General features: G+C 39.5%; 5 protein-coding genes, 2 long non-coding RNA genes and 1 pseudogene across 9 annotated transcripts; 3 read left to right on the top strand and 5 right to left on the bottom strand.

Annotated features, from left to right (window-relative positions):
• Positions 1–6,644: 6,644 nt before the first annotated feature.
• LOC143876339 (uncharacterized) lies at positions 6,645–12,940 on the top strand. Its single transcript, XM_077378059.1, has 6 exons — positions 6,645–10,185; positions 10,639–10,718; positions 10,827–10,895; positions 11,475–11,977; positions 12,206–12,566; positions 12,923–12,940. The coding sequence occupies exons 1-6, from the start codon at positions 6,645–6,647 to the stop codon at positions 12,938–12,940; spliced, it is 4,572 nt and encodes a 1,523-aa protein (XP_077234174.1).
• An 11,931-nt stretch (positions 12,941–24,871) lies between these two features.
• Positions 24,872–36,905, bottom strand: LOC143876576 (uncharacterized). Its single transcript, XR_013250420.1, has 2 exons — positions 36,355–36,905; positions 24,872–25,087 (listed from the first exon to the last, which is right to left on the bottom strand). It is a non-coding gene; the product is annotated as an uncharacterized LOC143876576 (long non-coding RNA).
• Positions 36,906–42,915: 6,010 nt separating this feature from the next.
• LOC143877368 (labd-13Z-ene-9,15,16-triol synthase, chloroplastic-like) lies at positions 42,916–48,832 on the top strand. Its single transcript, XM_077379378.1, has 3 exons — positions 42,916–43,440; positions 43,679–44,176; positions 48,100–48,832. Exons 1-3 carry the CDS (start codon positions 42,994–42,996, stop codon positions 48,724–48,726), a joined length of 1,572 nt encoding a protein of 523 aa, XP_077235493.1. The 5' UTR covers positions 42,916–42,993; the 3' UTR covers positions 48,727–48,832.
• A 347-nt stretch (positions 48,833–49,179) lies between these two features.
• On the bottom strand, positions 49,180–55,388 carry LOC143877367 (uncharacterized). Of its 3 annotated transcripts, XR_013250608.1 has the most exons (4): positions 54,913–55,322; positions 54,216–54,823; positions 54,023–54,110; positions 49,180–49,649 (listed from the first exon to the last, which is right to left on the bottom strand). It is a non-coding gene; the product is annotated as an uncharacterized LOC143877367 (long non-coding RNA). The 3 variants fall into 3 exon arrangements; XR_013250607.1 differs by lacking the exon at positions 49,180–49,649 and having other exon boundaries at positions 49,667–54,110; positions 54,913–55,321; XR_013250606.1 differs by lacking the exon at positions 49,180–49,649 and having other exon boundaries at positions 49,667–54,823; positions 54,913–55,388.
• A 3,001-nt stretch (positions 55,389–58,389) lies between these two features.
• Positions 58,390–61,260, bottom strand: LOC143876574 (flavonoid 3'-monooxygenase CYP75B137-like). The gene is made up of 3 exons (XM_077378282.1): positions 60,933–61,260; positions 59,703–60,356; positions 58,390–59,113 (listed from the first exon to the last, which is right to left on the bottom strand). Exons 1-3 carry the CDS (start codon positions 61,131–61,133, stop codon positions 58,484–58,486), a joined length of 1,485 nt encoding a protein of 494 aa, XP_077234397.1. The 5' UTR covers positions 61,134–61,260; the 3' UTR covers positions 58,390–58,483.
• An 8,643-nt stretch (positions 61,261–69,903) lies between these two features.
• LOC143876573 (uncharacterized) lies at positions 69,904–70,231 on the bottom strand (annotated as a pseudogene).
• An 18,004-nt stretch (positions 70,232–88,235) lies between these two features.
• LOC143877366 (flavonoid 3'-monooxygenase CYP75B137-like) lies at positions 88,236–91,781 on the bottom strand. Its single transcript, XM_077379377.1, has 3 exons — positions 91,201–91,781; positions 90,292–90,936; positions 88,236–89,104 (listed from the first exon to the last, which is right to left on the bottom strand). The coding sequence occupies exons 1-3, from the start codon at positions 91,534–91,536 to the stop codon at positions 88,475–88,477; spliced, it is 1,611 nt and encodes a 536-aa protein (XP_077235492.1). The 5' UTR covers positions 91,537–91,781; the 3' UTR covers positions 88,236–88,474.
• A 47,962-nt stretch (positions 91,782–139,743) lies between these two features.
• On the top strand, positions 139,744–140,621 carry LOC143876572 (uncharacterized). The gene is made up of 2 exons (XM_077378281.1): positions 139,744–140,280; positions 140,393–140,621. The coding sequence occupies exons 1-2, from the start codon at positions 139,750–139,752 to the stop codon at positions 140,399–140,401; spliced, it is 540 nt and encodes a 179-aa protein (XP_077234396.1). The 5' UTR covers positions 139,744–139,749; the 3' UTR covers positions 140,402–140,621.
• The last annotated feature ends 3,558 nt before the right edge of the window (positions 140,622–144,179 follow it).

Below are 144,179 nucleotides of genomic sequence, written 5' to 3'. Positions count from 1 at the left end.
TCCCATGTATGCACTGAAATTTTTAATAAATTGGAATTATCATAATCTTTTGATATTTTTTTTATATATATTCTTCTCTTGTACTAATCTTTGAGTTAGGTTTTGAAGATGATAATAAATGGACTGCTCAGGTAAGACTCTCTTGAGGTTCATAAACTTGTCTTTTATTTAAATAAATTGTTTTAGGAAAGAAGGAGATCAGATGACTACTCTATTCGATATTATCGACATGAGTACTGTCTGATCTCAAGGCGGTTTGTAGGAATATTATCATGTGTATTATGATATCAGATGATTACTTTAGCATCATCTGATTTCATCCCCATATTGGGGTGGTGTTTGTGGTTGGGCATAGAAGTGTTTGATATTGTTTTCTTTTACTTTATTAGGCTATCCAGCGGCTGGTCTGGACTAATTAATGTTGTTTATCATTTTATGATTGCTATAGATTGTGTATTTCTTCTATTGAAAATTCTTCTTTGCTTAGCACTTGATTTATTTTTATAGGAATAAAATGGAATTTGCGATTATCTGGTAGCCTTTTCTTCTCTTTTTGATAGACTAACACAGTCTTATAGATTTCTGTTAAATTTCTTTAGATACTAGAATCCCCTCTCATTGCGAGGGCGATGAAGGCGCTAGCCCAAGCCCATCCTTAGGGGACTTGCTCAGTCCGAGTAGCATACCCCTCCTTTGTATATAGGAGACTTGTCCAGTCTCATTCTCTTGCTTAACCTCCTCTTTGTGTGTCGTTTGGTTTTGGGAGAACACCCTACTCGGCTTGGCAGCATACCCCTATCCTTATGGGTATTGGGTTGCACATTTGTTGCACCCTGCGGCTAGGTAGCTGTCCGGCCCGGCTGGGTGTTTCACCTTTGCCAAATATGCACAAGGTCTCTTATTCCTTTTAGACCCGCCCGGTCTCATTCTCTTGCTAAACCTCGTCCTTGTGTGTCGTTTGGTTTTGGGAGAGCACCCTACTCGGCTTGGCAGCATACCCCTATCCTTATGGGTATTGGGTTGCACATTTGTTGCACCCTGCGGCTAGGTAGCTGTCCGGCCCGGCTGGGTGTTTCACCTTTGCCAAATATGCACAAGGTCTCTTATTCCTTTTAGACCCGCCCGGTCTCTTTCTCTTCCTAAACCTCCTCTTTGTGCGTCGTTTGGTTTTGGGAGAACACCTTACTCGGCTTGGCAGCATACCCCTACCCTTATGGGTATTGGGTTGCACATTTGTTGCACCCTAGGGCTAGGTAGCTGTCCGGCCCGGTTGGGTGTTTTACCTTTGCCAAATATGCACAGGGTCTCTTATCCCTTTTTTACGTCATTTGTGTCTCGGAGACAAGCCTTGTCTCCTGTAGAGAGTTTCTCCTTTAGGAGGCTTACCTAGCCTCATGTTAGAATAACCCTTCCTCCTGGCGAGTCTTTGACTTTTTTTTTACCCCTTTCTTGGTAGTGTTTTTAGTGAGTCTCTGACTCATTTGTGCTCTTCTCTTTTAGTGTGTTAGTTGGTAGTTCGCCTTTAGATTTGTTGTCATTCATCCTTGTTTGAGACTAACTCAGTCATATAGAGCCTTCCCTGCTTGGGATCTTAGATTGTTTTCTCTGTTCTTGGGGCACTATCTTTCTTGTTGTGGTTTGTCTCTTTGAGACGCCAGTTTCTTGTTGTGGATCGTCTCTTTGAGACCTTTGTTGCTTGTTTGGGGTTTCCCCTTTTTGCTTTAAGGCTTTGCCTTAGTTTATGGTATTACTTGCGTGTCCCCTTTAAGATTGAAAACATTTAAAGGTTTAGAGCATTGGAAAAGCTTTAAAATCCAAAAACATTAGAAATTTAAAACTCAAAAAACATTTGAAAACTTTAAAAATATCAAAAACATTTGAAAATATACGAAAACCTTAAAAAAAATCTGAAGTGTTGAGTGTTTATTTTAGAAGCGTAGTTTGAGAGTTCGTTCGAACTACGTTGGCTTGATCCTCTTCCACGAGGTACGTAGTGCAGCTTGGGATCTTCATCCCAAGTCCAGCCAAACTTTGTAAATAAAAAATGCTTTAACCCTTCAACTTTAAAACCTTGTTCTTAACAAAAATCTTCCTCTAGAGTTAGGAGTTTGTCCTAGATAGAGAGTTTTAGAGTTAGGAGTTCGTCTTTGATTTGTTGTGTGCTTGTTTGTGTTTGTTTTAGAGTTAGGGGTTTGTCCTAGCTAGGAGTGCCTCCGTCCGGTTAGTTGGCGATTCACATCGCCGACTGATGACTAGGTCTTGGATACGTTAGCAATCCTATTGTTTTCCTTAGGGCATACAGCCTAGTTACACGTAGGTTGTAGGAACCACCTGCATTAGCTTATGGCTAACCTGCATTTAGTTAGGGCATATAGGGTGTCCTAAAATCCACAATTCACTGGAATTTAAATAATCGTACAATAAACTTTAATAACTAGTCCGGTCTTTTAGATCGAGTCTAGGATAGAGGTCTAGGTGTCTTAGGCATCCTAGCTTAGAATAGGCGCGAAGAACTACGTTGCCTTGATTCTCGTGGAGGCGGGGATACGTAGGCTTCTTTGGATGAACATTAGACCATCCGAGGACTCGGGCCAAATCGTTTAAAGTCTTAGGATTTGTTGTGTTGTTATATTGTGTATTTTGTTGTGTCTTCTTGCTTTCTTGTGCGGACCCTATACCTTTAGCTGTAGCATGCATGCGTTCGCCCACCAGAACTTAGACACCTGTTAGGCATGTCACTCATAACCTAGTTGTCATTAGGTGACATTTATTTCGGTTCTTTTGTGTGTGCTTATTTTCATCTCCGAGACATGCATGATTAGATAGACGTTTTCTCGGAGATGTGTGTTCCCATTTCATATGATTTTCGCCCAAAACTCTTCGAGGTTAATAATAAATGGCATAAGAGACCAAGTGTTCGCACTCGGGCGAATTGGGGGCGCTCTTCGGACCTTCTCCATTCGTCATCAGGCACGAACCTTCTGTATCTCTGGTTATCCATTGCAAACAGAGCATTTGTTTTGGTTCCATGGCGTGTCCATGGATGGCGACTCTGAGTTATTTTTAGGTACATCTCGGTTTCGAGCCTTGGCTCCTGATCAGGATGTATCTCATTCGTTTTTGTATCGCCACTCATGCTATGCTGTGAGGGTGGCATCCGTTTCGAGAGTTCCTTGGCAGAGCTCTCCTCCGTTGTGGAGATCTTTGAGGATTGCTGTGGGGATCTCGCGTCCCTCGGCACCGTCCTCAGGATCGGGGTCCACAGGCTGGCGACTCTGCTGGGGATGTTCTTGAAACATTGCCTAACTCTATAAAAATGCCATTTTTACTAACTTTGGAGAAATTTGAGCTAAAATCATTTTAAATGGGAATTCTATCGTTAGAATCCAGGGGCACCAGATAGGTGCGTAATTAAAACAAGGGATTCACACACTGCACATCATGCATTTTCATATTTGTTATTTGTTTCATTGTTTTTATCGTTTTTTATTATTGGCTCCACGGGATAGATATAATGCGTGCCTCATGGGATATCACTATCCAGATGGTGCTGTTGTATCTATTACCAAGCTATGCGCCGGTGCTGCAGCCGTAAACACTAGGTGTACTTGTGTTTACAGCAGCCGATGAGCAATGAAGCATACTATGTATAACACTAGGTGTACTTGTGTTATACATATTAGGTATGTTTCATACGCATAGTACCCGATAGATTGAGTTCGGAGCCCTACTTTGTTTTATATATTATGTATATACTTACTGGCCTAGTGAAACCCAAATAGGAAGTACCCGTGTTTATATAAGTATATTGCATTCATATAAGGGTCGAACATGTGTTGCTCACGCATGTGAAGCCTAGAGTTAGGAGCCTTGTCCCATCTGTAGACTAGGGTAGCTCACCTTGCGTGGCTACAGCACGGTCTTAGTACACTCACTGATCTGTCGCAAGTCGAGACTTTCTCGACTCCGTTAGATAGATTACGGCTGGTGCCCCTGGTTAGGATTTATGTATATGTGAATATACCTATATATATACTGATTATGTATATTAGGGTTCTCTTAGTTGGAGTTCCTTATTCATTTCAATTGGTTATATCCATTCTCTGTTCAGATCTAAATTTAGTCAGTGGTTTTGCTTGTCGTTACTGCGGCCGCGATCTGTCCTTTGATCTGTTGTCCATTGGATTTGACCTGTTGTCGTAGGTTCTCACCCTGAGTCAGCCCTTCAGTTGATCACCATTATCTAATGACCATATTTCAAGCTCATCTTACCCCCCATTATTCGCATCCCCTTGGGTTGAGCTGTGGGAATCCTTGGTGTAGCCGTTATGCTGCCGGATATTGTCCAGACCACTTTTGAGCATAAATGCTACTTCTTAGAGTTAGGAAAAACCATGAGTTTACCTTACCTTGACTTTCTTGTTTAGCGTCGTTATGCTGTCGGATTTTATCCAGACCATTTTCGGGCATGACCGCTATTTCGTAGAGTTAGGAAAGCCATGAGTTTACCTTATCTTGACTCTCTTGTCTAGCCGTTATGCTGCTGAATTTTTCGCAAAAATATTTTTAAGCATAACTTCTATTCTTTAGAGTCAGTTTACCTTGTTTTGATTCCCAGTCATAGCCTCAATTAGCTTAGAACTCATTTTTTGGTAAAAACTTCGGGTTTGGTCAGCTGTATTTGCACCCTTTCAGTTTCACTAAGTGCGTGGCCTGTATATGTTGTTCTCGTGGCCGCAATTTATTTGCTACTCATTGATTGTATATTTATTCTTTTGTTGTGTCATAGATTCTTTTTTTGCATCTATTATTGATTAGGATATATGCTTGTCTGTTTACTTATCTCGTCTTAAGATCTGGCCGGTAGCTTGTCACTGTTCCTATGGCCGCGGTCTATCACTTTGATCTCCTCGAGTGTATAGTTATTGGTATTCATCGCTGGATTTAAATCCGGTCTATGACCTACTTCTGTCATTTTGTGGCTGTGATTTATTTCCTTATTCACCGATCATCTTTGATCGCTGATGAAAAATTTGGTGTCGCCGATTGTATCCTCCCCTTATAATTGATCATCAAGTTTATCCTTATCATTTGTTTATGGATATCTCCATTCTCTCTGATTTTGTCGTTGTATGAGTGTTAGGTTTGATCATGGCGAACAACGTGTTGAAGAGTTGGATAAAGGAGACTATTAAAACTCTTCCGTGTGAGCATTCAAAGCGGAGCATGGCCGAGAAGTTTATTAGTGCATTCAATCATTTGAGCATACTCGGCATAGACTGGAAGTTTCTCCAAGCAGCTGCCAATCTTTGGGATCCTACTCTTCATGTCTTTAGATTCGGTTCATTTGAATTTTGTCCTATCTTTGAAGATTGGTGCGTCTTATTGGAGCTCCCATCGGAAGGACTCTGGGTCCAACCTCTGAGTCCAGATGACCCTCATTCCATTTTCTGCAAGCTGTTCAAAAATACCACGGTTGACGCTCTGTCATATTTTACAGACACAGGTGTGCGAGTTCAAGACCTCATCAAACTTTTTTCTAAAAATATCGACCCTGTCGACTCCCGTTTTCAGAGTTGTCGGCGCAGCGCCTTGATTTTCGGTGTCTTCGCGCGTTATGTCATTCGTGGAGATTCTTATAATGCTCCTTTGGCCTTGTTAGCTGTGGTGGATCAAATCAATGAGGGAAGGAATCCTGTTCCCACCATACTAGCAGAAACTTTCTCCGGACTGGACCTTATTGCTCGTCAGGAGGTTCATGATAATTTCTTTGGGTGTGTCAAACTGCTTTATTTGTGGCTTTGTGAAAAACTCACCATCCTTCGGCCGCAGAGCTCCCTTCAGTACACCCTCAGGGATCACCTTTCGTGGCAACCAATGGCCAATAAACCCCAATCCATTGATGAGTGGCATAATTGGTTGCAGCACGTGGAGAATGATCAATTTCATTTGGTGAGTCATTCATGCTTGCACGTTATCACTAGCACCCACCCATATCCCTTTGTGTATCTTATGGGTTTGGAAAAGTCAACCTTTTATGCACCAACCCGTTTGCTTCATCAGATCACGGGACGCCCATGTTCTCCCGGAACTGTAGCGCCTCCTCCTTGCGAAAAGCTATCCCCTGATCTTATCAATACCATTGTGGCTGCTTGGAGAAACAAGGTCGTAGAGAGGAGATTTGGCTTAATATCTAAGGTCCGATGTGGGGAATTAACAGGAAAGCTCGTGGGCAAGAGAGCTCGGATCGAAGAGCTTTGAAGATTCCTTTTCATAAAATTGTCATTTTAATTTCTTCAAATTTCATTGTAAATGGTTACTTTCATCCAATGGTTAACAAAGACTAATGTTTTGATTGTAACTACATTTTGACTATTAATCAATGGAATAGCATTTATGTCTTTCTCTTATCTTATTTGGTACAGAATACTTTATCTCAATGCTTATCGTTTTAATGTAGTATGTTAATTTCCAATTCAGGATTCTAAAATCGAGCAAACATCGCTCCCTCAGGTGTCAGTCAACCTGCGTGGTCTAGACAATCAACCACGTCTAGACTCATTCGTCAATTCGAACCGCTAACCTTACCTGAACAATCTGCATCCTCTTTATCTGAATCATCTGAATCCCTAGAATCTGTCCAAATGGCTGAACCCAACGATGCGCTAACTAAAATTCAAGAGATGATGGTGAATCTTACCCGGGATATGGCCTTTATGAAAGAAGAGATGGCCCAAATGAAAGCCCAGTCTAATGAAAAGGTCTCTACTTCTAGAGCACCTGCAGTTCAACCCCCTCCCGGTATACCGGCGAATCCGAGCCCTGCAAATTTGAACCACCCTTTCATTTCACCAGTAGACGTCGACCCAGAAGAAGGGCAGTACGCTGCAGAATATTGCATTCCAAATGTGGCCCAGTATAATAAGGAAAAACAGGTAGCTGATCAATTGGAGAAGCTGACAAAAGAAATGGAAAGCTTGAAGCATCAAGGCCCAAAGCAGTTCGATATATCTGAGCTGATAATGTCTCCGGGAGTCACCTTGCCCCCTAAATTCAAAACCCCCGATTATGACAAATATGATGGGACTGGATGTCCCCGGAATCATATGAGGTGGTTTATTGAGATGTCGCAGCAGTGTGGGCTATCTCCTGAGCAAATGGCCAGGGTCTTTCCAATGTCTCTTACTGGGGTGGCGAAGAAGTGGTTTCTGCGTCGTAAACCTGAAGAGGTGCAGACCTTACAAAGCATCTCCAACAAATTTGTAGAGCAGTTTTCTATGGAAGAAGGGATAGAGGTTACCAAGAGGGATCTCAAACAGTTAAAGCAAGGTCCTCTGGAGACCTTTACCTTTTTCATCCGTCGTTGGCGTCGAAAGTCTGCCCAGCTGAGCGAGAGGCTATCAGAAGAAGATCAGATCAAGTTGGTGATCAAGGGTTTGTCGCCGCAGTATTTTCATTTTATGTCCCCTCAGCATTACACCGATTTTGACCATCTGATTAAGACTGGGACGAGGACTGAGGATGCAATAGCTAAGGGTCTGAGGGCCAGACTTCCATCAGACATCAAGGAAGGAAAGAGACCCGTGGTCGTACAGAAAGAAGTTGACCACGTAAACCATGTTCGCCCAGCGGCCAGGACTGTAACAGAGGTGGCGAGACCAGCGCCAGCCCCGGTAGAGCAGAAACCTCAGAGGCACTTTGATCCCTTACCGTACCCTTTACCTCTGATTCTGAAAAAGTTGATCAGGGACAAGAAAATCAGACTACCTGATATTAGGCCAGTACCTAACCCGTTACCCCCATATTGGAGAGCAGACCAGTACTGTGAATACCACAGAAATTCGGGTCACCTCACTGAAAGATGTCTGGCCTTAAAGCATGCGCTCCAGACTATGTTAGAGAACGGAAAGCTTGAGGTGGAAAGGCCCAATGTAACGCGGAATCCCCTTCCCAATCATCGTGCAATTCCTCCTCCTGTAGCGAATGCCATTTTTGTCGAGGAGCCGGTTCTTGATCCATCCATTCTCATTTGCGCAATCACTCCTGATGAACCTTATATTCTAAGATTTGATCCTGAAGAGATCGAGGAGATGGAAAGGGAAAGGTCTTATGCCCTCTGGAGGGGGAGCACCAGTTTGGCAGAGACATCCTCTCCATGCGTCCTTCGATGTGAGGATGTTGAGGTAGAAAAGGAAACGCCTTATGTTCTAAGGATGAGTGATTTTGAAGAAGAGGAGGCAATTGTAGCTCCGTATGTTCTGAGAATGGATGCAGATGATTTGCTTCTGTTAGAAGATCAGTGTGACGAGCTTCGTCATGTTACCCGAGGTGGCCGTGTGTTCAAGCCCGCAGAATTGAGAGCAGAAAACCCTGCAGAAGCAGTGAGAGCAGCCGAGAATCAGGGGCAGAATAGGCCGAGTGCAGATGAGGAAGAAGATAATTTGTTGAAGCAGCTGAAGAAGACCCAAGCAAACGTTTCTATTTGGGGCCTACTTATGTCTTCGTCTAAGCACAGGAAGGTTGTACTCAAAGAGTTGAATGCTGCTCAGGTGCCAACTGAGATCACTCCCGATGAGTTGGTAAGCCTAGTCGCTGTAACTAGGGCTTCCAAGGTGATATCTTTCACAGACAATGATTTACCTCCTGAAGGGAGTGACCATGCTCGTTCACTCAAAATTACCGTGATCTGCAACAAGAAAAGGGTACCTGAAGTACTAGTCGACAATGGGTCCGCTCTGAATATTTGTCCACTGAGTACTGCTGCGACTTTGGGCTTTGGACCTGGAGATTTTATTCCCTCAGAGCAGGGTATATTAGCATATGATGGCACCCGACGAGATGTCATCGGAACCCTGGCCACTGAAATTCAGATTGGGGGAGAAGACTTTGACATAGAATTCCAGGTTTTAGATATTAAAGCTTCTTTCTTGTTGTTATTGGGTCGACCTTGGCTGCATAAGGTCGGAGTTATCCCTTCTACCCTTCATCAAAAGTTGAAGTTTGTTCATAACGGCAGGGTAGTGACTGTGAAGGGTGACCCAGATTTAGAAATTGGACAGATTTCGCAGGAGCTCGTAGTTGGGAAAGAAGCCGATGTCAGCTTGACAGGTTTTTCACTAGAGGTGTCGGTCATATCCATGAAAGAAGCCATGGGCGAAGAAGTTTTCTTCTTGACTAGCACCAACTCGAATGTGGTCAGGATGATCCGTAAACAGGGTTATATTCCAGGCGCAGGGCTGGGCAAATATCATCAAGGCCCTACTGAGTGGCCTGTGCTCAGAACTTTCAATGGTCTCTTTGGCCTGGGATATGAGCCGACCAAGCAGGAGGTCAAGGAAATGAAAAGATACATGCTGAAATGGGCCGAGTGCCGCCGCCGGGGTTTAGAATTGCCTATGGGGCCAATCAGTCTGATCAGAAATGGCATTTTCAGAAAAGAGGGGGCAGATTTTCCATTTTGCGGGTTTGCTGAGCCGTGGACTGATGATGTGACAGGGCAGAGGTTTCCAGGTTTCGAAATTTTCTTTAACCTAGAGTTATCAGAAGCGCCAATGAGTGCGCAGATTACTGAGGCAGCACCGAAAACTGATTGGGCCGATGTTTTAGAGCCGGGCTGTCTGAATGGCATGTTTCAGATCGAATATCCAGTGGCAGCAGTGGTCAGCAGTGAGACCGAAGCGTCAGAGGTGGCAGTGATAGGCAGAGATGCATTCATTCTGAACCCCGCAGAGTTAATCACCCCAACCGAGGGACCCTTGACCAACTGGACCTCCCAGGTTTTACCTCGAGTAGTCTTTCAGTATAGTCCCGTTTCCTCAAAAGAGTCAGTAGTCTCTAAGTATACATCTACTTCCCAGTCTGATATTGAGTTTGTTTATTCTAACGATTCTTTTGATGCAGGTACTGTAGAAGTTGGATCTGGTTCCGGAGTCGGTGACAAGTCTCTTTCTAATAAGGTCGAGTCCAAGAGTACTTTAGATGATGGGTTTATTTCTTCAACTGCACATATGCCAGAGTTGGCTGAGTTCAATGTTGAGTTGTCTGTTGAGTCTGTGAATACATCGTTAGAGTCCAATACAATGCCTGCTGTGGGCTATTCCATTCTTGATGTAACCAATACTATGAATGAAATGAAAGACTCTTTTACATACATTCCTGTCTCTGTTTCTCCTGTTTCCATTTCAAGTACTGATTCTGCTCTTAAAACTGATAATATTAATAATGATGATCAATATTCCCCCTCTGATGAGGATGCCGACGAAACTCCCCTTGAAATCAAACATATGATTCAACAAGAGGAGAGTCGCCGAGCAAGACCGCTTGAAGAGGAAATTGAAACCGTAAATGTTGGTGACGAAACTTTAATTCGGGAAATACGAATTGGCAAAACTTTATCTCCCGAAGAGCGTGAGGAATTAATCACTTTACTTAAGGAGTTCAAGGAGGTTTTTGCTTGGTCTTATGATGACATGCCGGGATTGAGCGAAGACATTGTCCAGCATCGGTTGCCTTTAATCCCTGGCGCGAAGCCAAAAAAGCAAAAACTCCGAAAACTTAAAACAGAATGGGAGTTAAAAGTTCATGATGAAATTAAAAAGCTATTGGAAGTAAAATTCATTCAAGTTGTTGAATATCCAGAATGGCTAGCGAATATAGTGCCGGTGCCCAAAAAGGACGGAAAGGTCAGGATGTGTGTGGACTTCAGGGACCTCAACAAGGCGAGTCCGAAAGATGATTTCCCGCTTCCGAACATTGATCTTCTGGTGGACAATACAGCTGGTCACGCTCTGTTATCTTTTATGGATGGGTTTTCGGGATACAATCAGATTAAGATGGCGCCGGAAGATATGATCAAGACAGCGTTTACTACTCAGTGGGGAACTTACTGTTACAGAGTAATGCCTTTTGGGTTGAAGAATGCAGGCGCTACTTATCAGAGGGCTGCGACTGCTCTTCTTCATGATATGATCCACAAAGAAGTCGAAGTCTATGTAGATGATATGATCGTCAAGGGAAAGACTCGGCCGGAGCATACTGTCTCTTTAAGAAAATTCTTTGAAAGAATCAGACAGTATCAGCTTCGTCTGAACCCTAGCAAGTGTGTATTCGGGGTTACTTCAGGAAAGCTACTGGGATTCATGGTGAGCGAAAGGGGAATTGAAGTAGATCCTCAGAAAATCAAAGCGATTCAGGAGATGGAACCGCCGAAGACCGAAAAGCAGATCCGAGGTTTTCTCGGAAAAGTTCAGTATCTGAGACGGTTTATAGCTCATCTAACTATGACCTGTGAGCCTATCTTCAAGCTTCTAAAGAAGAATTCATCGAAGAAATGGACCGAAGAATGCCAGGTGGCTTTTGAAAAAATCAAGCAGTGTTTGTCCTTACCTCCTGTTTTATCTCCTGTCATCCTGGGTCAGCCATTGTTGTTGTATTTATCCATCACGGATACAGCGATGGGTTGTATGCTTGCTCAGCAAGATTCAGGGTCTAAGAAGGAGAGGCCTGTATACTACATCAGCAAGAAGATGCTAGAATACGAGGTGAAGTATACAATCTTAGAGAAGACCTGTCTAGCATTAGTTTGGGCAACTCAGAGGCTCAGGCATTACTTGTTGTCAAGCAAGGTACTTCTGCTTTCACGGATGGATCCGTTGAAGTATTTGTTTGAGAAGCCTGCTCTTACCGGAAGAACCGCAAGGTGGTTATTATTGTTATCTGAGTTCGACATTACTTATGTCACTCAAAAGTCTGTTAAAGGGCGGGTCATCGCAGAACATTTAGCTGATTCCCCTGTGGAAGAGAGCGCATTCCTGAAGGCTGAATTTCCTGATGAAGAGATTATGGATATTGAAGAAGATACCCCAAATACCAGATGGACAATGTACTTTGATGGTGCAGTCAACAACCAGGGTCAGGGAATAGGAGCAGTGCTCGTATCCCCTCAGAAGGAGTATATTCCTATATCTATCAAGTTGCAGTTTGAGTGCACCAACAACATGGCCGAGTATGAAGCTTGTATTGCCGGACTGGAGGCAGCCTTAGCTTTGCAGATTCAAGACATTGATGTGTTTGGAGATTCCATCTTGATCATTTACCAGACTAATGGAAAATGGAAGACTCGGGAAGATAGATTGATCCCGTATAATGCATATCTCGAATCTTTGGTCCAGAAGTTCAGGAGTATTACATTTACTCACTTGTACAGAACAAAGAATCATTTTGCTGATGCTTTGGCTACACTGGCTTCTATGTTAGACATTTCAGCAACAATGGAGGTCCAGCCACTTACAGTGCGACTGCAATGGGAGCCAGCACATGTGACCGTTATTGAAATAGCAGCTAGGTGTCCAGATGGAAAGCCCTGGTATACAGACATCAGGAATCTCATATCCGGTGAAGGGCATCCACCTGGGGCTTCTGGGAAAGAGCGCAAAACCCTTCAGAAATTAGCTGCCAATTTTGTTATTTGTGGTGGTCAGTTATATCGCAGATCTTTTGATGGGATCCAGCTTTTGTGTGTTGATGAAGACAAAGCAGTTGAGCTTATCGAGCAGACCCATGAGGGAGTTTGTGGACCTCATATGAATGGGAAAATGTTGTCAAGAAAGATTTTGAGACTTGGATTCTATTGGCCCACAATGGAAGCAGACTGCTTCGCATTTGTGAAGAAATGCCATAAGTGTCAAGTCTATGCAAATCTTATTCATGTACCTCCTTCGGAGTTGCACTCCATGACTTCTCCATGGCCGTTTTCAGTATGGGGAATTGACATAATTGGGAAGATTCATCCGAAGTCTTCGAGCGGGCATGAATACATTCTGGTTGCAATTGATTACTTTACGAAATGGATTGAAGCCGCTTCGTATGCTTCCATTACTTCGAATACAGTTGCAAAGTTCATCCGTGCCAACATTATTTGCAGATATGGAGTACCTCATGAGTTAATCTCGGATAATGGTTCTCACTTCAAGAAGGAAGTATCGCACTTGTGTGTAGAGTTTAAAATAAAGCATCACAAGTCGTCTCCTTATAGGCCGCAGACGAATGGAGCCGTTGAAGCAGCAAACAAGAACATCAAGGTAATCATCAGTAAGATGACAGAAACTTACAAAGACTGGTCAAACAAGCTTCCTTATGCTTTGTGGGCTTACAGGACGTCGATCAGATCTTCTACAGGTGTCACTCCGTATTCTTTAGTATATGGAATAGAAGCAGTTTTGCCTGTTGAACTTAGAATTCCATCTCTAAGAGTGATGATAGAGGCAAGCTTGCCAGAATCTGAATGGGCGAAGGCCAGACATCAGGAGCTGCAGATGATAGATGAGAAGAGGCTACGAGCTCTGTATCATATCCAGGGGTATCAAAGGCGGATTGAAAGGGCGTTCAATAAGAAGGTTCGTGTCCGAGATTTGAAACCAGGGGATCTTGTCTTGAAGTCCTATAGGGCACCGGTATTCGATCCGAGAGGGAAGTTTCGTCCAAGTTGGTCTGGTCCTTATATTGTCGATGAAGTCCTGCCGGGAAAAGCCGTAAGACTCCTCAATGAAAATGGAGAAAAATTAACAGAACCTACAAACCTGGATCAGTTAAAGAAATATTACGCCTAAAAACACTAGAGGGCCATCTTTGGACGACTTGAGCTTTTTAAGCCAATAACCCAGATATCAAAAATGAAAACCCTTTTTGCTAAACTCCTTTGAGCCAAAAGCAAAACCTCCTTATCAAACTTAAACCAGGGGCATCTTTTATGACTTTCGTCATAAAAGATATTAACCTCGAACTACGCGGGACCTGATTCCCATTTTCTTTGGGGATACGTAGGCAGTCTGGATAGTCCAGATTCGGTCTAATTGCTCAAAACTTACCAAATGTTAGCCTGTTTGAACCCAGGCCTACCTAAAAGTCCTTCTGGTGTTATTGGCCCAGGTTTGTAAAAAAAAAAAAAAAAAAAAAAAAAAAAAAAAAAAAGTGAAAGAATGATGGAGTCTTGGACCCGCTAGACTGAAAACCCGCAAGGGCGGTCTAGGCAAAAGTTAGGGTCATTCACCCGCTAAGTTGAAAACCCGAAAGGGCGGCTTAGGCAAAAATCAGGGTGCTGAGCCTGCTGGATGGAAAAAGCTGCAAGGGCAGACAATCCAGGCAAAAATTAAGGCGTGCGGTCCGCTGAATCGAAACCCTAAAAGGGGCAATTCAGTATGGCAGGGATTTCACGAAGGATGGCTTTTGAAAGCCGATTGTGCTTCCGTTTTGGGCATTACTTCAGAGTCTGAGTAAGCGCCAGCATAATTTCTTTCGATACTTCTTCAATTTAAAGTGGTTAAAACTAAGTAATCCAAAGGAGGTAATAACCATGACTGAAATACCGAAAAGAGGAATGAAACACTTTTAGATACGGTATTCAAAGGATCCTAAGAGCGGTAGACTGTTACCACCTTAAACATTTATCAAATTAAGAAGCAGATTCAGTCTCTTTTAGAGTCTATGTTGCGCATTTATCAAAGTTTTCGTCTGTCATCTGTCAAAGTCTCGTTTATCGTGTGTCAAAATCTTTCATTGTCAGGTCAAAGTCAGGTCTTTAAGGTCAAGTTTAGCCTTTACTTCTCTTGAGGCTGGGGCGATAAACTTTAAAAGCAAGAAGTTGCATCTCCTGCGGAAAGAGCCGAACAGAGCAGAGTTCAGAAGGGGCAATTTTTTAAGTTTACTCGGAATGTTATCACGAAGTGCAGGAGGAAGAATGCTTTGAGCAGAACCCATTTTCCTGTATTTGCAAAAGCTTTGTAGCCTCAGGCATTTCTTTGAAATGAAAGCCTTTAGTTGAACCCTTGCGTTTGGCTCTCTTTTGAATCTTGTAATGGAAATAAAATCATACTAGGGGCATCTTTTGTGACTTGGTTTCCCAAGTCATAAAAGACGTCGAACAAAACTTTAGGGTTAAGATGGCTATTCTTGTCAAATAAAGATAAGAGAAGCTCGAACATCCCTTTTCGAGCTAGGCTCCTTGATCAGTTTCTTCAGAAAAATCCAATCCTCGTTGGAATTTAAAATTGAGTTTTGCATTTTTCAAAATATAGGCAGAGTTTTGGTTTATTTGTTTAAAGGGGGCCAATGCCCGCGAGATTTCGTCAAATGCCTTTGAGTTATACCTATGGTAAAGGTTATGATTTCCAGATCTATTCCAGTTGTGCTATGTTTTAACTATCTTTCCTCCCCTCTGATCTCTAAGAGGTTATGTTAGGAGCGACCTGACCGTCTTTTTTAGAATAAAAAGCTTGAGACATCATCCCTCCTATCCGGTATTGAAAGTTTGAGTCTTCTCAAACATTCTTTACCCGTTTTGAAATCCGGTATTGAAAATTTGGGTCTTCTCAAATATTCTCTACCCGTCTTGTATTCCGGTATTGAAAGTTTGGGTCTTCTCAAACATTCTTTACCCGTTTTGTAATCCGGTATCGAAAGTTTGAGTCTTCTCAAACAATTCTTTACCCGTTTTGAATGATCTGGCTCTCGATTCCAGGATAAAAACTCGATGTATCCGGTATTGATAGTTTGAGTCTTCTCAAACATTCTCTACCCGTTTTGTATCTGGTATTGATAGTTTGAGTCTTCTCAAACATTCTCTACTCGTTTTATAATCCGGTATCGAAAATTTGAGTCTTCTCAAATAATCTTTACCCGTTTTGAATGATCTGGCTCTCGATTCCAGGATAAAAACTCGATGTATCCGGTATTGATAGTTTGAGTCTTCTCAAACATTCTCTACCCGTTTTGTATCCGGTATTGAAAGTTTGAGCCTTCTTAAACATTCTTTACCCGTTTTGTATCCGGTATTGATAGTTTGAGTCTTCTCAAACATTCTCTACCCGTTTTATAATCCGGTATCGAAAATTTGAGTCTTCTCAAATAATCTTTACCCGTTTTGAATGATCTGGCTCTCGATTCCAGGATAAAAACTCGATGTATCCGGTATTGATAGTTTGAGTCTTCTCAAACATTCTCTACCCGTTTTGTATCCGGTATTGAAAGTTTGAGCCTTCTTAAACATTCTTTACCCGTTTTGTATCCGGTATTGATAGTTTGAGTCTTCTCAAACATTCTCTACCCGTTTTATAATCCGGTATCGAAAATTTGAGTCTTCTCAAATAATCTTTACCCGTTTTGAATGATCTGGCTCTCGATTCCAGGATAAAAACTCGATGTATCCGGTATTGATAGTTTGAGTCTTCTCAAACCTTCTCTACCCGTCTTGTATTCCGGTATTGAAAGTTTGAGTCTTCTCAAACATTCTTTGCCCGTTTTGTAATCCGGTATTGAAAGTTTGAGTCTTCTCAAACATTCTTTACCCGTTCTGAAATCCGGTATTGAAAATTTGAGTCTTCTCAAATATTCTCTACCCGTCTTGAAATCCGGTATTGAAAATTTGAGTTTTCTCCAACGTTCTCTACCCGTCTTGTATTCCGTATTGATAATTTGAGTCTTTTCAAATATTTTCCACTCGTCTTGTATTCCGGTTTTGATAGTTTGAGTTTTCTCAAACGTTCTCTGCCCGTCTTGTAGTCCGGTATTGAAAGTTTGAGTTTTCTCAAAATACTTATTTACCCGTTTTGGTAATTTCATAATCCGGTTTTGAGTCTTCTCAAGTATACTTTACTCGTTTTAGCACTCGATAATTAGCCAAGTGATTCTTGGTTTAAATTGTCAATCAAAATCTTCATTCTTCCATGCAAGCACCGAGTTAAGAGTCGGTGAGAGGTTATCTCCCTTTTGTTTTCAGTCTTTGAGTCTCGTAGTGTTATTCTGTTGTTTCACCCTGTGAATACCATTTTAAAATCAAAACCCAAAAATTTGCTTTTTTCTTATTTTCGGGCCGGCCAAAATGTGTTGTCTTGTCAGCTTTGCCATTCGTGTGACAAGCACACTCTGCCAAAGAGGGGCATCTGTAGACACCCCATTTTGACCGTGCCCTGCACCTCCTTGTTTTGTGCATAACCTTTTCAAATCAGTGTGTGGACCCCAAATTACGCCCTAGGCTAGCTTAGGGTCCCACCATGGTCCCTGTAAAATTTCATCGAGATCCGTGCGCGTTCGCCTAGCGAACGAGCTAGGGCAGTGTCGTGGGGCAAGTTCAGAAGGGTAGCGATTTAGCCTGAAAAGGGGGTGCTCTGGAACCTAAAAAGCCAGTTCAAATTTGCCATAATGGGTTGTCCAGGGAGATAAGGAGGTATACAGATTAGTGTGTAGCAAAATTAGTTAGGAAGAATCTTTGGAAGCTTCCTAGGTGGTTAGGCTTCCTTTGATCCCAGCCCTTAAATAAAAAGTTGATTTGGAGGGTTGGGATCAAAAGAGAGAAGATATTTTGCAAAAATTCCCCTCCCCTGTTTCCTACCTGGACCACTAACCCTATATAGAAAAATACCAAAATATATGGATGGGGGCTGCCCAGGGAACAGCAGGGCTTTGAAAAATATCATTTCTATTTTCTCACCCTGGCCACTCCCCTTGCTGTGTGAAAAAAAAGGTCATTGAATGCATTAGAGGGGTGTCCATGAAGGAGGGGGGGGGTATAATTTTTGATGGTCTTATAAGAGACCATCGAATTAGGGCAAAAGGAGGATTTTCTTTTGCTGGTTTTCTTTCTCTCGTTCAAAACCGAGAAGAGAGAAAGAGAAAGTGAGAGAGGAAGAAGAAGGAGAGGGAGGAATCCGGCCACCCTTGCCGGAAACCCACCACCTCAATACCCTTTTTCCCCTAAAAATCCAAACCCACCACCTCAATACCCTTTTTCCCCTAAAAATCCAAACCCACCACCGAGCAACCATCTTCTCCGGTGAGAAATCCCCAACTCCGGCCGGCCATCTCTCTCCACCACTACCACAGCCACCCCATACCCAATCACCACCACCACTAACTCTAACCCATTCCACCCCAAACCTACTTCGAAAACCCACGTCCAAGAAAACCACCATTTCAATCCATTTCCATTATCATCTTTACCTTCAAACCCATCGGATTCCGGCCGGTCGCCATTAAATCCAGCAAGACCCATTCAACCTCACAACCATTAAATCCCTTCTATTCCGTTGATTTTTATTTTTAAAAACCCATTTTCTGGAAAAAGCAGAGAGGGAGGAAGAGAAAAATAGAGAGAGAGAGGAGAGGAGCCACCACCGTATTCTTCCTAAATCTTCTTCTTCTTTTTCTTCTTCCCTTTTCCAAACCCATTTCAACCTTAACACCTCTTCTACTGGCGAAATTGGTAGATTCCGGCCCGGAATCCGACGATCTCCATCGGCCACCCCATCCACCCTTTTTCTCATCTCCTACCTCCATTTCCACCGCCACCTACCACCGAGCCACCGTCATCCACCTCCATCCATCTTCTCCGGTAGATTTGCCGGAGTCCCGACGGAAAATCTCCATTGCCGACCTCTGCTACAACCCCTACCTCTTCCTCTTCCTCTCCAATTTGGATTCCAAGTTTTAATATACACCGAGCAAATTCGTGCAAAAAGAGATAAGTAGAAGGACATTTCAAATAGCCTAGATCTAAAGAGAGGAAGGTAATCTTTTCTGCTTTTCTTATTTTATTTCTTCTTGTCATTGTTCATTGTTTATCCTTTTAATGCTCTTATTTTGGTTAATTTTGTCTTGCTGTGTGTGTTTTTATCGTTTAATTTCAGCTTATTAGAGTATTGTTCGATGTCATTTATATTTGGTAATTTTGTGTTCTCTCCTTCATTTCTTTTCTTTGCTGTTATTACTGAAGGTTCAAGTTTCATTTTCCATTTTCTTTGAGCAGTATGAGCCCAGCTTGTTTTATTCATCTCGACTGACTTGAATGTGTAGAATCCTTTGGCTAGAGCATTTTTTTATTTGGATTAAATTGTCACTTAGCCTGTTAATTGTTGTGTGCTGAATATCTAAATCAGACACAAAGCAAGCCTGACCATGGATTTGATGACAAGGCTTTGTTGATTTGGTATTGATGCCGGTATATGGGAATACTAGCATTAGGTGTAACAATGGTGGCTCAAAATTTAGCTTTATCATATCACCAAATGTGTGCTGTGCTGATTTGTAGCTGAAAAGGGCAAAATCCAAATATGATAGTGTTATTATTGTTTTTCAATTTGACCCAACCGTAATGCAACACAACCCCTAACCGGATAAAAAAAAAAAAATGGATCGGATTATCTCTGCAATTGAATGGGTAGATAGCAGTAGAGAAGTGATATATTTGTTTCATGTTTTTGCTTAGGATAAGTGAGAAAGAGGGTTCGGATGATTATATTAAGCTAGTTAGTTTTGTTTTATTGATTTCCTTCTATATTTGGATTGATAATGGCCTTTGATAGCCCCTGTTTAGTAGAGAATAGAGCCCCATTTTACATTGATAATGGCAGCCCTCACCTTAGTGATTTTTGAAAGCCTCACTCCCCTTTTGATCATGGCAGCCCTTACACCCTTGGTTTTGAAAGCCTCACATCCCTTTTGATAACGGCAGCCCTTACACCCTTGATTTTGAAAGCCTCGCACCATTTGATAATGGCAGCCCTCACCTTAGTGATTTTGAAAGCCTCACTTCCCTTTTGATAACGGCAGCCCTTACACCCTTGATTTTGAAAGCCTCGCAGCATTTGATAATGGCAGCCCTCACTTCTTTTTTTTTATATATTGGCAGCCCCCGCACCTTTGTGATAGTAGCAGTCCTTATAAATGTTGATTCTGTTGCTTCTAATGGTTTATCTTATAAGTAGTGGGAGTAGCATTTCCTTAAAATGGATGCAAATGTTTGGAATTGTACTGTTGCATATTTTGGTGCCTGCATTGGTGTGCTTTTGGTGTTTACATAGGATTTGCTTATGCTTTTTATTTTAGGTGATCGTTTCCAAGTTTTCTTTACCTTCTTTTGGTTTACTAGGTCTAATATGGATTTTTTTGTTGTTGCTGTGATTGGTTGCTTTGAAATACTTGAGAATGATTTTCATTCAGGGGTCAACTTTAGTGTGTGAACTCTTTTAAAGAATTTGGATGTGCATTATTCTGATCGCATCATTATATAGTTCTGCATTCTATAGATTGAATGATTGAATCATTTGCCTAAAGTGTTATTCATAAAGTTAATATGCAGACACATAAGGGCATAATAATAATAATAATAATAATGACAGGGTCTCTTCCATAATAGTGTTATCTTAAGTGTTGATGTTGTCTTATGGTAATGGGTGTATTAAGTTATTTCTTGGTGAGGACATTTTATAGCCTGTTGGTATCACTTTTGTTGTTTATTCACTTATTTAGGGAAGCATTTTCGCTCTTTTACCTTTCATTTAGGAAACTTGTTTAGTTTTTTAGAAATTTTCTTAGCTATTAGTATCCTTTATAATTGTAAGGGCGATGAAGGCGCCTAGCCCAAGCCCATCCTTAGGGGACTCGCTCAATCCAAGTAGCGCTCCCCTCTTTTGTTTAGTAGGCCTACCTAACCTTTTGAATTTCTTTTAACCATTTTTTTTAAAAGAGCCCTTCTCGGGGCAATGATGAGGTTACTTGGAGCCCGTCTTTATGTTTTATGGCTCACCGCTTCACACTTGGATCTGCACAAGTTGATGTCCCATGTATGCACTGAAATTTTTAATAAATTGGAATTATCATAATCTTTTGATATTTTTTTTATATATATTCTTCTCTTGTACTAATCTTTGAGTTAGGTTTTGAAGATGATAATAAATGGACTGCTCAGGTAAGACTCTCTTGAGGTTCATAAACTTGTCTTTTATTTAAATAAATTGTTTTAGGAAAGAAGGAGATCAGATGACTACTCTATTCGATATTATCGACATGAGTACTGTCTGATCTCAAGGCGGTTTGTAGGAATATTATCATGTGTATTATGATATCAGATGATTACTTTAGCATCATCTGATTTCATCCCCATATTGGGGTGGTGTTTGTGGTTGGGCATAGAAGTGTTTGATATTGTTTTCTTTTACTTTATTAGGCTATCCAGCGGCTGGTCTGGACTAATTAATGTTGTTTATCATTTTATGATTGCTATAGATTGTGTATTTCTTCTATTGAAAATTCTTCTTTGCTTAGCACTTGATTTATTTTTATAGGAATAAAATGGAATTTGCGATTATCTGGTAGCCTTTTCTTCTCTTTTTGATAGACTAACACAGTCTTATAGATTTCTGTTAAATTTCTTTAGATACTAGAATCCCCTCTCATTGCGAGGGCGATGAAGGCGCTAGCCCAAGCCCATCCTTAGGGGACTTGCTCAGTCCGAGTAGCATACCCCTCCTTTGTATATAGGAGACTTGTCCAGTCTCATTCTCTTGCTTAACCTCCTCTTTGTGTGTCGTTTGGTTTTGGGAGAACACCCTACTCGGCTTGGCAGCATACCCCTATCCTTATGGGTATTGGGTTGCACATTTGTTGCACCCTGCGGCTAGGTAGCTGTCCGGCCCGGCTGGGTGTTTCACCTTTGCCAAATATGCACAAGGTCTCTTATTCCTTTTAGACCCGCCCGGTCTCATTCTCTTGCTAAACCTCGTCCTTGTGTGTCGTTTGGTTTTGGGAGAGCACCCTACTCGGCTTGGCAGCATACCCCTATCCTTATGGGTATTGGGTTGCACATTTGTTGCACCCTGCGGCTAGGTAGCTGTCCGGCCCGGCTGGGTGTTTCACCTTTGCCAAATATGCACAAGGTCTCTTATTCCTTTTAGACCCGCCCGGTCTCTTTCTCTTCCTAAACCTCCTCTTTGTGCGTCGTTTGGTTTTGGGAGAACACCTTACTCGGCTTGGCAGCATACCCCTACCCTTATGGGTATTGGGTTGCACATTTGTTGCACCCTAGGGCTAGGTAGCTGTCCGGCCCGGTTGGGTGTTTTACCTTTGCCAAATATGCACAGGGTCTCTTATCCCTTTTTTACGTCATTTGTGTCTCGGAGACAAGCCTTGTCTCCTGTAGAGAGTTTCTCCTTTAGGAGGCTTACCTAGCCTCATGTTAGAATAACCCTTCCTCCTGGCGAGTCTTTGACTTTTTTTTTACCCCTTTCTTGGTAGTGTTTTTAGTGAGTCTCTGACTCATTTGTGCTCTTCTCTTTTAGTGTGTTAGTTGGTAGTTCGCCTTTAGATTTGTTGTCATTCATCCTTGTTTGAGACTAACTCAGTCATATAGAGCCTTCCCTGCTTGGGATCTTAGATTGTTTTCTCTGTTCTTGGGGCACTATCTTTCTTGTTGTGGTTTGTCTCTTTGAGACGCCAGTTTCTTGTTGTGGATCGTCTCTTTGAGACCTTTGTTGCTTGTTTGGGGTTTCCCCTTTTTGCTTTAAGGCTTTGCCTTAGTTTATGGTATTACTTGCGTGTCCCCTTTAAGATTGAAAACATTTAAAGGTTTAGAGCATTGGAAAAGCTTTAAAATCCAAAAACATTAGAAATTTAAAACTCAAAAAACATTTGAAAACTTTAAAAATATCAAAAACATTTGAAAATATACGAAAACCTTAAAAAAAATCTGAAGTGTTGAGTGTTTATTTTAGAAGCGTAGTTTGAGAGTTCGTTCGAACTACGTTGGCTTGATCCTCTTCCACGAGGTACGTAGTGCAGCTTGGGATCTTCATCCCAAGTCCAGCCAAACTTTGTAAATAAAAAATGCTTTAACCCTTCAACTTTAAAACCTTGTTCTTAACAAAAATCTTCCTCTAGAGTTAGGAGTTTGTCCTAGATAGAGAGTTTTAGAGTTAGGAGTTCGTCTTTGATTTGTTGTGTGCTTGTTTGTGTTTGTTTTAGAGTTAGGGGTTTGTCCTAGCTAGGAGTGCCTCCGTCCGGTTAGTTGGCGATTCACATCGCCGACTGATGACTAGGTCTTGGATACGTTAGCAATCCTATTGTTTTCCTTAGGGCATACAGCCTAGTTACACGTAGGTTGTAGGAACCACCTGCATTAGCTTATGGCTAACCTGCATTTAGTTAGGGCATATAGGGTGTCCTAAAATCCACAATTCACTGGAATTTAAATAATCGTACAATAAACTTTAATAACTAGTCCGGTCTTTTAGATCGAGTCTAGGATAGAGGTCTAGGTGTCTTAGGCATCCTAGCTTAGAATAGGCGCGAAGAACTACGTTGCCTTGATTCTCGTGGAGGCGGGGATACGTAGGCTTCTTTGGATGAACATTAGACCATCCGAGGACTCGGGCCAAATCGTTTAAAGTCTTAGGATTTGTTGTGTTGTTATATTGTGTATTTTGTTGTGTCTTCTTGCTTTCTTGTGCGGACCCTATACCTTTAGCTGTAGCATGCATGCGTTCGCCCACCAGAACTTAGACACCTGTTAGGCATGTCACTCATAACCTAGTTGTCATTAGGTGACATTTATTTCGGTTCTTTTGTGTGTGCTTATTTTCATCTCCGAGACATGCATGATTAGATAGACGTTTTCTCGGAGATGTGTGTTCCCATTTCATATGATTTTCGCCCAAAACTCTTCGAGGTTAATAATAAATGGCATAAGAGACCAAGTGTTCGCACTCGGGCGAATTGGGGGCGCTCTTCGGACCTTCTCCATTCGTCATCAGGCACGAACCTTCTGTATCTCTGGTTATCCATTGCAAACAGAGCATTTGTTTTGGTTCCATGGCGTGTCCATGGATGGCGACTCTGAGTTATTTTTAGGTACATCTCGGTTTCGAGCCTTGGCTCCTGATCAGGATGTATCTCATTCGTTTTTGTATCGCCACTCATGCTATGCTGTGAGGGTGGCATCCGTTTCGAGAGTTCCTTGGCAGAGCTCTCCTCCGTTGTGGAGATCTTTGAGGATTGCTGTGGGGATCTCGCGTCCCTCGGCACCGTCCTCAGGATCGGGGTCCACAGGAGGAAGATGAGAAACACGATGAGACCTGCGTAAGAGTGGAGAATTAGGAGAATGAGCATCTTCAGGGGATCGGGTCACAAGTTCTTCTTGTCTCTGATTTCCTTCTTCTCCACTATCTTTACTTCATCATTATTTACAGGTATTTCTTGATCATCATGAATTTGAACAATAATTTTCCTATTCTCACCATTTGATGCAGGAACCATCCCAGAATACCCCTCCAGAGTTCTTTTTTCAGGATTATTTAAATTGTAATCTTGGAAGAAGGACTCATTTTCATTAAATTTAACATCTCTACAGATGTAGAATTTTTTATTTTTTGGATCATAACACTTATATCCTTTTTTGTGGAGGAATACCTCAAGAAGACACATTTAATAGCACGTGGATTTAATTTATCTCGCTTTTGAGAATTATTGTAAACAAAGCAAACCGATCCAAAAATACGTAAATGAGATAAATCTATTTTTCTCCCTTTCAAAATTTCAAGCAAAGACTTATTTTCAAGAATCTTACTTGGGAGTCTATTAATCAAATAACAAGCAATTAAAATAGCTTCGGACCAAAAAGTTTTGGGAACTCTCTTCTCGAACATAATAGATCGAGCAACTTCTAATAGGTGTCTGTTTTTTTTTTTTCAGACACACCATTCTGTTCAGGTGTGGATACGCAGGAGGTTTGATGTAAAATGCCTTGATCTTCGAGATATTCTGAAAAAACTTTATTTGTATACTCAGTTCCATTATCTGAACGTAAAATCTTGATCTTATCATTATATTGAGTTTTAACTTGGTTTGAAAATTCCTTAAATTTTTCAAAAACATCACTTTTAAATTTAAGTAAAAATATCCATGTCATCTTAGAGAAATCATCAATGAAAAGCACAAAATAGCGCAACCCATTATAGGACTCAACGGGGGCTGGTTCCCACACATCAGAATGAATTAAATAAAAAAACTTGTCCGCCTTATTTTCAGAAGACTGTAAAAGAAGTCTTGGTTGTTTAGAGAAATGACACACATCACAATCATAAAGAACCGAAGGTAATTCAGGTTTCAAACAATGTAAGACCTTATTAGCAGGATGACCAAGTCGAGAATGCCAAGTTTTACTTAGGACATCATTATCAGCCATCAAGGCTTTATTCTTCTGATCCAAATAGTAAAGTCCTCGAGACATATTTCCTTCACCAATCATCTTCCCTGTGACTTGATCCTGAAAAGAGACAGTAGATGGCGAAAAAATTACATTACAATTTAAGTTATTAGTAAGTTTGCTGACAGATAAAAGATTTGACGGAAATGAAGGCATAAAAAGGACATCAGAATTAGCATTTTATGAGAATAAATTAGTTCTCCCTATTCCTTTAACTGGAACAAGAGCACCGTTTGCAATTGAAACAGGAGTTTTATTTGACACATCTTGATAAGAGTTTAAGGAATTTTTGTTTCCCGTCATATGGTCTGTAGCCCCTGAATCAATAATCCAACTATCATTATCAAACGAGACAGTTGATTGGAGAGCACAGAGATTACCTGTTTCATGAGTAGTAACCTGTGTGGAGGGAGAGCTATTTTTTCCAAGTTCTTGAATGAGTTGAGCTAGATGTTGAACAGTGATTTGAGTATCGGCAGTCAGAGCAGATGTGGACCCTCTTATTCTATTTTGATTAGGTCTTAGGTGAGGGTATTTCACCCAACAGCTATTAATTGTATGCTTAGTTTTTTCACAATGATTACAACGTAGAGGAGGTCGGTTGCCTTGACCTCTTTCACTACTACTAGTTCCAACAAATTTTTCCTTTTCACCCACATTATTTCTAGCCCTTTTGCTATGATCAAAGTTTGCCTTAGCCGAAACAAAGGCAGATTTTTCACTTGTTTCATATTCAGGCTTTGTTCTAACACTAATAACCTTTTTTTCGAGTTTCTTCCTTCATTAGGGTGGCACAGACATTAGACAAACTTGGCAATTCTGAAGTAAGAATAAGTTGACTCCGAACTTGCTCATATTCAGGTTTCAAAGCACGCAATAGTTGAAATTTTTTTCTTGTTCAACCCTATTTTTTAACTCAATAGGATCAGTGGTAAGAGGACAATAAATAGCTAATTCATCCCACATAGGTTTCAATGTGGCTAGAAGTTCAGTTATACTCTTATTTTCCTGACTGACTTCAGAGATTTCTTGCTTTAACTGAAATTTTCTAGCAAAATTATCTTGGTGCCCATAAATCTCTTTAATAGCATCCAAAGTTCTCTTGCATTCTCAGATTGCGTGAATATTTCAGCTATAGCCGGTTCCATAGAGTTTAGGATCCAAGACATTACTAATTGGTCATTTGTTTGCCATTCTTCGAAATTTGGGTCATTGCTTTTAGGGATTTTCTTTTTTCCATTAATATAATCTGCCTTTGACCTCCCTCCGAGGGCTAAATATGCGGTTCTAGACCATGAGAAATAGTTTAGCCCATTGAGGGGAACATACTTATCCCGGTATTATGTTCAGACTCGTGAACAATAGTTTTACCCTTAGATTTATCACTATCCTCCATTATTCACAAATTAAAAGGAGTGAGGATCGAATGTACCGGTACTAATGATTAACTTTCCAGGCAGTAAGAAAACCTCAAGCAAAATGGCGAGAACGCTGCAAATCAGTAAGGCTCTATTCACTTGAGAAAAGAAAATAAGGGAAATTTTCTCGGGAATTTGGTTTTCTCGCCGTTCAGTAGTTTTCTCGGGAAAGTTTATTTACGGATGTGGAAATAACTTTTTAATACGTGGAAAAGGGATTTTCTCGCAGTTTCTGTCGAAACTGTCTCGCATAAACCATGGGAAAATCACTTTCCTTTCTCGAGCGAGAAAATTAGTCGGGCAAGGGTTTCTCATTTTTTCCCTTTTCTGCACGAGTGCCTCTCCTCCCATCCAAATCCGGCCCTTTAAATCTTCCCTCCGGCGAACGATTCCAGGTAAGATCTCGTCTCCCTCTCCCTCCCTCTCTCTCTGTCTTCTATTTTCGGTGTTTTTTTGAAACCCCCTCTCTGTGTGAAAAAAGGGTTGGATCTGTTGAAATAAAGTGAGAAAAAAAGGTTGGAACTGTTGGGAATCTCCTTCTCTCCCTCTGTCTTTGTCGGCAAAAAATGGTGTTTTGAAACTCCATTTTTTCCGTCGAAAATTGGTTGGATCTATTGGAAGGATCGAACCCATTTTTTGAAACTCTATTTTTTTGAAACTCGAAAATGTGTTGGATCTGTTGGAAGGGTCGAACCCAATATGGCAGAAATGGGGTCTGTGTTTGTTTCGGGTATTTTTTTCTGCAAAAAATTGAGCGTTTTGAAAATCACAAAATCCAGCAAAAATGAGGTTTGTTGGGCTCTGTGAGTTTCAAACAAATCCATCATTTTTCTCAAAATATCCATTTCTAAAAAATAGAGTACCTAAATAATGGGTTAGATCTACTACTTAAATGGGTTAGATCTACTTCTTAAATGGGTTAGATCTTATGTTTTTTTGCAAAAATGGAGTAATTCTTCTTTCCTGCATATTTTCCCTCACTTTCTGGGCAAGTGAACAGCGAGAAAGCAAGAGAAAATCATAGTTTCTTTTTCTTTCCTTTCCATTTTGCCACGTCGGATTCCTTTCCTGCAGCGGGAAAACAAGTGAACAGAGCGTAGGTACCAAATTAGGTCACTTTCCTTATATTGCTCTCTGACAGAACCGTAGAAACAACACCCTTTTTTTCTCAAGAGAAAATGACCAAATAAATGGGCTTTCTACTGACTATGACGTGTCAAGAGGGGTGTTTTCTAAATCACCAATCAAGAGTGCATATCACTAAATTGCCCTTGATTATCTCTCTCTCTCTCTCTCCCCTATCAAATCACCTTTTTTGAAATGATTACATTTACAATACAAATCCCAAAATCCACCTTTTTCCCTCTTCTTCTTCTTCCTCCCACCTACAAAAAAAAAACGTACGTCTGAAAAACCCAAAAACCTCCATTTTTGAAACACAAAAACCTCCATTGTTATATGCAAAAAGCTCCATTCTATTGCTGAAAACCTCATTTTTAGATGTCAAACCCTTCCTTGCATTTTACAACGCCTCCATTTGCAACAACTATTGCAAAAAATGTTATTGGATTCCGAAATCGCAAAAATCTTCACTACAAACCACCATTCCATTGCACAAAGCCTCCATTTAATAGAAATGTGTGTATTTCTAGCCCTCTCCCTTCTCTTTCCATTATAAGGCATGTTTACAAACTTGAATGAAAGTTCTCCACGTTAAACTACTGTCTTTCATTGCACAAAGCCTTCAATCACTATTTAATCACATTTAAATTACTTTAAATACTTTATAATCATTGTTATTTTACTGTAAACTACTAATTTCTTAAGTTAAACTACTATTTCACTACGATAAACCACTACTGAAGGCCACTAAGTGGGTGTTTATAAGTGGTTTATATAGCTTCTTTGGTTAAGAATCCTCAGTAGTGGTTTATAATCCTAAGTAGTGATTTATTTAGGCTTACCAGTGGTTTAGAGTGTTTATAATTGGTTTATATGGCTTAACAATTGTTTAAAGTGTTTATAAGTGATTTATATAGGGTAACCAGTAGTTTATAGTGTTTATAAGTAGTTTATATAGGGTAAGCAGTGGTTTAGAGTGTTTACAACTGGTTTATATAGGGTAAACAATGGTTTATCTAAGCCTGTAAGTGGTTTAAAGTGTTTATAAGTGGTTTATATAGGCTTATCAGTGATTTAGAGTGTTTATACATGGTTTATACAGGGTAAGAAGTAATTTATAGTGTTTATAAGTGGTTTATAGTGTTCATAAGTGGTTTATACAAGGTAAGCAGTGGTTTAGAGTGTTTACAAGTGGTTTATATAGGGTAAACAGTGGTTTATACAAACCTAGCAGTGGTTTATAGTGTTTATAAGTGGCTTATCAGTGGTTTAAAGTGTTTAAAAGTGGTTTATACAGGATAAACAGTAGTTTATATGTTTATAAGTGATTTATATAGGTGAGAAGTGGTTTAGAGTGTTTACAAGTGGTTTATATAGGGTAAACAATGGTTTAGGGTGTTCATAAGTGTTTTATATAAAGCCTAGCAGTGGTTTAGAGGGTTTATAAGTATATAATATATGGTAAACAATGGTTTAGACAATGGTTTAAAGTGTTTATAAGTTGTTTATATAAGCCTAATAGTGGTTTAGATTATTTATAACTGGTTTATATAGGTTTAACAATGGTTTAGAGTGTTTATAAGTTGTTTCTAAGTGTTTGTAAGCGGTTTATATAGGGGTAAGCAATGGTTTAGAGTATTTACAAGTGGTTTATATAGGGTAAACAGTGGTTTAGAGTGTTTACAAGTTGTTTATACAGTGTAAGCAATTGTTTATAGTGTTTGTAAGTGGTTTATATAGGGGTAAGCAGTGGTTTAGTGTTTTTACAAGTGGTTTATATAGGGTAAACAGTGGTTTATATAAGCCTAGCGGTGGTTTAGAGTATTTATAATTGGTTTATATAAGCTTACCAGTGGGTTAGAGTCTTTATAAGTGGTTTATACAGGGTAAGCAATAGTTTATAGTGTTTATAAGTGGTTTATATATAATAAGCAGTGGTTTAAAGTGTTTACAAGTGGTTTATATAGGGTAAACAATGATTTAGAGTGTTTATAAGTAGTTTATATAAGCGTAGCAGTGGTTTAGAGGGTTTATAAGTGTATAATATGTGGTATATAAGACTAGCAGTGGTTTAGAATATTTATAAGTGGTTTATATAGGCTTAGTAGTGGTTTAGAGTGTTTATAAGTTGTTGACACAGTGTAAGCAGTGGTTTATAGTGTTTGTAAGTGGTTTATATAGGTGTAAGCAGTGGTTTAGAGTATTTATAAGTGGTTTATATAAGCTAAACAGTGGTTTAGAGTGTTTGTAAGTGGTTTATATAGGCTTAGCAGTGGTTTAAAGTGTTTATAACTTGTTTATACAGTGTAAGCAGTGGTTTATAGTGTTTGTAAGTGGTTTATATAGGGGTAAGCAGTGGTTTATTGTATTTACAAGTTGTTTATATAACGTAATCAGTGGTTTAGAATGTCTGTAAGTGGTTTTAGAGTGTTTATAAGTTGTTTATTTAGGATTACCAATAATTTTGGGTTTTTGAGTAAAAAAGAGGGTTTTGGAGGAAGAAGATGATGGATTAGAATTAGATTTTGAGGCATTTTGAGGGAAAATGGTTAATGGAGTTAGGGTTTGAGAGAGAAGGAAAAAAAAATGAAAAATAGAAGGGGCAATTGAAAAAAAATCGCACGTTCTAGGGCTTTAAACACGCCTGGAACAGTTCTCGGAATTCTGAGAACTTTTTTTTCTAACTGTAATGTTTGTTGCGGAATTCCGAGAGAAAAGCTCGGACTTTCGAGCAATTTTTTTTTTCTGTTTTGTTTACTGCGGAATTCCGAGAATTTTTTTTCTCTTAGAGATTTGCCAGTGAGATTTGCAGAGGGAGAGAGAGAGAGTTGCCGGAAAATTTCCGCCGGCAAGGGGTATTTGCAGCGAGAGAGAGAGAGAGAGAGAGAGAGAGAGAGAGAGAGAGAGAGAGAGAGAGAGAGAGACGGAGAGAGTTGCCGGAAAATTTCCGTTGGCAAAGGGGTATTCGCAGCGAGAGAGAGAGAGAGTTGCCGGAAAATTTCCGCCGGCGAGGGGCATTTGCAGCGAGAGAGAGAGAGAGAGAGAGAGAGAGAGAGAGAGAGAGAGAGAGAGAGAGTTGCAAGGGTTATTCGTAGCGAGAGAGGGAGAGAGTTGCTGGAAAATTTCCGTTGGCAAGGGGTATTCGCAGCGAGAGAGAGAGAGAGAGAGAGAGAGAGAGAGAGAGAGAGAGAGAGAGAGTTGCAAGGGTTATTCGCAGCGAGAGAGGGAGAGAGTTGCCGGAAAATTTCCGTCGGCAAGGGGCATTCATAGCGAGAGAGAGAGAGAGAGTTGCCGAAAAATTTCCGTCGGCAACAGGTATTTGTAGAGAGAGAGAATGTAAAAAAAAGAGAGAATAAAACTAATGTTTTTTACAATGAGGGCATTTTTGTTCCAAACTCATCAAAACTAGGCAACATCACTTCAAATTTGTAATTTAGAAAAGCCCTCCCTTGCCACGTCATAATCGGTAGAAAGCCCTCTATTTTTAGTCATTTTCCCTTTTCTCAATGGCATTAAATGTCTTGTCTTCTCACAATGCTTACTGACTCTTGAATAAATCAAGAGACACAACCACTGATATTTAATATGGTGTATGAAAGAAAAATAAGAGAGGTCAAAATCAAGATGTTGGGTGAGAAAGATAAGATGGAGAATAAAAAAAGAAACTACTGATGAAAGACAAGAGACTAATGGTAAGTGACGGTGGTGGCTGTAGGAAGTAGGAACAACGTGATCGTTTTGTTTTCTTGTAGAATATAATAAGAAGGTGGGACAAATTGAGATTAAAAAATGATAAAGAAGAAGAACACAGAAGACTCTCTTAAACCGGTTGCAGACTTGCAGAGAGTCAAGAATAAAATAAGATAAAGATACTTATCACTTCCCAGTTCCCATGGCACCTTCTCAGACGCCCCCCGCTCCCGCTCCCCCCCCCTCCCCCTTTTTTTTTTTTGGGGGGGGGGGGGGGGGGGGACAGATAATGCAAAAGCACGGACAAGCAAAGAAGATGAATCGATGTCTTACAACAGTAACACGGGTCTTCCGTTTTTATACCATGAAACAAAACATAAGTGCACAAGAAGACGATGTTTTACGTGGTTTGGCAAGATGCCTACTCCACGGATAGATCACTCAGTTTATTCTTTCATTCATAAGAGGCAATACAAGCTATACAAGAGATATATAGAGAAAGAGCATAACGGTCATACGTAAGATTCACTAAATCAGATCCTATGATATCTGGGGCCAATCTTCCAACATCGGCAACAATGGTGCAACGGTAAAGAATGAGAAAGCCAAGTCCAGATTTCAACTTTCTAACAGTTTTTAATGGATTTTTCGATAGGAGAAAGCCCATTTATGGAGATTTTGGGCCTTGCTTTTTCCGTTGTAAAATCCACTTGGGCTTCCCCGACTAAATCGAACAACCAACCGACACACATGATTGGGAACCTACATATACAGTACATATCATGAGCACTTGTGTCTAACTTGAAGGTCTCTTATTCGATAAACCATTTAGTAGTACACTACCTCATTGCAGAGTGGGTCCAATCTGTCCATTGATCTTAATTGCCTATCTTTGATCATTCATACGACTAAAAAATCATGCCAATCTTTCAATTCTGGTGTCACATGGTGTCCATCTGCCAATCATCTAATTCTAGCGTCACATGGTGTCCATATGGACCATATAGATGGATGTGAACCATTGCCTATAGGTAAAGTCCGTGCTCACCGAAACATTGAAAAATAATTCGTTTAGTTGGTGCACATTTAAAACTATGATTAGGGCATTCAAAGCATGAATTTTGAATACATATCAACAATAGATCTAATGGAAACTACAATTACATATCTATAAAAATCAATATAAACGGATCTTCGAGTATAGAATTAAAAAAAAGAAAAGATTAAGGATGTACCTCAATCGGCTATGATGGTGATCAATCTAGGTTGATCATCTACTGTCTCTCTAGTTAACCTAATCTCTGATGGGGAACATCTTGTGGTTATTTAATGAAAAAGACTTGAATCAGTTTCACCCACAATAAAACACTAATTGGCTCTATCTATTTAGCCAAGAATCTAGGAGAATGAATATGGGCCATCATTAGGGGTGTAACTTGCGTCGGGTCAGGTGAGCTGTTGCTAAAAAATGAATTGGAAACAACCCGAACCTGACCTGCTTTTAAGGTAAAAGCTCAACCAGAATTCCCAAAAATTGACCCGAGCTGCACCCTGCCTATCATCATGGCCCAGACCCTTAGGCGTGTCTTTCTTCCCATATTCGAGTGTCGTATTAGTCTAAGCATAACACGTCGATATAGAAACGGTTAATTTTCAGAGTCAATTCAACAGCAATAGTTTGATTGCTAAGAATGTAGATTTTTCTATGGTCAGTTTTGTAGTGATTGGGACCGGGAAGCTGTATAGTTGTGGACCACCCATTAAAGCCAGTTTTTAGGCTTAGACAAAAAGCCTTACAGTCTTGTTTCAATGGAAGGAAAATTTGATGGCCCCACGTCTTGTCCTTGTGGTCCCTCCCCTTATCGATGGAGGACCATGGAGGATTGATGACCATCATCATTACCCCCAAAGAGGTAGGCCTAGTCCAACCTTCCTCTTCAATTGACATTGAATCCATGTCTCAATAGAGAGACGCATGCATTAATTACCTTCACACCTTTTACTGACCACTTTAGTTGAGGAGTAACTCCAGTAATCTTATTGGAGTGCGAGCTTTTCCAAGCAGTAGGAGTGATCCACCTATCCCTTACTCACGATCACTAGTGGCTTTTGTACTATGATCGGCTCTTGCCCCATTTCATGCCAAACTAAGAACCAAGCTACTGTTTCTCGGTCTTTTGCCGAGGCTGAATATCATATTATGGCTCAAGCTGCTGTGAACTTCAATGGCTTGAATACCTTGTCAACAGACATTGGTATCATACGTACTGAACTTGCAACATTGTATTGCGATAATCAAGAAGCATTACAAATCACTGCTAATCTTGTCTTTTAGATCGATTGCCATTTTGTTCTAGAAGAGATTGAAGTCTGTCTCTGACCCACTTATCTCCACACCTCATCCCAACTAACAGATCTCTTCACCAAGCCTCGTGGCGGATGAACATCAGACCATCCGAGGACTCGGGCTAAATCGTTTAGAGTCTTAGGATTTGTTGATTTGTTGTTTTGTTATGTTGAGTGTTTTGCTATGTTTTCTTACTTTTATGCGCAGACCTTATACCTTTAGCTGTAGCATGCATGTGTTTGCTCACCAGAACTTAGACACCCATTAGGCATGTCACACATAACCTAGCGATGCTTAGGTGGCACACTTCTTTCATTTATGCTGTGTATGCTTATTATTTCATCCCCGAGTCATGCATGATTAGTTAGACGTCCACTCGAGGATATTTGTTCCCATTTCATATGATTTTTGCCCAAAACTCTTCGAGGTTAATAATAAATGGCATAAGAGACCAAGTGCTTGCACTCGGACGAATTTGGGGTGCTCTTCGGACCTTCCCCATTCGTAATCAGGCAATGAACCTTTTGTATCTCTGGTTATCCGTTGCAGACAGAGCATTTATTTTGGTTCCATGGCGTATCCATGGATGACGACTTTGAGTTACTTTTAGGTACATCTTGGTTTCGAGTCCTGGCTCCGGATCAGGATTTATCTCATTCGTTTTGTATCGTCACTCATGCTATGCTGTGAGAGTGGCACCTATTTTGAGAGTTCCTTGGCAGAGCTCTCCTTCACATGTGGAGATCTTTGAGGATTGCAGGGGGACCTCGCATCCCTCGCCGCACTCGTCCTTCTCAGATCGGGGTCCACAGAACCATAACCAGACCCTAACTTCTTTCGAATTAAACTTACCATAGCAACAACCATGCCAAAAGTAGATAATGTAAAAAAAATGATAGGTTACCTATATATGACAGATGAAGGCTTTAAAACCTACAATATACATTTAATTTATCTAATTTCATGGGCAAACCAATTTAATGCATACAATTAACAAGAGTTTCTCAAGACAACTCAAATTGCATATACCATTTATATCTCAGGCACAATTAGTTTACTAAGAAAAATGCCTTTTTATTCACTCTTGAGCTAGCAATCTAAACAATAACCATTTTCAACCTTTGATAATTCAAACATAATCAGGGTATTTAAAAGCCACTACCTATGTTTACCATTGTTTCAAAGAAAAACCTCTCAAACAGTTTAAATCATATAACCTGACCCCAAAGAGATGTATTCTACAACCACAACCAAATAATTTGAGAAATGTTATTAAAGGCATCATATCATGACAACTGCATTTACTCATTCTATATCTTATAATTTTCATATTTTATAAGCATCCCAAAAAGTAGTTACTAAGTACACAACATTACCCATTATGGTAGAAAATAGAGTTAGTTATCAAATAGTAGATTGGGAAGGGTTTAACAAATAAAAGAAATGAAAATAGGGTCTGTTAGTATAAAGGTTTTGCATATGTATAGAGTGGGTTTTGAAGAGATGGAAATAGATACAAGAATAGGGTAGAGTCTTTGTAGCTACTCAAACATACATGCCTAAACAATCCATACCAACAATAACTTTCTGCCATTATGTTAGAATTTTTTTAAAAAAAGTTCCACACAAGAGTGATGAGCATGCCTTATAAGCAACCTGATTAATGTCCAAACAAGATGATACCATTCAAAAATTAATGGTCAGTACTATCAGCATCAAATTTCAGGCATTAGCATTATTCAATAAATTAAGCTTATCCCAAGGTCCAACCAAATCAGATATCAAATGAAATTTACTATTATTGTATATACTGGTAGACTCCAAGGTGATTTTAACTTAATCATGGGGTCCTTGATTAACCTCAGCTTTAAATTTGAGGACACTAGGAACTAGCAACATATAGCAATTCAAACAAGTTTCACCAGGTATAATTTCCAACAAACACACACAGATCACTTGACAACATATAAAATATGATATACAGACATTTATGCGATGCTAGCCTCAATCATCTTCATATTACTAATATCTACCACCTAGTAATTCCAACATGAACGAATAAGACCAAGAATGTGCATCAAAATATCTAGAGTCAAAACATTAGTTTAAATTTGGAAACTCAATATGTAAATACAAACAATGAACAAGCCATGCTTATGTCTAACTTGTCCTCACAACAGCAAAAATTATGCTGAGCACCTCACCACTCAATAAGCTAAAATACACATTGCCTTAACTTATTTGAGACAAACATTGATAAGATCAAGAATCAAAGGAAAGGATGTACATGAACCCCTTTGTGTCCTTTTATACTGAACAATGCATCATGCTATATAAGTAGATGAATATATTCTATATTGTATAAGCGCTAAGAATCCCATACAAATCATATTAATATATTGAAACCTTCAGTATTCAAATCAAGCAGATTGAGGTGTTAACTTTTATAGGACCTATTCCCTGTATTTTTCAAAATAAATAATATATACTCTTACATCATTAATAAGACACACCTTATCCAGATTTGTTTGCATCATGTCATGATAATTTTCAAAATTTTCTTTCTAATTAGACTATAAATTCTAAATCTTTATCAGAGATCACTCCGACCACAAAATCCAATCATGATATGTAACATGAAAACCTTGCAGAGAAAATAAAATGAAAGGAAAAAAAAAGAATGAGATCAATTTTAGAATTCAAATAATTAATATAAGAACTGATGAAGAGAATTTATAAAAAATACATACCTTCTTTGTCCTATGAATCAGTTTTCACGTTTTTTTTATCACCTCTTCTCGACTAAGCTCCAATTGCAGACCGAAGCTCTTAAATCTTACCAGAAAAATGATGCACGGTTGGAGAAGATGATCAATTGACAAGCTCCTTTAAAGATCCTTAGTAGCAGAGCTTTTCTTTTCTTGAAAATGTTCTAATGAGAGCATTCTCGAACAGATTTCTATATTTTTTTAAACTTCCTTTCAAATAGAGATGAAATCGAACAAGCTGGATTTAAATCTACAAGGAATATGGCAAATCTAAAAAAAAACCTAACTTGAATCTAAGCTCTAAGGTCTGAACAAATCTAAAGTTTAGAACACAAATCTAGGGTTTCGGATGAGTTATGGTTTGAAACAAAGGAAATAGGTTCCAATGGAAAATCAGGACAGATATGAACTGAATATAAAGGAAGAAAGTAAAGAAAACTTGGCCGGGGTATGGCCAGAGAAGATGATCGGAAAATAGAATTTGGGCGAGATTCGTTTTCTCTTTCTAAAACCCAAGAGCTTCTCTCTCTAAAAATTTGGGAAAACCTTGGATTCCTCTAAATGAAGAGATTAAGTTGCTATTTATAGACATTTTAGAAGTTGATATTCACACTTCAAGTGGATGAGGTGTGCGAAAAATTGATAAGGCGCGCGGAAATTGACAGGCGCACATCTCAATCGTGTCTTATTCCAAACCCGGATTTGCACCATCCAAGATGAATTCACCCCCTTTTTGGATTGCACTACGCACACTATCTCGGCTTGTTTGCTAGGCAAACGTGCTCGGATTTAGATCAAATTTTGCAGGGACTTTGGTGGGACCCTAACCTAGCTTAGGGTGCAACATGGGACCTTAAATCACTGATTTGATAGGGTTTTGTTCAAACAATGCGAACTAGGGTCCGGTCAAAATGGGGTGTCTACACACCCCTTTGCTCAAGGTGGCAAACGGGCCGTGCCGGGCCAGCACGACACGCCAAATGAGGCCCGGATAGGCCCACGGGCCGGGCATGGTACGGTAAAAAAGGGTTCATGGGTTGTGCCGTGCCGGGCCAGAATCCACGAGGCTAGGCAAGGCACGGCCCGCGGCCTGCCGTGCCTGCCCGTGTTTTTTTTTTTTTTGAATTAAAACATTTCTCGGAACTCCGTGGGATCCCCACGGAGTTCGGAGAAATGTTCTGTTTTAAAAAAAAAAAAATTTCAAATTTTGTAAACAATTTTCTTGGTCCCCTTTTGTCAATTTTTGTTTACAATATTCTTGGTCCTCCTTTTGTCAATTTCATTTACAATTACTTTACAATAGTAATTTAGAAACAAAGATCGATTGTGCCTGGAATATTTATTCAGGAACCCAGGCGGCACCTTTAAATTATATTAATATCAAATATTATAACAAAAAAAGAGGAGCTGAGGAGGACATAGAACCTAACCCTTTAAAGGAAAGAGAAGATAAAAAATAAATACAACTTTGAAATTACAATAACTTCTAAATGAAAAGTCTTCATCAATCTTCAGATGATGAGCTTGAGCCTTCCAGTCCTTGTATCCTAGCATCTGCATCAAGCTAGTCCTTCAAGCACACACATACCTCCAATGTTTTTTATGACATTTTGGTTCTTTTGTCTTCTAAAACCCTGTTACCTGCACTAAAAGTGGACTCCAATGCTACTGTAGACACTGAGGGGGTTAGTAGGTCACGTGCCATGACGGATAGCACTGGATATGTTTTCTCAGTTGCTTTCCACCAAGGCAAAATTTTTAAAGTTTCCCATTCTTCGGGATTGATATAATGTTCATTTTCCAAATACAATGATAACTCATTGCAAGATGCTTCACCAACACTACTAGGTTTTGCTCTTTTTAGGCTTATTAAAGTAAAAAGTGGATTATTTTTAAGCCCGAGCTCGTAGAAGAACTGGGTCTTCTTTGTCCATGTTCCACCTCATAAATATGATACATAGACCTTAATAATGATTGAATTGAATTTATACTATTCCCTGAATCTTCAGGATCATTACTGAGGTTGTTATTGCACTCTTCTAACAAGACTTCTAAACCTTGTAACTTAAACCTAGGGTCCATTATTGTAGTGAAGGAATATAAAAGTGAAATTTCATTAAAATATTTTTTAAATTTTGCCTCCATGACTTCGATTATTTGTTCATGTCTTTTAGTTCTATTTTTTAAAAAGTAAGAGTGATGTTATATAAGTTACTCATAATTATGTTTGAGGTTGGTTTGTAAATAGCAGAAAAAACATTAGTTGCAGTATAAAAAACTTCAAGAAAACTGATGAAACCCTCACAAGTGTTCCAATATGGGAGACCTACAGTGTAATAGAGAGGTTGAGGTATATTTTTATTACCAAATGATTAAATTAAATTTTTATATGGGAGGCAATGTTTCAACATTAAATAAGTTGAATTCCACCTATGTCTAATATCTAATTTGAATTTAGAAAATTCTTTTCCATAGGTGCTGCATAATTTTGCAAATTCTTGTCTTCTAGACATTGAAGAATTGATAAATATAATATAAATTTTAATATTTTCTATTTGTGGGTCAATAAGAGCTAAACCATCTTGCACACCAAATTTAAAATATGGCATGCACATCTAATATGAAAAAGTTTTCCACTTAAAATAGGTTTCAATTCAGTTTTTAATAACTCTACTGCGGAAGTATTATTACTCGCATTATCTAGAGTTATAATTATTTTTTTTTGTAATCTTATATTCACGAGCAGTATTTAAAATATGTGTTGATATAACATTTTCAGTATGTGGGTAATCAATAAGACTAAAGCTAATAATTCTTTTTTCTAAAAGCCAATTAGAGTTGATATAGTGTGCGGTTACACAAATATATGAATAATCCTTTTTGGTACTCAAAATATTGGAAGTAAGTGCAATCTTCCCATTAAATCCTTCAAAATATGAAATCAGTTGTTGTTTACATTCATTAAAAATTTTACAACCGTCTGATTATAGAGTATTTCTAGGTACCATTTTAAAAGCAGGATTTAAAGCTTGTTTAGCCTATTTTTCAAAACGTTTATCTTCTCCAAAAACAAATGGTTGTTCGGAGTGTATAACGTATGCGGCTATTTCTCTTCTATTATTATCATGAGAGTAGGAAAATGTTCCTATTGAACTAGACGTGCGACTTAGTTGAGTTTGCTTAGGGTCTAACAGGCCATGCTTTTTACCACAAGCGTCGGCATGCCTTTTTAAGTGGCTCGTTCCACTCGAAACATTACAACTAAGATCCCTTTTACAATGTTTACAAATTGTCCTAACTTCTACTTTCCCATCGGGGCGTCTTATCTATTCACGAGTGAAAGTAGACCAAACAGTTGAAGTTCTACCCCTTTTAACTTTAGAGGGAGAAGGAGCTTGGCTCCCACTAGCACTAAGGTTGGGTTCATTTTGGACTTCAAATTCAACCTCGTCTTCACTCCACTGACCTCCAAAACATGCTTCCATTAACTCATCATTGCCCATGACTTGGTTGCTGTCATGGCCAATGTTGGGGTAGAAAACTTCTTCCGAATCGGCCATTAAGAGAGGTTTAAAAAAAATAGTAAAAGGAGAATTACAATTAAATATTTAAATGGGTACCAACCTCAACCTATTTGAGCAAAATCTCACCCTCTTGTTGATCGCTAATTGCTGCCCTCGTGTTAATCGTCAATCGCCACCCTCGTGTTAATCGCCAATCGACGCCCTCTTGATGAGTAGTTAGTGCTACTAACTAGAAAGAGAAGTAGATTGAAGAAAGAGAGAGAGGGAGAACTTGATTGGGAGAGAGAGGGAGAACTTGATTAGGGAGAGAGAGAAGTTAATTGGAGAGTTTAGATAATAGAGAGAGAGAGAGAGAGTGAGCTTTGGTGAGAAATGAAGGGGGTGGAAATAGGGCTGCAAATGAACCGAGCCGGCTCATGAACATGTTTGGGTTTGGCTTGTTAAATCTCGGCTCGGGCTCGTTCGTTTACTAAACGAGCCGAACCCGGCCCAAAAATTAGGCTTGCCAAATAAACGAGCTGAACTTGAGCTTTGTATAGTTCGGCTCGGAAAAGCTCGTGAGCTTTTTAGGCTCCGTTCATAAACGAGCCGAGCCGAGCTTTAAAGCTTGGATTATGTTTGTTTTTTATATATAAAATAAAAGAATGTGGGTTGTTTATTACAAATGAAAGTTTGGCCGAGAGGTTAAGGTGCCGGATTTGGAGGGGGCTTGGGTTCAAATCCCACAAAATGTATGTTTTTATCATTCTTGTCTTCTTGAGACGAGCCGAGCTTAAGCTCGGTTCGTTCCACTTAACGAGTCGAGCCGAGCCGAGCTTTTTCGAAAACTAAATGACCCGAGCCGAACATGAGCCTTCATAAAAACTAAACGAGCCGAGCCCGAACACCCCAAAGCTCGGCTCGGTTCATTTGCAGCCCCAGGTGGAAAGTTGTATTTATAGGATTGTGTGGGTTATTTTGTGACTTTCTAAAATACCATCCAAAACTAGTTGTTGGGTGGGGGGGTTAATTTGGTAAAAGACATGAAATGACTTAAATATGCACAAAAAGAGTTGTTGGGGAGGGTATTTAGGGAAGGTAAAAGATTTAAACAATAAAAATCCAAAATACACCCCAAAACTAGTTGTTGGGGGCGGGGGGGTTAATTTGGTAAAAGACATGAAATGACTTAAATATCCACAAAAAGAGTTGTTGGTAGGGTATTAGGGAAGGTAAAAGATTAAACAATAAAAATCCAAAATACCCCCCAAAACTAGTGGTTGGGGGGGGGGGGTAATTTGGTAAAAAGCTTTTAACTTCCCAAAATACCGCCAAAAAGAGTTGTTGGGGGGTATTTTCGGGTTTTTAAAAAAAATACAATTTATCAAGGGGGAACCGGGCTCGCGGGCCGTGCCGGGCGGCCCAACCAAGCCCGGCACGGGCCGCGGCTTCATGCCGTGCTGGCACGACATGGGTCACTGTAGCTATCCGTAGCGTGCCGGCAAGGCCCGTGGTGTGCCGTGCCTTGCCGGGCCACGGGCCGGCACGACCTGTTTGCCACCTTGACCCTTTGCTTTGGTAAATGCACCCTTTTCCATTTGGCTATTTTCTCTTTAATCACTTGTATATGAAGATCGGTATTGGCACGCCTTTACAGCAATAAATCACTCTCCCACCATTTTCTTCTTTACTCAATTTTTAAGAGTATTTTGGGAAATGAAATATCCTTTAAAAATTATTTTAAAAATAATAAAATGAATCCGGATATATGAATTCGAATGCAAATCCGGATACTGCATCCGTATCCGGATATCCGAGTTTGCATGCGAATCTGGATATCCGAATTTGAATACGAATTCGGATATACGGATACGGATGCGGATATTCGGGATAAATGGATGTACTTGTCGGATTCGGATGTTGAACGGATTGGATGCACCATTTACCAGATTCGGATCGTTAAGAACCAGATATCTCCTAAACGGATTCGGATAATATCCGCTTGAAGCGGATTCAGATATTATTCGCTTTAAACGGATTCAGATGCGGTAATCGAATTTTCGAATATCCATTTACACCCCTACTTGGGATCAAGGTTTTAAATTTCGACCGAAATCCGAAATTTTGGATTTCAGCCAACACTGAAACCGAAATTGCCTATACCCGAAACGGTACAGGATTTCGACCGAAATTTAGGTTTTTTTTGTAATTTCGTCTGAAATTTCGAGATATTCAACCCAAAAATCTCAATTGTTCTAATTATATAGCATTTTTCCCGAAACCCTAATCCGAGTAAAAAGAGAAAGAAAACAGCACTCTTTCATTAGCTGTAGGTAGAAAAATAAATTGTCAAGTCTATCCAAATCTATGTGATAAGAGAAAAGGAAACAATACCATTTTAATGGAAGGTCTTTGCCTAAGAGGTGAGGGTTTGAAGGTGAAAGAGAGGAGAAGAAAAGGATTTAAAAAGGGGTAATAGAAGACTAACGAAAGTGAGTTCGTGAGAAACAAAGAAAAAGAGTCTGAGGAGATAAGTTTAGGATGTCGACAGTTGTTGCGCATAAAGGGATAATGGAGAAGGAAATGACGTTCTTCTTTTGTGGACAGCTGTACAAAGGTGTTTAATGTCCAGAATGCCCTCAAAGAAAAGGGGGGTATGGGTAAAGTTATTTTGAAATTGCAGCTCGGAAATTTCGGCCGAAATTACCGAAATTTGGTACAAAATAATATATTATTTTTTAATCGAGTACCTAATTTCGGTGAGGGCCGAAACACATACCGAAATTTAAATCCTTGCTTGCGATAACCCCTATAGTATAAAAGTGAATTCATAAATACACTAGACGGGGCTGTCCCAAGTAAAAAAGGGGGGGGGGGCAAATATATCACTTCTAAAATGTAAAGAAAGGGAAAATAGTGGTTGAAATGAATTTAAGAGGCATTTTTGTCCTGTCAACATTAACCTTTTATTGTTTAGAAAACACTCCCTCATTTTGGTCATTTCAACGACAAAGTCCATTTTATAGGTCATTTCCCTTTTTATTTTTCTCACAGGAGCTTCTATTTTTATCTCATCACACCCAATCTCAAGACCACAATTCTCGTTTTCACTAAAAATATGGCATCCTCAGACGTTGCAGCTAAGCTTAAATACAGTGTTTCTTCATGGGCAGGCAATCAGAAACCTGAAACCTTTTTTACGGGTTTCATTGCTCTGATCGCAATCGCATGGTACGCATGGAAGTTTAAAGCATCAAAAAAGGGGAAGCTCCCACTCCCCCCTGGGCCTCGTGGGTTACCTTTACTAGGCTACCTCCCGTTTCTGGACTCGGAGATCCATCACCAATTCACCAAACTAGCCCAAACCCATGGTCCCATCATGAAGCTCTGGTTCGGGACCAAGCTCTGCGTGGTAGTTTCCTCCCCCTCCTTGGCCAAACAAGTCCTAAAAGACAACGATGCCATCTTTGCAAACCATGACGCGCCTGAATCCGCCTTAGCCTTATACGACGGCTCAGGCATGTTATGGAGCCCTTATGGTCCTCATTGGCGCATGCTCCGAAAGGTATTTTGAAACAACCAATAACTCCAAAGGCTTAAGCAGTTGGAGTTGGTGTTATTTAATTATATATACTCCCGGCCCTTCTTTTTTAGGTTGGCCTTACAGGCGGACTTTTTAATAACAAGGGGTTGTGAGTTTTGAACCGAGAACCTGTAGCTCTAATACCATGTGAAACAACCTACAACTTCAAAAACTTCAGCCGCTGGGGTTGGTGTTATTTAATTATTTTTTACTTCAACAGGTATTTGTCCGGGAGATGATGAACACCACCACCCTCGATGCTTATTACGTTTTCCGGCGACAGGAGGTTCATCAGATGCTGGTCGATGTCTATGCCATGATCGGAACCCATATTAGTCTTGGTGAATTGGCTTTTATAACCTCACTCAACATAATTACAAGCATGTTATGGGGCAGAACACTGAACGGAGAGGAGAGGCGTAAAGTGGGTGTTGAGTTTCAGAAAGCCATGGACGAGATCATCGAGCTATACGGAAAACCCAACGTTTCTGAGTTTTTTCCTTGTCTAGCCCGATTTGATCTGCAAGGCGTGGTTCGAGATATTAAGAAAAGATCAGTGTGGTTAGACCAGATATTTGACTCCGTCATAGATCAACATATGAAGATGGATAGTAGGGAAGGAGATTGGAAAGAAGGAACCAAGGATTTACTGTACTTTTTAGTGCAGCTTACTAAGCGAGGAGAAGTGACCTTGACCAACGTAAAGGCCATGTTACTGGTAACACATTTTTCGTTCCACACTTTTTAGTGCAGCTTACCGATTCCGCACTCCGATATTTTGATAATGGCAACTCCCTATTTTACCCTTTTAATATCCAATCACATGAGGAAAACAAAGTGAGTAGTGCTATTATCAACATATGGTAGTTCGGATATGGCTCCCCTCTTAATACGAAAGAAAAAGAATGTGAACAACACACTGTACCATTATTACCATTTAAAAAAAACAAAAAACACACTACCATTAAACGGTCACACGTTTGGCTACAATGAATTTTTTTTCCTTGATAAACTAGTGTCTCAGCCCGGGTGATGTAGCTAAAACATACGTATGATGAGAACTTGCTAAAAATAAGAAAACAAAAAACACCGCTCAAACTAGGATAGACTTTTTCCTCATTTTTAGCCCTCCTCAATCTCATCTAATCGTGCCCACTCACATCTCTCTCCTTCTCCCTCCCGCCCTACCCCTCTCTTACCACTTGGAGACACTAATTTATCATTAAGTGCGTGTTTGGCGTACCGTTTAAAACACCGTTTGGCGTTTGAAACACCGTTTTGGGGCCAAACGGCCGTTTGGGAGTGTTTGGGTGCGCAGCCTCCGTTTGAAACGCCGTTTGAAACACCGTTTTGAACCCTCAAAACGGCGTTTTGCAAACGGAGGGGGGGAGGTCCGTTTGCAAAACGCCGTTTTGAACGAAGTTTTTGGGTTTTGGGTTTTTACATGTTTACCCTCACCAAACCCATTTTTACACCTTTGTTTTTTTGGAAGAGCTTACATTACACCGTACAAAATCTCTGATTATGATTAATTTGGAAGGATATTATCATAAATTGTAAGTCTCTCTAAACAAAATTTGAATTGGGTTTGTTCCGATTATCTTTTTTTCAAGCTTAAAAAAAGTAAGAAATTTTAGAAATATTTTTCCTTCCCTAACTTTTCCACAAAATTCTTGCCATACAAACATGACCATAGGGGCCTTCTATACATGCACAATTCTTTGAAAAAAGACCTCTCTTTTACTGGATTACACGTCTCGTAATGGCTCCGTGGAAGATAGGCAGTGGGCGGAACCAGAGTTTATCGGCTGACCCACCGACAAATAATCTGGATGTGAAAGATAGTGGGGCCACCTGCAAAATTATGAGGATATCGTGTATTTATGAGTCAAAAGGTGGGTCCCACATTTTTAAGATATGATAGTGGGACCCACTAGTCCACTACCCTACCCATCACCATGTGAAAAACTTGTCTGTTTTTTCCTGAATTGAAAATGATTTCCCACCTCCTCTTTAGCATACCCTATACCTTTTGTTTTGTATTTTTTTGGCAATGATGTTTAATTTTAGTAGTGTTTGAATGAGATCCTAATGACCTTTTAATATTTGCCTAATGAGAGAGTAGTTGAGTTACATTGAGGACAACCAAACAATGCCCTTTTTGGTCATTTTACCACTAAAACTCTGTTTTGTGGCATTTGCAACCAAACACACAATACCTCCGTTTGCCGTTTAATATGCCGTTTTGATCTGGCCAACCAAACATGAAAACGCCGTTTGGCAAAACACCGTTTTGAACCAAAACACCGTTTTGCAAAACGGCGTTTTAAACGCTATTTCAAACGGTACGCCAAACACACCCTAAAAAAAATCCTAGCTGAGTCTTTATTTCGATGGGAAAATGGTTTCAAGAAAGTCACTTTTACACCCCTTCCCCAGAATACATTTTTTTAGACGCCACTTTTGCCTTGTTTAATGCTATTAGAAATAATGGGTTGAACGCCAACCATAAGGCCTGTTAAATACCATTGAGATCACATCGATCAGATGATCCGAGGCACATCCATCGGTCTCGATCAATCCTCAGTAAAGGTTCTACCAAGTAAAGCTACACCGTTGATTTTTGGTAGGTACTTTCTCTCATTCATGTATTTTCCGTTTGGGATGGAACCAAGATCATGTGGGCTGCCGCATGATGTTCTACGAGATCAAAGCTCGTCATCACATACATGCTTCCATATTCTCTTGGGAAATGATTTCAGCGCTCGAGTGTTTTGATAAACATGTGCTCCACTTGTTTGTCGTGTAGTCTTTAAAGGGTTTTAAGAGCTTTTTGAGAACTGTAATATCCTCTGACATCCCTTTAAATAATACAGGACAAGCAAGTGGAGCGCATGTTATCAAAACACTAGAGCGTAGAAATCATTTCCCATTCTCTTTTGTAGAACCCAAATATTGTCTTTTACCATTAATCATAAAAGTAAACTCCCGCACCACACACTTTTTTTCTTACAAACGGCTGCCTTATTCCATTGTCGTCCAGGTATAACTTCTTTTCATAGCAAAAATACCCTTCCTTTTTAATAAATTACAAACATATCTGTTTGGGTTTTTTTTGTTGGGTAAGCTGGGGTCTTGTGTGTGCGTGTTGGTGGGGGGGGGGGGGGAGAGGGCGGCTACCGGTTTATTTGATAAAGATAAAGATGATACATTCATGGGCACAAAACACCATCTCTAACTCGGAACATGTAAGAGAGGGAGATCCAAAACTCGGGATTGCCGAACACTAAACCTTTTGTGAGTTGCATACTCAGCTAACTTGATGGGAGTATGTTTGGATCTTTGGGAGCGTCTTAGGCAATTTTCCTTTGGAACCTTCTACCATATTTCATTTGATTCCTCCAATTCGGGACCTCTTTTTCGCTGTCCTCTTGTTCAACTTTGATCAAATTGACTCGATGATGCTCATCCGCCCATGATACTTTCGAACCTTCTGTGGTATCCTTTGTTGATGCTCATCCGCCCATGATACTCTCTTCCGGGTATAGTACTTTGTTTCTGAGGCTTTCTTAGATGAATGATTTCCATTCATATCTAATTCATCTTCAATTTCTTCATCTTCTAAATCCGATCCTTTCTCTTCCTGTTGGTACTTTCATTGGACGAGGAATCCTTATCTTCTGAGTTGAATGTTTCTTCGCAAGCAGTCCCTTTCTTGTTATAACAAAAGGAAGCTGTTCTGCAAGGGAAGAGGGGTTTGATTGCTCTGACAAGCTTCTTGACTGAGTTTATTTTTCTCTTTCGGGATTGCATTGTTCGACTCTTCCTGTCCTTGATTTGCCCTTTCTATTCTGGGCATCAGGATTTACAGTGATTACGTTCTTTGAGTCTTTGGCCTGCATTCCTGGCGCTGGTTCCCCATTCCATCCCTCGCCTTCATTGGGCAAGTTTTATTGGCGTGGCAAAATTCTGGCATTTGCTGCATACAGAAGGTCTCCATTCATACTCAATTTTTCAGTGAGTAGGGCCTCTTGGGGTGTGAATGATGATCGATTCTGGGAGAGTTGATTTAGCCCCAATCTCTACACCAAGTCTGGTGTAGTTGATCCCCAACTCCTCGGCTGTATGTGCATCCATGTACACGGGGAGGCCTATTCCACTAGCAATCTTGTGGATTCCCTTTGGGTTCCATAATTGGAGGGGCTCTATTTGGTGAATTTGGCATTGTTAAAACACACACACTCTCTCTCTCTCTCTCTCCAAAAAAAAAAAAAAAAAAAAACTATATAACAATTGGATTTTGCGCCTCCGAGGAGCCTATCAAATGAATGATTGAAAAAAGTCACACCCATTGTGGACTCGGAGCCTCCGAGGAGCCTATCGAATGAATGATTGAAAAAAGTCACACCCATTGTGGACTCCTCCGAGTCAACTACCTTTGATCTTTGCCGTGTTCTTGTTTGGGTTTGCGTTTTTCCTTACAAATTCATTCAAAACTCCTTTGACTTTCCCGAGTTATGAGCGCGTCAACCGAGTACTCGATCGTGTTTTGCTGAGTCAACCAAGATTTGCTTTGTCGTGTTTTGACCTGCATTCGCGTTTTGAAACATTGGTCACATCTGCCATGAACTTTGTTAACAGGATGTAGTGATTGGTGGTACCGACACAACATCAACAACAGTGGAGTGGACAATGACAGAGATCATCCGTCATCCAAAGATCTTGAAGAAAATCCAAGAAGAATTAGTAGAAGTAGTGGGGTTAAGCAATTTAGTTGAAGAATCACATCTGCCTAAATTGCGTTATTTGGAAGCTGCCTTGAAGGAAGCCCAACGACTACACCCAGTAGCCCCCTTTTTGTCCCCTCATAAGCCGAGCCAATCGTGTGCCATAGGTGGGTATATGATCCCCAAAGACACCAAGGTTACGATCAATGTCTGGGCAATACATAGGGACCCAGAGATTTGGAACAATCCCTTAGAATTTCAACCAGAAAGGTTTCTGGGGGATTTTGGCAAATGGGATTTCAGAGGCAACGATTTCCGTTACCTTCCATTCGGATCAGGTCGGAGAATATGTGCTGCGATCCCTATAGCAGAGAGAATGCTCACTTTTATATTAGCTTCTCTCTTACATTCGTTCGAGTGGCGGTTGCCAGAGGGGACAAAGATAGATGTTTCCGACAAGTTCTCACTTGTTTTAAAGAAAGCAGTACCACTTGTTGCCATCCCAACACCACGATTATCCAAACCAGAGCTCTATTTGTAAGCCATTGTAGATGTATAAGTGCAGTGGTTCTTTAGCTGCTATTTTTATTTCTTATCTCGGCTGTAATTGTCTCTTTGTTCTTAGTATTTGTTTCTACCCTTTTCTCTATGGTTGCTTTAGTTTTGGTCATTCTAGGAGTTAAGAAAATCTACCAGGGTAATTTGGTCATAAATAGACAGCAAGACTAATGACTCTATTTGTAAAATGACAAACTAGAAGGCTGCTTTTACAAATAAGGCAAAACCGCCCAAAAAAAAATTACGCAAGAAATGGTAACTACAAAGTTTTTACCACATAAAAATGGTAAAGGTAAGGTTCCCATCAGACGGGTTGGTTCCTTAAAGCCCTATAGTTTCATAATGGTAACTATAAAGCTCACATCAGACAGTGTAAAAGAAATAATTAGGCAAGAACCTAACCCTCTGATCTGTAGAGGGACGACGGATTACAGTCTTACAGCACATTCCAAAGCAAATCCAATCGAGCACAAGATTCGGCCTAAAGGACAAATGTCGGACACATAATGGCCAACTAATTCTTGAGAAATTCTGTTGCTAGTTGAAACAAGAAAAACGGAGAACTATATCTGCTTGGATTCAGAAGACATTGTTCACAACATTTAATAGCCATATTCTTCAATTCTTACAACCCTACCTTTTATCAATACACAAACAGAAAGTTCAATCACTAACTAGGATACATGCATTATTACAGCATGAGCTTGACCATACGCATGCGAAGATGTATAAGCCCCAAAGGTTCCAGATGAATTTGACCATATCTTTCACAATCATTTCAACAAGCAGTTGCATGCAGCTCCAAGAAGCTATCTAATTCGTGTGAATTGAGCTACCCCTCACGAATTACAATTCTCAGGCTTGTATTCAATGACATTGGCTCTATTGTTTTCAATACTCAGAGACCTTTAATATGCAAGAAAAGTCTTAAGCATTATTCCTCAAATTTCAACATGCAGCGATAAAATAGATATAATGTCCAGTTATTGGGATACAAATCTCGGCATAAAGTATCAAATAGGTATTCTATGTATGAGCAAAATACAATGGACGATTTGCTCCTCTCAATTAATCCTGGAAGTCATATAGCATTCAAGAAGCTTTTTGGATCCATATCTAATTCAGAACAGCACTAGCTATTGAATCAACAAAAGAGCCATGGATCAACCTTTCACAGTGATATTAGCACTTCAAAACCGAGAACAAAGAGTGATGCCAATTCGTTCAATTTCATGTCTTCTTTTAAGACCTCTTCGAACTCCACAATTAGGAAATGGCATTAAGATGAAATCACCACAAGAAATCATGTTTTCTTAGCACATTCCAACAGATCCGTCTGATAGCACATGACAGGTTATTTTGGCACAAATTCGTCCAAGCATTCACATGATTTTTTCACCGAATTCAAGAACAAATTGAGGAAAGTATAGACCACTTAGAGGTATGTGTTAGAGGAGGTAATTTACATAGTACACTCGCAAAGAACTCGAGTTTCCAGCATCCTTTACAACAAGAACAGACCTGTAGCTTCCTCGTTCATCTTTAATTGAAAAAATGTTCTGATTCGCCAAGGATATGGCGTATCACCAAAATGATTCAATCCCTTGCTAAGCAAGGATGGCAAATAAAGATCAGGAAAAGAAGCTTGAAAATCAAGCTTGCTAATTTCCTTCTCCTGAAGGAATTCCTGTAAAAACCTCTCCTTATAAGAGGTTTCCCTCTAAAGCCAAAAACTCAGATTTATTCCCAGATTTCAAAGCTTACAACATCAAAGTCTGAAATGAAAATGACAGGCAATTGGTTTTTATAGCAGCCATTACAATTTCATCTTACCTAAACTACCCTCATTTAATGAAAAAATGACAATTAAGAGTTAATTGCCCAAACTACCCCTAGAACCACTAATGACAATTAGAAATTGTAAAATAACATGCAAAGACACTTTCCCTAGGAAAGTCATTAAGTACCTTGATGCAGACCAAGAAAGAAATAGAAAAGTAAGAGGATAAGAAGAATAGAAGAAAAGAAGAGGAAGAATAGGGGAAAAAGAAGAAAAAGAAATCTGAGGGGAGAAATTTCAATCAATATTATTTCATCAAAAGCTAAGCTCTCTAACACATGAGGGCCTGATATAGGCAATTGAAATAACCTAGAGTACTCTTTTCAATCAATATTATTTCATCAAAACATGAGGGCCTTATATAGGCAATTGAAATAACCTAGAGTACTCTTTTCTTATTGCTTTGATGAGTGGTCATGTGACCCGCTAAAAAAATCAAAGGGAGTTCTGTGTGTGTGTTTGGGTCCGTGGGTGGTGTTTGTTGGGGGGGTGGGGTGGTGTCATATAATATCAAGAAACTTACCTTTTGAAGAATATTTCCAAAAAAGAGCTCGTGGGTTTTCCTTCAACCACACAAAACTGAGATTTCTTCTCCGTCAAGGACCCCGGCGGGGTAGTTGCAGCGACGACGCGACGGGAAGAGGCAGCAGAGAGGCGACAACGCGTATTGAACCGGTGAAGCATGGCGATCGTGCCGGAAAGGAGGCGTAGGGCAGTTTTGTTGGGTTGATGAGGGTGGAGGGGATGGGTTTAGTTTTGGTTTTGGGTGACAGAAGCTTGGGAAAAAATGTTCAAGGGGACTGGTTTAGCAAGGGAGGGTATTCTATGAATATGGAGGCTTTGGGTAGGGAATAAGGACTGTTGGTTTGGGTTTCAGAAGGTAGAAGAAGGGTTTTGGAACAAAAACTCACAGTTTGGGTGGAGATGAAGATGGGGTGTGGGCTGGAAAGGAAGGGGGTTGGCGGGAGAGGAAGGAGGTGGGGGATTGGGAGTCTCGATTGAGACTTGGGAGGTGTTTAATCGGGTTAGAAGAAAGGGGATGAAGGTTGATGACGACTGGAGAGCTTGGATCGATTTGCTTTGATACAAAGATGATGCAGGCCAGGAGATTAATATAAGAATAAGAGAAGAAGAATGAGAGAAGAAGAGAAGAAGAAGAGGGGAAGAAGAAGAAATCTGAGGGGAGAAATTTCAATCAATATTATTTCATCAAAAGTTAAACTCTCAATACATGAGGGCCTAATATAGGCAATTGAAATAACCTGGAAATAAAATAACATGGAAAATAAAAGCCCTAAAAACTAAAATATGGAAATAAAAATCATAGAAACCAAAAAAGACGGAAATAAATCCCAAAAAGTTCTAATGGGCAAATATGCATCTTATTGGGCCTACAATTTGCATCATAAACACTAATGCAACTGCCAATGCATGAAAAGACTACTACACTAGGGAGCCAAGTGTGGGCCAATGTCTTTCTAAGGGGTGCACCTGCATCACTTGGCCGAGTAAAAACTTAAGAGTTGAAATCGTAAGATGGGAATGAGGGTTTTCAAGGGGTCGCTTATAGTTTAGTGCATGTATTCTCTCTATGATCTTGATACTACTATGAGTTATAATGTATGTTATGGGAACTTAGAGTGTGTGATTGGTGTATCTAGTCATGTCTCGAAGAGGATACAAGCGAGTAGTGGATCTCATCGCGAACCCTAGGACCCAGCAGCCCCCATCTCAGGGGGCAGGCGCTAGTGGAGCCCCATGTCGCCGGCGATCATGATCGTGAACCTAAGGTTCTTGTTGTCATAGAGGGAGCTCACCAGGAGCCCCAGCAAGACTGCCAGGGTCTCCTACGCTGAATCAGCCGATGAGGACTTTAGTTGGGGTGGTCACCCAGCATGAGCAGTAGTTTCAGCAGTCGAGGCTGAATAAGTGCTCATTAGAATTTTAGAGGATGGCGACACCGGTTGAGGGGACTACAGATCCCCTTGTGGCTGAGGCATGGTTGAAAGGTATAGAGAAGACATTTTTTTGAATAATTATAGTGAAGACCTTTAATTTCTTGGATTTCATGGAGTACGAGAGGTTGGGTCCACCATCTTCATGCTCAGGGGTACTGCCGATGATTGGTGGCAGATGGATAAAAGAATCAGATGGGGAGATGAGGAATGCACGTGGAGAGAATTCAATGATGCTTTCTATGACAAGTATTTTCCCACCAGCATAAAGATGCAGAAGGAGAATCAATTCTTTAATCTAAAGTAGGGCACCATGATGGCAACCGAGTATGAAGCGGAATTCAGCGGGTTGGGCAAGTTTTCCCTTACAGGATTGATGGAGAATGACGGGGTGATAGCCCGTTGGTTTCAGGTGGGGTTACATGAGCCCATCAGGCAGAGGGTGAAGGACTTCCAGATAGGGTCCTATGGGGAAGCGGTGAGTAAGGCCTTGGTCGTTGAGGAGGGAGTGGTCAGGGTGCAGCGGGCCTAAGAATTTCATCAGAAGAAGTGCAGGGCATCTAGCCTCCAGAATGGTCAGACCTCTGGGAGCCAGGCAGGGAGGCAGAAGTCCCATCGCCTGGGTAGTAGATCCCAGCAGAAGGGCGGAGCACATATGTAATAAAGTTCATGGCGTGAGGCGCTAACCATGGGTTATTGGGGCATATTTTCAGTGTGGACAGCATGGACATAATAATCCCCTTCACTAGTAAAATTCATGTGACATATACCAAGCACATGTGAGTTATATTGTGATATTTTTGAGTTCCATCATGATTGCTAAGTATGGTAGATGTGATGACCAAGTTTTCCATTCAACATGACTAGTCACACAGAATATGTGCCACATTCAACATGCCATCTTCAAAGATGCCATGATCATGGAACTGATGCCAAACTCATTTGGTAAAACCCATTTACCAACTGAAGCCAAACATGCCAAAAACATAGCCAAACAGCCACCCACAAACTAAAATATAAAATAAATTACAAACCCATCAGAAAATATTTCACCCAATAGTCACCAAGTCATTGACCTATTCCCATACCAAATCCCATCTAAAAAAACACACACGAACTTCATAACACATAGGATAGAAACAAAAGGCAGAATAAAAATCTCAACACAAAGATTTGGGTACTTGAATCAAAAGAAACAAGAGAAAAGAAAACAAAATCCATTTAAACTAATATTTCTCAAGAAACAATCGAAGCCACAAATAGATAAATATCACAAGGCCATTTAAAAAAAGAAGATAAATATCACAAGGACAAATAAAGAACATGGTTGTAGACACACCCAAGAGTAATAAAAAAAATTATTTCCATGCAAAAAAGACCCCAAAACCCATCAAAACCACTACTTGCTAAGAAGTCAAAAGTCCATCATTGATCAAACGAAAAGATAGGGAAGTAACAAAGAAGAATAGGGCATGTAAATGTACCTGATAATGGGTTATTGGGCTTGAAGTGGATCACTTGAGATGCTTTGCAGAGAAGGAAGAGATGAATTTCCTCTTTTGCTTAGAAGCTCTTTTTGGTTGTGTTGACACAACAGAAAAGTGTAAAATAAATTGGACTATCAAGTGTTATCTTTTATACTAAGAGACAATGCTGAAATGATTAGATGATTCGTACCACTATTTGGGAATGCTCCCAATGTTATGTCAAGAGCCACAGAAAATGCTGATTGCTTTGGTTCCACACCCCAAACAGAAAGCACCATAGAAATTTCTAAGCAATTTCTTGGCAGCTTGCCATATCAAGAGAAATCGAGATCTTATAATCAGAAGGCAATGGAAAACCATTGGATATAAGTACTTCATTTCATAACTAATGCAGACTTACAAGAAAAAGTCATAAAAACACGAATTCATTCGAAATAGAGCTAAAGAATAAAATGACATTGCATAGAATTATTACAAATTTGATGATCAAAACACAATTATTCCACAAAAGACATTGCCAATTTCTACAGAAATCTAAGCTTTCCCCAAACTAAAATCCAACCATATTTCCAAATAAAATCGGTTATTTCTAATAAAAAACTCAAGCCCAACTCTAATCTAGTTCAATGGAAAAAAAAAAAAAACCCCAAAGTTTACTTGATTTGAGAAAACTTCTCACCCAACTTAATAAAAGCATCACCATAAGTTAACATGGAATTGACAGCTTGAACCAACCAATTTGAGTCCGATGATAGGTTTGGGGCTAACAATCACAATCTCAAACGAACAGGGCCTAAGCTGTAAAAAGAAAAACAGATTTCAAAAAGCTCTGTGATCGGAATAAAAGAAAATAAAAAAAAAAAAAAAAAAACGAAGAAATACTCTACCTTTCTTCTTCTGCTTCATCTGATATCTTCTCAAAATTTCAAATGATTTCAGAAATGAAAACCCTAGAGAAGGAATGGAGAGATACGAAGAAGGTTTTGGTTTTTTTTCGCACGAGGTGAAAATAACGCGTCAAATGAAATTTAGGAAGAGCGAGAGGGGTTTCAATCGAACTAGATAAAGATCACTCCGATGGAGGATTATGCGCCCCCCTGTCAATCTAATCAACAAGTGGTTAAAGCCTGCCACAATTCACTTTAACTGGGGGCGCATAATCCTTCAAGAGGGGCTGCAAAAACCATCTCCCTAAATTTACCCGGCGTTCCAAATAAAACGCCGTCTAAAACAAGTTTCTCTCGCAAATTTCCGGGAGATGATATTTGCACCCCCGCCCCCGCATTACGCATGCGCTCACCTTATTCCGTGCTTTGACGTCAAAAAGCGTCAAGTTGCACACTGTTCACGTCAAATCACGTAATCTTGGGAGCTCATGCGTAATGCAGGGTGAAAATATCATCGCCCGCAAATTTTAATGAACACCAGCTAAGACCACTTTTCTTGTATTGCGTAGATAGGTATTTGTTAGTTGTTTGGAAATAATTTAGGAGCTAGCCTATGATAGGGATATGAAATGTCCATGGATTAAGTTTGTCCATCCGACCATCTAGTTCCATTGACACCCGTACCAAGCAACTATCCAGGTGAAGGTATCTGAGGGCTTGTCGTTAACAAAACCCTACATTTAGAAGGTATCTGAGGGCTTTTTGGGAATTGTAATAGCCTTTGAGGACCGGTTAAAGAATGTAAAATAAGGTGAGTTCGCTCCATCATCAAAAGATGGTGGTGAGGATATCAATAGCCTGTAGAATAGTTAAAAATAAATTTTCATTTAGAAGGGTATCTGAGAGCTTTTTGTGAAGTGTAATAGCCTTTGATGGTGGGTTAAAGAATGTAGAAGAACAAGGTGAGTTCGTCCCATCATCGAAAGATGGTGGTGTGGAACTGAGGATATCGGTAGCCTATTTATATTTAATAGCTATAAATAAATTTACATTTAGAAGGTATTTTATAGCTATAAGTTACAATGCTTTGAATAACGTGGGGGCTTATCATGGACAATTGGACACATGGACACCCAAGTTTTCCCACTACAAAATATAGATAGTCCCCCAAAGCGCCATGAGAGTGATGTGACTTTAGTTTAGAAAAATAAAATTCCGAACATTGAAACAAACTATTTAGTGGGGAAAGAAATCTGCACTCCACTCCTTTATTTTGATAGATTGATAATGGCACACTTTGTTTATATCTTTTCATAATCTTCAATCTCTATACAGATCGAATACTTGTACAAATCTTGATCCCATATATCCATCCAGCAACACCTACCTGTTGAAACTTACAAATAAAAAGATCTAATCAATGCAATGGCTTTTTGCATCTTCTTGATGATTGAGTTGCTTCTCTGGGTCCACTTAAATGGGTCGTTCAGATCTTGCTGTATGTCATGTGGGGGCGAGCTTAGATGGGCCACCACTAGACCATATGTGGGTTCCAATGCAGATAGTGATTCGAACCTCCTGACTGGAAATTAGTTTTTTTTGTTCCTTTTTTATGATTTCTCCCCGAGAATGTTGTATTTTGTGTTTGGAGGCTATGACCAAGAAATTACAATTATCAATAGACAATTCGTGGCCGGCCATTAGATCCAAAAAAACTCCTATTTCATATTTGTCTATATGGTCTCATATGTGTACAAAAAATGAATCAAGTTGAGCTCTTCGCCATTTCTCAATAATGATGAGGGATTTGCTAGGCAATTTTGCAGACAGCCATTTCACGTCTCACTTTTGAAGGAGACAGCAGCCATATAGGCTCTCTTTTTAGAAGATTTTGTCTTATTCATTTAATTCGTCCAAGGTGGCAAGTGACTGTTGTCACCTGCAAAAGTGAGCTGCAAAATGGATTTGGCTCACTTTTGCAGGAGACGACAGCCACATAGGCTCACTTTTGAGCAGATTTTGTCTTCATTTAATTTGTCTGAGGTGGTTGTTGTCACCTGCCGCAAAATGGCTTTCCGCAAAATTGCCTAGCAAATCCCTAATAATAGCTAGTGTTTTTATCTAATCAAGATATCAACTAGACACACAAACATTATTCGAGTCAGAAAATATGTGCTTTTATGACTAAACTTTGGTGATGAAATGGTAGAGAGAGCTTAAAATTTTAGCTATTTAATAGCCATAAAGAATTTAATAGCTATAGAGAAATTTAGATATATAAGATAATCAATAGTTAAATGAAACTTTGTATTTAGGGAAATGATATCAGCATTCCAATGTAATAATAACATGCGCGAAGTATGTTGTCGTTTAGTATTTACGTTTAGCATTCAAAAAGATTGAAAGAGCTTTTTGAGAACTGTAATATACCTCAGCCATTAAATACTAAAAGATGTTTTCGCGCATCTTATTAAAACGTTGGAGTGTGGGTGTGAATTATCCTACTGAGAGTGAGAATAAATCATTGCCCTATAAATAATCTCAAATCCCAATTTTCTCATTACATATAGTATACTAGTATAGGTAAGGTATTTAATAATTGAATAAAACTTTACGTTTAATAATGTTTTAAAGAACCTCTAGGACCACCCAAGTTTTCCTATTAAATAGAGTATATAGAAGTATATGTACACCTCCTATCTTCATGAGAATCTCCTAAATTATCAATACAATACCTTTCTATCATTCTATTACTATCCTCTCTCTACTTTATGACCTCATTATCCCTTTGATTGATCCAAACTGTCCATTTGATTTGCCTTACGTTGGACCTATATTAGTCTAAAAATTAGGCTTATCCCAATATTCAATAGTATGTGCTTTTGGTCATTGATCATCAACATTTAAGGGAAAGTGATATATTCGGCCATTTTTTCCCTGGGCCAGTCCCTTGCACTCACAATCGGGTTGCCCAAGTCAAAAGAAGGGGCCAATATATTATTTCCCCATTTAAGGCCCTAAAATACATATGGAGATGGTTTTTTCAGGAGGGATGCCCCCGCCACCCCCCCCCCGCCGCGCTCTCCTAACGTGAAATGTGGAATGTGGGCAACTTTAATGCTTTTTGACGTCAAATCATGTTAAAAGGGGGGTGCATCCGTCCTACAGCCGGAGTGAACTTGTCGTTGCAGCATTCAATCAACTTCGGATTCTTTAAAACACCTCAAATGCTATTACAACATCCAAGTTAGTCCCTTCATGCGAGCCTACAATCACTTATATAAGATGCACTTACCAATTAATTCATTTAAACGTGCAGGAATAATTTACTCAACCAAAAAGAAAATAGCCTAAAATCGTAATATATTATGCAAGCTTTATTCTACAGTCACTGTATATCGGTTGAGGCAGACCGAAACCTGTTACAAACATATACGCCAATACATACCCCCTCTGATATAGGTCACTAAGGTAAAACTTTATTCTAGATAACAAGACAAAGACCGCATGAAGCCAACCTTATACATACACACAACTTTATACATATATAGAGTAACGCAATTCAGATTTGTTAAGCATAGAGCTCTGGGTTGGATAATCTCGGAGAGGGAATCGCAACAAGTGGCACAGCTTGCTTTGTAACAATCCCAAATTTCTCTTCAAATTCGTAGTTAGTCCCCTCTGGCCACCTCCACTCGAACGAATGCACAAGTGAAGCTACTACAAAGGGAAGCATCCTCTCAGCCAAGGGGAGTCCTATACATATCCTTCTCCCAGACCCGAACGGTACATAACGATAATCAGTTCCCCTAATTTCACATTTGCTGTATTCTTCAGTTAAAAACCTCTCTGGTTTGAACTCTAAGGGGTTGCTCCAAACCTTAGGGTCTCTCTGTATTGCCCAAGCATTAACCAAGACTTGGCACCCTTTGGGGACTGTATATCCACCCACAACACATGTTTCACTTGGGCTGCGAGAGACTAAGAGAGGGAGTGCAGGATGTAAACGGTGAGTTTCCTTCAAGACTGCATCCAAATAACGGAGTTTAGGCAAATCAGTCTCTTCCACTACGTTATTAATTCCAACTAGTTGTTCTAATTCCTCTTGGACTTTTTTCATCTCGTGAGGATGCCTCAGCAACTCGCCCATGGCCCATGCCACCATTGTCGATGTTGTATCGGTTCCAGCCACCAGCATGTCCTGTTAAAAGTGTCAATGAGACGATATATAATGGGCAATGATATTTCCTTCCCCCCACAGCACCCTCTAACGTTTTTTGTGAGATAAATAATAGGCAGTTATATCCCCTGCGTGAGAGTGGTTCACTGCTTGAAGATAAATTCACCACTTCTAAGTTTTAATGTTTTCCTTTAACCTTGAAACTTAACGGAAAACGTCGAGGGTGGGGGGATTTTATCCATCAAGGGGAGGAAAATATCACTGCCCCTATATAATTCCATTAAATTTAGGGAAGTGATAAATCCGCCCCTTTTGATTACTTGGCCCCTCTTTTGGGTTGGCCATTATATGTGGATTTTTAATATCAAGGAGTTTTGAACTCATGACCATGTGAAACAACCAGTTACTCCAAAAGTTTTAAGCAGTTGGAGATAGTTATTTAACCTTTTATACCTTTAACAATTTGTACGTCATAGAAATTTATTTTATCACAAAAGCATGCATTTGTTTTTTTGGAATGAATTTTGCTCCCGCATGGGGTGGGTGATATGCCCGTTCGGCATGTCTTAGAACTGATTATTCTAAAAGAAGAGAGGGAATGATTAATTACCAGTAACAAAGCCTTGAGGTCCGGTACGGTGAAAGGCGTTTTCCGGTCACCTCGGTCACCTTCGTCCGTCAAATCCAAAAGCAATTTCAAGAAATCCTTGCTTTCTTCTTCATTCCCTTTCTTCTCCCCTTCCACGTTATCCATCTCCCTCCTTTTGCCAATGATGGTGTCAAAGACCTCGTCCATCCACTCCAACAACTTATTCATTTCCTTCACCACCCCTTGTATATCGAACCGGGCCAAAACCGGAAAAAGATCTGAAACATTAGGTTTGCCACAAAGAGCCATGGCGTCCTGAGTCCACTCCCGAAACTGGGCCTCTATCGTACGCCTCCCCTCCCCGTCGAGGGTCCCACCCCACACCGTGCTCGTCAGCACGTTTAGCACCGTTAGGAACGTTAACTGGGATAGGTCAATTGAGGCGTTGATCGAGGAATGGACGTCTCTAACCATCTGACGGACTTCAAGGCGGCGAAGGTGGTAAACGGAATCTAAGCTTTTGTTGCTCATCAAATCACGGCTGCATACCCTACGTAGAAGGCGCAAGTGAGGCCCATTGGGGGCCCACCCAATGTCTTTCCCACCATAATTCATGACGTAGGCTGCCACCGGCACGTCACGGTTGGCAAAGGTTGGGTCCTGGTCTCTCAGTACCTGTTCAAGTATAAATGATTAAATAACACCATCTCTAATAGCTTAAACTTTTGGAGTAATTGGTTGTTTTACAAGGTATCAAGCCATCTATCTCGGTTCCAACAATTCCGTAATATTAAAAATCCATGTCTACGGCGAACCCAAAAAAGAAGAAGAGGGGCAACGCGTGAAGGGAGTGTTGAAGCACACGGGCATGTTTGGCTACCATGATTTTTTCTTTTTTAATGATAAATCGGGGTTACCAAGTGGAGATGAGGGTGGCTAAATATCAGGAAACACAAAACATGAAACTAGTGTCTCCAATGATGAGAAACATCTAAAATTCAATAAACATCAATCGGATTTTGAGTAGAATTTTTTGTTTTGATTTTTTGATGCTTCTCAACACAGGAGACACTAGTTTCCTGTTTTTTGTTTCCTGGTTTTTAGCCACTTCACCCTCATCTCCACTTATAGAGACCCTCATTTATCATGAAAAATGAAAATCATGGTAGAGCATCATGACCTAAATGATTAAATAACACCATCTCTATCAGCTTTAGCTTTTGGAGTAATCGGTTGTTTCACATTAATTACCTCTCTGGCTAAGGCTGGGGAGCTCACTACGATGCAGATCTTGCTACCGAGTCTGAGCTTCATGATCGGGCCGTAGGTTTGAGACAGTTTTCCAAAGCAATGGTGGAGATTGTTTGTGAGAAACGGAAGGTAGCCAAGTAATGGCAAGCCACGTGGGCCCGGGGGTAATGGAAACTTACCCTTGCTGGATTTTTTGGCCATCCATGTGTACCATGCAAAGGCGATTAGTGCAAGGGAAAACAAGAGTATTGTTTTGGCTTTCTGATTGGCTACTTGGGATAGCCATGAAGAGATAGTGGATTTAAGCTTGGTCTCTAGCTCTGATAAAGATGCCATGATTCTTAAAAGTGTGGAGTGTAAGATGATTTCGAGATGTATATATAGAGTTTTAATTCATTGAGATAAGTGGGGTGAAGAGGGAACCTTCAAAGAAAAGGGCAGAGAAAATAGAGTTTGTTTTTCCTTACTTTTATTTTAAAAATACAATTAAAAATGGGTAGCGTGGGAGAAGGGGAGGCTAGAGATGGTGTTATTTAATCATTAGTCAAAATACAATTTAATTTTTCCATACTTTTTAGCCACTTCTTATATATCCTCTCTGCAGTCATGAAATCTCAAGTCTTTTCACCTCGACCCTCCCTACTCCCTAGCCCTCTCTCTCACCATTTGATAAACTAATATTTCATGGAAAGAAAATCCATGGTTGCCAAACATGGCCTAAAAGAATGTCGAAAGAAGACTATAAAAGGGACTTGCTAGGCAATTTTGTGGAAACCCATTCAACGGCTCACTTTAATGGGGGAAAACAGCCACCTCAGATTATATAAATGAACAAGACACTCCACAATTTTGTAGAAAAAATTGTTTTGTTTCTGTAAAAACCAATGTGTTTCTATAATTTGGGCGTAGGAACTTTCTGTCTTTATAGACGGAATAGACGGAACCAAGAGATTAAAACATTTCTCTGGTACAGTAACATGTATCTACAATATCTACATGGATGGTACGTAGATATTGTCCGGTTCTAAGCCGCAGCCCTCCCCGGTTTTGTTTTTTTGCAGAAAACACGTCTATACAGGGAATGGAGGCCTAAGAACTTTCTCTCTCCGCTTCCAATGTGAGACTATTACAATCCACCACCCTTAAAGGGCCAAGTGTCCTCACTGGCACACCGTACTAGAGGAGATACATCTCTTATACCAAATTTGTAGCCCCCTGACCATCCGTGTAAATAATGTCCGGTTCTAAACCGCAGCCCTCTCCGGTTTTGTTTTTCCACAGAAAACGCGTCTACACAGTGAATCGGGGTCTACACATATAGCCCGGGAACTTTATCTCTTCGCTTCCGATGTGGGACTATTACAATTTTGCATTATGATTTGGATCCGGATCAAATCCTTGGATTTCCAAATCCGACTGACAGTGAAAAAAAATCAGATTTCCAAATATGCTGTGGAAATAAGTAATTGGAAAACCACAGATCTGGCAGTTTTCTTAACCCTCTTTGCTCCTTAACCTCTCCCCTCCAGTAGGAAGTACCCCCTTCCCTCTCTGTCTCCCTCAAAATGTGTTGGCAGATCTATTCATTTTGTATTCAAAACTCATTTCCAAATCCAAATTCAAAAGATGAGGTATCCAAACGGGCCCTAAAGGAAGGGCGTAATGTCCTGAAAATTTAATTTTAACATCAAGTTGATGGATAGACCAATCTGTGTGATTGTTGGTCATTTAATGTACTCGGGGGCATAATAACTTATTAACAAAACTAAAGTCTTCATAGAATTCCACTATCTTTTTTAAAGTAATTTTTTGCAACTAAGCTAAATTTCCAATTTATAAGATTAAGGGGCCGTTTGGATATGCAGATTTTAGAATCCAGGTTTTTAGTTTGAAAACAATGTAAAATATGGTTCATGATTAAGCTGCTGCCGCTGTCCTGGCAGCGTTTTTTGGATTTCAAGTAAGAAAACTGGGTTTTAGAAACCTCTCCCCCATCATGAGATTTCTAAAAGCTGGTTTTCTTACTTAAAATTCAAGAAATGCTGCCAGGACAGCGGCAGCAGCTTGATCACGAACCCTCTTTTATACTGTTTTCAAACTAAAAACCTGGATTCTAAAATCCGTGTATCCAAACGGCAACAATCGCCAAAAATCATGAATTGGCCTATTCATCGGATATTACATCCTGTCTTTATTGACCAACCACTTAGTTTTATTAACGAGACACTGCATTCTTTCCAAGCGCCTTGTTCCTTGCAGATAGGAACAAATATGCTAATGCCCTCTTCATTTTAGATTATGACAATCCAATAATTGGTTTTGGCGTCACAATCGGGTTGCATAATCTGAAACAAACAGGGACTAAATCTATATTTACTACTCACATTTGCAGGAGAGAACACCCACCTCGGATGATTTAAATGAATATATAGGACAAAATCTACTAAAAAACGACCATGTGCAGCTGTTCTCTCCTGCAAAAAATGAGCCCCGATTACAGGGGCGGAGCCAGGAATTTACACTTTGGGGGGCGCAGGGGGATGGCCACTATACTAACTAGCATGCATGTACAGCCATTTAGCATAAAAGGGATTTTGCAAGTCTTTTGGTATTAGTTTATCACGTGGGGAGAGAGGGCAAGGGAGGGGGGAGATGAAAAGATGAGATTGCATGACTGAGGAGGGGATAAGAACTGGCTAAATTTTTTTATATACTTTCATTTCCCTATATAAATATTGATAGTGATCTATAGGGAGATGATATTTTCACTCCCCCTGCACTACGCATGCGCCTGATTTGACCGAATCAGGTTATAACGGGGGCGCATGCGTAGTGCAGGGGGGTGAAAATATCATCGCCCTCATCTATATTATATGGGATTTCCTATATGAGTCAAATAAATTCTGCTGACTTCCACCGGTTCTGATTATTGAAACTGGGGTGTGCCTCTGTTGTCTTCGCACAACGTGCTTGTCACTTAGGTCTTCTAATAGTCCAAACCGGTTAGATACACTAACGATTGCACTGGAGGCCAAAAATAGAATGGTTGGTGATGAATATGGCTGTGATTAGGACGGGCTACTAACTATTGTACCAAAAATAGAATGGATGAGGTTTACAAGCAAGAAAATATGACTGGTTAAGATGGGCATCGCGATCACGTCTTAAAGTGGCTATCTCGCCCCAACGCCCTTCCCATTACGTTCTCAGTTCTCACAATCTTTTCTTTTTTTCCTTTTTTTATTTTTCTGTGTTTCTACTTTGCCAAAGTAATTTGACCACTTCAGAATATGATTAAGAACTGAATTAAAATAACGGTTTGTCAACAATGGACACACGTCAGGATGATCACTGCCCTAAGATGCCTTGGCTGTTTCTAATGGCAGTGCTTAAACATTTAGAGGGCTTGGCCTGTAGCTCAATGGTTGAGGCTTTGTTTCTCAACCTTGAGGCCCCATGTTCGTTCCCAGCTTACCCAAAAAAAAAAAGATGAACCTAGACAGGCGCCCTTGCAAAAACCGGGCAAAAGAGCTCTGTCAGTCTAGCATTCCTCCCGAAAAAATTGCTAAAACATTTACGGCCTATTAGATTTCCTTCAATTTTTTTTAAAAAAAGAAAGGGCGGCCCAGTACATGAGGCTCCGTCCATTGCAAGGTCCGGGGAGGGCTAGATGTACGTAGCCTTACCCCTGCTTTGCAGAGAGGCTGTTTCATCGATTGTTTATTTAAAAAAAAAAAAATTTGTTAAGAATATGATACGCCAGGTCCCACACGACCCGAATACCTTGCCAGTTAGGGTTTTATTCGCCGGGGCTGGGGAAGAGGGAGGGGGGGGGGTCCACACCATCTATCCTAAATAGATTGTTCATTTATTAGAATGGAAAAGGATCCAGAATATCTGTTTTATTTCTAAAATGACAACCAGCTGCGAATTTTGGATTCACGTCAGAATTGCGTGCGAGAAAAAAATAGGAAAATACCATTCAATGCTATTTTACATCTTCCTCATTTTTGACATTTTGGACAATTTATCACCGTGTTTTCTCCGGCCTCGTTTTCACCTTCCTGACGAAGACATTGTTGTGTTTTATACGGCCCTCGTTTTCGCCTACCCAATGAAAACACCAATGCATTTTCTCCCCTCATTTTTGCCTCCTCGATGAAGACACCGATGTGCTTTTTCCTCCCTCACTTTCGCCTTCCTAACGAAGACACTGTTGTGTTTCAAGTAACTTCCGTCGAGAGAGCGCAACCATCAACCGTCGACCGCCTGAATAGTAAGTCATGTCAAACCATTCTTTTACATCGGTCTTTCCAGACATGAATTGAATCAACATTGACAAAAAGCTTTAATACAAAAAATCCGGTTGAAGAAATCAATACAATGTAAAAATGGTGAAATTTGGGGTTGACATGGTAAAATGTGGGATTCACGACCCCAACTTTCACCGAATCGGCCCTAACTTTCATCAAGTTGATCCCACATTTAATTGTGTCTACCCCACATTCTATCAAGTCAACCCTAAATCTCACCAACAAGTACTGAACTTTCATTTTTTTCTTCGTCCTCTTTTTTTTTTCCATTTTTTCCGACTTTGGTGTCTTCCATTTTTCCCAGCGTCGTTCCTCTTACTTTCTTCTTACTCGTATTCTTCCTCTTCCTCTTTTTTTTTTTTTTTCCTCTTCTTCCTCTTCCTCTTCGACCTCGTCCTCTTCGACCTCGTCCTCTTCTTCATCCTCATCTTTCTCTTCTTTCGAGTTGCAGGGATGGTCATCGGTGATGGCAGAGATGAAAAAATAGAAAAAAATTAAAGAAGACCAGAGCATTTTTGTCTTTTATCATATGGCACCAGATGGGCGTGAAAACGCCATTCATATGCCATTTTAGAAATTTGACACAATTTCTTCATCAATTTCCCTTATCTTATTGAATGGGGTTTGTTAGGGACTATCACAAAAGGCATTTCACAGACTGACTGTTGCATGAGAATAGCCACATATGCTCACTTTTCAAAATATTTTGTCTTATGCATTTAATCCATCCTATGTGGCTACTCTCTCATGCAACAGTCGGTCCGCTAAATGCCTTTTGCGATGGTCCCTAGTGTTGATCGTGTGGACACTGCCCTCGATAGGAAATGCGATACGAAATGATGGTGGCCATTAGCAAAGATCATCACGTGACAATCCCTGGACGCATTGCTTACACTCACTTGCATTGTTTTCCAAATCATATTCATATGTATTATTATTTTATATAAATAAATTGATTTTCAAAAAAATTGCGTGTCTTTATCAGTATCATAACATGTGCATTGGGGACATTGGGAGAGGATAAACATGCCATATTAGTTAGTGAACCATGGGTGGCTCATCAGGTTGTTGACAACATCCCATCTAGTGAGATGACAGTTGTCTTAGGTGGGGTGCATATGATTAGTTGTGGTGGGCCACAATGGGAATGAGAAATCTCTTCAGGTTTGGAGAAGAAAAGTCTCTCAACATGAGTTAATCTCCCCTTGTTTAATTGTGAATGGACCTAATACATGGGCCGTGGCTGAAAATGGAAAAGTCTCTCCCGATTGAGGAGATGAAAAGTCTTTACAAGGAAGTTTACAGGAAATAAAGCAACTGCCACCACATAGGCATAATTCCCTGCAAATCAGAAAAGTCATCTGGCAACATATGTTTAGGAATAATTGACGAGTCTGCATCCTCCTGACAGGGTATATATCCTCTGGATTACCATACCCTAGCTATCTCTCATTCTCACTTATGCGCATCCATCTGCTTAATATAGGCAACCCGAGTTTTTGTAGTTACCCTGGTAGTTTCTTAATTCTAATGTCTCGTGCACGTAAACTGCCACAGTTCTCGTTTTAACTATTTATCATCAACATTAATATTGAGACACGGTATCCACAGCCGTTTTATTTGATAAATATGAATAGATAGCTAAACACTTGTGATTGGCTGTGAGTAGCTATCTGAAACTTATAACAATCCAGCAGTAATTGTCTACCCTGTTAGAGATCAAATCACTTTTCTATAGTGGAGTTTTCAGTTTGGAAGTATGGCTGTTATAAGGTTTTGATATTGCAATCTAAAGAAAATGGTTAGGTTGGATGCCCCTTCCAAATTGAGCTTATATCCAATCAGTGCGAGAAGAAATCTAGCTCACCACTATTATTTTCCCGGAGATGAATATCAATAGATAGATGTCTTTGAGCCATTCTCTTAGGCCCTGTTTGCTTTGGATTTTAAGAATCGATTTCGAGTCCAAAATCACTTGAAAAAATTGGACGTTTGCTTCGCAGTTTTAGAATCAAATTTGGATTCAAATCTATTCTACATCGCAGCAACATGTGTATATGTTCTTGGGATGGAGAACCGATTCGAGCCCACAACTGATTTTACACATCAAACCAAACACTTGACATTGCCAAGAATCAGTTTTGGACCAAAATCAATTCTCAAAATTCAAAACAAACAGGGTCTTAACAATTGGTTGATTAAGTCCCAGGCAAAGAACCTGATGATATGATTATGAAATTAGAGAGTTTTTGCCCTTCGTTCTTACTCACTGGCCAGACTCATCACATTACAAAACAAAATCATGCAAAATCCCTTTCCTGGAGAAGTAAATAGTAGCAGTGGCTGCATACCCCGGAAGTCTCAAGTGTGGTGCCGGCAAGGAGTTCCAACAAAGATTGAGGAAAGGCACAAATACCCTCTAAGACTGGACGCGTAAATAGAAGGTGGCCCTCACATTCTACTGATCAAACTGCAAACATAGCAGGGGAAACAAGCATGAAAAGACTTCTTAAATATGCAAGCTTCTATTGTCAATCAATAACTTTAAAATAATTTGAGAAAGTTCTGTGCGATATCTGTTATTGTCAAGGATGATACAGCATAATCCTATCGATCTAGACTGCTGTGGATCATGGTCTTGTTTTTGTTTTATGCACGGTCATTTTACCAATGCCTAGGGGTGTAAATGGATATTCGGAAATTCGATTACCGTCCGAATCCGTTTAAAGCGAATATTATCCAAATCCGTTTCAAGCGGATATTATCCGAATCCGTTTATGAGATATCCGGCTCTTAGCGGATGCGAATCTGGTAAATGGTATATCCGATCCGTTTAACATCCGAATCCGAGAAGTAAATCCTTTTTATTTATTATTAATAATATCATTAATATTTATTTTTAGTAATGACACACTATCTTTTGTCTCTATAAGAAAAGTGAATATTCTTTTTAGAAAAAAATAAAATAAAAACAAAAATAACCCAAACCCATTCCATCATATACAAAAAAAAAGGAAAAACCCAAAGACCACTACCAACACTATCATCCATCCCCATCGGCTCCCTCTCTCTCTCTCTCTCTCTCTCTCTCTCTCTCTCTCTCTGCCTTTGTTTTAAAAGGAAGAAGAGGATCTCATATATTTTAGGGTTTGAGAGTTATTTTTGTGAAGAGAATGTGTAGACACCCCATTTTGACCGAACCCTAAACTGTTGTTTTTGTTAAAAAAATCCTTTAAATAGGTGAATTTAATATCCCAAAATCAGTCCTAGCATAGGTCAGGGTCCCATTTAGGTCCCTCTAAAATTTCAGAAAAATCCGTTGCGGTTTGCATAGCAAACGAGAGGGGTAGGTAGTGTTGTGTGAATTTAGAGTTGCAGAAGGGGTGTGCATTATCCTAACCAGGAGGTGGCCTGGTGGGAATAAAACGTGGGTAATTTGCTGCAGGAGGGTGTCCCTGGGTAACCAGAGAAGCACGAATTTATCTTCTTTTTTTTTATCTCATTAAAATTTTTACATGGGCCACCCTATGCAACCAAAGCCAAAGGCAAATAACATAAAAGGGGGGTTGTCTCACAAACTTATGGGGCTAATTAATTAACCAAAATTTCTATAAATAACAAATGAGAGCTTCATTTTGGGGATCCTTGCTCATTTTCAGATCTAGGGTTCCTTGTGTTCTTAAGAGAGAGTTTCTTCCCATTGAAATCCTAACACTTTGTGCCTTTCTTCTCCGATCGAATTCGCCAAATTCCGGTCAAAGCTCCGGTGAGCTCCGATCATCTCTCCGGCAAGAATTTTCACCTTGCTCTGTAACTGTTGAAGGAGATCTGCTATTCCTCCCTTTGAAACTCTAACTTGAATTCTTGTTTTTTATCTTCTCCGGTGAGAATCCGGTGGATCTCCATGAAATCCAGCGATTCACCATTGATTTCAGCTATTATTGCTTCTCCATTACGCATCTGTTTTTAGCATCATCATTTCTGCATTTTTAAGCTTGAGATATGAAATTCTAACATAGTTTATCCTCCAAGACTCTCAAATACATCCTTTCAACATTATATATCTATAAATCTGTTTGCAAAAGAGAGGTTTCTTTTTTAATTTCGTCCAAGGGAAGGTGAGAGGGTGAGAAGCTAGTGAGGAGTTGGAGAGACAGAAGAGTTCCATTTTCAAGATTGAGAGAGAAAGTTAAAAAAAAAAAAACAGAGTACAGAGATTGGGTGAGAGATCGAGAGGAAAATTCCAGGTTATATAGTGAAGAGGATTGTTATTTCTGGATTTGAGGATTGAAAGAAGACGAAAAGCATGAAGAATCCTATAAAAAATTTAGGAGCAGAGAGAGAAAACATTCGTTTCTTGTCAATTACAACGAGGAATACAGTTCCACTTCAGAATTCGATGATCTAATTGTCCAGCAGAGGTTGCTGATAAGTGTATGGTGCTGGATAATGAGGCACTCTATGAGATCTGCTTCAGAACTCTCAAGCTTACTACTCCTAGCTTCGGTGATCTGAATCACTTGATCTCTACAACAATGAGTGGTGTTACTTGTTGCCTGAGATTCCCAGCAGTACCGTGCTCTTACCGTTCCTGAGCTTACTCAGCAAATGTGGGATTCCAAGAACATGATGTGTGCAGCCGACCCCCGCCATGGTCGCTACTTGACTATCTCTGCCATGTTCAGAGGCAAAATGAGCACCAAGGAAGTCGATGAGCAGATGATCAACGTGCAGAACAATAACTCATTTTACTTTGTTGAATGGATTCCCAACAATGTGAAGTCCAGTGTCTGCGACATCCCACCCTGGGGACTCTCCATGGCTTCGACTTTCATTGGAAACTCGACCTCAATCCAAGAGATGTTTCGGAGAGTTTCGGAGCAGTTTACAGCCATGTTTAGAAGGAAAGTTTTTTTTTTTTTTTTTGCATTGGTACACGGGAGAGGGGATGGACGAGATGGAGTTCACAGAGGCTGAAAGTAACATGAACGATCTAGTGTCGGAATATCAGTAGTACCAGGATGCAACAGCTGATGAGGAGGGTGATTATGAGGATAAGGAAGAAGAGCTCCAGGAGACGTGAGCTTGGTTTATGAATGCTCATGCTTTGGTATGTCTTTTTCTCCCAACTAGGAAGTTTTTGGTTTCTGTGGGGTGATTATATGGGATAGTAGTAGGTTTAAATGTGGGGCTGATGAATAGGGAATGTGGAAGTTTTTTTTATTTCATGTTTGAATTCTGGGATTTGCTTTAGTAGGTAGGTACTTGTAGTGTAGTATGAGTCTTTGCTATATGACTGCTTCCCCTGTTTCAACACAGACTCACACAGATTTTACTCACTGTAACCCCTGTTTGAGCCCAGTTTTTAGCCCCACTTCAGCCCCTGTTTGGGCATAAATTCTGCTCATGAATCTGCCCATAAATCTGCCCTGTTTTGGCGCGGGTTTGGCTAATTTTCTGTACAGATTTCTGCCCATAAATCTGCCTTGTTTCGGCACAAATCTGTCCACAGATTCAGCTCTTGTTTCAGCGAATCTGTCCATAATCAATCCCTGTTTTGGCGTAGTTTTGTCCATGCATTCAACCTTTATTTTGGTGCACATTATGTCCACATTTCAGCACAATTGATGCATAAAATCTGTCCACTGTTAACACAAATTCTGTCCACCAAATCTGTCTTCTGTTTGGCACAATTCTGTCCACCAATTCAGCCCTCATTTTGTTGGCTGAGCATGATGATATCCATAGCAGCCACTTCTTCATTTTGGTAATGACAGCACTTAACTCTTGGTGCTAACAGCCCATGGCCCTTTACAATGGCAGCCCCACCTTGCTTTAACATGTGCAGCCTCCACCTTGTTATAACAAGTTTAGCCCTCGTTTCAGCCCTGTTTTACATAGGTTCAGCCCCCGTTTTAGCCCCTACTTTGGAATATCTGTATAACCACATTTCATTTTGATGATTCATGCTCTCGTCTTTCCCTTCCATTCTTTTGATTGACATGTGAAAATGATAGAGATGTTTGAGTTTCAACTAATGGAAGCCCTTGCACACCTTGATGTTGTTTCTCATCATTATGTTTTAAATACAATTTGATCAATATTTTCCACTCAAATATATGTTCACTATTTCGTTTTTATGGAATCAGTAGCTCATGGAAGCCTTGGATGATATGTTTTTAAAAAAAAAAAAAAAAAAAAAAAATTGTACATGCTTGCTGTCCTGTTTTGAATTTGCTCATTTTCGACCTCAAATGCTGAAAACTTTCAAAAGAAAACATCATCAATCTTGTAGATCTCGTCGAGCCGGTCAGTTCGACATATGGCGGCCCAAATTTGGCCAAAAGACGAGAGAGTTATGCCCGTTTAAAGTTTTCAGCCCATAACCTCGTTTTTGTATAGTTTTTTTAGAAATTATCGTGTCGAGTAACTTTTGGGTGGCTTCTGGTCGGAATTGTTTAAAACTATCAACTGGAAAAGTGTTCGTTATAATATTTCCCAAAACTGTCTTATTGAGCGACTTTTTCCATAAAGGCTTTTTAATATGTCAAAAACGACTTGCAAGCTTCAGTTTTTCTGAAAAAACTGTCATTTCTGCAACAGCAGCTTGTTGGCCATTTTTAGGCTATTCCAGGTCTGTTTCGTCCGAAGCCATACAAAGAAAAAATGTTCTTCACAAGATTTTCTAATACTTTGTCCTTGAGTGAATTTTTCCAGAAGCGATATTTTAAGTGTCAAAACTGAGCCCGAACTTTCAGTAAAAACACTAATATGTCTTTTAATGGCGATGGATCGGAAGAGACCATTTTCCGGCCACTTCTGGTTAGATCCAAACGAAATGGTCAACTGAGAGAATGTCATTCATGCTAAGATCTACAATTTTGATTGTTAGAGTTTTTGATGGTTTTGATGATTGAGGTGTCTAAAAGTCAGTGCAAAGTTGCATTTTTCACATTATATGACATAACTGTGCCATTTCTTGAAAAGCATGGGCAATATGAGCTCTATTCAATTTTAATGATTGTTTGAGATGTTTTGAGCTTGGTAGCAAGTTTTAAATCATATATTGAATCATTCCCATGATTTGTTTGGCATTTTTGACCATTTTTGGTGAAAATTACATGTTGGGTGGAAATTTCACCCTTTCTTCTTTTTTTAGATTGTTTTGAGCCTATATTGATTCTAATGCTTGTATTGGGATATGATGAGCATGCTAGCAAGTCATAAATCACATTTTGATCAATTTTCATGATTTACTTTATATTTTAGAGCCTTATTTGCGAAAATTGCATGTCGTGCAGAGTGCTTTCAATGTTTTTTTTTTTTATATATATCCTAAATGAGTGAGCCCGTGCTATATGTCAACCTAGACATCTAAACTTCTAGGATCGCTTCCAAATCATGTCCAGACCTTCCAAATTCCATGAGTCTCATTTTAGGGGACACACTTTGTCTCATTAGAATGTTTTTTTTTTTTTTTTTGAGACAAGTCTTGTCTCATTTAGAGAGTTTTCCCTTTAGAAGGCTTACCTAGCCTCGTGTTAGAGCCCTCCTTTTTAGAGCGAGTCTTTGACTCATTTGACCTCCCTTATAGAGCAATAGAGAGTCTTGGACTCATTTGCTTCTCATTTAGAGTTGGTTATCCTATATGTTAGGAGTTTGCCCCGTAGCCTTTTAGTTCGTCTGTTAGATAGGAGTTTATTCTTTAAGATGCTTTTACCTGCTAGGGATCTTAGATCATTTTCATTGTTCTTGGGACAGCAGTTACTTGTTGTGGATCGTCTCTTTGAGGCGTTAGTTGCTTGTTCGGGGTTTTTCCCTTTGGATTTAAGGCTTTGCCCTAGTTTGTGGTGTTACTTGCGTGTTCACTTTAAAAGTGAAAACATTTAAAGGTCCGAAGCATTTGAAAAGCTTTAAAATTCAAAAAAAACATTAGAAATTTGAAACTCAAAAACATTTGAAAAATATTAAAACCGTTAAATCATTTGAAGTGTTAGGAGAGTTCGTTTCGAACTACGTTGGCTTGATCCTCTTCCATGAGGTACGTAGTGCAGCTTGGGATTTACATCCCAAGTCCAGCCAAACTTTGTAAATAAATGTTTTAACCATTTTTCTTCAAAACCTTGTTTTCAACAAAATCTTCCCCTAGAGTTAAGAGTTTGTCCTAGATAGAGAGTTTTAGAGTTAGGGAGTTTGTCTTTGATTTGTTGTGTGCTTGTTTGTGTTTGTTTTAGAGTTAGGGGTTTGTCCTAGAGTTATAGGAGCGCCTCCGTCCGGTCAGTTGGCGATCCACATCGCCGACTGATGACTAGAATAGGATGCGTTAGTCAACCATTTGTTTTCCTTAGGGAATACAGCCTAGTTACACATAGGTTGTAGGAACCACCTGCATTAGCCTAGGGCTAATCTGCATTTAGTTAGGGCATATAGGGTGTCCTAAAATTCACAATTCACTGAAAGTTAAATAATCGTACAAGAAACTTTAATAACTAGTCCGGTCTTTTAGATCGAGTCTAGGATAGAGGTCTAGGTGTCTTAGGCATCCTAGCTTAGAATAGGCGCGAAGAACTACGTTGCCTTGATTCTCGTGGAGGCGGGGATACGTAGGCTTCTTTGGATGAATACCAGACCATCCGAGGACTCAGGCTAATAATTTAGAGTCTTAGGATTTGTTGTGTAATTATTGTATGATTTGATATGTTTTCTTACTTTTTAGTATTGATCCTATACCTTTAGCTATAGCTTGCATGTGTTTGCACATCAGAATTTAGACACCCATTAGACATGTCACTCATAACCTAGCTTTGCTTAGGTGACACATTTTTCATTTCATTTTGTATGCTTATTTCTTTATCCTCAGGAAATGCATGCTTAGGTAGACGATTCCTGAGAATTGTTCCTATTTCATATGATTTTTGCCCGAAACCCTTTAAATTTAATAATAAATGGCATAAGAGACCAAGTGCTTGCACTCGGACGAATTGGGGGTGCTCTCAGACCTTCTCCATTCGTAATTAGGCACGAACCCATATATATTTCTGGTTATCCATGGTATACAGAGCATATTTTTGTTTAAAGGATCCATGGCCGTATACTGTGGATGGCGACTCTGAGTTTGTTTAGGTACGTTTCGAATCCGGACTTGTTCCCGAATCGAAAGGTATCTCTTTTATATCGCCACTCGTGCTATGCTATGAGGGTGGCATCCGTTTCGAGAGTTCTTTGGTAGAGCTCTTCTTCACACGTGGATGATCCAAGAGGCCGCTGGGGGCTCGTCCCCCACCTCTCTCTCGGACCGGGGTCCACAGAATGTAGAGGTCTAGTTTTAGGGTTTGGAAAATTCATTCGAGTAAGTAGGAGAAAAAAATAAAGTGCTGCAATAAAATGTTCGAATTTACCGGATAAACGGATACGGATAATATCCGAATTCGAACAATATCCGACGGATACGAATTCGGTAATAGATATTAAATATCCGTTAAATCCGAATCCGAATTCGGATAGTGTATACTGTAATCGAATTCGGATATAGCCATATCCGCTCCGAATTCGATCCGTTTACACCCCTACCAATGCCATATATAAAAAAATTCCTCAATCTACCATGAGCCATGTTGCCAACTCCTGGAATTCATGTTCACCAACACTATAATAAAACTTTTAGATCTCAATATTAGCATTTTATTCAAGCTTTCTTCAGGTAAATTATCAGTGTACAAAAAATATTGGATACTCTTGCAGTGTTCTATTCATAGAAAAATAGAACACTGCAAGATAGTGTGGCTATTGATAGTGTGGCTGACAAGATCCATGGTGTTGGATCAAATGTTGACAGTTTTGAATTTCTGATAATGATGATGCATGCAGTGGCAAAGATGCATTTGCAGGCTCTATAATCTAATATGGTCACAAATCGATAATACCATATTTATGCGGTTCATCACTTTCTAAACCTACGTCCATGGACGAAGGCGATCAAAGAGCTTTCACTATGCTAAGACTTTAAAGATACAAGATATGGTTTACAAGCAAGATCTTATATAAAATCTCAATCCTAATCCCAATACAAAAGTTTCACCCAAACACTGAAATCATGTGATTGCCTTATTACAAACACACACACACACACACACACACACATTCTCTCTCCCTCTAGCATCACAAACATGGTCCCTAAGCACATTAGTCCACTAAGTACTGCATCTATAATATCTTGAACAAAGCTGTGAGTAGAAGTTTCTCTTTACGATCAACATATACGAGATGATTCTCTTATCAAGGATCAAGGTGTAGAGTGTCAGTTGATTCAAGAGACACTCTTTATCACCTCCAAAGACTATGAATGAAGAAGCATGGCATATTGGCATTGACCTGACATCTTTTGGACAAGGTGTACCTCAAGACAAAGTATGTAACCTCATTAATTATCTATAGATAATCCAATTAAAACATTGTTTAAAGGGTGATGGTGGACAAACTACAATTGAAAGAGGAAAAACATTTTCAATTATATAAGATACAATGGTTAACGAAAGTATGTGAGATACAAAGCAGGTAAGATAGTTTTTACAACTCATTGCTTAGTTTTGTTTTCCATTGGACTTAAGGCTCCGTTTCTTTCGACGTAAAAATGGACGTAAAATTTGTTTTATGTTCATATTGTAAAACAAATTTTATAAATGTAAAAATGGATGTATAATTTGTTTTATGTTCATTTTTACGTCGAAAGAAACGGAGCCTAAGTAAAAAGAAGAAGTGAGATATGATTTAGTCCCTATAGATGCCTGTCAAATATTGCTAGGGAGACCATGGTAAATGTAATTGCAATGCAACTCATAGCGGAAATAAAAATGCATTTTTATGGAAAATAAATCATGTTTTTACAAAAAGAAGGAAGATTTTAAACCTAAATTGTTACGTGCCTAATCGGCCGTAACACAAATAAACAAAATAGAAAATAGAAAATAAAAATGAGGGGGAGAGAGGTTGATTCGAGGCAACCGGACCTCATAACGGCTCGATTCGAGAGGAACCATAACTCTCCTAACAAAGTCTCATTTGCTGTAAAATTTTTGTTCTTCTCATTTCATTGAAATAAAGAACTTAAAAACAAACACAAAGAGAGCCACATCATCAACTCATTTACCCCACTAAAATGACACATAATTAAAACTAACACTCATAACCCTAATACAAACAACCATCTAATAACTACTTGTAACTATAGCACATACACTATAAGAGGTACGTATCATTCCTTCCCCCTTACAAACGACCTTGTCCTCAAGGTCGAATTATTGATTAAAAACACTTTAATCCACCATGATCCCAAATCTTGTTGGACACAATTACCATTAGGCTTTCAAGATCTTAAAAAACAACGGTCTCGATCTTTCGAACTCCGCCTTCAAAATCAGTTATCATCAATGCCGGAAGGAAATATGATTCTTCATGGAATTGCATTGAAGTGATGAAAGGATCAAATGACTGAACAAAGTCAGCATAATCCTTCGCAGAGCGTTTAACAGAACTATCATTGTCACCATCAATTCTTGCACTTTTCTCTACACGTATGTCAACTTTCTTGAGTTTCAACTTTTCATATTCTTTGTGCATTTCCTTTATCTCTATACTGATTGTGTTCAAACCTTCCGTGAATCGTTGGTATTCTTCCATCATATTCGAAACAAGCAATTTGATTTGCCGGAAGTCATCTCGTATGGATTCCAAAAGTTTCGAAGACACAAGCATGGCGTAGGATCGACAGCTCTGATACCACTTGTTACGTGCCTAATCGGCTGTAATACAAATAAACAAAATAGAATATAGAAATGAGGGGGAGAGAGGTTGATTCAAGGCAACCGGACCTCCTAACGGCTCGATTCAAGAGGAACCATAACTCTCCTAACAAAGTCTCCTTTGCTGTAAAATTTCTCTTCTTCTCATTTCATTGAAATAAAGAAGTTAAATACAAACACAAAGGCAGCCACATCATCAACCCATTTACCCCACTAACATGACACATAATTAAAACTAACACCCATAACCCTAATACAAACAACCATCTAATAACTACTTGTAACTACAACACATACACCATAAGAGGTACGTACGTATCATAAATCTTGTAAAGATGAGGGTTCTACTCTTCTTAATCTGCAAAAGATCATGAAAGCAAGTAAAGAATAAATATCTGAAAGCATACATTAACTTGTAAGGATAATTTTCTATCAACACAATTCTCAACTCTAAAATGTCTTTTGTCAAAAAGCATGAAGATTTGGTCCTGGAAAATAATAGAAAACGTGAAAATAAGCACTGTCAAATCGAAAGTGGTCGCATCTGTAATGGTAATAGAGAAGAAAATATAAAAGATAGAATGGATGCAAATGAAACAATAAAGTTGAACTCAATTTCAAGTACTATCATGAAATTAGGTCTCTTGAAATAGACGTGGTTCCTACAACAAGTATAATTTTTGAAGAAACGGTGATTAATAAAGGAAATTTCTGTGGACCCCGATCTGAGGATGATGAGGAAACGAGTCCCTACATCCTCTCGATCTCCACATCAAGGAGAGCTCCACCAAGGAACTCTCGAAACGGATGACACCCTCATAGCACAGCACGAGTGGTGATGTAAAAGAGATGCGATATGTCTTAATCCAGAGCCAAGGCTCGAAACCAAGACGTACCTAAAACAAACTTAGAGTCGCCATCCATGGATAGGCCATGGAACCCCAAAAATAAATATGCTCTGTACAATGGATAACCAGAAATATATATGGGATCGTGCCTGATTACGAATGGAGAAGGTCCGAAGAGCACCCCCAATTTCCGAGTGCAAGCACTTGGTCTCTTATGCCATTTATTACTAACCTTGAAGAGTTTTGGGCGAAAATCATGTAAAATAGGAACAAATATTCCCGAATGGACGTCTACCTAAACATGCATGACCCGATGATAAAATAATAAGAATGCACAGAATAAATGAAAGAAGTGTCGCCTAATCATAGCTAGGTTATGAGTGACATACTTAATTGGTGTCTAAATTCTGGTGGACAAACACATGCATCCTACAGCTAAAGGTATAAGGTATGTGCATGAAAGTAAGAGAACACAATAAAATACACAACATAACAACACAACAAATCCTAAAACTCGAACGATTTAGACCCGAGTCCTTGGATGGTCTAATGTTCATCTAAAGAAGCCTACATATCCCCACCTCCCCAATAATCAGAGTCACGTAGTTCTTTGCACCTATTTTAAACTATGATGCCTAAGACATCTATCCTAGACTCGATCTAAAAGACCGGACTAGTTATTAAAGCTTCTTGTGTGATTATTTAAATTCTAATGAATTGTGGATTTTAGAACACCCTATATGCCCTAACTAAATGCAGGTTAGCCTTAAGCTAATGCAGGTGGTTCCTACAACCTATGTGTAACTAGGCTGTGCTTTCCTAAGAAAAACAAAGGGCGGACTAACGCATCATATTCTAGTCATCAGTCGGCGATGTGGATCGTCAACTGACCGGACGGAGGCGTTCCTATAACTTTAGGAGAAACCCCTAATTCTAAAACAAGCACACAACAAACAAACAATACATCAAGGACAAACCCCTAACTCTAAAAAAAAAAACTGTACCTAGGACAAAGTCCTAACTCTAGAGGAAGATCTTTTTGAAAACAAAGTTTTAATAGATTGTTGGATGATTTTTGAAGGATTTACAAAGTGTATTTACAAAGTTTGGCTTGACTTGGGATAAAGATCTCAAGCTGCACTACATACCTTGTGGAAGAGGATCAAGCTAACGTAGTTCGAAACCGAACTCTCCTAATTACCACTAAAACTTTAAAGCACTTCAAATGACTTAAGGATTTTGATATTTTTCAACTGTTTTTTAACTTTAAGATATTTCAATATTTTTGAATTTCAAATTTCTAATGTTTTTGTGATTTTAAGATTCCAAATATTTTCACCCTTTTGGTCAAAGACCTAAGGGAACACAAAGCAACACCCTAGGGCCAAACCCTAGGACTAACAGGGGAAACCCTTAAACCGGGAAGCTAATGCCAAAGACAAGGAAATGATCTAAGATCCCAAAAGGTAAAGCTCCAATGAGACTGTGCTAGTCTCTAAAGAAGAGAACGACAACAACAATAAGGAGAAACTCCTAACTAAAAATATTAAAGAAAAGGGGGAAAATGAGTCAAAGACACTCTAATACCGCTATCAAAGGATGAATGAGTCAAAGACTCTCTAATAATACCATCAAAAGATGAATGAGTCAAAGACTCTTTAATAATATCGCTAAAAAAGACAAACGAGTCAAAGACTCTAATAAGGACAAATGAGTCAAAGACTCTCTAATAGTACTACCTAAAAGACGAATGAGTCAAAGACTCTCTAATAATACCATTAAAAGGACAAACGAGTCAAAGACTCGCTCCAAAAGAAGGAGAAACTTTAACATGAGGCTGGATAAGCCTCCTAAAAGAGAAACTCACTAACGAGACAAAGCCTGTCTCCTTAAGAAGGTATGACTTTATAGCGAGACAGAGCTTGTCTCCTCAAGGGTATAACTAAACTCTAACGAGGCAGTGTATGCCTCCTATGGGTTAATTTTCTACAAAACTAAAAATGGGCTCCCTAAGGGATATATTCTAAAATGACAAGGCATGTCTCCAAAGGAGAATCACCTTAATGAGACCGAGTGTGTCTCCTAATGGGGCTCCAGATAACTCTCTCATTGCCCTTGCAATGAGGAAGAGATGAACTACCATCTAATGGTGCCTAAAAAAAACCAAGTCTACTAAACAAATGAGGGGAATACTACTTGGACTGACCAAATCCCCTAAGGATGGGCTTGGGCTAACGCCTTCGTCGCCCTCAAACAGGAAGGGTTATCTAAGATTTAAAAATCTTCAAAAAACTAAGTAAGTCTACTATACAACGGAGGGGGGACTACTTGGACTGGGTAAGTCCCCTAAAAGATGGGCACATGTTGAGACAATCAAAGAGAGAATGCACGATCTTAGAGCACCAACCAACATCAATAGACATAACAAATGATGTTATTGATGCAAATTAATTCTCAACAGCCCTATCAATGAAATTACACTACCATCATTTCTCAAATGAATGATTAACTATAAATGAAAATACCCGTAAAAGCCATCATCAGCCAATCAATTTTCAGATTACACCAAATTGTCTAACAAATTCCCACCCATTCAAATGTCAGTTGAGGACTATGAGATTCATAATAGACTACAACCAATAATGGAATGACTAATATATTCAGGTTATTGCTCATTCAAAATATGATAACTATTTTAAATAGATTAACAAGGGTGAGAAAAAGGTTACTAATATAACTTTTGAAATACAAACAAGCTCATCTGATATAATCATCATTAACACACATCCATGAGTTTATAGACTAATTCCATTTGTCTTTAATTTAGGCAATCTCAAATTTTCATCCAATTTTTATGAAAACAGTTCATGTGCTAAGCAAAGTATGATTCACAACTAGAGAGAGTACAACCTATAAGAGCAACAATTTCATAGTGATGGACATCAAATATGTGCTCTTTCACCCAACCAAAATCGCAACTATAAAGCATAGAAACTATAGTATAGCAGCTATGCAATGATGGACAGCAGATATGTGATTTTTTAACTCAACCAAATCACCAATAGAAAGCATGAAACCTATAGGACAACAGTTATGCACTAAAGGACAGCAGTTATGCACTAACGGACAGCAGATATGTGTCTTTTAACTTAAACAAATCACCATTATAAAGCATGGAACCTATAGGACAACAGTTATGCATTAATGGACAGCAGATATGTGTCTTTTAACCCAACCAAATCACAACTATGAAGCATAGAAACCACAGGACAACAGTTATGCACTAAAGGACAGCAGATATGTGTCTTTTAACTCCACCAAATCACAACTACGAAGCATAGAAACCATAGGATAGCAGTTATGCACTAATGGGCAGCAGATATGTGTCTTTTAACTCAAACAAATCATAACTATGAAGCATAGAAACCATAGAACAACAGTTATACACTAACGAACAACAGATATGACAAAACAACTAGTTGCATCATTTCTTTGTAAAACCTGGACATGCAATTATCAGAACATAGTGGGACCAAATAGAAAATGATATCTGCACAGCCATGTTTTGATATCTCATTCCTAGAATATAAAGGGCTGCTATTATCGAAATGCCATGAGGATTGCCAATACTAAAATAAATGAATTCCTTCCATTACCAAGTTTACCATTTCCTTGAAGTTCAAATACTAGAATGAGGGCTGACCAATATCACAGCAACATTGACAACCCATTCTATCATAGTTGAGGCAGTAATTGTTAAAAATCATGAACTGTACAATGCTAAAACAAGTGCCCAGTTCATGAACTGAAATAATGCAAACTAGCTAAACTACGAATGGATGAACTGATCTTATGGCGTACAGAACATGGACTGAACTGTACAAAATTGGGGCTGGATTGTACAAAAACTGGGGTTGAAACTGGGCTGAATTGTGCAAAATAGGTGCCAAATCATGGGTTGGATTTATGCCAAAATAGGAGGTGATTCATTCAAACAAGGATCAAGACAATGAAGTGCATACATCTGTGGGACAGAAACTATGCAGTGATGAACATCAATCATATGCACTTTAACTCATCTAAAATTACAACTCCAAAACATACAAGCTGTAGAACAGCAACTATACTGTGGTAGGAAACAACATATACTTCTATCCCAACCCACAATCATAACCATAGAATACTTAACCTGTTGGGATAGCACTTAAACAATGTTAAACAGCCATTATGCTTCTATCCAGGTCCAAAGTCTTAACAGTTAAGTGCATAGGCTAGTGAAGCAGCAGCCATGTGCTTAAATCAATCTAAAAGTCTCAAAATGTGAAATGCATAAGCACAAAGAGCAGCTATGGTCATTACCCTGTCCAAAGAACAATATATGGGCTGCTATCAATACCAAAAGTGAAATCCAAGCAATGATGTAGCTGGGACCCAATTACTATTTCAATAAGTAAGGTAAAATGAACTTCAAACCACACAAGGTAACACATTTTTTTTTTTCACAACATCTAAAATCCAGTAACAAGGACCGAAAACAAGAAACATATTACATAAATAAACAACAACTCTAATCATTAAAGGCATAACAACCTGATAGATTTAATCATGTTCATTATGAGTCAATTGTGCTATCTTGATCAGAAGAATATGATATCTGAACATCATCAATTAGATAAATTAAGAAACACCAAACAGACTATGCATTCCAGGAATCAATACCTTTAAATGTAAGGTTGAATCTTTGATGAGATCGAAACCCAAAATCATTCACACTTGAGAGCTAAAATCTCAGCTATTTTGCTATGCAAATGTCTAAACAACCAAAACTTGCATATACCATAAAAAAATAATAATCATCAGACTACATACCTAGGAAAACTTACCAAGAGTTAACATAGAAACTATTGTAAATCACAATCGTATATTATCAAACTGATCTCAATCGATGAAACTTTGTAAAAACGCATCTACAACATCATCATAAGCATATCATAAGATAGAAACTTCTAAAAAAAAAATGTGTAAAATTACCTCAGCAAATGAATAAACGTTCAAATTTAGATCCGACCTTTGATTTCCAGTCACATGAACAGATATCACAAGTGATTCTTTAATATGAACTCGAAACCCTTGGATCTTGTCAATTTTCAGCAAAACTTCTTGGATCTTTATTGTAACTTAGTAGATCTGAACTATAGATCATCGGATTTAAAGCATGATGATACGGATTTCAAATTTTAAGCTGAACCTTGCTGGTGATAGCATTTGCTCGGATTCCGATCAAGATCTAGCTGGATAAGATGGAGGAGAGACTAGGATTAGGAAATCAAGATTTATAGGGGCAGATTTATAGAAAAATGATGGATCTCGGAGAAAATGAAAGGTTAGCCGGAGTAGATGAGCGGATTACTGCAAAACCGTCGGAATCAATGGAGATTTGAGATGGATCTAAGGAGAAGGGAGTAGATCTAGGGTTTATGGATCAAAATTGGGTGGTGTTTGTGATATAGATAGAGATAAAGAAGATGAAGAAATTGTGTTGTGGAGTGAACAACTGGAGATCCGGCAAGTTGGCCAGAGAAGAAGATCCAGAAATCCCCTCTCTCTCTCTCTCTCTCTCTCTCTCTCTGCGAAAAAATGAAAATCCCTCTTATTTTTCCTTTTTATAAGAAAATAAGAAAATTGATAACGGCACTACTGCTTGATGAAGAGCGCGGTTCGCCCTAAAATTTGATGAGCGCGCGACACTATCGTGTCCTATCTGCCCGGACCTCGTCAGGATAATTCACCCCCCTTTTTGAACTTGCACTGCGACACTTGTCCCGGTTCGTTCATTGGGCGAATGCGCTCGGATCTCGATGAAATTTTGCAGGGACCCTGGTGGGATCCCAACCTAGCTTAGGATGAAATTTGGAGTCCAAATTCACTGATTTGGTAGAGTTTTGCACAAACAATGCGAACTTGGGTCCGGTCAAAATAGGGTGTCTACAATTTCATGACTTGAGGAAATTTGATTTTTCATGATTTGAAGATCTTTATCCTATCTAGAAAATATTCCTTGTAAATCAAATAAAAAATTGGAGTCTTTTTACATGGATATTCCTTGTAAAGGCTGAAAACAAGAAAAGTAAAAACTCTAATCCAAATATAACTTATTTTTTCCCTACTTTTTAGCAACTTCTTAACTTCTCTTCGGTCATGCAATCTCTAGTCTTTACACTTCCCACCCTCCTTGGCCTTCTCTCACCACGTGATAAACTGCATTCCATGGAAAGAAAATTCATCGTTGCCGAACATGTCCTAAAAGACTATAGAATGAAAACTATATAAAGGGTCACTTTCGCAAAGCCATTTGTAGGGTCACTTTTGCAGGAGAGAACAGCCAGACAGGGTCACATTTTTGTAGATTTTGCCTGATTCATTTAATTCATATGAGGTGGCTATCTCTCCCTCAAAAGTGGACCACCGGGCATAGCAAAAACGCGATATTTGATCAATAAATCCAAGTGTTTTATCTATAAAGACAGAGTATAAGTGTCCATCTAAGAATACATTTTCAAGCCCGGAATTGTTGCTAATTAATCCTGAATTGTTTCTAGGGTTTTGCTAGGGCACTCGTTAAGGAGCATTTAAAGCACCTATTTTCATGTACCCACACTTTTATCCTCAAAAAACATTTATTATTAGAGAACCGTTTCCCACAATTTCATTTCTATTACGAGAAAATAACAAGAATACCCTTATGTCATAAAAGATAATAGCCAAAGTACCTTAACCCATTTTCCATGAGATTGAAATATTTTATTATTTATATGAGATACGTTTATTTTTGTCATTTTCATGAGATAGTGTATTTTGTTCATAGGATCGATGATCCTAACCTTCCAATCTATGCATTTTTTTTTATTGTGGTGTCCATTTTAAACTTCCTCAAATCAAAGGGTTAAGATCATTCTATGGAGAAGATTTTACGGGCCCACACTATCTACATTAGGGCCCAATAAATGAATGGTTGGATCACCCACCCAAACAATGTCGGCACACGTATTTTTTTCATTTGTTGGGGGCGTGCCCAGAAAATATTTTTCAATCCTAACCCCGATCTATGTAGTTTTTTAATATTGCGGTGTCCATTTTAAACCTTCTCAAATCAAAGGGTTAAGATCATTCTATGGAGAAGATTTTATTAGAGAATAAAATTAGATCTGAATTAGAGAATAAAATCCGGGCCCAACAAAATGAATGGTTGGATCACCAAAAAAATGCGGTCACCAGTATTTTTTTCGGGTTGCACGTAAGTGCAGAGCCGTCCACCATGTAAATTGTCTTGCATTAAATAAGTCTTTTTTTTATTTTCTATGAGATATAAGTGTATTGGTCATTTTTTATGAGTGAGTGGTACTTTGATCATTTTCTATGAGATAGGGTCTTTTTATTTTCCATGATATATGAGTTTTTTTCTTCGAAGAGATAGGTGTATTTAACACTTTCTATGAGATATAAGTATTTTTGTCATTTTTCATGAGATTTAAGTAGGGATATTTTCGTTATCTTTTATGAGATAAGGGTATTCTTGTTATTTTGTCATGGTGGGGGTATTTTTGTAAAAACCAAACCCAAGCCTCTTTTGTTGAAATTGTAATTATGGAAATAAAATCTCGACTACAATCGTTGCTCCAGTAATAAATGTGTTTGAGGATATATGTGTGGGGGTGCATGAAAATAGGTGCTTTAAATGCTCCTTAACGAGTGCCCGCTAGCAAAACCCTTGTTTCTATACTCTCAGGGACTCATAACAAGACTAAAGTCTTCAGAGAATTCCAGTCTCTCTCTTTTTTTAATGTAATTTTTGGCAAGTAGATTGACTTTTCGATTTTTAAGGTTAAAATGATGTTTACGGAATGATAGAAATTTCTATTGTCCCTTGCAAAATTTTCAACGGGACGTATATATTAAATAAAGTCTGCTGACTTTAACCCGGAAGGGTGTGGCTCTCTGGCGTAAAGTCATGGGTTTGCTTCCGGGTGACTGCGAGTCTGCTGACTTCAGCGCTGGTGATATTTGAAACTGAGGTGCGTCTTTTGTCTTTGCCCTAGTTGGTCTTCTAATAGTCCAATGAGGATAAGAGATGCTCTGCGAGTAAGAACTGAAATAAAATGACAATAGTCATGAATGCAAAACATCTCGTCTTCTAATAGTCCAATGAGGATAAGAGATGATCAGACAAGTGCACCCTACCGGGAGGCCGGCCATTTGCTAAAAATAAATAAAAGGTGTGATGTTTACAAGCAAAAACAAATATGCTGTGTCACATTACTGTCACGCCGTATTGTGATAGCTCGCCCCAACGACCTTCACATTCCTTGTTCTTTGTTTTTTTACTGTTATGTCGTTGTCGAAGAGAGATTAGTCATGAATGCAAAACATCAGGGCTTCTTGCCTAGGCTCTATGTCTCTCCCTGACTCATTCTAAGCGGATGACTCTGGATCCTCTGTTTCTGTTAGATTGTCTTTACTATCTGAGGAGTGAAAAAAATTGGCTTCGTTGTAGGCTTGATCTTGGGTCATCATTCTCTGAATCAGATGATTTCGTATCATCAGCAGATTTTTTCAATAGGGGCGAGATGCAATACTTACCCTCATACGCTTTACTGATTACTTAGGTCAAGAGATAACTCAGTAATAGAGATAACTCCAGTAATTTATAAGAGTTCAAGTTCTTCCAAAGCAATAGGAGTGCACGGATCCACATCGGATCAGATCCACCTATGTCTTAGCCACAATCCGTTCAAATCCATTATTGTTTAGATCAGAATCGGAGTGTTCTTTGGATCCTACTTCCGGTGTCTCCGTCATGATCCATTTAATATCGTTCAGTCCATTAGAGTGTCCTGGTAGGTCCTGCTTACATGGTACGCGATTAAAAGTATCAATGTATGGTTAGAGAAGGAAGAGAAGAGGGTGGTTCAAGACTTGAGAGAGTTGAGTGACAAAATACTGAAAATAGAAATTGAAAAAGATATATATGGCATATTTTTACTAAAAATACCCTGAAATATTATTTTAAGTTATAAAAAAATAGAGGCTATATATTTTTGTAAAATAGCATAATAAAATTGGATTTGGGACTGTCCTACAGGTATTTGTTAGTTGTCAATTGGAAATAATTTCAGATCCTATGACAGGGATCTGAAATGTGTCCATGGGTCCTAGTAATATGCCTAGATCCTATCTGTTTAGGTTTGGATTAGGATGGTCCATCGGACCATCTAGGTCCATTGACAGCCGTACCAAGTAGTAGCCAGGCAAAGAAAGATAATGAACTTTTCATGCGAGCATAAGATCACTTCGGATTCTTTAAAACACCTCAAATGCTATTACAACTATTGGTCAATTTTGAATGGATCGATAATGCCGTACGTTTGTGATCATAAGAGCAAGGTAATGGAACTTGAGAGATCCACAGCCAAAGGGCCCGTGTAGAGATCCACCAAAATAAAAAGACATACACACAGGTAGGGTGTTCTCAAAAAAATCATCTCCATAGGATCATCCTAACCCTTCAATCTGTGGATATTAGAAATGGACAGTGGAGGTTAAAACCACAGTGAACCCCCGTTGTTTGGATGATCCAAAGCATTCATTTGATGGGCCAGGACATAGATAGGGTGTGCCCAAAAAATCAGCTCCATAGGATCATCCCAACCCTTCGATTTGTGGACACACCTTATCTAAGGTTTAGGATGAACTTAGGGAGCTTGTTTTTTTGGGCACACCCTATCTATGTCAGGGCCCATCAAATGAATGCTTTGGATCATCCAAACAACGAGGGCCCACTGTGTTTTTGGTCGGCGGATTATAGAAGGTTCTCTAGTCGATTTTTAACTTACAATAGACTTATTGTTCTTTCCTCCTTTCCCTTAATATCTCTACACTTCTTCTCCCTTGAAGCTTCTCCCTAACCTTTCTCTTAAAGCTCCTTTTAGGTTTACAATCTCTGGAGCAATGACTCCATACTCAAGACACTCGTAAAATAGCAAATAAATTAACCACTTTGTTGTAGTCCCCATTAGTCTTCTAGGAACCCCAAGCAAGATCATAGGAAATCTACATTGAATCTTTGATATTCTAGCCTAGACAAAAGACACTAAGAACTATAGAAAACACAAAAGACACTTAGATTTTCCACGCATAATAACTACCCTAAAAGACCACATTGATTCACAATTTGCAACCAGCATCCAAGTTAATCCCTTCATGCAAGCATATACAATCATTTCTAAGATGCACTTAAGCATTAGTTCATTTGACTTGCAGGAACAATTTGGTCAACCAAAAATCAAATAGCCTCAAATTGTAATATTATGCAGCTTTATTATACGTTCATAATATATTGATCGGTTGAGGCAGACCGAAACCTGTTACATATGTATATGCCCAACGTGAATACATCCCTCTGGTATAAGGTCACTAAATGGTAAACTTTATTCCAAATCATACTAGAAAACAAGACACAGACGACACAAAGCCAACCTTAGAGCACCAGCAGTTATACAAGGAATAACCCAATTCAGATTAATTTGTTAGGCATAGAGCTCTGGGTTGGATAATCTTGGTGAAGGAATGGCAACCAGAGGCACGGCTTGCTTCGTAACAATCCCAAATTTCTCTGCAAATTCGTAGTTAGTCCCCTCTGGCCACCTCCACTCGAAGGAATGAACGAGAGAAGCTACTACAAAAGGAAGCATCCTCTCAGCCAAGGGGAGTCCTACACATATCCTTCTCCCGGACCCAAACGGTACATAACGATAATCAGTTCCCCTGATTTCACATTTGCTGTATTCTTCAGTTAAAAACCTCTCTGGTTTGAACTCTAAGGGGTTGCTCCAAACCTTAGGGTCTCTTTGTATTGCCCACGCGTTAACCATGACTTGGCACCCTTTGGGGACTGTAAATCCACCCACAACACATGTTTCACTTGGACTACGAGAGACTAAGAGAGGGAGTGCAGGGTGTAAACGGTGAGTTTCCTTCAAGACTGCATCCAAATAACGGAGTTTGGGCAAATCAGGCTCTTCTACTACGTTATTCATTCCAACTACTTGTTCTAATTCCTCTTGGACTTTTTTCATCTCTTGAGGATGCCTCAGCAACTCGCCCATGGCCCACGCCACCATTGTTGATGTTGTATCAGTTCCGGCCACCATCATGTCCTGTTAAAAGAGTCAGTGAGACAATATACTTCCATTAAATTCAAGATGTCATTGTTTAAATTAAAATATTTAATATTGCCTTTGGTTTATGAACATGGAACATCATTCAGAGGAGTTATGAAATTCTCTAAATAATTGAAAAATTCATGAAAGGTTTCAGAATTTGTTATTCTCTGATTTAAACCTGATTTGAAAAATTGTGAATAATTCAAATATTCTCGAGAATTATTAGAAAAGCCATTGTAGACAAAGCTAAACTCAGACCTTAATCAAATAAACGCATGCTTAACTATCTTTCTTTGCTTTTTGTAGTGTCTTATTTAGAAAAATAAGTATATATTTAAGAGCTCATACCTGAGATTTTATATGCTGTGTGCACGTGAGGTCTAATATTTTTCATAAGGACAGTGGATTCCACTTCATAGGATAATCCAAACCATTCATTTGATGGGTTTCAACGTAAATAGGTTGTACCCCGTAAATCATCTCCATAGGTATGATCTAAACCATCCGATATATAGAGGTATCTATAATGTGCAGTCCTCTACAGATCGAAGGATTCAGATAATCCTATGGAGATGATTTATGGGGTAGAGCCTATTTGTATTGCGGCCCATCAAATGAACGGTTGGTATCATCTTATGAATTGGGCTCTACTGTACATTCTGGAAATACTGGACGATGCACGTAGACATCATATATGATCCATCAAAAGTGAGTTAAATTGTGTTTTAAGGAACGTAAAATTGACTTTTTTGGATTTTCCAAAGTCTTCTGAGTTTCCTCGGTCTTGGTTTCACATACACGACGTGACCTTGTGAGACATTTTGAGACCCAAAACTTATCCAAATGGTCATCAAAGAAACTTTCTAACTGTTCAGTCGTCTGTCCTGTCCATCAAAACTGGTAATTTATACAGATAATGACTCACGTACCTTTGATGGGCGCGCGTAGAAATTATCCAATCGGATGCCTACGTACAATGATTTGATCAATTTTTTTTTTTTTTTTTTGAAACGAGTCGGAACGTTCATTCACTTAATATGGTTATATCTAAAACCATACTAAATACCTTATAAATTTTAAAATTTAATTTTGCTCCCGCATGGCGAGCTTGAGTGATATGCCTATTCGGCATATGTCTTAGAACTGATTATTCTAAAAGAAGAGAGAGAATGATTAATTACCAGTAACAAAGCCTTGAGGTCCGTTACAGTGAAAGGCGTTTTCCGGTCACCGTCCTCCGTCAACTCCAAAAGCAATTTCAGGAAATCCTTGCTTTCTTCTTTATTCCCTTTCTTCTCCCCTTCCTTGCTATCCATCTCCCTCCTTTGGCCAATGATGGTATCGAAGACCTTGTCCATCCACTCGGCCAACTTATTCATTTCCCTCACCACCCTTTGTATATCGAACCGCGCCAAAACAGGAAAAAGATCCGAGATATTAGGTTTCGCACAAAGAGCCATGGCATCCTGAGTCCACTCCCGAAACTCGGCGGCTATCGTACGCCTCCCCTCCCCGTCGAGGGTCCCACCCCACACCGTGCTCGTTAGCACATTGAGCACCGTTAGAAACGTTAACTCAGATAGGTCAATCGGGCCGTCGATCGAGGAATGTACATCCCTCACCATCTGACGAACTTCCTGCCGGCGGAGGTGGTAAACGGAGTCTAGGCTTTTGTTGCTCATCAAGTCACGGCTACACACCCTACGTAGAAGGCGCAAGTGGGGCCCGTTAGGGGCCCACCCAATGTCTTTCCCGTTATAATTCATGGCCAAGGCTGCAACTGGCACGTCACGGTTGGCAAAAGTTGGGTCCTGCTCTCTCATTACCTGTTGAAGTATAAATGATTAAATAACACCATATAGCTTAATCTTTTAGAGTAACTGGTTGTTTTACATGGTATCAGAGCCATTGCCTCATGGCATGTCCTTCCTAGGTTCAAAACCCAACAACTCCTTAATATTAAAAATCCATGTTCAACCCAAAGAAAAAGAGGGGTCACACGTGAGGGGAGTGTTAAGTATAAATGATTAAATAACACCATCTCTAACAGCTTAATTAAGCTTTTAGAGTAATTGGTTGTTTCACATTACCTCTTTGGCTAAGGCCGGGGAGCTCACGACGATGCAGAGCTTGCTACCGAGTCTGAGCTTCATGATCGGGCCATAGGTTTGGGAGAGTTTTCCAAAGCAGTGGTGGAGATCACTTGTGAGAAATGGAAGGTATCCAAGTAATGGCAAGCCACGTGGGCCCGGGGGTAATGGAAACTTGCCCTTGCTGGATTTTTTGGCCAACCATGTGTACCATGCAATGGCGAATAGTGCAAGGGAAAACAAGAGTATTGTTTCGGCTTTCTGATTGGCTACTTGGGATAGCCATGAAGAGATAGTGGATTTAAGCTTGGTCTCTAGCTCTGATAAAGATGCCATGATTCTTAAAAGTATGGAGTGTAAGATGATTTCGAGATGTATATATAGAGTTTTAATTCATTGAGACAAGTGGGGTGAGGAGGGAACCTTCAAAGAAAGGGGCAGAGAAAATAGAATTTGTTTTTCCTTTTATTTTAAAAATACAATTAAAAATAGGTAGCGTGGGAGAAAGGGAGGCGATGGTGTGAATTAGGAGAGCCTAGTGGATTTGAGCTTGGTCTCTAGCTCTGATGAAGGTGCCATGCTTCTTAGAAGTGCCGAGTGTAAGATGATTTTGAGATGTATATATAGAATTTTAATTGAGACAAGTGGCGTGAAGTGGGAACCTTCAAAAAAGGCGGCAGGGAAAGGAGACATTTTTTCCCAGAGGGAATACTTAATAAAAAGAAGTATACAATTTAGACCCGGTGTTTGAAGATTGTTCTAAACTATCTGTAGAATATTTTAATTATATAGTTTTGGCATTAAGTGTAGTTTAGCTATGCCATGTTTGTCTGCCATGAAAATACTTTTTGTCATTTCTTATCCTCTTTGGAGTCATGCAATCGAGTCTTTTCATCTCCCACATTCCCTAGACCTATCTCACCACTTTACAAACTAAGGGTAAATTGCCAATGGGGGGACAAAAAAAAGCTGGAATTGCCAACGGGGGACACAATTTTGAAAAATTGTTAAAGAGGGTTGATAACCCCCTTTTGAGAGTTTGATGACCCCATTTAGAGGGTTGATAACCCACTTCTAGAGACTTGATAACCCCCATTTCGTCCCTCTCTAACAATTTTTCAAAATTGTGTCCCCGTTGGCAATTCTAGTTTTTTTGTGTCCCCCATCGGCAATTTCCTCATAAACTAATATTCCATGGAAAGAAAATTCATGGTTGCCAAGTATGGCCTAAAAGAATATCAAAAGAAAACAATATAGAAGGGATTTGCTAGTCAATTTTGCCGAAAGCCATTTCGCGGCTAACTTTTGCAGGAGAGAACAGCCGCAATGGGTCATTCTTAGTAGTTTTTTTTAATAGCAAATAATTATATGAAAAGAGACTCGGGATTTATATATGAAAATAGACTCGGGATGACCCTGGCGATCGGGATGATCAAAAGAATACAAAGGAAAATCATATTCGTTTGACAGGGCCTACACAACCCGAAAACTTGAGGTGGTCGTTCTCTCCTGCAAATGTGCGCATCAAAATCTCTTTCCGCAAAATTGCCTAGCAAATATAGATTTATCATATTTGCACATCACGGCAACGAACAAGCCGCCTAACAAGAACGCAGTGTTTGATCAATAAATCCAACTAGTTGATCAATAAAGACCGTGTAATGTCCATCTAAAAGTACATTTTTAACGTCAGTTGATGGATAGGCCAAACCGTGACTATTGATGATTGTTGATATACTCCCGGGCTTAATAACTTAATAACAAGATCAAAGTTTTCAGAGAACCACTATCTTTTTTAATGTATTTTTTCCCAACTAACCTTGAATTTCCAATTTTTAAGATTAAACTTCTCTTCACAGAGGAAAAAAAGTTTCTGTTCACCCTTGCGACATTTCTAAGGTTATATAAATATTGATAGCGTTCTATATTATATGGGATTTCCTATACGAGTTAAATAAGGTCTCGTTTGGATACCCCATATTTTGAATTTGGATTTGAAATTGTATTTTGAATACAAAATGAATAGATCTGCCAGCTCATGGAGAGAGAGAGAGAAGAAGAAGAAGAAGAAGAAGAAGAAGGGGTAAATTCCTAGTGGAGGGGAGAGGTTGAGAAGCAAAGAGGGTGAAGGAAACTGCTAGATCTGTGGATTTTCAATTTCTTATTTCCACAACTTATATTTGTAAATTTGCTTTTTTTTCTCTGTCAGTCGCTAATTTGGAAATTGAAGGATTTTATCCGGATCCAAATCACAGTGCAAAAAGGGCTACAAATATGAGAAATCCAAATCAAATTCTTCTGGGCATCCAAATGGGCCCATTAATTCTGCTTATTTCACGGGTCCTGATTATTGAAATTGGGGTGCGTCTTTTGACTTCGCATAACGTGCTGCTCACTTTGGTCTTCTAATAGTCCAAAACAGATTAGATATGCTCTAACGATCGCACCAAATGATAAGCCAAAAATAGAATGGTTGATGATAGCAAGCAAGAAAATATGTACTACAGCTCGGGTAGTTCGTGCAGTTGGTACCCGAGCACTCTTCCGCCCTGCCATTTTGTATAGGGGATTCGAACAGCTTTTAGTTAAGAGTCCCACAGATGGCGCCAATCTGTTAGGCCTAAAATCGATAACAGATACGGCAGTGACGTAAGAGCTGAGCTGGAGGACCCGAGGAGCCGAAGTGCAAGAGCTGAGTCCTGCACAAGAGCAGACGAGGTCAGAAGACCAACCCGAAGTCGTTGCTCCGGACGGGCCCTTCGACACTCAAGTCAGTATGAGCAGGAGTCCAGAGCCAAAAATTTAGGAGTGGTAGCTTCGAAGTTATTACTGCTTGCTCTGAGCTTTGAGAGGCTTTTTATAGAGGGAGACCTGGGGTGGTTGGATTACCTACCCCAGCACAGGTGTCGGACCTTTTGTGGGTTTAGGTTCACCCACTCTTAGGATCTAAAACATTGAATTTCCAATTTTTAAGATTAAACTTCTCTTCACAAAGAAAAAAAAGTTTCTGTTCACCCTTGCGACATTTCTAAAGTTATATAAATATTGATAGCGTTCTATATTATATGGGATTTCCTATACGAGTTAAATAAGGTCTCGTTTGGATACCTCATATTTTGAATTTGGATTTGAAATTGTGTTTTGAATACAAAATGAATAGATCTGCCAGCTCATGGAGAGAGAGAGAGAGAGAGAGAGAGAGAGAGAGAGAGAGAGAGAGAGAAGAAGAAGAAGAAGAAGAAGAAGAAGAGGGGGTAATTCCTAGTGGAGGGGAGAGGTTGAGAAGCAAAGAGGGTGAAGGAAACTGCTGGATCTGTGGTTTAGGTTCACCCTTGCACAGCAATTGGGTTTGTGGTGGGCCATTCCGGGGCCACGTGTCGACAGCTCATTAGTTGTTGTTGATTAAATAGAGACCCTCATTTATCGTGAAAAAAGAAAATCATGGTAGAGCATCATGACCTAAATGATTAAATAACACCATCTCTATCAACTTTAGCTTTTGGAGTAATCGGTTGTTTCACATTAATAACCTCTTTGGCTAAGGCCGGGGAGCTCACTACGATGCAGATCTTGCTACCGAGTCTGAGCGGGCCGTAGGTTTGAGACAGTTTTCCAAAGCAATGGTGGAGATTGTTTGTGAGAAACGGAAGGTAGCCAAGTAATGGCAAGCCACGTGGGCCCGGGGGTAATGGAAACTTACCATTGCTGGATTTTTTGGCCATCCATGTGTACCATGCAAAGGCGAATAGTGCAAGGGAAAACAAGAGTATTGTTTCGGCTTTCTGATTGGCTACTTGGGATAGCCATGAAGAGATAGTGGATTTAAGCTTGGTCTCTAGCTCTGATAAAGATGCCATGATTCTTAAAAGTGTGGAGTGTAAGATGATTTCGAGATGTATGTATAGAGTTTTAATTCATTGAGACAAGTGGGGTGAGGAGGGAACCTTCAAAGAAAGCGGCAGAGAAAATAGAGTTTTTTTTTCCTTACTTTTATTTTAAAAATACAATTAAAAATGGGTAGCGTGGGAGAAGGGGAGACTAGAGATGGTGTGAATTGGGAGAGGGTGAGAAAAGGCTGAAAAAAAAAAAAAAACACTAATCAAAATACAATTTAAGTTTTCCATACTTTTTAGCCACTTCTTATATTATATATCCTCTCTGCAGTCATGAAATCTCAAGTCTTTTCACCTCGACCCTCCCTACTCCCTAGACCTCTCTCTCACCATTTGATAAACTAATATTTCATGGAAAGAAAATTCGGTTGCCAAACATGGCCTAAAAGAATGTCGAAAGAAGACTCTATAAAAGGGACTTGCTAGGCAATTTTGCGGAAATCCATTCACCGGCTCACTTAAATGGGGAAAACAGCCACCTCAGATTATTTAAATGAACAAGACACTCTACTAATCGGCTACAGTAGAAAAAATCGTTTTGTTTCTGTAAAAACCAATGTGTTTCTATAATTTGGGTGTAGGAACTTTCTGTCTTTATAGACGGAATAGACGGAACCAAGAGATAAAAACATTTCTCTGGTAAAGTAACATGTATCTACAAGACTACAATATCTACATGGATGGTACGTAGATATTGTCCTATATGAGTCAAATAAATTCTGCTGACGTCCACCGGTCCTGATTATTGAAACTGGGGTGTGCCTCTGTTGTCTTCGCACAACGTGCTTGTCACTTAGGTCTTCTAATAGTCCAAACCGGTTAGATACTCTAACGATTGCACTGGAGGCCAAAAATAGAATGGTTGATGATGAATATGGCTGTGATTAGGACGGGCTACTAACTATTGTACCAAAAATAGAATGGATGAGGTTTACAAGCAAGAAAATATGACTGGTTAAGATGGGCATCGCGATCACGTCTTAAAGTGGCTATCTCGCCCCAACGCCCTTCCCATTACGTTCTCAGTTCTCACAATCTTTTCTTTTTTTCCTTTTTTTATTTTTTTGTGTTTCTACTTTGCCAAAGTAATTTGACCACTTCAGAATATGATTAAGAACTGAATTAAAATAACAGTTTGTCAACGATGGACACACGTCAGGATGATCACTGCCCTAAGATGCCTTGGCTGTTTCTAATGGCAGTGCTTAAACATTTAGAGGGCTTGGCCTGTAGCTCAATGGTTGAGGCTTTGTTTCTCAACCTTGAGGCCCATGTTCGTTCCCAGCTTACCCACAAAAAAAAAGAGGAACCTAGACAGGCGCCCTTGCAAAAACCGGGCAAAAGGGCTCTGTCAGTCTAGCATTCCTCCCGAAAAAATTGCTTAAACATTTACGGCCTATTAGATTTCCTTCAATTTTTAAAAAAAAAGAAAGGGCGGCCCAGTACATGAGGCTCCGTCCATTACGGGGTCCAGGGAGGGCTAGATGTACGTAGCCTTACCCCTGCTTTGCAGAGAGGCTGTTTCATCGATTGTTTATTTTAAAAAAAGAAATTTGTTAAAACTATGATACGCTAGGTCCCACAACCCGAATACCTTGCCAGTTAGGGTTTTATTTGCCGGGGCTCGGGCGGCGGGCGGGGGGGGGGGGGGGGGTCCACACCATCTATCCTAAATAGAGTGTTCATAATAGAGTGTTCATTTATTAGAATGGAAAAGGATCCAGAATATCTGTTTTATTTCTAAAATGACAGCCAACTGCGAATTTTGGATTCACATCAGAATTGCGTGCGAGAAAAAATAGGAAAATACCATTCAATGCTATTTTACATCTTCCTCTTTTTTGACATTTTTGACAATTTATCACCGTGTTTTCTCCGGCCTCGTTTTCACCTTCCTGACGAAGACATTGTTGTGTTTTATACGGCCCTCGTTTTCGCCTTCCCGATGAAAACACCAATGCATTTTCTCCCCTCATTTTTGCCTCCTCGATGAAGACGCCGATGTGCTTTTTCCACCCTCACTTTCGCCTTCCTAACGAAGACACCGTTGTGTTTCAAGTAACCTCCGTCGAGAGAGCACAACCATCAACCGTCGACAACCTGAATAGTAGGTCATGTCAAACCATTCTTTTACATTGGTCTTTCCAGAAATGAATTGAATCAACGTTGACAAAAAGCTTTAATACAAAAAATCCGGTTGAAGAAATCAATACGATGAAAAAATGGTGAAATTTGGGGTTGACATGGTAAAATGTGGGATTGACTCGGTAAAATGTGGGAACATGCCAAGAAACACGACCCCAACTTTCACCGAATCGGGCCTAACTTTCATCAAGTTGATCCCACATTTAATTGTGTCTACCCCACATTCTATCAAGTCAACCCTAAATCTCACCAACAAGTACTGAACTTTCATTTTTTTCTTCGTCATCTTTTTTTTTTTTCCATTTTTTCCGACTTTGGTGTCTTCCATCTTTCCCAGATTCGTTCCTCTTACTTTCTTCTTACTTGTATTCTTCCTCTTCCTCTTTTTTTTTTTTCCTCTTCTTCCTCTTCCTCTTCGACCTCGTCCTCTTCTTCATCCTCATCTTTCTCTTCTTTCGAGTTGCAGGGATGGTCATCGGTGATGGCGGAGATGAAAAAATAGAAAAAAATTAAAGAAGACCAGAGCATTTTTGTCTTTTATCGTATGGCACCAGATGGGCGTGAAAACACCATTCATATGCCATTTTAGAAATTTGACACAATTTCTTCATCAATTTCCCTTATCTTATTGAATGGGGTTTGTTAGGGACTATCACAAAAGGCATTTCACAGACTGACTGTTGCATGAGAATAGCCACATATGCTCACTTTTCAAAATATTTTGTCTTATGCATTTAATCCATCCTATGTGGCTGCTCTCTCATGCAACAGTCGGTCCGCTAAATGCCTTTTGCGATGGTCCCTAGTGTTGATCGTGTGGACACTGCCCTCGATAGGAAATGCGATACGAAATGATTGTGGCCATTAGCAAAGATCATCACGTGACAATCCCTGGACGCATTGCTTACACTCACTTGCATTGTTTTCCAAATCATATTCATATGTATTATTATTTTATATAAATAAATTGATTTTCAAAAAAATTGCGTGTCTTTATCAGTATCATAACATGTGCATTGGGGACATTGGGAGAGGATAAACATGCCATATTAGTTAGTGAACCATGGGTGGCTCATCAGGTTGTTGACAACATCCCACCTAGTGAGATGGCAGTTGTCTTAGGTGTGGTGCATATGATTAGTTGTGGTGGGCCACAGTGGGAATGAGAAATCTCTTCAGGTTTGGAGAAGAAAAGTCTCTCAACATGGGTTAATCTCAGCTCTTGTTTGATTGTGAATGGACCTAATACATAGGCCGTGGCTGAAAATGGAAAAGTCTCTCCCGATTGAGGAGATGAAAGTCTTTACAAGGAAGTTTACAGGAAATAAAGCAACTGCCACCACATAGGCATAATTCCCTGCAAATCAGAAAAGTCATCTGGCAACATATGTTTAGGAATAATTGACGAGTCTGCATCCTCCTGACAGGGTATATATCCTCTGGATTACCATACCCTAGCTATCTCTCATTCTCACTTATGCGCATCCATCTGCTTAATATAAGCAACCCGAGTTTTTGTAGTTACCCTGGTAGTTTCATAATTCTAATATCTCGTGCACGTAAACTGCCACAGTTCTCGTTTTAACTATTTATCATCAACATTAATATTGAGACACGGTATCCACAGCCGTTTTATTTGATAAATATGAATAGATTGCTAAACAGTTGTGATTGGCTGTGAGTAGCTATCTGAAATTTATAACAATCCAGCAGTAATTGTCTACGCTGTTAGAGATCAAATCACATTTCTATAGTGGAGTTTTCAGTTTGGAAGTATGGCTGTTATAAGGTTTTGATATTGCAATCTAAAGAAAATGGTTAGGTTGGATGCCCCTTCCAAATTGAGCTTATATCCAATCAGTGCGAGAAGAAATCCAGCTCACCACTATTATTTTCCCAGAGATGAATATCAATAGATAGATGTCTTCGAGCCATTCTCTTAGGCCCTGTTTGCTTTGGATTTTAAGAATCGATTTCTAGTCTAAAATCACTTGAAAAAATTGGACATTTGCTTCGCAGTTTTAGAATCAAATTTGGATTCAAATCGATTCTACATCGTAGCAACATGTGTATATGTTCTTGGGATGGAGAACCGATTCGAGCCCACAACTGATTTTACACATCAAACCAAACACTTGACATTGCCAAGAATCAGTTTTGGACCAAAATCAATTCTCAAAATTCAAAACAAGCAGGGTCTTAACAATTGGTTGATTAAGTCCCAGGCAAAGAACCTGATGATATGATTATGAAATTAGAGAGTTTTTGCCCTTCGTACTTACTCACTGGATTTGAAATTGTGTTTTGAATACAAAATGAATTTGGATTTGAAATTGTGTTTTGAATACAAAATGAATAGATCTGCCAGCTCATGGAGAGAGAGAGAGAGAGAGGGTGAGAAAAAGGCTGAAAACAAGGAAAAGAAAAACTTGTAATCAAAGTACAATTTATTTTCTTAATACTTTTTAGCCACGTCTTATCTCTTCTCGGAAAATTGTAATCAAAGTATAATTTATTTTTTCCATATTTTTTAGGCACTTCTTGTCCCCTCCTCAGTCATGCAATCTCATCTTTTCATTTACCACCCTCGCTACGTGATAAACTAATATTTGTTGAAAAGAAAATTCATGGCTGGCAAACATGACTCAAAGGGGTTTTCCTAGGCAATTATGAGGTAAGCCATTTCGGGCTCATTTTTTGCTGTAGAGAACAACCACACAGGTCGTTTTTTAGTAGATTTTGTCCTATTCATTTAAATCATCTGAGGTGGCTGTTCTCTCCTGCAAATGTGAGCCGCAAAATGGCTTTCCACAAAATTGCCCGGCAAGTAGCAAATATAGATTTTGTATATTCTTGTTCCTGTCTGCAAGGAACAAGGCGCGCGCTTGGAGAGCATGTATGTTGGAAATTTGTTGAGGGTACTGTTGATGATAGAAAACAGAAACTTGTTGCTTCAAGGCGTGATATCACTTTCCTTAAGACAAGATTCGCCCCCACTAGTAGTGTGCAAAGGGGATCCACGAATTGCCTCCAAGATACAATGAAGCCTAGTAAGGAAGCCCTACTAATGTTTGATGACGCGTAGCACTAGCAGAATCAAACCCGAAATGCCCTTCCAAAATTTCAAGCCTTAGAGAAATCTCTAGATTCTGTTTCTGCAGAAAAACAGTATCTAGAACAGTAAACAAAAGAAAAACAGTATGTAGAAATACTTGGGGATTTTTGTAGGAGTGTAGAAGAGAGTGTAAAGTCTGTCAGAATTGCCAATTCGATTTCTATCTGAAATGACCGAATTCTGCACATTTTATAGACCACATGGTGTCTTTTCAGTGTGAAAAACACCTCTACAGGGCACCTTTCCAGAATAAGTGAAATCTGACCGTTAGATCGCACCCATTGATATTGAACGGTCCTGATCGATCCTAGATGTGACTGTTGGTTTGAGTAAAACTTCTCTCTAACCCAGTCATCGTTAGATCAACCATCTATGGTGTGGATCGCACCCCCTTGGCACTTGACCGTTGGGGGAAGGGACACAACCCATTTGATCACACCCTTTGACCGTAGGAGTTATGGGCCCGTTGGGCCAACCGTTAAGCCCGAACCGAAGCCCAACCTAACCGGTCGGCTTGATGGGCCTACGAACCATTTGGCCCACACCCATCCAACCGGTCCACCTTCATCTTGATCCAACGGTGCAAATCAAATCTGGAAAAATTAAAGGCTCTAATAAAAAAGCGCCAATAAAGCGCCACTATGAGCCCTATAGCCCATTGCCCACGCCGCGGGTCCAACCATGGGTTCAACCCAATGTGCAATCAAACAAGTAATAGAAAAGGGTAGTGCTTTATAAGCTCTTCTCTTTCTTTTCTCTCATCCGGTACGGGACTATCTTTTCAACTACACTTCTACATCCTTTTGTAAAAGCAAATATTTCCAAGAAAATATTTTCTTTTTCCCAAACGCTTTTGATAAAACATTTTCCAAAACACTAAAATATGCAAAACATATGATTTTGAAAATCCAAAATCACTAACAATGTAGTGTCTGGTTAATAAAACTAAGTGGTTGGTCAATAAAGACAGGATGTAATATCCATCTAAAGATTCGTTTTTAACATCAAGTTGATGAATAGGCCAATCCATGATTTTTAGTGATTGTTAATATTCTCTCGGGCTTAATTACTTAAAAACAAAACTAAAGTTTTCATAGAATTCCACTCTCTTTCTTAAAGTAATTTTTTTTGCGACTAGCTTGACTCTTCAATTTTTTAAGTTTAATATTCTCCACGGAAGAATAGAAATTTCTTTTCTCCCGTGAGAAATTTGTAAGCTTATACAAATATTGATAGCAATATGGTCAACTAAATTCTGCTGACTCCCACATCTCCTGATATTGAAACTGAGGGGGTACGTCTTTTGTCTTCACGCAACATGCTGCAAACTCTGGTTTATCTGAGTCCAAAACAGATTAGATACGCTCTAACAATCGCACCAAATTATACCATGTGCATTGAAGTGAATGATTGTTGTTTACAAGCTCTCTCTCTCTCTCTCTCTCTCTCTCTCTCTCTATATATATATATATATATATATATATATATATATATATATATATATATTTTTTTTTTTTTTTGACGGGCACAACCGATTGCTATTATGTTCCATCACATGGACGGTTTAGATCAACCTATAACTCTATAGATTGGAGGGTTCAGATCAACCTATGAAAATTATTTTTGGGGCAGAACCTATGTAGGAAGTGGCCCATCTAATGGATGGTTTGGATCATCCTATGGTACGGGCCATACCGTACATTTTAATAAAGTGAGGAGTGCGATCATCAAAAGTAGTTGATCAATAAAGACGGTGTAAGGTCCATATAAAAATTCATTTTTAACATCAAGTTGATGGATAGGCTAATCCGTGATTATTTGTGATTATTGATATTCTCTCGGGTCTATTAATGTAAAAACAAGACTAAAATTTTCAGAGAATTCCACTCATTTTAAAGTTATATTTTACAACTAGCCGGACATTTCAATTTTTAAGATTAAAACTCTCTTCACGGATGAATAGAAATTTCTTTTCTCCCTTGCGAAATTTCTTTTCTATCTTTTGAAATTTTAAAGATTATATAGACATTGATAGCGATAAAGTATGGTGACTTGATTTCCATCGCTCGTGATTATTGTGTGAGTATTTTTTTTCGTCACGCAACGTGAGCTGAGAGGCCGGACAAATATTATATGGGAGTCTCACGTCGTATATGAGGCTATCTCGCCCCCACCAGCGCCCTTCCGAGTAACTTCTCACATTCCTTTCTTTTTAGCGTCTTCACTTTGTCTCAAAGAAAATAGACCACACCCAAAGATATGATTAAAGAAGTGAAAGAAAATTGAATGAGAGTTTGACGACAATGATACACGTAACTAAGGATCCTCACACCCCCAAAACGCCTTGACTGTTTCTAACGGTAGAACATTTAGGGGCCTCTTAGATACCCATTATTCTTTTTTTTTAAATGAAAATGATACACATCAGGGCCCACACAACACACAATCCGAAAATTTATATGCTCACTTTGGTCTACTCCAAATTAAACTTTGGCAGATTGATTTTGACTATAGTTTCATCGCCCATCATTTTTGAAACTGGGGTGTGGGTCTTTTTTCTTCGCACCATGTGATGCTCACTTTGGTCTACTATTCTACTACTAATCTTCCAATGAGGAGGCCCCCAAAAAAAAAAAAAAAAAAACGTTGATGTTTCTAAGCAAAAGCAAATTTTGACTGCGATTAGAACGCGCGTCTCAATTGATTTTAACTATATAGAGAGAGAGAGAGAGAACGGTGTAACCTTGTGGGGCCCATCCACAAGGTTAGAACGCGATTAGAACGCGCGTCTCAATTGATTTTAACTATATATATATATATATATATATATATATATATATATGTGTGTAGGAACCGTTTTCTCATATATATATATATATATTGTTGGAATTATTAATTCAAACGGTCTAACCTTGTGGGGCCCATCCAAACCTAACCCAAATTAGTCCTTATTTCTTTGGTGTTCTAGAAGTAGGAGGAAGAGTAGAATTCTTTTGGTGGTAGAAGTCTTTACAAATTAGATTTTATCTTTAAGCTATTTTGTAGGAAATCTGAGTTTGTCCGTTCCGGTAGTCAAGTAGAGTTCGGATGTTTTTAGGATGGTTGAAAAAGATGTTATTAGGATGGTTGAAAAACGTGTTGTACCAAAAAGGAAACGTCCATTATTTTGGGTTGTTCATTCAGAAAAGCTCTTCTATTCTATCTTCTTCTTGTGCATTATTTTTCGATCTTATATTCTATATAGTGGTATCAGAGCCGAAGGTCTTGGGATCTTCCGTATGTATGTTGATTGAATACCATGATCCTAGCTTTAAAATGCTATCTCAAGTCTTTTATGCCCATAAAAAAAAGATAAGCTAATATTCCATGCAGAGAAAATTCATTGCTGCCAAACATGCCCTGAAAGAATATCAAAAGTAAACTATGTGAAAGGGTTTTGCTAGGCAATTCTGCGAGAAGCCATTTCTCGACTCAGTTTTGCAAGAGTGAACAGCCTCACAGGGTGTAACTTTTTAGTAGAGCATCTTATTCATTTAAATCATCTGTGGTGGCTGTTTTCTCGTGCACTGCAAAATGGGTTTCGCAAAATTGCCCAGCAAATATAGATTTGTTCGTCACTGCAAGGAACAAGGCCACATAACAAGAACTCAGTCACTGCAAGGAACAAGGCGTGTAGCAAGAACTCAGTGTTTGTTCAATAAATCCAAAGTAGTTGATCAATAAAGACGGTGTAAGGTCCATATAAAAATTCATTTTTAACATCAAGTTGATGGATAGGCTACTCCGTGATTATTTGTGATTATTGATATTCTCTCGGGTCTATTAATGTAAAAACAAGACTAAAATTTTCAGAGAATTCCACTCATTTTAATGTTATTTTTTACAACTAGCCTCACATTTCAATTTTTAAGATTAAAACTCTCTTCACGGATGAATAGAAATTTCTTTTCTCCCTTGCGAAATTTTAAAGATTATATAGATATTGATAGCGATAAAGTATGGTGACCTGATTTCCATCGCTCGTGATTATTGTGTGAGTATTTTTTTTCGTCACGCAACGTGATGCTGAGAGGCCGGACAAATATTATATGGGAGTCTCACGTCGTATATGAGGCTATCTCGCCCCCACCAACGCCCTTCCGAGTAACTTCTCACATTCCTTTTTTTTTTTTAGCGTCTTCACTTTGTCGCAAAGAAAATAGACCACACCCAAAGATATGATTAAAGAAGGGAAAGAAAATTGAATGAGAGTTTGACGACAATATTGATACACGTAACTAAGGATCCTCACACCTAAGGCTGCAACTCGAGCCGGGTTTTACCCGACCCGAAAATAGCCTGGGTTGGGTTCAGGTTTCATGGGTTTCGGGTCGAGCCGGGTTTGAAGGGACCCGACCCGACCCGACTCGACCCGAGTTACATAAGTTATTGTATGTACACTTTTTTCTATTGTTAGTTAAAAGTTAAAAGTGAAAACCCACGCACCCACTGTTATTGTATGTGAGTGTAATTTCTGCTTCTATGAGTTGAGTTGATTCAAGTGTTTGATTCAGCGTTGTTTGATTGTAATTACAACATTGTTTGATTATAGCATTGTTTGATTCAAGTGTAATGTGAGTGTTATTTCTGCTTCTATGAATTGAGTTGCCTTGCCAAACAAGAATTTTCCTTAAAAAATTGCATCAACATGAAAAAACCCGACCCGAGATTTATCATGGGTAGGGCCGGGTTTGGGAATCGTGGGTTTTCCGAAAAAAAACCCGACCCGAGATATTTCTCGGGTAGGGTTGGGTTCTCCAAAACCCGACCCGCCCAACCCGAGTTGCAGCCCTACTCACACCCCCAAAACGCCTTGACTGTTTCTAACGGTAGTGATTAAACATTTAGGGCCTCTTAGATACCCATTATTCTTTTTTTAAAAATGAAAATGATACACATGAGGGCCCACACAACACACAATCCGAAAACCTTGCCAGTTAGGGTTTTATTCAGAGGTGATACCATCAGTTATTCCACACCATCTACCCCAAATTAAACTTTGGCAGATTGATTTTAACTATAGTTTCATCGCCCGTCATTTTTGAAACTGGGGTGTGGGTCTTTTTACTTCGCACAATGTGATGCTCACTTTGGTCTGCTATTCTACTAACAATCCAATACATATGAGATATGCTCTAACCATTGTTCCAATGAGGAGGCCCAAAATAAATAAAAAAACCGTTGATGTTTCTAAGTAAAAGCAAATTTTGACTGCGATTAGAACGGGCGTCTCATTGATTTTGACTACTTGACTATCAATTGATTTTAACTCTATATAAATATATTGTTGGAATTATTAATTCAAACTGTGTAACCTTGTGGGGCCCATCCAAACCTAACCCAAATTAGTCCTTATTTCTTTGGTGTTCTAGAAGTAGGAGGAAGAGTAGAATTCTTTCGGTGGTAGAAGTATTTACAAATTAGATTTTATCTTTAAGCTATTTTGTAGGAAATCTGAGTTTGTTCGTTCCGGTAGTCAAGTAGAGTTCGGATGTTATTAGGATGGTTGAAAAACGTGTTGTAGCAAAAAAGGAAACGTCCATTATTTTGGGTTGTTCATTCAGAAAGGCTCTTCTATTCTATCTTCTTCTTGTGCATTATTTTTCGATCTTATATTCTACATTGTGGTATCAGAGCTGAAGGTCTTGGGATCTCTCAATCGAGTAGAGAGTGGAAAAGCCAGGGAGAATTCAGAAAACACCGGCAAGGGTTCGGTAAGTTCGCAACATGGCAGGTAACACCAATTCTTCAAATTTTCAGCAAAGTGTTCCTTTATTTAAAGGTGATAATTCTCAATTTTGGTCAATTAAGATAAAGACGTTATTTATGTCTTATGAATTACGGGAATTGGTGGAAAGTGTTGAATTAATTAATTATTTAAAGCTTTTAATGCTTTGGCTTTAAAGATTTTTTCTTTTGTCTTATGTGCATCAAATTTCAAACGGTTGAAATTTCATCGTTACTATGCAATCTTTAAATGCCTTTGAATATTTTATACGTTTTTTTTTTTTTGTCTTTATTTTGCAAACGTTGTGTGCATTAAGAGAGATAAAGAGCCGTTGAAGAGTGTTAATATATACACAACAACAGTGTATACAAGAGCAGCTCTCTCTTTTCCTCTGACATACACACGTTTTCCTCTTCTTGAATGTTTGTTCATTCTTTTCTATTCTTGAGTACTGTTTCGAAAGTTTCAATCTTTTCAAAGATTTGCAAGTTTCTCTTTTAAGTGGGCAATTTGATTGGCATCAACCGCTGTTCCCAAGGTCCGAGCCGGTGCGTGTACACTGTCAAAGACAAGTATAGTGGTGTTGTATCCTGGAGATAGGTCGTAAGAGAACCCGATTGCATACCAAGCGTGGTGGGGGCGATAATCTATGTTAAGGGTAGCGTTAAATCCGTAACGTGCCTCTACCACTAAATTCTTCTCAATTTCTCACATATATGCTTTGATCTTTGGTTACGGATTTGCAGTTTACATTTGGGATCATCAAAGGTAAGCCTTTCTTTATTTCATTTCAATTAAATATATCACTAGTTTTGTTGAACTAATCTATTTGACCCCAAGTTTATTTCCAACAATCTTAAGATAGATTATTGGATTAGTTCAACGTGGCCGGTGAAGATTACACTCGTCCAGAGAAGTTTGACGGATTGAACTTCAAGCATTGGCAACAACGCTTATTCTTTTGGCTTTCAACTCTTAAAATTGCCTATGTCTTGACCACACCCAAGTCTAGTCCCGAAGAGCATGAGCCCGCTCAATCCGAGGTTACTCAAAAATGGGAAAATGATGACTTTTTGTGTCGTGGTTATATACTTAGTGCCATGACGAATTCCTTGTATGACGTGTATTGTAGAATGAAGACCGCCAAAGAAATGTGGGAAGCTTTAGATAAAAAGTATAAGACCGAAGATGCCGGAGTGAAAAAATATGTAGTTGGAAACTATCTTAAATTTGAGATGGTAGATGGAAAACCCGTCTTAGGACAAGTTCATGAATTCCAACTCCTATTGAATGAGATCCTAGCGGAAGGAATCAAAATGGATGACCGTTTCCATTCGGCGGCCATTATTGATAAACTTCCACCTTCATGGAAGGAATTCGGAAAAAGTCTTAAACATAGAAAAGATGAATTATCTTTAGAAGATCTCCTAGTAACACTCCGAATAGAAGAAGAACATAGGAATCGTGATCAAAATGACAAAGAATCGGAACTCTTTTCTAAGGCCAATCTTGTTGAGACTAGTGAGAAGAAAACAAATAAAAACTTTGGGTCTCATCAAAACAAGAAGAAGATGGAGAACCGAAACCACTTCAAAAGTAACAAAAAGATAGACAAAAATAAGAAGAAAGAGGGTTGTTTCAATTGCGGAAAACTTGGACACTATGCTAGACAATGTCGACATAGAAAGGGGAAAGACACTTCCTAAAATGTCGGAAACTCTCAAGCGAAATCCGCTCCTCAAGCCAATATGGTAGAATCTGGAACTGTTATTCACGGAACCGAAGTGAAGAAGCTTATAACCGTAGACTCTGAAGTGAACATGATATTCAATGTGAGTGATTGGTGGGTAGACATTGGAGCCATTATACATGTATGTTGTGACAGAAGTGCGTTAGTCACCTATCATCAAGTAGATGAAAGCGAAATGCTTTTCATGGGTAACTCCTCAATGGCTAAGGTCATGGGGAAAGGGAAGGTTGATCTCAAACTCACTTCCGGTAAGGTTCTCACACTGCACCAAGTTCTCTATGTTCCAGAAGTCAGGAAGAACTTAATTTCTGGCTACTTGTTGAACAAGCACGGTTACAAGCTCGTCTTTGAATCTGATAAGTTTATTCTCACTAAGGGTGGGATGTTTGTTGGAAAAGGTTATGCTTGTGGAGGTTTATTCAAGCTCTCTGATTTTCTGCTTATATTATTGAATCGTATAATATGTGGCATGGTAGATTAGGACATGTAAATTCACAATCTATAAAAAGAATGGTGAACTTAAGTATGATTCCAAATGTTTAGCAAATATCAAAGTGTCAAATATGTGTTTAATCAAAATTTAGCAAAAAACCATTTAAATCAATAGAAAGAAATTCAAAATTTCTAGGACTAGTACATAGTGATGTTTGCGACCTAAAGAATACTATTACTAGAGGAGGAAATAAATATTTTATTACCTTCATAGATGATAAATCAAAATTTGCAATGGTATATCTTCTTAAATCTAAAGATGAAGCTTTAGAAAAATTTATAACCTATAAAACTGAAGTGGAAAATCAGTTAGAAAAAAGAATTAAAATACTTAGATCAGATCAAGGTGGTTAATATACCTCAAATGAATTTTCTGAATACTGTAGAAAATATGAAATTATTCATGAGGTGATGGCACCTTATTATCCACAACAAAATGGAGTTGCAGAAAGAAAAAATAGGACTCTAATTGACATGATAAATGTCATGCTAACTAGTCCAGGGCTACCACTTAACATGTGGGGGGAAACCTTATTATCGGCTTGTCATATACTAAACAAAATACCCTATAAAAATAAAAATGGAACTCCATTCGAGTTATGAAAAGGTAGAAAACCAAGTCTTAAATACCTTAAAGTGTGGGGGTGTTTAGCTAAAGTAAGCTTACCTCCCCCTAAGAAAACAAAATTAGGATCTAAAACATTGAATTTCCAATTTTTAAGATTAAACTTCTCTTCACAGAGGAAAAAATATTTATGTTCACCCTTGCGACATTTCTAAAGTTATATAAATATTGATAGCGTTCTATATTATATGGGATTTCCTATACGAGTTAAATAAGGTCTCGTTTGGATACCTCATATTTTGAATTTGGATTTGAAATTGTGTTTTGAATACAAAATGAATAGATCTGCCAGCTCATGGAGAGAGAGAGAGAGAGAGAGAGAGAGAGAGAGAGAGAAGAAGAAGAAGAAGAAGAAGAAGAAGAAGAAGAGGGGGTAATTCCTAGTGGAGGGGAGAGGTTGAGAAGTAAAGAGGGTGAAGGAAACTGCTAGATCTGGGGTTTAGGTTCACCCTTGCGCAACAATTGGGTTTGTGGTGGGCCATTCCGGGGCCACGTGTCGACAGCTCATTAGTTGCTGTTGATTAAATAGAGACCCTCATTTATCGTGAAAAAAGAAAATCATGGTAGAGCATCATGACCTAAATGATTAAATAACACCATCTCTATCAACTTTAGCTTTTGGAGTAATCGGTTGTTTCACATTAATTACCTCTTTGGCTAAGGCCGGGGAGCTCACTACGATGCAGATCTTGCTACCGAGTCTGAGCGGGCCGTAGGTTTGAGACAGTTTTCCAAAGCAATGGTGGAGATTGTTTGTGAGAAACGGAAGGTAGCCAAGTAATGGCAAGCCACGTGGGCCCGGGGGTAATGGAAACTTACCGTTGCTGGATTTTTTGGCCATCCATGTGTACCATGCAAAGGCGATTAGTGCAAGGGAAAACAAGAGTATTGTTTTGGCTTTCTGATTGGCTACTTGGGATAGCCATGAAGAGATAGTGGATTTAAGCTTGGTCTCTAGCTCTGATAAAGATGCCATGATTCTTAAAAGTGTGGAGTGTAAGATGATTTCGAGATGTATGTATAGAGTTTTAATTCATTGAGACAAGTGGGGTGAGGAGGGAACCTTCAAAGAAAGCGGCAGAGAAAATAGAGTTTTTTTTTCCTTACTTTTATTTTAAAAATACAATTAAAAATGGGTAGCGTGGGAGAAGGGGAGACTAGAGATGGTGTGAATTGGGAGAGGGTGAGAAAAGGCTGAAAAAAAAAAAAAAACACTAATCAAAATACAATTTAAGTTTTCCATACTTTTTAGCCACTTCTTATATTATATATCCTCTCTGCAGTCATGAAATCTCAAGTCTTTTCACCTCGACCCTCCCTACTCCCTAGACCTCTCTCTCACCATTTGATAAACTAATATTTCATGGAAAGAAAATTCGGTTGCCAAACATGGCCTAAAAGAATGTCGAAAGAAGACTCTATAAAAGGGACTTGCTAGGCAATTTTGCGGAAATCCATTCACCGGCTCACTTAAATGGGGGAAAACAGCCACCTCAGATTATTTAAATGAACAAGACACTCTACTAATCGGCTACAGTAGAAAAAATCGTTTTGTTTCTGTAAAAACCAATGTGTTTCTATAATTTGGGTGTAGGAACTTTCTGTCTTTATAGACGGAATAGACGGAACCAAGAGATAAAAACATTTCTCTGGTAAAGTAACATGTATCTACAAGACTACAATATCTACATGGATGGTACGTAGATATTGTCCTATATGAGTCAAATAAATTCTGCTGACGTCCACCGGTCCTGATTATTGAAACTGGGGTGTGCCTCTGTTGTCTTCGCACAACGTGCTTGTCACTTAGGTCTTCTAATAGTCCAAACCGGTTAGATACTCTAACGATTGCACTGGAGGCCAAAAATAGAATGGTTGATGATGAATATGGCTGTGATTAGGACGGGCTACTAACTATTGTACCAAAAATAGAATGGATGAGGTTTACAAGCAAGAAAATATGACTGGTTAAGATGGGCATCGCGATCACGTCTTAAAGTGGCTATCTCGCCCCAACGCCCTTCCCATTACGTTCTCAGTTCTCACAATCTTTTCTTTTTTTCCTTTTTTTATTTTTTTGTGTTTCTACTTTGCCAAAGTAATTTGACCACTTCAGAATATGATTAAGAACTGAATTAAAATAACAGTTTGTCAACGATGGACACACGTCAGGATGATCACTGCCCTAAGATGCCTTGGCTGTTTCTAATGGCAGTGCTTAAACATTTAGAGGGCTTGGCCTGTAGCTCAATGGTTGAGGCTTTGTTTCTCAACCTTGAGGCCCCATGTTCGTTCCCAGCTTACCCAAAAAAAAAAAGATGAACCTAGACAGGCGCCCTTGCAAAAACCGGGCAAAAGAGCTCTGTCAGTCTAGCATTCCTCCCGAAAAAATTGCTAAAACATTTACGGCCTATTAGATTTCCTTCAATTTTTTTTTAAAAAAGAAAGGGCGGCCCAGTACATGAGGCTCCGTCCATTGCAAGGTCCGGGGAGGGCTAGATGTACGTAGCCTTACCCCTGCTTTGCAGAGAGGCTGTTTCATCGATTGTTTATTTAAAAAAAAAATTTGTTAAGAATATGATACGCCAGGTCCCACACGACCCGAATACCTTGCCAGTTAGGGTTTTATTCGCCGGGGCTCGGGGGGGGGGGGGGGGGGTCCACACCATCTATCCTAAATAGAGTGTTCATTTATTAGAATGGAAAAGGATCCAGAATATCTGTTTTATTTCTAAAATGACAGCCAACTGCGAATTTTGGATTCACGTCAGAATTGCGTGCGAGAAAAAATAGGAAAATACCATTCAATGCTATTTTACATCTTCCTCATTTTTGACATTTTGGACAATTTATCACCGTGTTTTCTCCGGCCTCGTTTTCACCTTCCTGACGAAGACATTGTTGTGTTTTATACGGCCCTCGTTTTCGCCTTCCCGATGAAAACACCAATGCATTTTCTCCCCTCATTTTTGCCTCCTCGATGAAGACACCGATGTGCTTTTTCCACCCTCACTTTCGCCTTCCTAACGAAGACACCGTTGTGTTTCAAGTAACCTCCGTCGAGAGAGCACAACCATCAACCGTTGACCACCTGAATAGTAGGTCATGTCAAACCATTCTTTTACATTGGTCTTTCCAGAAATGAATTGAATCAACGTTGACAAAAAGCTTTAATACAAAAAATCCGGTTGAAGAAATCAATACGATGTAAAAATGGTGAAATTTGGGGTTGACATGGTAAAATGTGGGATTGACTCGGTAAAATGTGGGAACATGCCAAGAAACACGACCCCAACTTTCACCGAATCGGCCCTAACTTTCATCAAGTTGATCCCACATTTAATTGTGTCTACCCCACATTCTATCAAGTCAACTCTAAATCTCACCAACAAGTACTGAACTTTCATTTTTTTCTTCGTCATCTTTTTTTTTTTCCATTTTTTCCAACTTTGGTGTCTTCCATCTTTCCCAGATTCGTTCCTCTTACTTTCTTCTTACTCGTATTCTTCCTCTTCCTCTTTTTTTTTTTTTTTCCTCTTCTTCCTCTTCCTCTTCGACCTCGTCCTCTTCTTCATCTTCATCTTTCTCTTCTTTTGAGTTGCAGGGATGGTCATCGGTGATGGCGGAGATGAAAAAATAGAAAAAAATTAAAGAAGACCAGAGCATTTTTGTCTTTTATCGTATGGCACCAGATGGGCGTGAAAACGCCATTCATATGCCATTTTAGAAATTTGACACAATTTTTTCATCAATTTCCCTTATCTTATTGAATGGGGTTTGTTAGGGACTATCACAAAAGGCATTTCACAGACTGACTGTTGCATGAGAATAGCCACATATGCTCACTTTTCAAAATATTTTGTCTTATGCATTTAATACATCCTATGTGGCTGCTCTCTCATGCAACAGTCGGTCCGCTAAATCCCTTTTGCGATGGTCCCTAGTGTTGATTGTGTGGACACTGCCCTCGATAGGAAATGCGATACGAAATGATTGTGGCCATTAGCAAAGATCATTACGTGACAATCCCTGGACGCATTGCTTACACTCACTTGCATTGTTTTCCAAATCATATTCATATGTATTATTATTTTATATAAATAAATTGATTTTCAAAGAAATTGCGTGTCTTTATCAGTATCATAACATGTGCATTGGGGACATTGGGAGAGGATAAACATGCCATATTAGTTAGTGAACCATGGGTAGCTCATCAGGTTGTTGACAACATCCCACCTAGTGAGATGGCAGTTGTCTTAGGTGGGGTGCATATGATTAGTTGTGGTGGGCCACAGTGGGAATGAGAAATCTCTTCAGATTTGGAGAAGAAAAGTCTCTCAACATGGGTTAATCTCAGCTCTTGTTTGATTGTGAATGGACCTAATACATAGGCCGTGGCTGAAAATGGAAAAGTCTCTCCCGATTGAGGAGATGAAAAGTCTTTACAAGGAAGTTTACAGGAAATAAAGCAACTGCCACCACATAGGCATAATTCCCTGCAAATCAGAAAAGTCATCTGGCAACATATGTTTAGGAATAATTGACGAGTATGCATCCTCCTGACAGGGTATATATCCTCTGGATTACCATACCCTAGCTATCTCTCATTCTCACTTATGCGCATCCATCTGCTTAATATAGGCAACCCGAGTTTTTGTAGTTACCCTGGTAGTTTCATAATTCTAATGTCTCGTGCACGTAAACTGCCACAGTTCTCGTTTTAACTATTTATCATCAACATTAATATTGAGACACGGTATCCACAGCCGTTTTATTTGATAAATATGAATAGATAGCTAAACACTTGTGATTGGCTGTGAGTAGCTATCTGAAATTTATAACAATCCAGCAGTAATTGTCTACGTTGTTAGAGATCAAATCACTTTTCTATAGTGGAGTTTTCAGTTTGGAAGTATGGCTGTTATAAGGTTTTGATATTGCAATCTAAAGAAAATGGTTAGGTTGGATGCCCCTTCCAAATTGAGCTTATATCCAATCAGTGTGAGAAGAAATCCAGCTCACCACTATTATTTTCCCGGAGATGAATATCAATAGATAGATGTCTTCGAGCCATTCTCTTAGGCCCTGTTTGCTTTGGATTTTAAGAATCAATTCTAGTCCAAAATCACTTGAAAAAATTGGACGTTTGCTTCGCAGTTTTAGAATCAAATTTGGATTCAAATCGATTCTACATCGTAGCAACATGTGTATATGTTCTTGGGATGGAGAACCGATTCGAGCCCACAACTGATTTTACACATCAAACCAAACACTTGACATTGCCAAGAATCAGTTTTGGACCAAAATCAATTCTCAAAATTCAAAACAAACAGGGTCTTAACAATTGGTTGATTAAGTCCCAGGCAAAGAACCTGATGATATGATTATGAAATTAGAGATTTTTTGCCCTTCGTACTTACTCACTGGCAAGACTCGTCACATTACAAAACAAAATCATGCAAAATCCCTTTCCTGGAGAAGTAAATAGTAGCAGTGGCTGCATACCCTGGAAGTCTCAAGTGTGGTGCCGGCAAGGAGTTCCAATAAAGATTGAGGAAAGGCACAAATACCCTCTAAGACTGGACGCGTAAATAGAAGGTGGCCCTCACATTCTACTGATCAAACTGCAAACATAGCAGGAGAAACAAGCATGAAAAAACTTCTTAAATATGCAAGCTTCTATTGTCAATCAATAACTTTAAAATAATTTGAGAAGTTTATGTGCGATATCTGTTATTGTCAAGGATGATACAGCATAATCCTATCGATCTAGACTGCTGTGGATCATGGTCTTGTTTTTGTTTTATGCACGGCCTTTTTTACCAATGCCATATATAAAACTCAATCTACCATGAGCCATGTTGCCAACCCCTGGAATTCATGTTCACCAACACTATAATAAAACTTTTAGATCTCAATATTAGCATTTTATTCAAGCTTTCTTCAGGTAAATTATCAGTGTACAAAAAATATTGGATACTCTTGCAGTGTTCTATTCATAGAAGAATAGAACACTGCAAGATAGTGTGGCTATTGATAGTGTGGCTGACAAGATCCATGGTGTTGGATCAAATGTTGACAGTTCTGAATTTCTGATAATGATGATGCATGCAGTGGCAAAGATGCATTTTCAGGCTCTATAATCTAATATGGTCACAAATCGATAATACCATATTTATGCGGTTCATCACTTTCTAAACCTACGTCCATGGACAAAGGCGATCAAAGAGCTTTCACTATGCTAAGACTTTAAGATACAAGATATGGTTTACAAGCAAGATCTTATATAAAATCTCAATCCTAATCCCAATACAAAAGTTTCACCCAAACACTGAAATCATGTGATTGCCTTATTACACACACACACACACACACACACACACACACACACACACACACACACACACACATTCTCTCTCCCTCTAGCATCACAAACATGGTCTCTAAGCATATTAGTCCACTAAGTACTGCATCTATAATATCTTGAACAAAGCTGTGAGTAGAAGTTTCTCTTTACGATCAACATATACGAGTGATTCTCTTATCAAGGATCAAGGTGCAGAGTGTCAGTTGATTCAAGAGACACTCTTTATCACCTCCAAAGACTATGAAGGAAGAAGCATGGCATATTGGCATTGACCTGACATCTTTTGGACAAGGTGTACCTCAAGACAAAGTATGTAACCTCATTAATTATCTATAGATAATCCAATTAAAACATTGTTTAAAGGGTGATGGTGGACAAACTACAGTTGAAAGAATAGAATCATTTTCAATTATATAAGATACAATGGTTAACGAAAGTATGTGAGATACAAAGCAGGTAAGATAGTTTTTACAACTCATTGCTTAGTTTTGTTTTCCATTGGACTTAAGACTCCGTTTCTTTCGACGTAAAAATGGACGTAAAATTTGTTTTATGTTCATATTGTAAAACAAATTTTATAAATGTAAAAATGGATGTAAAATTTGTTTTATGAACATAAAACAAATTTTACGTCCATTTTTACGTCGAAAGAAACGGAGCCTAAGTAAAAAGAAGAAGTGAGATATGATTTAGTCCCAATAGATGCCTGTCAAATATTGCTAGGGAGACCATGGTAAATGTAATTGCAATGCAACTCATAGCTAAAAATGCATTTTTATGGAAAATAAATTATGGTTTTACAAAAAGAAGGAAGATTTTAAACCTAAATTGTTACGTGCCTAATCGGCCATAACACAAATAAACAAAATAGAAAATAAAAATAAGGGGGAGAGAGGTTGATTCGAGGCAACCGAACCTCCTAACGGCTCGATTCGAGAGGAACCATAACTCTCCTAACAAAGTCCCATTTGCTGTAAAATTTCTGTTCTTCTCATTTCATTGAAATAAAGAAGTTACAAACAAACACAAAGAGAGCCACATCATCAACTCATTTACCCAAGTAAAATGACACATAATTAAAACTAACACTCATAACCCTAATACAAACAACCATCTAATAACTACTTGTAACTATAGCACATACACCATAAGAGGTACGTATCATTCCTTCCCCCTTACAAACGACCTTGTCCTCAAGGTCGAATTATTAAATAAAAACACTTTAATCCACCATAATCCCAAATCTTGTTGGACACAATTACCATTAGGCTTTCAAGATCTTAAAAAACAACGGTCTCGATCTTTTGAACTCCTCCTTCAAAGTCAGTTATGATCAATGCTGGAAGGAAATATGATTCTTCATGGAATTTTATTGAAGTGATGAAAGGATCAAATGACTGAACAAAGTCAGCATAATCCTTCGCAGAGCGTTCAACATAACCATCATTGTCACCATCAATTCTTGCACTTTTCGCTACACGGATGTCAACTTTCTTGAGTTTCAACTTTTCATATTCTTTGCGCATTTCCTTTATCTCTATACTGATTGTGTTCAAACCTTCCGCGAATCATTGGTATTCTTCCATCATATTCGAAACAAGCAATTTGATTGGCCGGAAGTCATCTCGTATGGATTCCAAAAGTTTCGAAGACACAGGCATGGCGTAGGATCGACAGCTCTGATACCACTTGTTACGTGCCTAATCGGTCGTAACACAAATAAACAAAATAGAATATAGAAATGAGGGGGAGAGAGGTTGATTCGAGGCAACCGGACCTCCTAACGGCTCGATTCAAGAGGAACCATAACTATCCTAACAAAGTCTCCTTTGCTGTAAAATTTCTCTTCTTCTCATTTCATTGAAATAAAGAAGTTAAATACAAACACAAAGACAGCCACATCATCAACCCATTTACCCCACTATCATGACACATAATTAAAACTAACACCCATAACCCTAATACAAACAACCATCTAATAACTACTTGTAACTACAATACATACACCATAAGAGGTACGTACGTATCATAAATCTTGTAAAGATGCGGGTTCTACTCTTCTTAATCTGCAAAAGATCATAAAAGCAAGTAAAGAATAAATATCTGAAAGCATACATTAACTTGTAAGGATAATTTTCTATCAACACAATTCTCAACTCTACAATGTCTTTTGTCAAAAAGTATGAAGATTTGGTCTTGGAAAATAATAGAAAACGTGAAAATAAGCACTGTCAAATCGAAAGTGGTCGCACCTGTAATGGTAATAGAGAAGAAAATATAAAAGATAGAATGGATGCAAATGAAACAATAAAGTTGAACTCAATTTCAAGTACTATCATGAAATTAGGTCTCTTGAAATAGACGTGGTTCTTACAACAAGTATAATTTTTAAAGAAACGGTGATCAATAAAGGAAATTTCTGTGGACCCCGATTTGAGGATGATGAGGAAACGAGTCCCTACATCCTCTCGATCTCCACATGAAGGAGAGCTCTACCAAGGAACTCTCGAAATGGATGCCACCCTCATAGCACAGCACGAGTGGCGATGTAAAAGAGATGCGATACGTCTTGATCTAGAGCCAAGGCTCGAAACCAAGAAGTACCTAAAACAAACTTAGAGTCGCCATCCATGGATAGGCCATGGAACCCCAAAAACAAATATGCTCTGTACAATGGATAACCAGAAATATATATGGAATCGTGCCTGATTACGAATGGAGAAGGTCTGAAGAGCACCCCCAATTCGTCCAAGTCCAAGCACTTGGTCTCTTATGCATCTATTATTAACCTTGAAGAGTTTTGGGCAAAAATCATGTAAAATAGGAACAAATATCCCTGAATGGACGTCTACCTAAACAAGTATGACCCGAGAATAAAATAATAAGAATGCACAGAAGAAATGAAAGAAGTGTCGCCTAATCATAACTAGGTTATGAGTAACATACCTAATTGGTGTCTAAATTCTGGTGGACAAACACATGCAAGTGTAGACACCCCATTTTGACCTAGCCCCAATTTCCCAAAAAAAAAAAAAAATTTTTGAATAAATCCCGAAAACCTGAGTCTTGAAACCGAATTCAGAATCAATTTCAAATTCTCAAAATTGATCTCGAAATTTTTGAAAAAATCTAGTCCCGAGGGCGAAAGAACATTGAAAGTTCAAAATTCTCTCATTTACAAGGCATTCTGGAAAACCCGGAAAGAGGTATTGATATTGTTTTCCTTCATTCAATGTTGAAGGAGGGTGATTTATCGAAGCGGGGATGTTCTCATGTCAATTCCCATGTACTTTTAACCCAAAAGAGAAATGGCGAGCTAGGGGAGTGCTCTTACCAAAAACATGGTTGTTCTCACATCATTTTCCTAGTCTAAGCAAGGCAAAAAGGGGGGGGGGTATATCATCAAAGTAAAGGAGTGCCAATACTAGTTCCCATTTGAAAAATAGAAGAATTTATGCCCTATTTTCTATCCTAGGACCACCCCTATAGGGTAAAAGAATAGTCATAAATTCATCTGCAAAGGGGGTGTCCATGGAGAAAGTAGGGGCAAAAACATCACTTCCTCTTTAGAGAGGATCGGCTAGGGCTTAGAAAAAGAACGGAGTCTTCTTCATTTTGGGGGGATGAGAGGGGGATCTTCAGCCGCAAGGGAGGAAGAGGAGAGGGAGGAGCCTCATTGAGGGCAATCACCAAGGGAGAGAGAAGGGAAGACCACCATTAGCTTCTTCTTCATTTTCCTTTCCCAAATCAAAACCCCACCATTGAACCACCATCAACAACCACTATTTTCTAATCCAAAACCCATATCAAACCCTCTTCATTTCCTTCCATTACCTCAACCATCTCTACCATTCCACCCACCACCACTAATTCCGGCCGGCCACCACATCTTGCCCCCATCATCATCTACACCACCATTGAAAGAGAGAAAAGAGGGGAGCCCCATTTGGCAGCCACAAGGACAGCAACAGCAGAGAGAGGGAGAGGAAGAAAGGGATTTGCAGCCACCTCCTATCTCCACCACCGACCACCATCCTCCACCATCACCATCACTCTCTCCACTTCCTACCTCCCCTCACAGCCACCATCAATTATCCCATCAAACCCCTCTTCCAACCTCGGTCACCGGAATCCGACCACCAGAATCCGGCACCGCCACCATCCACCCTTCCCAAATCCATCTACCCTCTCTCTTCACCTCCACCTCCACCAACAACAGCCACCAAGGGAGGGACCGCCATCTCCATTGATTCCGGCAAGCTTGCCGGAATCCGGCCTCAAACCCGAAACCCAAAACCCATCTCCATCTTGCCACCACCACCACCACCACCGGCCTCCCTCAAAGTCCCATTCTCGCCACATACTTCCTCTCCCCAACCACCATTAAAACCATTTACCAAAACCCTTCTCCAACCACCATTAAAACCATTTACCAAAACCCTTCTCCAACCACCTCCTCCAAAAAACCAAAACCCATTTCCACCAAACCCTCTTCCACCCTTCTTCAACCTCCAACCACCGTCTTCCCCGGCCATCCTGGCCGGAATCCGGCAAAAATCCAAGATGCCATCAACCCCATCTCTTCCTACTACCCTCTTCCACCATCAACCACCTCCTAATCTAAGCCATCGAACCACACCCATTACATTTTCTTTAAAATAAAAAAAAAACCCATCTTCTCCGGTAACCTTGCCGGAATCCGGCAAACCTCCTCCATTTACAGCCATCATCCACCTTCTTCTTCTCTAACCCCTTTTCCATCATCTTCACCACCTCTAACCCAATTCCATTTTATACCCAAACCCATTTCATTTTAACCTCTCCCATTTCTGATTTTTTTAGAAACCCATTTCACCACCCATCTCCACCATCTCTACAATTTCTCCGCACCGGAACTCCGGCCGTGCCACCTCCGACCACCGCCCACAACCATCAACTCCGGTCATCTCTTCACCACCATCAAACCCTCCATTTTTAACCCCATCTGAGCATCGAACCCTATTTCAACCAAGCCCCTTCAAATCAAAACCCACTTCAAACCATCTTCCTTGTAACCCTCGACCATTCACGTTTTTTTTACCATCATTTTCTTTAACTTTTGAAGCCCTCCATTTTTGCAAGGAAAAGAAAACGAGAAAGGAGAAGGGTTGCTCGGTTTTTATTGTTGGAGAGGCTTTGGATTTTTTTTTTGGGGGGGGAGCAACACAGTAGAGAGGGAGAAGAGCAGGGAGCAGAGGAGTAGAGGGAGCTTCATTTGGGGGCAGCCACATAGGGAAAGAGATAGAGAGAGGGAGGACCGAATCCAGTCATTTTCTCTGGTAGATTTTGCCAAAATCCGTCAACTCTCGAGCTGATATTGAGGATGTTGAGGGTGTGAAGCAACAGGTTTCATTCCCTTTTGTTGATCCGTGAGTAGATATCCTCTCACAAGGCAGATATATCAGGTAATTGCCTAATCCTTTTCAGAGCTAGATTTTGCATCACAATGTTTTGATAATTGCACCAAGTCATATTAAACCTCGGTAATGTTAATATCAAGACAAGAATGCTAATAACATAATTTTCCAAACATGGCTGTGTTAATGTTGTTTCCCCAAGGTATAGGAGGCTGATATTTGTATGATTTGGTGGGTATACCTTGTTTTGGGGAGTGCGCCAAACTCAGATAGAATTACCTCGTTCGATAAGAGCACTAAGCTCATTTGTCCCCTGTCAGAATGCTTATGGCTCATTTGTCTTGTTTGGGTTCCACTTGTCTAGTTCCTGCTCTAATGTCAATCAGGGAATTTCAATTACTAGTGTCTCAAGACTTGCCACCTTTGTTTATACCGGGTATCTCAGTCAATGCATTCTAAACGAGAATACTTACTATGTTTGTTGGAATATCTCTTATACTTGGCAAAAGAAGAAATTGTCGAATTACATCTCTGTCCGTGTTGTCTCTCCACTTGATCATGATGTAATCTATGGAACAACTTATTGTAGCCTTTTCATTCACGTTCTACATGCCCCAGGCGATGACGGAATGATTCTTGAGCCATCCATTTACCATTCTTGTCCTCATACTAGGATTTCTCATGGGGTTTAGGGATTCTCCCTGTGTGGAGCCTTTGCTTCTTATAGGGTTCAAGGGTTCAACCTTGTCTTCTTCTTCGGGTTTACTTTGCATGTTCCTCGGGATCCTTTTCGAGTTTCGAGATTCCATCGATTTTGGGGACGCATCGTCGGGTTTAGGCGATGACGGACGGCAACCTCTTGAGCCAAAACCCCCTTTCAATCAAAATGGATAAAAAATACATAAAAACCAAATAACAAAAATCCAAAAAACATTAAAAAAAACACTCAAAAGCATTTTTCGAAAAGTTGTTTCGAACTACGTTGGCTTGATCCCTTTCTACAGGGTACGTAGGCAGCTTGGGATCTTCATCCCAAGTTCAGTCAAACTTTTCAATAAAATCATTTAAACCCTTAAAAAAAATTCATTCAAACATTTTCTAAAAAATCTTTCAAACCTTTCACACCAAAAATCAAAGTGGGCAAAGATAAATGATTACCAAGTCACTCGGAGCCTTCCTTTCATTTCATTTTCGATTTTGATCGTGGTTTTCCGGTTTTATCGGTTTTTCGACGTTTTATCGGGTTTTGGGATGGGCGACGACGTAGCTTGGCCCCTTCACAGGGATTGTCCTCGCTGAGCCCAACGATAGGCTATGACGATCGTGAGACTTATCCGATCTTTAGCGGATCAGGATCGCCGAGCTTGATTCATTAGAATCGCTCCCTGAGCCTATCGTACGCTCCCCTTTTTTTCCCTGGCATTCTTGGTCCTCATGTACCGTTGATTTTCCGATTCATTTCTTTCCCTGTATCTTTTAGCTCATTGTGTGTTTATCTTTGACTTCTTATGTGCTACTGTTAGCTTGCTTACTTTCCTAGCATGAGATTGATTATTATTTTCTTAGCATTATCTCTTACATGGGCTCGCATGCTAGTGCGTTTATTCTATTGCTTTGGTAGTTTACTGCTATGCTTATCTGTCCTCTCACCTGCTTAGTTGTAGCATTTATTCATCTTATCTTGATTATCTGCTTAGCTGTAGCTGTGCGTGTGGATGTTACTGCTTTCCTAGATGTGATGGGTTAGGATTAGATGCGGTGAGTTAGGATTTGGATGTTTATTTTCTTTTGCCCATCCCCGGGTCATGCATGCTTAGATAGACGTTTTCTCAGGGATACTCATTCCCATTTCACATGATTTTAGCCCAAAACTCTTCAAAATTAATTAAATATGGCATAAGAGACCAGGTGCTTGCACTTGGGCGAATTGGGGGCGCTTAACACCTTCCCCATTCATCATCAAGTACGGACTTTTGTATCTCTGGTTATCCGTTGCAACAGAGTATTTCATGGGATCCAGGGCCTACTTCCTTGGATGGCGACTCTTCTTTGTTATAGGTACATCTTGGTTCTGGGCTAGTCCTTGAATCGAGAGGTATCTCATTTATATCGACACCCATGCTTTGAGTGGCACTATTTCGAGAGTTCCTTAGTAGAGCTCTTCTTCACATTGTGGAGATCTTAGAGGACAGACGTGGGATCTCGTGTCCCTCGTCCAACCGTCCTCGGGATCGGGGTCCACAGCATGCTACAGCTAAAGGTATAAGGTATGCGCATAAAAGTAAGAGAACACAACAAAATACACAACATAACAACACAACAAATCCTAAGACTCTAACGATTTAGACCCGAGTCCTTAGATGGTCTCATGTTCATCCAAAGAAGCCCACGTATCCCCACCTCCCCAAGAATCACAGTCACGTAGTTCTTCGCACCTATTCTAAACTATGATGCCTGAGACATCTAGACCTCTATCCTAGACTCGATCTAAAAAACCGGACTAGTTATTAAAGCTTCTTGTGCGATTATTTAAATTTCAATGAATTGTGGATTTTAGAACACCCTATATGCCCTAACTAAATGCAGGTTAGCCTTAAGCTAATGCAGGTGGTTCCTACAACCTATGTGTAACTAGGCTGTGCTTCCTAAGGAAAACAAAGTGCGGACTAACGCATCCTATTCTAGTCATCAGTCGGCGATGTGGATCGCCAACTGACCGGACGGAGGCGTTCCTATAACTCTAGGAGAAACCCTTAACTCTAAAACAAGCACACAACAAACAAACAATACATCAAGGACAAACCCCTAACTCTAAAAAAAAGAAACTCTACCTAGGACAAAGTCCTAACTCTAGAGGAAGATCTTTTTGAAAACAAAGTTTTAAAAGATTTTTGGATGATTTTTGAAGGATTTACAAAGTGTATTTACAAAGTTTGGCTTGACTTGGGATAAAGATCTCAAGCTGCACTACGTACCTCGTGGAAGAGGATCAAGCCAACGTAATTCGAAACCGAACTCTCCTAACTACCACTAAAACTTTAAAGCACTTCAAATGACTTAAGGATTTTGATATTTTCAACTGTTTTTGAATTTTAAGATATTTCAATATTTTTGAGTTTCAAATTTCTAATGTTTTTGTGATTTTAAGATTCCAAATATTTTCACCCTTTTGGTCAAAGACCTAAGGGAACACAAAGTAACACCCTAGGGCCAAACCTTAGGACTAACAGGGGAAACCCCTAAACCGAGAAGCTAATGCCAAAGACAAGGAAATGATCTAAGATCCCAAAAGGGAAAGCTCCAATGAGACTGTGCTAGTCTCTAAAGAAGATAAACGACGACAACATTAGGGAGAAACTCCTAACTAAAAATATTAAAGAAAAAGGGGGAAAATGAGTCAAAGACTCTCTAATACTGCTATCAAAGGATGAATGAGTCAAAGACTCTCTAATAATACCACCAAAAGATGAATGAGTCAAAGACTCTCTAATAATACCACCAAAAGATGAATGAGTCAAAGACTCTCTAATAATACCGCTAAAGAAGACAAACGAGTCAAAGACTCTCTAATAGGGACAAATGAGTCAAAGACTCTCTAATAGTTCTACCTAAAAGACGAATGAGTCAAAGACTCTCTAATAATATCATTAAAAGGACAAACGAGTCAAAGACTCGCTCCAAAAGAAGGGGAAACTTTAACATGAGGCTGGATAAGCCTCCTAAAAGAGAAACTCACTAACGAGATAAAGCCTGTCTCCTTAAGGAGGTATGACTTTATAGCGAGACAGAGCTTGTCTCCTCAAGGGTATAACTAAACTCTAATGAGGCAGTGTATGCCTCCTATGGGTTAATTTTCTACAAAACTAAAAATGGGCTCCCTAAGGGATATATTCTAAAATGACAAGGCATGTCTCCAAAGGAGAATCACCTTAATGAGACCGGGTGTGTCTCCTAATGGGGCTCCAGATAACTCTCTCATTGCCCTTGCAATGAGGAAGAGATGAACTACCATCTAATGGTGCCTAAAAAAAACCAAGTAAGTCTACTAAACAAAGGAGGAGAACACTACTTGGACTGAGCAAATCCCCTAAAGATGGGCTTGGGCTAACGCCTTCATCGCCCTCAAACAGGAAGGGTTATCTAAGATTTAAAAATCTTCAAAAAACTAAGTAAGTCTACTATACAACGGAGGGGGGACTACTTGGACTGGGTAAGTCCCCTAAAAGATGGGCACAAGTTGAGACAATCAAAGAGAGAATGCACGATCTTAGAGCACCAACCAACATCAATAAACATAACAAATGATGTTATTGATGCAAATTAATTCTCAACAGCCCTATCAATGAAATTACACTGCCATCATTTCTCAAATGAATGATTAACTATAAATGAAAATACCCGTAAAGCCATCATCAGCCAATTAATTTTCGGATTACACCAAATTGTCTAACAAATTCCCACGCATTCAAATGTCAGTTGAGGCTTATGAGATTCATAATAGACTACAACCAATAATGGAATGACTAATACATTCAGGTTATTGCTCATTCAAAATATGATAACTATTTTAAATAGATTAACAAGGGTGAGAAAAATGTTACTAATATAACTTTTGAAATACAAACAAGCTAATTTGATACGATCATCATTAACACACATCCATGAGTTTATAGACTAATTCCATTTGTCTTTAATTTAGGCAATCTCAAATTTTCATCCAATTTGTAAGAAAACAGTTCATGTGCTAAGCAAAGTATGATTCACAACTAGAGAGAGTACAACCTATAAGAGCAGCAATTTCATAGTGATGGATATCAAATATGTGCTCTTTCGCCCAACCAAAATCGCAACTATAAAGCATAGAAACTATAGTATAGCAGCTATGCAATGATGGACAGCAGATATGTGATTTTTTAACTCAACCAAATCACCAATATAAAGCATGAAACCTATAGGACAACAATTATGCACTAACGGACAGCAAATATGTGACTTTTAACTCAAACAAGTCACCATTATAAAGCATGGAACCTATAGGACAGCAGTTATGCATTAATGGACAGCAGATATGTGTCTTTTAACCCAAGCAAATCACAACCATAAAGCATAGAAACCACAGGACAGCAGTTATGCACTAAAGGACAGCAGATATGTGTCTTTTAACTCCACCAAATCACAACTATGAAGCATAGAAACCATAGGATAGCAGTTATGCACTAATGGGCAGCAGATATGTGTCTTTTAACTCAAACAAATCATAACTATGAAGCATAGAAACCATAGAACAACAGTCATGCACTAACGGACAGCAGATATGACAAAACAACCAGTTGCATCATTTCTTTGTAAAACCTGGGCATGCAATTATCAGAACATAGTGGGACCAAATAGAAAATGATATCTGCACAGCCATGTTTTGATATCTCATTCCTAGAATATAAAGGGCTGCTATTATCGAAATGCCATGAGGGTTGCTAGTACTAAAATAAATGAATTCCTTCCATTACCAAGTTTACCATTTCCTTGAAGTTCAAATACTAGAATGAGGGCTGACCAATATCACAGCAACATTGACAACCCATTCTATCATAGCTGAGGCAGTAAGTGTTAAAAACCATGAACTGTACAATGCTAAAACAAGTGCCCAGTTCATGAACTGAAATAATGCAAACCAGCTAAACTACGAATGGATGAACTGATCTTATGGCGTACAGAACATGAACTGAACTGTACAAAATTGGGGCTGGATTGTACAAAAACTGGGCTGAATTGTGCAAAATAGGTGCCAAATCATGGGCTGGATTTATGCCAAAACAGGAGGTGATTCATTCAAACAAGGATCAAGACAATGAAGTGCATACATCTGTGGGACAGAAACTATGCAGTGATGAACATCAATCATATCCACTTTAACTCATCTAAAATCACAACTCCAACATACAAGCTATAGAACAGCAACTATACTATGCTAGGAAACAACATATACTTCTATCCCAACCCACAATCATAACCATAGAACACTTAACCTGTTGGGATAGCACTTACACAATGTTAAACAGCCATTATGCTTCTATCCAGGTCCAAAGTCTTAACAGTTAAGTGCATAGGCTAGTGAAGCAGCAGCCATGTGCTTAAATTAATCTAAAAGTCTCAAAATGTGAAATGCATAAGCACAAAGAGCAGCTATGGTCATTACCCTGTCCAAAGAACAATATATGAGCTGCTATCAATACCAAAAGTGAAATCCAAGCAATGATTTAGCTGGGACCTGTAGACACCCCATTTTGACCAGACCCAGGTTCGCAATTAGTTGTGCGCAATCTCATCAAACCAGTGAGTTAGGGTCCCAAATTGCACCCTAAGCCAGGTTAGGGTCCCCCTCAGGTCTCCGTAAAATTTCATCGAGATCCGAGCATGTTTGATCAGTGAACGGATCGAGGTAGTGAGCGTAGTGCAAGTCTGGAAGGGGGGCAAATTATCCGCACAGGGGGGTGTGTTTTTGAAAAATTGGCCGAGGTTTGTCTGTTGATAATAAGACAAAGCGGCGTGAGTGCGCTTAGCAAACCGCGCGCTTTATCCATCTTTGGAGTGCCATTATCAACGTAGTTGTTTTAATATAAAAAAAAATCAAAACGAAAAGGGGACTGTTCATTTTCTTCTCGTGAAAAAATCTGAGAGAGTAGAGAAAAGGGAAAAAGGGAAATTTGGTTTTCCGATCGGATCTCCGATTCTTCTCCGGCCTTCTTCCACCTCAGGTAGTCTCCCTCCTCCCCGATCAATCTCCTCCTCTAGCAACCTCCTTCTCCTCCAACCTTTTCTCTGCAAATCCGACCGGATCTACGATCCTCCTCCGTCCGATTGTCTCCGGCCGGCAACACCTCCTCCTCCGACCAAGCTTCTCCGATCCACCTCCACAGGCCGTCCATTCGTTGTTAGATTCTCAGATCTGAGATCTGAAATCTCAGATCTGAGATTGCAAAAAGAGAGAGAGAGCGAGAGAAGAGAGAAATTTGGGTTCTCATTTCCCCCCGCCAATCGCTTTCTCCGGCCTCGTCGGCAACCATTGCCGTCCCCGTTTCCGATCATCTTCTCCGATCATTCGTCGGAAACCTTGTTTCTGATCCGAAGAGAGAGAGAGAGGGAGAGAGTTGAGGAAAGATTTATCGGAGATCTGATCTCTCTCGGCCCCTTTCCAGATTTCAGATCTGAGATTTAAATCTCAAATTCGAAATCTAGATCTACCGTTTCTTTTTTTTTTCTTTTTTCTTCTTTTTCCCTTTTATTTCATCTTTTCCGATCGGAATCTGACCATTTCCGGCTAGATTCCGACATCATTTCTATTATTTTCTTCTCCCAGTTTTACATAAGATCTCGTTCAATTCCTATATTCTTTACGTCTTCTCCGGCAATCCTTTCTCCGGTTATCCTCCGACCGTGCTTCGATTGTATTAGATCTCAGATCTGAGTCATTTCTCATCTCCCAAGCTCCATCTTCTCCGATTCTCTCCGATCATATTCTGATTCAACGGTCTTAAGCAAGATCCGGCAAGATTCGAAGAGTCTCAAACAAGATTCAACAGTTTATTGAATTCAAAATCGTTTTGAAGAAAGGCTCAGGTATTTATCTTCATGATAATTGAAAGGCTATTTAATTGCTGTTGCATATTCTAAAAATTCAAGTTCTATTTGATATGTTTGCTTTTGGAAAATGATATTTAGGTTTATGTTGTTGAAAATCCTGCTGTTTCATAATCTTTGTCATTTTCTCTTTGAATTTTGCCTTCTAATTTTAGATATTCTGCTAACCTTGATAATCTGTAATGAAGTGATGAGTTAACCAAACTGATCGAATGATGTTTATATTTATAAGTCCATTTTATCTCTTATGGCCAGTCTATTGAAAATGATTTTTTATGTGGATGAGGTTGATTTCAAAAGAAAAAGAAAAGAAAAGAAAAGGAAACTGTGGAGTACTACTGATTTATCTTGATTGATTAAAAAGCAAAAATAAATGTTTCTCTTATCATTTTGTCAAACGTTTTGATTCATGAGGAGAAGCTTAATAGCTTTTATTTTATGTTCGAGACAAAATGGATTGGAAAATAAGACAGAATTTGGAGAAATTTATGATACAAGTGCTTCTCTGTTGAGGTTGTTGACTACTTGCTGATCCTAGTCAGTTGATAACTTTGAAAGTTTTCCTGTAAATCTGAAGCAAAAGTAATTTGAAGTCATTTCTATCTAGTACTTTTTATTTTTGTTTACCTTGTAATTTCTATGCCTAAACGCGCTTTTAGGATGATACAACTCTCCTTCATCCGAGCTTTACGCTGTTTTCTATATATCAGTTATTTTGTTTTAAAATCACAGATATGTGTGTGGAGAGCATTTTTAATATTTTGTTGGGCATCTGTCCTTCATGATAGTTGTATCTTAATGAATAATGTTATTGAATCAAAGATCCAAGCCTTCAAATCTTATTCACACTTGTAGATAGCTTTGATTTTTTTTACTTTTTTATTTTTTAGTGATATTTGGCTTAGGTAAGTATCTGGAATCTATATGCATGAGTGTGAATCTGCTTAAGTATATCTGTGAATTTAGATTATGCATATAGATATGAATGTATGGGTGAGAATACATGAGCATGTGAGTGCGTGCATGTGACAGTAGGTGTGTATATACGTCTGTAACAAGTCCCTAAGTCTATATCCAAGTGAGTATGTCTCTAAATGAGGATAATTGTGTACATAGGTATTTACGAATGTGTCTATGTGTGTGCCCATGTCTATGTATGTGTATATATCATGTGTATGTGAGCATGTGATTGTATAAGTGTGTGTATAGATGAGTGTCTCTAAAACTATGTACAGGCTTATATAAGAATAGTTTTATCTGTGTATTCTTATACATGTTTATACGCGAGCAAGCTTACTTATGATCACAGATTTTCGTGTGAGTGCGCATAAGCTGAAATGAGCACAGGTTTTTGTGTGTGTGCGTGAACTGAAATGATCATAGATTTGTGTGTACAGGTTCAACCCTCAAATCAGCCCCCTGTTTTGAGCAATTTCAACCCGCATTTCAGCCTTAGTTTTTAGCACATTTCAGCCTTTGTTTAAACACAGTTCAGCCCTTGTTTTTGTGCAGATTCAACCTATGAGTCAGTCCATAATTTGACACTGATTTGGCCTAAATCCAGCCCCTGATTGTGGCACCGATTTTGACATATCTGCTGTCCTACACTGTATAGCCGATGCCCTGTAGTTTATATGCTTCATAATTGTGATTTTTATTGGGCTGAAGAGCACATACCTGCTGCCCATTGTAGCACAGCTGCTGTCCTTTGGTTTTACACTTTATAATTGTGATTTCAGTTGATTTAAAAATGCTTATGTGCTATCCATAATTGTGCAGTTGCTGTCCCATAATTTCTACACTTTATAATTGTAGTTTCAGTTGATTTAAAAGTGCTTATGTGCTGCCCATAATTGCGTAGTTGCTATCCCATAGCTTCTGCACTTTATAACTGTAATTTTAGTTAAGCTAAAATGCAATCTACTATCCATCAATGCATAATTACTGTCCTTCAAGTTTATAGTCTTTGTAATGGTAATTTAGTTAAGTTTGTAGGCTACCCAGCGGCTGGTCTGGGCTAATTTATTTCATTTTAAATACATTGTTTAATTGAAGGAGGAAATCAGATGACTACTCTATTCGATATTATCGACATGAGTACTGTCTGATTTCAAGGCGGTTTGTAGGAATATTATCCTGTGTATTTGTGATATCAGATGATTACTTTAGCATCATCTGATTTCACCCCCATATCGGGGCAGTGGTTTGTGGTTGGCATTGAAGTGTTTGATATTGTTTTTACTTTATTAGGCTATCCAGCGGCTGGTCTGGACTAATTAATGTTGTTCATCATTCTATGATTGCTATTCTTACAGATTGTGCACTCTTTAGTTGTAAATCATACTTTGCTAATACTTGATTTGTTTTTATAATAATTGAATGGCAATTTGAGATTACCTGATAGCCCTTTTCTTCTCTTTAGATAGACTAGCGTAGTCTTCTAGACTTCTTTAGATATTAGAGCCTGTGCTAGGAGATATACTCTGTCTCGTTAGGCGATCCTCCTTTGGAGGCGTGCCTCATTTGTAGCCTAACCTCGGGAAGGTTGCTTTCATTTTGATAAATGGTATACCCATAGGAGGCATACCTTGCCTCATTTAGAGAGCCTTTGAATCGTTCGTTTGTGTGGTGATGTTATCAAGGGAGTCTTTGACTCATTTTATCTTTATCGGTGTTATTAGGAAGTCATCTATCCTGGCTTTGTAAGTATTTAGCCTTTAGAAGGCCTGCTTGGCCTCATTTGTAGAATTCTCTCTGAGTTTGCACCTCAATTTGTGCCTCTGTTAATTAGAGACCAATTTGGTCAATTAGTGGTCTTAGCCTTGCTTACCCCTTTGAGGGCAATGATAAGGTTACTTGGAGCCCATCTTTGTGTGTGTTTAGGAGACCCGTCCGGTCTCATTCTCTCGTTAATCCTCTTTGTGTGCTTTTTGATTTTGGAAGAACACCCTACTCGGCTTGGCTTCATACCCCTACCCTTATGGGTATTGGGTTGCACATTTGTTGCACCCTGAGGGCTAGGTAGCTGTCCGGCCCGGTTGAGTGTTTTACCTTTGCCAAATATACACAAAGTCTCTTATTTCCTTTTAGACCCGCCCGGTCTCATTCTCTTGCTAAACCTCCTCTTTGTGCGCCGTTTGGTTTTGGAAGAACACACTACTCGGCTTGGCTTCATACCCCTACCCTTATGGGTATTGGGTTGCACATTTGTTGCACCCTGAGGGCTAGGTAGCTGTCCGGCCCGGTTAGGTGTTTTACCTTTGCCAAATGTGTACAAGGTCTCTTATTCCTTTTGCTTGTAAGCTTCTCCTTAGTCGATAGTCCATTCGCATAGGAGTCATCCTTGATTAGAGAGTCTTTGACTCATTCATCCTTTAGATAGTGTTATTAGAGAGTCTTTGACTCATTCGCCTTTTAGGTGGCGTTATTAGAGAGTCTTTGATTCATTTATCCTTTAGTCGGTGTTTTTGGAGTCTTTGACTCGTGTTTCTACCTCTTAGAGAGTCTTTGACTCGTATATCCTTTAGTCGGTGTTTTTGGAGTCTTTGGCTCGTATTTCCATCTTTTAGAGAGTCTTTGACTCGTATATCCTTTAGTTGTTGTCAGTGGAGTCTTTCACTCGTTGTTTTCTCTCTTAGAGTATCTTTGAATCGTGTTTCCGTTTCTTTCAGAGAGTCTTTGACTCATTCGTCCTTTGGGTGATTTTATTAGAGAGTCTTTGACTCATTTGTCCTTTTAAGAGTGTTATTAGAGAATCTCTGATTCGTTTACCTTTGCTTTTGATGGTGTTATTTGTTTAGGGGTTTCCCCTATTTGCCCTAAGGTTTAGCCTTAGGGTTTCGCTTTGTGTATTTCCCTTAAGTCTTTGACTAAAAGGGTGAAAACAATTAAAATCCAAAAACATATTAAAACATTTAAAAATCCCAAAACATTAAATATTTTAAAACTCAAAAACATTCGAAAAATCTTAAAAAAGCATAAAGTGTTGAGTGTTTTAGAAGTATTAGTTAGGAGAGTTCGTTTCGAACTACGTTGGCTTGATCCTCTTCCACGAGGTACGTAGTGCAGCTTGGGATTTATATCCCAAGTCCAGCCAAACTTTTGTAGATAGCATTTTAAATCTTTTCGAATAAGCAACTTTTAAAACCTTCATTTTCAAAAGATCTTCCTCTAGAGTTAGGAGTTTCTCCTAGATAGAGAGTTTTAGAGTTAGGTTGTGTCTTTTGATAGGTTGTTTGTTTGTTTGTTTGTTGTGTGATTGTTTTAGAGTTAGGGGTTTGTCCTAGAGTTATAGGAGCGCCTCCGTCCGGTCAGTTGGCAATTCACATCGCCGACTGATGACTAGAGTAGGATACGCTAGTCCACCCTTGGTTTTCCTTAGGAAATACAGCCTAGTTACACATAGGTTGTAGGAATCACCTGCATTAGCCTAGGGCTAATCTGCATTTAGTTAGGGCATATAGGGTGTCCTAAAATCCATAATTCACTGGAATTTAAATAATCGTACAATAAACTTTAATAATTGGTCCGGTCTTTTAGATCGAGTCTAGGATAGAGGTCTAGGTGTCTTAGGCATCCTAGCTTAGAATAGGTGCGAAGAACTACGTTGCCTTGATTCTCGTGGAGGCGGGGATACGTAAGCTTCTTTGGATGAATACCAGACCATCCGAAGACTCGGGCTAATAATTTAGAGTCTTAGGATTTATTATGTTGTTATTATATGTTTTGATGTGTTTTCTTACTTTCTCGTACTGATCCTATACCTTTTGCTGTGGCTTGCATGTGTTTGCACATCAGAACTTAGACACCCTTTAGGTTTGTCACTCATAACCTAGCTGTGCTTAGGTGGCACATTTTTCATTTTTATTTTATGTGTTTATTATCTTTATCCTCAGGAAATGCATGCTTAGGTAGACGATTCTTGAGGATTGTTCCCATTTCAGATGATTTTTATCCAAACTTCTTTGAAGTTAATAATAAATGGCATAAGAGACCAAGTGCTTGCACTCGGACGAATCGGGGGTGCTCTCAGACCTTCCCCATTCGTAACCAGGCACGAACCCATATATATTTCTGGTTATCCATTGCACAGAGGATTTGATTTTAGGGTTCCATGGCATATCCATGGATGGCGACTCTGAGTTTATTTCAGGTATGTCTCGGTTTCGAACCTCGGTTCCGGATCGAGACATATCTCTTTCTTTTATATCGCTACTCGTGCTATGCTATGAGGGTGGCATCCGTTTTGAGAGTTCCTTGGTAGAGCTCTCCTTCACACGTGGATGATCCAGAGGATGGTGTTAGGGACCTGTTCCCTCGCATGCCTATCTCGGATCGGGGTCCACAGGCTGGCGACTCTGCTGGGGAGTTCTTGAAACATTGCCTAACTCTTTAAAAATGCCATTTTTATTAACTTTGGAGAAATTTGAGCTAAAATCATTTTAAATGGGAACTTTATCGTTAGAATCCAGGGGCACCAGATAGGTGCGTAATTAAAACGAGGGATTCACACACTGCACATCATGCATTTTCATATTTGTTATTTCTTTCATTATTTTTCCTTGTTTTTCCTTCTTGGCTCCACGGGATAGATTCAATGCGTACCCGACTGGGATTTCTTCACCCTGATGGTACTGTTGAATCTATTTCCAAGCTATGCGCTAAAGCTGCAGTCGTAGACATTTGGCGTACTTTTGTCTACAGCAGCCGATGAGTAATGAAGCATACTATGTATAACACGGGGCGTACTTGTGTTATACATGTTAAGTATGTTTCATACGCATAGTACCTTTTAGATTGAGTCCGGAGCCCTACTTTGTTTTTATATATTATGTATATACTTACTGGCCTAGTGAAATCCAACTAGGAAATACCTGTGTTTATATACATCTGTATTGCATTCATATAGGGTCGAACATGTGTTGCTCACACATGTGGAGCCTAGAGTTAGGAGCTTTGCCCCATTTATAGACTAGGGTAGCTCATTTTATATGGCTACAGCACGGTCCTAGCACACTCATCAGTCTGTCTTGAGTCGACATTTTCTTGACTCCGCTAGATTAGAATTAGGGCTGGTGCCCCTGGTTAGGATTTGTGTGTATGTGTATATACTTATATATACTGATTATGTATATTAGAGTTCTCCTCTTAGGTAGAGTTCCTTATTCATTTCAATTGGTTATATCCATTCGTTATTCAGATTTATATCTAGTCAATGGCTTTTTTTTACTGCCATTTCCTTGGCCAGGTTTGGTCCTTGATCTCTTCGTTATAGGATTTGACCTGTTGTTGTACATTCTCACCTTTGGTCAGTCTTTCAGTTGATCACCTTTCTCTGGTAATCATTATTCATATATCTTTGATTGAGTTACGAGGATCCCTTGTCTAGCGTCGTTATGCTGCCGAATTTTTCGCAGAATATTTTTTAGCATAACCGCTATTTCTTAGAGTTAGGAAAACCGTGAGTTTGCCTTTTCTTGACTTCCTTGTCTAGCGTCGTTATGCTGCCGAATTTTTCGCAGAATATTTTGAGCATAACCGCTATTTCTTAGAGTTAAGAAAACCGTGAGTTTGCCTTTTCTTGACTTTCTTGTCTAGCGTCGTTATGCTGCCGAATTTTTCGCAGAATATTTTGAGCATAATCGCTATTTCTTAGAGTTAGGAAAACCGTGAGTTTGCCTTCTCTTGACTTTCTTGTTTAGCCGTTATGCTGTCGATTTTTTCGCAGAACATTTCGAGCATGACTGCTACTCTTTAGAGTCAGTTTACTTAGTTTGGACCTTGACCTCCTTGTATAGCCGTTATGCTGCTGGATTTTATCCAAAAATATGTTAAACATGATTGTTATCCTTTGGAGTCGGTCTACCTTATCTGGATTCCCATGTATACATCATTCAGTAGGATTAGATCCTTATTTGTCAACCTGTTATGTCTTAGATCTGGTTGATGGCTTGTCCGTTATCCCTATGACCATGATCTATCATTCTGATCCTTTTGATCGCATAGTTGATGATATTCATCGCCAGATTTAGATCCGGTTTGCGACCTACTTTTGTCATTTTATGGCCGTGGTCTATTGTCTGATCTCTTGATGATCTCTCATCTTTGATGAAAAATTCCATGTCCCAGATTGTATCCTTCCCGTATATTTGATTGTCAAATTCATTCTTATTGTTTACTTAAAGGTTATCTTCTCTCCCTTATAATCTTGTTCTATCTGAGTATCAGGTCTGATCATGGCGAATAATCTGTTAGACAAGTGGATAGCCGAGACCATTAAATCTTTTCCGCTGAGGTGTGAAGAATGGAGTGTGGCTGAGCGTTTCATCGGTTCATTTGCTCATTTGAATAGTCGCGGTATAAATTGGAAGTTTCTTCAAGCAGCTGCTAGATGTTGGGATCCTGTTTTCCATGTCTTCCGATTCGGGTCCTTTCAACTCTGTCCTATATTTGAGGATTGGTGTGCCTTGTTAGAGCTTCCTCCCGAGGGACTCTGGATCCGACCTTCAAGCACGGCCCCCCCTCATGATCTTTTTTGCAAACTTTTTGAAAATAAGATCGTGAAAACTTTGCCATGCTTAACTGAGAAAAATGTGCAATTTCAAGCCCTCATCGAACTGTTTTCTAAAAACGTCGATCCTACTGACTCCCGTTTTCAGCAGTGTCGACGTAGCGCCTTAGTATTTGCTGTCTTTGCACGTCATGTCCTTCGCAGAGACTCTAGTGCCGCTCCTTTCACTTTGTTGACAATAATAGATCAGATAAATGAGGGGAGAAATCCTGTCCCTACTATGCTGGCTGAAACCTTTTATGGGTTAGATTTTATCGCTAGTAAAAAGGTGCAGGATAACTTTTTTGGATGTGCCAAACTGTTATACGTGTGGTTATGTGAAAAACTCACTATCCTTCAACCATCAAACCGCATTGAGTACACCCTTAAGAGTTTCCATTCCTGGAAGGTAAAGATTAAGCAACCTCAGCTTAATGAATGGCACCATTGGTTGCAGACCATAGGAGAAAATCAAATTCGTTGGGTGAGTCAATCATGTCCACAAATTATTACCAGTACTTGCCCGTACTCATTTGTCCATCTTATGGGTTTAGAAAAATCATCTTTCTATGCACCTTTGTGTTTTCCTTCCCAGATTATTGGAATTTTGTGTCCTCCTAAGGTCATTACACTACCTTGTTGTGAAGACCTTACTCCTGACCTCATTGCATCCATAGTAGCTGCTTGGAGAAACAAAATCGCGGAGAGGAGATCCGCTTTCATGTTTAAGCTCCGAAAGGGAGGAGTATTTGGAGAGCCTGCATTCCGAAGAGCTCGAATTGGTGAACCATAAGGATCTTTGGATCGAGATTGTCATTTCTTTTATTGTTTTCATTTGTTTTACTTGAATATAATCAGAGTCAAAAATTGTAAATCTGATTTCATTATAGATGAAAATTTAAAGAAAGAAATTTTACTTGATACATGTTATAGACAGCTGGCAATTCAGGGTTTCATCATTTTTTTCATGTAACCAATCGCTGGTGTTGTAACCTGTCAATATAATCAATACAAAGGATGTTTGTTTTTCTTTTCTCTCTATTGGTGCAAACTATCTTATTTCATTTGTCAATCATTTAAACTAGTTTGTCAACTTCCAATCAGGATTCTGAAAGATAGCAACCATCGCTCCCAAAAAGGACTCCCAAGCTAAACCTGCCTGGTCTAGACCTACTTCAGTGTCTAGACTTGTTCGTCACTTTGATTCTCCTGTGTCATCCGCAGTACATTTACCTCCTTCACCAGAGTCTTCCGGTTCCTTTGAAGTGAACCAGATGACTGACTCGACTGACCTTCTGCTCAGTATGCAAGAGATGATGAAGAATCTCACCCGAGACATGGCGGGGATGAAAGAGGAGATGGCATGTATGAAGACCCAGATAAGTGATAAGACTTCCACCTCTAGACCGGTACTTCAGCATACTCGTGCTGCATCTCCGGAAGCGCGTAGACCTGATATCTCGCCCTTTGAGGCTGATATAGATGATGCCCAATACGCCGCAGAGTATTGCGCTCCAGGGGTTGATAGAGAAAAAGAAAAATTTGAAAAATTTGAAAAAGAGATGTCTGAGAAATTCAGTAAGATGGCTCATGACATGGAGCAAATGAAGGTGCAGGGGCCAAAGAAATTTGATGTCTCCGAATTAATACTGTCTTCAACAGTATCTCTGCCGCCCAACTTCAAAGCTCCTGATTATGATAAATATGACGGAACCGGGTGCCCGCGTAACCACATGAGGTGGTTTATCATTTTATCCCAGCAGTACGGTTTGAGCCGTGAGCAAATGGGCCAGTTGTTCCCAATTTCTCTGACAGGAATCGCAAAGAAGTGGTTCTTAAGGTTGAAACCTGAAGAAGTGAGAACCCTAGAGGACATTTCTGAGAAATTGATAGAGCAGTTCTCGATGGAAGAAGGTATTGAGGTCACAAAGAGGGACCTAAAGCAGTTGAAGCAAGGTCCTCAAGAGACCTTTACTTTCTTTATCAGGCGTTGGGGACGCAAATCTGCTCAGCTGAGCCAGAGAATGTCTGAAACAGAACAGATAAAGCTGGTTCTGAAAAGTTTGTCTCCTCAGTACTTTCATTTTCTTGCTCCTCAGCATTATCCGAGTTTTGATCATCTGATCAAGACTGGTACTCAGACGGAAGATGCCATAGCAAAGGGTCTGAGAGCAAAAGTTTCTACAGAGATTCGAGAAGGGAAAAGACCTATGGTCCAGCCCAAGGAAGTTCACGCTGTCAGTTACACCAGGCCTGTGGCCAGAGTTGCTGCAGAAGCTGCCAGAGCGCCAAGGAGGGGTGCATTTGACAGGAAATTTGATCCTCTTCCATATCCTATAATAATGATATTCAAAAGGCTTATGAAAGACAGGAAGATCCGGCTCCCAGATATCAAACCTCCACCCAATCCTTTGCCCGCATTCTGGAAGATGGACCAATATTGTGAATATCATAGAGGTCCAGGGCATTTGACTGAAAATTGTTTGGCCTTGAAGCATGCCATTCAAAATCTGATTGACAAAAATGAATTGGCAGTGGAGAGACCAAACGTCACTCAAAACCCACTTCCCAACCATCATGCCATGCCTCCTCCTACTATCAATGCAATTTTTGCTAGTGAGCCTTTGCTTGATCCATCAACCCTTATTTGTGCCATTACCACAGAAAAAACCTATGTCGTGAAGTTTGATGATAGGGAGCTGGAAGGGGCAGAAAGGAGAGAGCGTTACGTGATTTCCTTCGATGATGACGAAGTTGCTGAGTCATCATCATCTCAGTCTTGTGTATTTCAGACTGACAATGTCAGAAATATGAGAAGAGCTCCATATGTCCTACGGGCTGAGGACTTTGAGGAAGATGAACTGTTGTTGCTAGATGACTTTTGTGACGAAATGCGTCATATGACCCGAGGCGGGCGTGTATTCAAACCTCCAGAGCTGAGTGTAGAAAATCCTGCAGAGGTTGCGCGAAATGCTGAAAACCAAAGACAGAATAAAGTCAGTAAGGCCAGCGCCGATGAAGAAGAAGAGAGCTTGTTGAAACAGCTGAAAAAGACTCAAGCTAATATCTCAGTATGGGGTTTACTCATGGCCTCATCTAAGCACAGAAAGTTAGTCCTTCAAGAGCTTAATTCAGCACAGATTTCAGTTGACACTACTCCTGATGAATTGGTGAGCTTGGTTGCCATGACAAGAGTGTCTAAGACTTTGTCTTTCACTGATGATGATTTGCCTGCTGAAGGCCGAGACCACACAAAATCTTTGAAAATCACAGTGGTTTGCAATAAAAAGAGGGTACCAGAGGTGTTGGTTGACAACGGCTCTGCTTTGAATGTCTGCCCACTGAGTACTGCTACAACTCTTGGGTTTGGTCCCGCAGACTTCATCCCATCTGAACAGGGTATTCTGGCGTACGATGGTACTCGCCGAGATGTTATCGGAACCCTGGTAACTGAAATTCAAATCGGAGGAGAAGACTTTGAAATAGAATTTCAAGTTTTGGACATCAAAGCCTCATTTTTGCTATTACTTGGGCGCCCTTGGTTGCACAAGTTCGGGGTTGTTCCATCCTCTCTTCACCAAAAACTGAAATTTCTTCGTAAAAACGGAGTAGTAACAGTAAAGGGAGACCCGGACCTTGAAGTAGGGCTGATTACTCAGGACCTATCTATGGAGAAAGCTGAGGATATTAGTTTGACTGGGTTCTCACTAGAGGTGAGTGTCATCACCTTCAAGGAAGCTATGAATGAGGAAATTTGTTTTCTGACCAGTACAAACTCGAATGTCGTTCGAATGGTTCGTCGACAGGGATACATGCCAGGTGCAGGGCTGGGGAAATACCATCAGGGTTTGACCGAATTTCCTGAGTTCGAATCCTTCAACGGTCTATTTGGGCTGGGATACAAGCCCTCAAAGAAAGAGGTTAAAGAGATGAAGCAGTTGATGCGAAAATGGGCTGAATGTCGCCGAAGAGGGTTAGAATTACCAATGGCGCCAATTAATTTGACAATGAACGGCCGGTTTAGAAAAGAGGGTGCTGATGTCCCTTTCTGTGGCTTTGCCGAGACTTGGCTGGATGAGAGTTCAGGACAACGGTTGCCAGGCTTTGAAATTTTCTTCGATTTGCAGTTAGAAGACAAGCAGACTAGTCTACAGATTTCAGAAGTTGAGTCAGAAGCTGATTGGGCAGAATATGTAGAGCCGAGCCTTCTGAGTTCACTGTTTCTCGAAGATTCACAAACTATTGCCGTAATTGATCGAAGAGCTGTAATTCTGAATCCTACTCATTTAATCACCCCGGCAGAGGAACCGTTGACTAACTGGACCTTTCAGGTCATACCTCAGGTTACTTACTTAAACAGTCGTGTCCCTTCAAAAAAGTCGGTTGTCCGTAAGTCCATGTCAGTCTTTAAGTCTGATTCAGAGTCTGTTTATTCTAACGATTCTTTTGATGCAGGTACTATAAAGGTCGAGTCTTCCGAGGTCGATGTTGATTCTCCTTCTTCTAATGAGGTTGAATCAGATGCTGAGTCAGATATTCTTTTAATGCATAGTTCAGAGTTAATTGACACAAATGTCAATCTATACGTTGAGTCTGTAAATTTGTTTCAAGAGTCCATTGTAAAGCCCGATGTGGGTAATTCTTCATTCGATGTACTTGATTCAACATTTAATGAAATACAGCATTCTTCTTCTGTGTACATTCCTGCCTCTACTTTTACTTCTAATGTTTCTGCTTCAGAATCTGATAAACTTAATAATAATAATCAAGACTCCCCCTCTGATGAGGATGCCGACGACACTCCCCTTGAAATCAAATACATGATTCAACAGGATGAGAGTCGCCGAGCAAAACCACTCGAAGAGGAAATTGAAACTGTGAATATAGGTGATGAAACCTTGATTCGGGAGATTCGAATTGGCAAAATTTTATCTCCTGAAGAACGTGAGGAATTAATCACCTTGCTCAAAGAGTTCAAGGAAGTTTTTGCTTGGTCATATGATGACATGCCAGGATTAAGTGAAGAAATTGTTCAGCATCGCTTACCCTTAATCCCTGGTATTAAGCCAAAGAAGCAAAAACTCCGAAAACTCAAAACTGAATGGGAGTTAAAGGTTTATGAAGAAGTAAAGAAACTGTTAGAAGTAAAATTCATTCAAGTGGTTGAATACCCAGAATGGCTTGCGAACATTGTACCGGTGCCCAAAAAGGACGGAAAAGTTCGAATGTGTGTCGATTTTCGAGACTTGAACAAGGCAAGTCCTAAAGATGACTTCCCTCTTCCAAACATTGATCTCCTGGTTGATAATACAGCTGGTCATGCTCTTCTATCTTTTATGGATGGATTCTCAGGCTACAATCAGATTAAGATGGCGCCCGAGGACATGATGAAGACAGCGTTTATCACTCAGTGGGGTACCTACTGCTACAGGGTGATGCCGTTTGGTCTGAAAAATGCTGGTGCTACATATCAGAGGGCTGCTACAACTCTTTTACATGATATGATCCATAAAGAGGTCGAGGTATATGTCGATGACATGATTGTAAAAGGCAAGACTCGACCTGAGCACACTGTCGCCCTGAGAAAGTTCTTTGAGCGAATCAGGAAATATCAGCTTCGCCTAAATCCGAATAAGTGCGTCTTTGGTGTTACATCAGGAAAGCTCTTAGGGTTTATGGTCAGTGAAAGAGGGATCGAAGTAGACCCACAAAAGATTAAGGCGATTCAAGAAATGCAGCCGCCAAAGACAGAAAGGCAGATCCGAGGTTTCCTTGGCAAAGTTCAGTATCTGAGACGGTTCATATCACATCTGACGATGACGTGTGAACCCATTTTCAAGCTTCTGAAGAAGAATTCCTCGAAGAAATGGAATGAAGAGTGTCAGGAGGCTTTTGAAAAGGTTAAGCAGTGTCTATCCTTGCCACCTGTTCTATCACCTGTCATTCCAGGCCAGCCGTTGTTGTTGTACTTGTCTATCACAGATACAGCGATGGGTTGCATGCTTGCTCAACAAGATTCAGAGTCTAAAAGGGAGAAGCCCATTTACTATATCAGTAAGAAGATGCTGGAGTACGAGTTAAAGTACACAGTTTTAGAAAAGACATGTCTAGCATTAGTTTGGGCTACCCAGAGGCTTAGACATTATTTGCTTTCGAGCAAGATCTTTTTGCTTTCACGGATGGATCCGTTAAAATATTTGTTTGAGAAGCCAGCCCTTACAGGAAGAACCGCTAGGTGGTTGTTGTTATTGTCTGAGTTTGACATCACCTATGTCACTCAGAAATCAATTAAAGGGCGTGTTGTTGCTGAACAGTTGGCTGATGCACCCGTTGAAGAGAATGCTTTTCTGAAGGCAGAATTCCCTGACGAAGAAATCATGGATATTGAAGAAGAAGCTTCGGGTACTAAGTGGCTTATGTACTTTGATGGAGCTGTAAACAGTCGAGGACAAGGAGTAGGAGCTGTGCTTATATCCCCTCGAAAGGAGTATATTCCTGTTTCTATCAAGCTGCAATTTGAGTGCACGAACAATATGGCCGAGTATGAAGCTTGCATCGCCGGGTTAGAGGCAGCCTTAGCTTTGGAGATTCAAGATATTGATGTGTTTGGGGATTCTATCTTGATCATTTGCCAGATTAATGGACAATGGAAAACTCGAGAAGATAAATTGATCCCTTATAACACTTATTTGGAATCTTTGGTCAGAAAGTTCAAGAACATTACGTTCACTCACTTGTCAAGGACCAGAAATCACTTTGCTGACGCTTTGGCTACTTTGGCCTCGATGTTAGACATTTCTATATCAATGGAGGTTCAGCCGCTAGTTGTCAGACTTCAGTGGGCCCCTTCGCATGTGAATGCAATAGAGATTTTAGCCAGGTGTCCAGATGGGAAGCCATGGTATATAGATATCAAGAATTTTATTGCTGGTAAAGGGCATCCTTCAGAAGCTTCAAGTAAAGAGAAGAAGACTCTTCAGAAGTTGGCTGCCAATTTCGTTATTTGTGGTGAAGAGCTGTACAGAAGGTCATTTGATGGCATACAGCTTCTCTGTGTTGATGAAGACAAAGCCGCAGAGCTTATTGAGCAGACCCATGAGGGAGTTTGTGGACCTCATATGAATGGAAAGATGTTGTCTAGAAAGATTTTGAGGCTTGGATTCTATTGGCCCACAATGGAAGCAGATTGCTTCGCATTTGTGAAGAAATGCCATAAGTGTCAAGTCTATGCAAATCTTATTCATGTTCCTCCTTCGGAGTTACACTCTATGACTTCTCCATGGCCGTTTTCAGTGTGGGGAATTGATATAATTGGGAAGGTTTATCCGAAATCTTCGAGCGGGCATGAGTATATTCTGGTCGCCATTGATTATTTTACGAAATGGATTGAAGCCGCTTCGTATGCTTCCATAACGTCAAACACAGTTGCGAAGTTCATCCGTGCCAACATTATTTGCAGATATGGAGTGCCTCATGAGCTGATTTCAGATAATGGGTCGCATTTCAAGAAAGAGGTGTTACACCTGTGTGAAGAATTTAAAATAAGACATCACAAGTCATCTCCTTACAGACCTCAAACAAACGGAGCTGTAGAGGCGGCAAATAAGAATGTTAAAGTCATTATTAGCAAGATGACTGAGACTTATAAAGACTGGTCGAATAAGCTTCCATATGCCTTGTGGGCTTATCGGACATCGATCAGATCTTCAACAGGTGTAACTCCATATTCTTTGGTGTACGGAATGGAGGCAGTCCTCCCCGTTGAGGTAAGGATTCCCTCTTTGAGAGTGATGATGGAAGCTGACTTGCCAGAGTCTGATTGGGCTAGAGCCAGACATGATGAGCTGCATATGATAGACGAGAAGAGGTTGAGAGCTTTGTACCATATCCAGGGATATCAGAGGCGAATCGAGAGAGCTTTCAACAAGAAAGTTCGTGTTCGAGATCTGAAACCTGGAGATCTTGTTTTAAAGTCCTACAGGGCACCGGTATTTGATCCTCGAGGTAAATTCAGGCCAAACTGGTCTGGTCCTTACATCGTTGATGAAGTCTTGCCTGGAAAAGCCGTAAGACTCCTCAATGAAAATGGAGAAAAATTAAATGAACCTACAAACCTGGATCAGTTAAAAAAGTATTATGCTTAAATACACCAGGAGGCCGTCTTTGATCGACCTGAGCTTTGAGTCAGCAGCCTAAATGTTTTAAACCGTTTTGCAAACCCTTTGGGCCTATAAAACAATTT

The sequence above is a fragment of the Tasmannia lanceolata genome, unplaced genomic scaffold, assembly GCF_043159265.1.
Source record: "Tasmannia lanceolata isolate RefF3 unplaced genomic scaffold, GAP_Taslan_0.1 ptg000005l, whole genome shotgun sequence".
Taxonomy (NCBI): Eukaryota; Viridiplantae; Streptophyta; class Magnoliopsida; order Canellales; family Winteraceae; genus Tasmannia; species Tasmannia lanceolata.
Note: the sequence above shows the minus strand (reverse complement) of the source record. Positions and strands in the feature narration are given on the sequence as shown.

Coding starts and splice junctions, on each gene's coding strand:
- LOC143877366 (XM_077379377.1), bottom strand. CDS start 91,536: ATGGCATCTTTATCAGAGCTAGAGACCAAGCTTAAATCCACTATCTCT. Junction 90,937..91,200: donor CCCCGGCCTTAGCCAAAGAG/GTAATGTGAAAC, acceptor ATACTTCAACAG/GTAATGAGAGAGCAGGACCC. Junction 89,105..90,291: donor ACCTCAAGGCTTTGTTACTG/GTAATTAATCAT, acceptor CTCTTTTAACAG/GACATGATGGTGGCCGGAAC.
- LOC143876339 (XM_077378059.1), top strand. CDS start 6,645: ATGGCTGAACCCAACGATGCGCTAACTAAAATTCAAGAGATGATGGTG. Junction 10,186..10,638: donor TTCTCCTGTTTCCATTTCAA/GTACTGATTCTG, acceptor TTGAATATCCAG/AATGGCTAGCGAATATAGTG. Junction 10,719..10,826: donor ACTTCAGGGACCTCAACAAG/GCGAGTCCGAAA, acceptor GGATACAATCAG/ATTAAGATGGCGCCGGAAGA.
- LOC143877368 (XM_077379378.1), top strand. CDS start 42,994: ATGGCATCCTCAGACGTTGCAGCTAAGCTTAAATACAGTGTTTCTTCA. Junction 43,441..43,678: donor ATTGGCGCATGCTCCGAAAG/GTATTTTGAAAC, acceptor TTACTTCAACAG/GTATTTGTCCGGGAGATGAT. Junction 44,177..48,099: donor ACGTAAAGGCCATGTTACTG/GTAACACATTTT, acceptor CTTTGTTAACAG/GATGTAGTGATTGGTGGTAC.
- LOC143876574 (XM_077378282.1), bottom strand. CDS start 61,133: ATGGCCAAAAAATCCAGCAAGGGTAAGTTTCCATTACCCCCGGGCCCA. Junction 60,357..60,932: donor CCCCAGCCTTAGCCAGAGAG/GTAATTAATGTG, acceptor ATACTTGAACAG/GTACTGAGAGACCAGGACCC. Junction 59,114..59,702: donor ACCTCAAGGCTTTGTTACTG/GTAATTAATCAT, acceptor CACTTTTAACAG/GACATGCTGGTGGCTGGAAC.
- LOC143876572 (XM_077378281.1), top strand. CDS start 139,750: ATGCCAGGTGCAGGGCTGGGGAAATACCATCAGGGTTTGACCGAATTT.